We start from the raw sequence: 121,896 nt of genomic DNA, 5'->3' as shown, positions 1-121,896 counted from the left end.
TTGCTATAGTAAGGATCAGCCAATAAGAACCGTGAACAAGATTTGGCATCTTTTCACCAGCCAAGCACATTATGTCGATGTTCTCAGGTGGAATCCGAACCACCATCATATGCAATAGCAATATCTATACACAGTTTTTTTGGTTTTTTTAGGTTTTCAATTTTTTTAAATGTATTGTGTGGTGTAACATTAAAGCTGGTTTCACACGGGCGACAAAATCACGTGATTTTCTTGCGATGTGACAGTGCTACAAATTGCATGTATGTGAAGCCCATGCTCGCCAAAAGGGTCTTTCACATTTGCAATGTTTTGTAGGCTGCTACACTGCGAAAATACTAAATTGCGGCATGCTCTATACAGCCGTGATTTGCAATGTTTTGTGGCCCATGTTTCCCTGTGAAACCTTCCTATGTGTTGCATTGCACGAAAAAGCGGTTTTCGTGTGGTGCAACTTTTACAGTACAAAATTCTACTGTTTGAGCCCTAAAACAGCACAGTACATCACCTAACAGGCACTGTCTGTTCAGCCGCACTTCCCAAACACACTTGCTTGTAGTTTTCCCCCAGCATTTCTTGGTCAGGGGTTTAAAAACCCCACCTCTAGCAAGTGCTGGCTCTGATTGGTTCATCGAGTGCTGCAGTGATTGGTTCTTGAGGGCCACGGCTCAGCCAATCAGAGCCAGCACTTCTTGGAGGCGGGGTTTTTGAACCCATGACCAGGAAGTGCTGGGGAAAAACTACAAGAATGTCGGGGACCTGTGAGAAGTGCGGACAGCGCTGCAAGCAATAGCTCTGTCAACATTGCAGTAGCCCGGGTTAGTACTACAGGTACAGCCCCCATTAAATGGGAGCTGTGCCTGCACTGCCAAAGCGAGCTGCTGCAACATAGACAGCACTATCTGCTTTCAGCACTGCCCCACAATGGGCTCGGCAAACAGCTGATTAATGGGTATCCCAAGTAGCCACTTCCCTTGCTGATCAACTATGACCTATCTTAAAAATAGATCATAAAAGTCCCGTAACACCCCTTCAAGGCCCAATGTTACTGATTTTACATGGAGGCACAGATTTTTCTTACAAATTCTGGTAGGCAAAAAAAAAAAATTCTGCATGTATCCTTGCCTAGAAACATTGCTTCAATGATGCCTCTATGGGGCATCATACAGAGAGCCTAGACTTTCTGTGCATGACACCACTGCACTACTCCTATATGAGGGCATAATATTTGGGTTGTTGGAAATCAGTTCATCTCGAGGCAAAAACTGAAGGGTTTCCAAGATTCTCTTCGGAGTGCATATTTTGAAGTGGTCATATCTCACAGACTGTACAGAGTCACTGGAGTTCCTATGGCAGAAAGTCATTTTTTGAATTTGCATTTACATGGCAAGGCAAACAAGAATCAGAAATAGTGATGGTGGAAACAGGAGCGCCTTATCATAGAGCAAACGGTGCCCCTTGTGGCACATTAAGTGACTTTAATGCAGTTAATGGCTTCTATTCATGTCTTGAGTTGCCAGTGCAAGACCACTCAAGTATACTGAAACTACTCAAGTGTTACCATATTGACGTTTCGGCCAGCATGGGGCTATGTAAGCCCCATGGACCAAGGGCTCTGTACTCTTCATCATTCGTGCTACTAGGAAGTGAGCGGAGCAGCAAAGCAGGACGAGGTGACTCCCGGCCAGCATACAGACTGCCAGGATGGGATCAGGACATTGGAGCGGACAATTTGACAGGGTCAGCTAGGTTGTTGCAGGCCATATGCCAATCTTGTGCTAATAAGCTGGGAGTGGAGGTGGGTGACCAGTGGCCGGTTCATATGCATCACTGTGGTGGGAAATTAGAGGGAGGCCACACGAATGAGGTGGCAAGAGAGACCCTGTGAGATAGAGCCATTGTGTGTACAGCAGTTAGTGAAGAAAAGGCCCCCGACACAGGCGGAAATTCTGTGACAGGATTTCCCGCAGAATTTCCGCCCATGCCCACCTTCATAGTACTGCACTAGATAACGCAATCCTAGGCAGACGGCTGTGATTTGTCGACGTGAAGACACGTGGAAAACAAATTGCGGGATTCTCTATTTCTGTGCGGGTCATAAATGTCAGTGGTGACAGGCCAGCTCCTCTCTGTGCATGCACCAGCTGGCCGGCGCATAGCAGAGAATGAAGGCGCTGGGGGTGGGTGAGCCGCAGGCCTCTGCAGGGGTACGGGCCCGCATCCCACTGCGAGAATTCTCACAGTGGCATCTGACCCAGCCGTCTAATAATGACTATAAGGGGGCCTCTACGTCTAATAAGAGGGTGCCTTATCTTTTACAGTGGGGGACCCACTTCTGATATGGACAACCTGCATCAGAAGCATCAGAGCAGTTAGACCACAGCTCAGGCGGGTCTACTGCACAGTATGGAATCTGTATTTCGTAAGGACAGACATTTTACGGCCGTACATGATAAGTAGTATCACAGCAAGTGGGTTTGGAGAATAAGCTTTGGTGTGAATACTTGACTAATAACAGTATATCTGACCACAGTGTTAGCTAAATTATGTATTTTCCATCTCTAATTATGTTTTCAAGTCGGGGCAGCACTAGTTATTATCATGTCTGGAGCTCCCAGGAGCGCTGCACCCTCTCCAAGTCCATAGTCCGCGCCTCTTTAGGAGAGTTCGTAATATATTCCATTTTTTTCATCGATTTTAGTTTTCGGACTGTAGATTTTTAATTCTATTATTGTCTGCACATGACTATGGGGGCGGCCATCTTGCTTGAGCAGCATATCCTGTGATACGATGTAGCAAAAAGGGATTTAATAACCATAACGTATGCTGTATAGTGGAGTGCATATTAAAAGGTTATCCAGGTAGGAATTTTTTCCCCCAGGCTCAGCGGGTGGAAGGGAGAATAGCTTTTTTTATCAATCATATTCCAACCTTGCCCAACAATCGCCCACTGGACTCAATTTCTGGCTGAAGAGAGCCAATGATGATATCACCAACACCAGGGCCATGTGACCGCTGCAGGCAATCACCAGATCACTTCCACTGGTGATTAGCGGTAGTGATCACATGTTGGGATATCATCACTCTGTGCCCAGAAGTGGACCAGCGGGGTAACAGCACTGGCGGAATGTGAGCAGGAGTATGGTTTCTTTTATGCCAATCCCACCACTCTGGAAAAAAAAAAAAACGTTTCCCCCAGTTAACCCTTTAAATTATGCATTCACCTCCTCCACTTTTAATCAAGTCTTATCTTTAGGACTCAAACGATTTTCCATCATCTCTGGATAAATTTTTCAGTTTTGACATAATTTGCCCAGTCGTTTATTTGCACCCCAAAGTGAAAGCCAGACGTCACAGCGTTGTGACAATTTACTTTATTATATAGCTATACAGGAAAATCTCATACAATTCACTATCAATGGGATTACAAAAGTAATCAGTGGGATTAATTTGCAGAAACAAAAAAAACAAACAAAAAAAACAAACAAAAGAATTAAAATAAAAAAATTTGCATTGATTTAAAATGTTCAATTTTTTTTCCAGTTTTTATCAAAAAAAAATAAAAATTCAAAGCAATTACAGTCCCAATCAGAACCACCAGACAACCAACAGAAATGCACTACAATATTATTTTATTTAGTTACAGAATAATCTATATCAGTACAGGTTGCAGGAAGAAAAAAAAAATTTTTTTTAGTGCTATATACAGTGTTATCTGTTTGTGAGATTTTTTTTATATATAATATTTTTTTTAACCGATCTTTACAAATTGGAAGTCAGAATGTCGAGGCTATAATAATAGAATGAATAAAATCATCTGATTACATTACCATGATGGCGACTGTTTGGGGACGGGCGGGGGGGGGGGGGGGGGGGGGGGAGAAATTACATGGGTTTTTTTTCCCCCGATTGCAGAATACAGAACGCCGGGTCAACCTGTGACTTGATGTGTTCCAAAAAGGCAAAAAGCGATGTATAGTTATATTGTTTCTATGACACTATGCCGATCTATGGTTAGATTCTAGAATAATGCTTTTTATAGTTTTTTTTTTTAATTAAATATATCCTACACATATTTGTAATTTCGACCAGGAAGATTTTTTTTTTGTTTCCTCCCTAGTGAAAAAATATAAAAAATGTTTATATATCTTTACAGTTTTTTTTTTATTATTTTTTTTCTTTTAAAATGAAATATAGCGTCATGCTTTTTTTTTTATTAGTGCTGTGCAAATTCTTTTATAGCATGTCTTAAAATTATCCGTATGAAATGACAAAATGGCGTCTTGGTTTTTTTTACGTTGGAATCTTAATATCCTCGCAAGCACTAGTTATTAAAATGCAAGTATATGTAAAAAGAAACAAAAAACACAAAAACAAAAAAAACAAAACAAAAACAACAAAAAAACAAAAACAACAACTAAAATAGAACTAGTACTATGGTCGAGATCTGTAGTCTTCGGAGAGCGAGCCGCTTACCAGTTACGCGTGAGATTGGACAGCAGGTTACGGATGAGCATTTCGTTAATTTTTTTTTTTTTGCACTGAAAACATCAACGTTTGATATTAAAAACACAAAGTTGATTAATAAATGACATCTGCTAATATCTCTGCACGATAATAATAAAGGCTTATGGACTACAGGAAAAAAATTAACCCTCCCATATTAAGGCTAGGAAAGGCACTCCTCTCGTATGCTTGGTATGAGCATGCATGCAACGGTATGCTTGAGATAAGAGTGCATCAATAGTACATTAACAATGACTTCTCCAGCGCCCTCTGCAGAGTGCTTTCAGATTACAGGCACATATAAGCTTTGTTCCTCACATATAAACCGTATGGTCGTCCCTCCTGTTACTACCTTGTGCCGCCGCCGCGGGCAGTCATTACGTTAGGCAGGAGTCGCTTCTCTAATACTTTTTGCCGGATTCCACGTCTTGGTTTCCAGTGTAGAACTCCTCTTGTAGGTTGTTGTATCAAGTATGGCTACAGCTATCTGTTGTTGAGGTCTAGGTCGGCGACCGGATGTTAGTGCAATCTGCATATAGACAGCCTGGAATCAGTGATCTGTATTTTGTATGCTGCAGCAAGAATGAGTATTGTTGTAGAAGAGAACATATTGACTTTTTTGTTTGTTTTTTTCCTTTTTTTTTTTAACCCCTGGAGACTGAATGCATTAAAAATGGATATACTATAACATACTACAAAGTTACTCTGCAAGATAAACAAAAATAAACTTAAAATCAGTATGAGAATGTCCTCGGTCTCTTGCAATGAAGAGAAATCTATGAGAGTGTTCATGTAATATATCACTTCGGTGGAGATTATGACAGGGTGTTGATCTAAGGTTCTCTGAAGCAATGGGTCTCCTCTATTCCAGCAGCATGATAGACAAAGACTATATTACATCACACTTTGCAGACACATCGTCATTTACAGAATTACACAGCAATTGCTCTCTCCGGTCTTCTCGCGGTTTCTTTGACCTGTTGAGACAAAACAAAAAAATTACACGTCATCCATGGTAAGGTCAAAACAGCCATACAAAGCGTCCGACTGCTGGAACCTACAGCAATCCGACTGGAGTTTCCCTAAGGCAACAGATTGGAGATTGTGCAAGCATCCTCCTGCTGCTTTATTCATTTCAATGAATCCGTCCCGGCCATCCCTCGGGGAGTCCCATAGAGTCCCGGCCATCCCTCGGGGAGTCCCATAGAGTCCCGGCCATCCCTCGGGGAGTCCCATAGAGTCCCGGCCATCCCTCGGGGAGTCCCATAGAGTCCCGGCCATCCCTCGGGGAGTCCCATAGAGTCCCGGCCATCCCTCGGGGAGTTCCATAGAGACCCGGCCATCAAAAATTGTTGCGTCCTTAAGGGGTTAAAAGAACCCTAAAGTCATCAATACCAGATTGGCTGGTGCCCACTGCTCAGGACCCCCACTGAACAGCTGCTTGAAGTGAACATCATGGCAACTTCACTGGGTACCACGCACAGCGCTGGTGCCTGGTATAGCAACTCAATCCCAATTCACTTGAATGGGGCGGACCTGCTTTTAGGCCACATAACAGATGAACCATATGGCTGTATAAGCTGTGGAGTATTCAATCAGCCGACCGGCTAGGGTTCTTTTGAAGTGGCGAGCACCCTCCTCCGATCGGATATTGATGGTCTATCCTGAGGATAGGTGATCAATTTCTCAGTTTGGGAAAACTAATCTAATCACCTATCCATAGCACCCACAAATAACTAGTGTAAGGATCCCAAGCCCCACGGTCCTCCTTACCAGCATGGGGAGGAGGCATTTATATGGTGTGGGGGGGTGAAAGATGCGTTGTCATGCGCCACAAAAACGAGTTATGGAAACAGCCAAGTGAGAGATGCCCAGCATTGTTCCCTGCCCCTAGAGCGATGGCCACACGTCATACCATACCTACATCTTGGGACGAGCTGCACAGAAGTTGTGGCAATCTGATTTTCCTTTCATGATGAAAGCCATTCCTATATGTGAGGTTTGAGAACTGCTGTTTGCGCTGCCCCCTAACAGGAGTATACCGTCCCCCCGTCATCTGTCAGCATCCCTTCAGATCCAGAAAAGCATTTAGCAAAAAGGTTCTAAAAGCCCGAGCTGGAATAACCGGCGGTGATGGTGACAGTTTATTTTGACCATGTGAGCGCCCTGTCATTGCTCTGTGAAGGGGCTGCCCTTTCAGCAAAATGCCTTGCTAAAGTTCAGCAAGCAAATTAGACGTTCCTCGCAAGGAATCCTGCCAGTAACTTAATGTTGGGGAAATGTCAAGTTACTGATCAGTCTGGAATGTTAAATAAAAAAAGGAATATTAAATATGAAAAATAATCAAAGAAACAAAAAGATAATGAAGCAGAAAATGAGGCTCACATTTCGCATGAGTAGAGGGCTGAAGGCCCAGCAGGGGGAGCAATGATGAGACCGTATATCATACTGATCTTTTTGGTTTAACCCCTTAAAGGGGTTGTCTCGCGGCAGCAAGTGGGGTTATACACTTCTGTATGGCCATATTAATGCACTTTGTAATATACATCGTGCATTAAATATGAGCCATACAGAAGTTATTCACTTACCTGCTGTGTTGCTAGCGTCCTCGTCTCCATGGATCCGTCTAATTCTGATGTCTTCTTGCTTTTTTAGACGCGCTTGCGCTATGCGGTCTTCTTCCTGGTGAATGGGGCCGCTCGTGCCGGAGAGCTGGTCCTCGTAGCTCCGCCCTGTCACGTTTGCCGATTCCAGCCAATCAGGAGGCTGGAATCGGCAATGGACCGCACAGAGCCCACGGTGCACCATGGGAGAAGACCCGCGGTGCATCGTGGGTGAAGATCCCGGCGGCCATCTTGGTGAAGGAAGAAGAAGGAAGAAGTCGCAGAGTGGGGATTCGGGTAAGTAATAAAATTTTTTTTTTTTTTTAACACATCCTTTGGGGTTGTCCTGCGCCGAACGGGGGACCTATGGAAAAAAAACAAAAACCCCGTTTCGGCGCGAGACAACCCCTTTAAGGACGCGGCCCTTCTCTCTCCCCCCCCCCCCCCCCCCCAATTTAGTTTTTTTCCACTCCTCTTTAAAAAAAATCCTAACATTATCCATGCACACGGATGTCTGAGGGCTTGTGTTCTGCAGGACGAGTTTAATGTAACACAATCTACTGAAGAACTACTATTACTACGATACCACATTTAGATAGGTTTCTTTTTCCAAAGATATTTTATATTTTAAAAATTTCCTGCCACTATCTTCTGACAGCCATAACTTTAGTTTTCTGTCGACCTAGATGTGTGAGGGCTTGTTTTGTTGATAGCTTTTTATTTCCTTTTTTCTTGGAGACGATGGGACCAAAAATGGGGTAATTTTGGTGCTGCTTTTTTACAACGTTTATTGTGCAGGGCAAATAATGCATTACTTTGATAGATCAGACACAGCGATACCAAAATATTTTATTATAAGTATAGCAATTTTTTTTTTTTAAATAGTTAAAACTTTTTTTAAACATATTTTTACATTTTTTCAGTCCCCACAGGGGATTTAAACTTGCAATGGCTTGATTGCTCCTGCAGTAGGCCATAGCATTACATTATACTGTGATCTGACAGGCAATCTATCAAGCCACACCACATCCCCCTCCATACAAACCCCGAACCTCCAGGGCATAAATGTACGCCCTGTAGAGTTAAGGAGTTAAAGGGATAGCTATATTATGGGGCTCAAAGCTGAAGGAACGGGGAGTCCTGGGGAGCAGTTTCATACCCCCGGCACTCCCTTTCTAGTGCTGTGGTCTGTGCCAGCAGCTTGACTCTTTCTACACTGACATCTCCCATTCATCTCTAGGGGAAGTCTGTGCCTAGAAAGAGTCGAGCTGCTGGCATACACCAACTTAGCGGGTCACAGCGCTGGAATGGGGTGCCCGTGAGAATGAAACACAGGCCCTCGGATTCCAAGTTCCCTCACCTTTGAGTCCCATTACATAACAAAGTTCATGGACTCAAAAGTGATGACCGTGTTGCTTTAAAGGAGCCCCGAATTCAAAGTCCACGTCTTATAAAAAGATCTGCTATGATCATCTATACAATATATACGATGTTAGGAGATTCTCAAAACTGGAGACTTGTAAGAAAGTGGGAACGCTAAACCAGAGGGGCAGAAGAGTCTGCTAATTTGGTCCAGCAGTGTAGGGGTGCAGACGACTACTGAGGCCCTACATCAATTGACCAGGGACGGAAGCAGCCGAATGGGCGCAGTGCCTATAGGAGTGCTGTTAGTGACAAGGGGTCTCAGCACCAGGACCCCGACTGAGGAAAACCTCTGACATTGCAAAAGTTTTTGTTTTAAGTTTATTTCACCTTCCGTTGTCCGTATTTCTGTACTTAGTAATTTGTCTTAGAAGGGTCTCCCTTTGTAGCCGATAACCCCGTGATAATGACAGCAGCATGTAAATGGGAGCTCTATAGCCAGACACTGACCTTCCAGCTCATCATGCCTAATATACCAAGCATGTCCTATTTTAGCAGCATACTTCTAGCTCTTTGGTCCCTCATCCCATATATTCACTGATACTCCCCTTTCCTGAAGGCTCCATCATCATCCCCACATGGATGGGCAGACTCTTGTTTCATATATCGTTTAACATGGCAGGTATCATTGGGGGCTGTGACCCTCACAGATCACTGGAAGTAAGGGGTCTTCATAGAAGTCTCTGAGCATTTGGAGATCTCCAAGCTGACGCTGGCAGAGCTGCCAGGCTGGCACTGTAATGTACCTAAACAAACCTACCGCCTCTATGATGCTACAAGAGATAAACTGAATAAAGGCACCCTAAAAAAGCACCCGGGGGTAGTGATGGAGACGTAACGCACCCCTTTTAGTTCAGGTTCGCAGTCTGAGGGCTTAATGCAACTTTTTTTTTTGCCAAAACAGAGTGGATTCTAAAGGAAAATAAAGGAGACCTGTAGGATTATGGTCACAGCAGAATCCACCTTTACAGCCGCGGCAGGAATCTGTGGATGAGCTGCGCACCCAGATGTGAATTTAGCCCTTGTGAATTGGAAAACCCCGTGTGCGGAATTTATGTCGTGGATCCGTGTTAAGAAGCGACATTTCACTCCTTTTATTCTGCAACGTGGATTTCAAATCTGCGGTGGAAAACTCTTCATTGTACATCCAGCGATGCGGATTTCCACTCAGAGGAACGGGATGCGGATGTTGGTGCAGAATCTGTGCCAAATCCACTATGTGAACTTACCCAAGTCTCTTCTGTAGGCCGGGCTCACACGGGCATAAGCATATTTCAGCCACGCAAACATGCTTTGTGCTTGAACGACATGCGTTTCCTCCCGCACATTTTGCCTGCTCCTGTGACTGTGTGTGCGTTTACGCACCCAAAAATACTAACAAAATCACACTGACTGCATATATGCGCAGCGAATACACAGGTTTTCTGCGTATGTCGTGTGCATTTACACAAGCCCATTGATTTCAATAGGCTCCTGCGGTGCGTAAATCTGCACAAGATAGGTTGTGTCACATACTGAATTCAATCAGTTCTATTCACTGCATATAACTCGCGCAAAATTTGTGTGTGTGATACTCTGAGCAAATGCCCTGGTGTGAAGTGGCCCTTAAAGGGGTTTTCTGTAACTAATATAGATGGTCACTCCTTAGGACAGATCAGTAGTATCAGATTACAGGGGGGTTGAACGACAGCTATTTGGAGGGGGCGCGGCACTTGGGTAGGATAGGTCAGCACTATAAGTAGTCCCAGATGACTCCTTCAAGCTCCCCTCCTGGATTTGGCTCAGAAAAAAAAAACATGCCGAGTGTGAACCCAACCGCAGACCGGCCCCCCACCTACAGGACACCGATGCCGATGCACACCTAAACCAGCAACTGTCAGCCGTGGTGAGACAGCCTGGTATTGATGGTCAATGTCCCCTCTGGCTCCCCTCCTGCATTCTGTGATGTGATCCGGCCTTTGTCAGGGAGATGGTAGCCCCAAGCATGTGATACATGAGATATCCAGACAATGGCCTAGTGTAGTACTATAGTGAAGGCATTGTCCCCTCACTGCAGTGCCAGGCCGTGCTAAGAAGTATTGCTCTCATTTACAATCTGACCATCTCCTGGCTTCACTTCTAATCACATAACTGAAGTTACTTGAGATAATTAAAAGGAAAAAAAAGTTGTAATCCTAGCCTATAATGCAGAGCAGGAATCTGGATCCGCAGGTTCTACATCGCTCCACAGCCGAGCATGAAGAAGGGGCTGAGGAAGACTGCTGTACATAAGCTCTACTACTGCAGCGGGGGTAATTACTGGCATCAGTTCATATGCAGACAAGTGGTGGTAAAAGGCTGTTACAGGGTTAAATCCGGCAAATCAGGGCAATTATAAGATGCCCTAATGAAAACCAAAAATTGTGGGCACAAATAAACCCACTAAGAGTGCATCCGGGAGCCGAAATGTAGTGAGCCGGTTTATCTTGGTCTTAGTGTCTTCTTATGTGGCAGAAGGTCCACTGGGCCCCTATGGGCATTAGGTGTAACTCCTACTTCTCCTATTGCTACACCCGTGCCAGCTTTATTTCACACCTGTGCCCAGTACATACTGAACTGTTACTGCATTCAGGAGCTTACCTTATTACTGGGCATCTTACAGATGGGCTTTAAGGGATTTAAAACTATTTTTTGCAGTATGTAAGGACAGTTCCGCTGCTGCCCTGCCGATCATGGGACCATGGCACTGATGCAAGATCATTGGTATTCATTAACAATGTCCACCAGTGCCGAGCACGATCCTGTCCGCTGAGTAGCATGCCACAGCATCATGTGACTAAAACTCCTCCTCCTCTGGGAGGGTTACAAGCTGCGCTGATGGAAGGAGGACTGGAAGGAATGCTCCATGTGATGTAATCGGGCCTGCCACTTTCATCAGACTTGAAGAAAAGAACAGATTGCTATAGTCACATGACCGGCAGGATGGCTCATCTAAAGACCACAAGTATTGCAGACGCTGCATTGCATACAACAGAAAGCAAGTTAAAGGGATTCGATCACCATGTTCTTGTGCCCGGGCCTGGGATGTGTATTGTAAAGGGACGGTCCATGATTCGGGCGGCATAAACAGAACCCTTAAACCCAATGTGTTTTGGAACAGACTCCCTTATAATACTGTCAGTTTATAGCTACATGGTGAAAACCGCCGATATATGTACAGAGTATAATCCAACGTGGTGATAAAGAAACGTTCAGCCTTTAATCTAGAGGCAGGTAAATGGTTTTCTGCTGGGACAAAACAGGAAAGCCGCAGCTGTCTTAGTGTTACAGACCAGGAATGTGAGCGTGCCTTACTGTAGGACCACGTACCTTGAGAATTTGGCTCTGGCAATGTCTCTCTGGCAACCAAGTGCATCACTGTTGTCTTGCCAAGTGGAAGTTTTAATGCTGCAAGAAAAAAAAAATGTATCAAACTAGTAAAATGATATACCCATAAAGCATGGCCACTAGCGAAGCGCAGCAAGTGTGACCCGACAATATCATAAAAGTCATGCTCTGCTTGAAAAAAGTGCAGGAAAAAATGGCGAGTATAAGGCTCTGAGCAACAAGGGCCAAGATGTAATGGTTAGATAGAATTGTCAGGGCACCTCCACAAGTACAGGTTTTGTGGGGTGTCCTAGCATGTTGTGGATAGTACCCATCAAAGTGGTTCAAGGCAGGACAATCGGTGAACCCGGGGGCTGTCTCATGGGCGTCCAAAGCTCAAAAGCGTGCATGGGGAATGAAGGGTAGCCCATGTGGCCTGATACCACAGAAGAGCTACAAGTTAGGGGTGTGATGCTCTAGTCCTGGTGTTCATGCGGATGTTACTTTGATACATACCACCTTACCTCAACCCCCCCCCCCTAAATAGCAGCGATATTACCCAATGTTATAGTGGCCTCTCAGTGGAGAAATACACCCTGCTGCACTGCAAAAATGGTTCAGGGATGGTTTTAGGAACATGAGAGATTGGGGTGATGATGGGGTCTCCATATTCCCAACATCTTAGTCTAATCAAATACCTGTGGAATGTGCTGGACAAATAAGTCATCTTCCTGGAGGCCGCACCTCACAGGACTTAAAGGATCTACTACTGATGACGTCTTGGTGCCACAGGTCTTGTGGGGTCAATACATCAATAGGTCAGAGCACAATATTTGGAAGGTGGTTTTAGTGTCCTTGTATACTAGACTCAATATATACATATTAGAGAATGATGTGGAATATGTGAGGAATGGTGCAGAAACGAGGGATTTATTACAAAGTACAAATTAAACATAAAATAAGATAAATAATCAATATTATTCACCTCTACAAATTGGTTATTTTGGTAATTTTTGCAAATATTTGTTGTTTAAATGGAAACATTGAACCCGGTTTTCTAGCAGTATTCGCCATGCTTTAATGTTAACCTTATTTATGTATTTAGGGACTAAACCCAGTATATGTATCCTCTCTACTGTAGTAATTCATGGGCTGCTATTAACTCTGAGGCCACAAGATGGCGACATTGTACTATGAGAATCCGAGTGAGTTTGTCAGGCTGAGGGGAGAAGCCATTACTCTGGGTAATATCACAATGTACTGCTCCCATCAGACAGAACACACTGTAAGGTTTAGTACTAGATGCTTCTAACAATGTGAAACACAATGGAGACATTTAGAAGTGGATACCTACATCAAGGAGCTGAAGCTTGTATAATGTAATCACTGCACCAACATGGTCATGGGAGACATCTGCACTGGAAAACCTCAGAGCTACACTGAATGGCCACTTTATTAGAGACACCTATCTAGTAGGGTGTTGGCCGACTTTGGCCTTGAGAACTTGAGTAATTCATCATGGTGTCCATCCACAGGCATCAGAGGACCCGGGGACCAAGAAAACATTGCCTGCACCATTACTCCTCCACCAGCCTGAACTGTTGTCACCCGACAGGAAGGGTTCATCGATTTATGCTGCTTGTGCCAAATTCTGACCTCCCATCAGCACGGTGCAACAGACATCTGGATTCATCTGACAGGGTGATGTTTTTCTGCTGTGTAGTGATCCTTTTTTTAGTTCTTTTGCCCATCAGTCTTCTCTTTCTTCCTTTCTTAGACAGCAATGGTAGTCTGTGGTTATAGCCCGTCTGTGCTACGGAACGACGAGTTGTGCATTCAGGCACATTGGTTGAAGCACCAGGATTATATGCATTCATTAGAACGATTCTTGACATCCTCCTCTGCCTCCTTTTGTTGATTAAAGCCACAGGATCTCCTATCTCTGGATGTTTTTCCTTGATTACACCCTTCTCCGTATACTTTCCATGGCACTTCATAAGAAAACCTTACAAGGCTGGCAGAGTATGAAATCCTGCCCCGGCTAGCCAAGCACTGATGACCAGGTCTTGTTGGAAGTCGCTCAGATCGCTGGATTTTCCCATCTAATGTGGATTCACACTAAAACGGATCCACGGAAACCTTGCTCGCTTGACTTTATTCTGCGCTCCGGGGTCACGGGTCTAATTTCCATACAAGGAAGCGCCAATCATAAAAGGGCCGGCGTCTCTAATACAGTGGCCATTCAGTGTGTTAGAGACATCCATGTCTCTTAGGGTTGTGCGTTTTCACAAGTATATCGGTTACATGCTCTTATAGATGGGTACGATGCACTATAACCCCGAGATGGAAGCCTGCTCCCAAATGTCTCCTTGCCCAAGGAAGAAAATGGTTAGTAAGTCATGATGAAGGCAGTAAGAGGAAGACTTGGTAAAGTCACATTTAATGAAGCTTTAATGAAAAGCGTGCCCCAGTACCTCCTAAAGTCACATTGCCGTGGAGAAACCGTCCTTGATAAATGAGCCGGAGAATGCATGGACTGCTGACCTGTTCCTCTTCCCAATCTGTAAGATGCAAGACAGCGTGATCAACACCCTTATACACATGTAACACGGACTTCTTGTGCTAGTGACCAGACTACTCCATAAGTAGGGACAGCAGCGGCCGGACGCTCCGTACAACCAACTAACGCACAAAGGCTTGTACTTAGTCACACTAAAGCATATTTCTTTCCTTATCTTAGTTTGTCCGTTTCTGAGAAAGTGCATGAAAACACCACCCAGCTTTCCCAATGTCCTGAAGCTGCACAGTTCATCACCTCCTGTAGATGTATAGATGCCATTAGGTATCCGCGGAGAGTAATTACATATATTTTAAGAGGTTAGACCAAAATCAACTTTTATCACCTATCCACGGGAACAGGATTGGGTCTCACCAATGACACCCCCACTGATCTGCCTCTCCTCACTGCGGGCTCAGTGTACCCCCTGCAGTGAGGAAGAGATGGTATGCAGTGGCACCGTGCACGCTCCGCTGAATCTCCATGCCATCTCCTCCTCACTGCAGAGAGATGCAATGAGTGGGCGAGGGAACCTCTGTTCTCGGGGTCTGTGGGGTCTCCGTGGCGAGCCCCCTACTCATCAGACTTATCACTTATCCTATGCACAGGTGATAAAAGTCAATTTTAGTAGAACCACTTTAGAGGCTGCATCAGTTCTCCTATTTAGTAAATACTTGTGTCCGCCATAACACAATTGTGCAGCATCTCTTCTCAGAGCCCTGTGCTGGGCAGTTCCTCAATTATTACTCCTGAAACAGCTGGGTATTACCATTCTTCTGTTAAATGGGGTCCCCCCTACTGATACTGTCAGCACCGACTGGACATGATGAGATACGACCCACTTACAAATGTAGTGCTGTCCATGTATTCACAGATTTCCTGGATGAATAGCAGAAGAATGGCACAAGGCAGAGTTTAAAGGGGTCGTGTAACTGTAAACTACGTATGGCCTATGTGCAAGATAAGCTATCAGTAATAGACAGTCGGGGGCCTGGCATCAGGGACCCCTGCTGATCAGCTGTTTGCCAGTCTGATGCGTTCATGCACGGAGTTGATTTATGCAGGAAGTAGACAGCTCCGCTCCCACTGAAGTGGTGAACCTTGGTATTGCTAGTGAAGTTCCCCATTCACTTCAATGGGAACTTTGTCTGTAATACCAAGCATTGCCACTGCAGTGTGAACGGAGCTGTCTACTTCATGTAGCAATCAGCTCAGCGCATCAGCACACTGGCTCTGCCAACAGCTGATCGTCCGGGATCCCTGGCAGCAGACCTGCACTGATCTGCTATTGATGACCTATTCTGCACGTAGGCCGTCAATCACTTACAATTGGACAATCCCTTTAAATAAAAGAGGCTTCCCTATTGTATTTTCACAGGGAATAATAGAATTTACTACAATAGACATCAGGAGAGCCGCCGAGGATGAATACATCCGTCCTATGGTGGCCGAGTCAGGGTACTGCGCGGCGTACGGACAGACCACAAGGGGTAATATTACGCAGCATGCATAGATTGAATGCAGCTTCATAACACTGAAAGACCTGTAGGGAAAAAAACGTCTCCAGAACAAATGATCTCACGGACAAGCGCCGATTTATTTGCCACTTTCACCTCCCAGAATCAATGTCCTGCAGTCGGTGGAATGAGCGGCTGACCCTGCGTAACAGCGGAGGATAAATACTGCAGAACATGACACAATTATGGATGCAGCTCAGATCCCAGACGCTCTTATTTCGCACATGACCTTATCGGTGACATCAGCTAGCCAATAGCGGGCTGCAATCTGCCGCTTGATTCGCTCCGTCTGAATCGCACAAGGTGAAAAAGTATAAAAGAGGAGGAGGAGAGGAAAAAGTTTCAGCCGTCCGCAAAATGATTTGGAGAAGTATAAAAAAAAAAATCAGACGGAAGTCGTAAACCTGCCAGCAGCCCTACGACAGAGAACACGGCGAGCGGCACGGGATAAGTGGCGTCCTCATCCCAGCGGGGGCGATCAAAGCAAAACTACAATTTATCACATCCATAAACAGAAATAAGCTCCGCAGCAAAACCAGGCATCACAAATGAGGGGAGAAACCAGGCGGAGGGGAACTCAAAGCACGGCTCCAGAGTCTCAGCACTAAAGGGGCTTTGGCCCTCAATACCAGATGGGGAGGGATCCGTGCAGCAGGGCTGGATGTCCACATCTACGGTCAGGACTGGTAGTGTAAAAGGTGGCTTCACCTTACACTTCCAGCCCTGACCACCGATGTGGGTGTCCGGCCTGACGGCACCTACAGCGGTCTGGAGGATCAGCTCAGCGGTGGGGATCCCCACCAACCTGCTATTGAGACCTGTCCTGTAGCCCTAACCTTGCCCGTCCCTTGTTTTCAGGCAGCCAGAGTAGCCGCTGCCATCTTTAGACTACCGAACCATCTGCAGTGCATTGGTTGTGTTAGGACTTCCAATGTATTAGACCTGCTGTGTGATTGGCCAATGCTACCCATGTGACCTAGCAAATCCCAGAGCAGTACACAGTGCCATTGTCACCATCATTGTCAAAAATGGGGGACGGCTGAGAAGATGAAATACAGGTAATCTACCTCCGCCATCCTTCGGTCCTGAGAACAGAGAATTGGGTTAATGATGTAAATGTAACCACCTGCAGAGGTGACCATGAGTCCTTGAAGTCCCAGTTCATCCATGTCACCATTCTGGCCACAACCACCATGCTGGATCATTTTTACATGGAATCACCAGGAAATCACCAATAGTTTCCAACAAGTTTTATGGTGACTTTGGTAAAGGGGGTTGGCTACGATTTCTCCGTCCTTCCTGCTGCGGCCAAACACTGGCTATAGAAGGTCACTGCTCGGGCCACTGATTGGCTACAGCAGTCATGTGTCCTGGTCAGCATGGGGAAATGCCTTTAGGTTTTTGCTGTCACACTCTATAATTTAAGAACAAACAATAAAATACTGTAGTTTTCACACTGACCTAAAAATCACCCAACTCTTCCTGCTCTGTAGAGACTTTTCAGTCGTCCCCTGATTATCTTGACAGGCAGGATTTCAATGAAAGGTAGCGCTTATATATAGAGAATTCAGGATCACCCACTCACACTAGGCGATGAATAGTCACAGCTCACCTCCTCCCCCTCCCTGCACAGATCACAGATCACGCCCACAACACTCTCCCACAGAAGTCAATAAATATCTCCTGTCTATGGTTTCCTATGGCCTGTGAGGCTGCTGTAAAGCATCCTCCTAAATGTTAACTGCAGCTCTGGTGGGTCGGCCGCCCCCACAGTCCTGTAAAGGAAAATAGAACAAAAATAGTCTACGATCAGAAAACAAAAAGAGAAAAATGGAAAAGGTTTTACAATCTGGTTTGAATTAACAAAAACAAACACAGATCCCATAACGGATATATTGCCTTTAAAATAGACGCTTTATCCTTAAAATACGTTCTCAATATCAGCTCGCTCTTCACCCCCGACAATCAGCTATCTAAGAGGTGCCGCAGCGCTCACGGCTCGTCTCTGCATCGTTTCCCAGGCATGGCGCCATATTTGTAGCACAGCTGTGCCCGGCTTGTAGTGCCACTCTCTTCAGGGTAGAGCCAGCTGGCTGCTACATCAGTGCACTGCTATGGCGACTAGAGCTCAGATGCACAGCCTTCTGGAAAGCCGTTTCCCCTATACTTTACACTGCAGCCGTCCCTGCTCATGCACTAGTAACTCTGCACATTAAAAGCACATTTCCAGTAAAGCAATAAGTAATTTCATAACCCAAAGCAATAAACATAGAAGAAATAAAACCGGACGATCACATCCCTGATATACCGAGGCAAATGAGACCCCGAGTATGAAGATCCGCTTTAACGAGTGGACTAATTGAATCTATGCAGTGAACGAATTAACCCAGCTCATCAACTCTCCCTGAGGAACGCAACCAGCACACAGATACCGGGAGCGAGGGATAATCCGGGCGCGCAGTGCATTGTAAACCCACTTAACCTCCATGGAAGCCGATGTGTAATAATGGGGAATTCTCCTTTAAATAGAAAATAAAACCAGCCGTGACCAAATCTTTCAGTATTTACCCGGAACCTCAAATCACTGTTTGGGTATAAATAATAAAAAAGAGGTGAAATGTATTTAGCAAACACCCACCGAGATGATTGGGATAAGTCTATACGGGTGGGCCATACCAAACACGTCCACTAGGGGGATGTGCGCACACAGGAGGCTTCTCCATACAGCATGCTTAGGGATCTCCTTCTATTGGACAGTCAAGCTTCTAGTACTTGTAATGCTTAACCCCTTAAGGACCAGACAGTTTGTAGTCATTTTAAACACTGGGTGGTTTTATGGCCCTTTTTCTTTTATTCCTGGGCTGCAAAAAGTTTATTTTCACAGTCGCAAAAATCACGGGCAGGCCCTATATTTTCACGTTTTTCAAAACACATCGGCCATTGTTTCCCATGAGACAGGAAGACACGTAGCAAAGCGTGCAATATGCATGCGAGTGCGATGAAAGGTTTCCCACTAAAAACGACCGGGCTCTTCTGCGCCATTTCCGTAATTCCCACAGAAGTAAATGAGAAGTATGGAAACGGCATAAAACAGACAGTTCGGATGTTTCTATACTCCTGGCCACCAGTGGTCCCGGCAAACAGGCTGGTATTCCCATCTTTGCCAAACATACCCATTTAACCAGTTCCTGACTGCCCATAGTGTTCCCATGCCCGGCATGGAAAGAGGGTAACGTTTCTGGTCAGCAAGAGGTTAAATTGTCACACAGTCCTACAAAGTCTGCATGCATCAACAGTACAGGAGAATGTAAGAAATGGTCATAGCAGATAAAAAATGCTTCTGTCTAAACCGTTCGCTCACTTGAAAAAGCCCTAAAATCCATCCTGGTAGGCAAGCCGGATTAACAATTTACTGATATATCAGATTACATGCTGCCCATAGATGGGGTGAAGGGGAGGAGGAACAGAAAGACACAAAGACGGCTGCAGCTAATACTTGGCCACTGCTTACACAGCGGCATTTTGCAGTGGATTCTGCACCCAAAATCCATGCAAAAACCTGCACCCTAGTCCACACAGCGGGAATTTTTGAGCATATGAGTTTTAAAATCCACATCGTGAAAAGAAAAAAAAAACTGCAATAAATAAATAAAGTGTTTTGTACCTATTCTCAATGCAGCGTTTTTAGTTATAAAAACCACCAGTATCAACACCTCCAAAAATGCAGCATTTTTGAAAAAGGCTATGCAAAAGGAAGACAGAATAAGGCCTCTACGGCGCCACCTATTAGAGGGCAACATTCCTGCAAGTCAAGGTCAGACCTTTTATAACAAGCCTTGTAACAATGATGGGGAGTAGGAGCCGAAACCAGAAGGAAAAGATAACCGGGTACAGACAGAGGTTTCAGGGGTTTTACCCCTCATCAGTGTGCAGTAGATTGCTGGCTGGTTGGGTGAGAGGTCTATGATGTGGGTTGGGAGGGGTACAGTTACTCCTTAGAAGGTGTGAGGAGCCTTAGGTCTCCTTATGTCTAGGTGCTCTCCCTAAGGAGAAACTATACCCTTCCTGACCCTTTGTAAGATACTGTACACCAGCATCAATCACAGCATTTCCAGACGCAAAATAAATTCCCATCAGTCTCTGCTTTTCTCAAATTTTCCAGCAGGTGGGACAACCCCACCATTGACTACTGTTTATCTCGCTAGAGTGCCATACATAGGCCTGTGGCTGTTCCTGGTACTTCAACTGAATGGTGCAGTACCAGCCCCAGCCACAGCACTGTTGACCAGTGAAGTTTCCGATGGTTGGACTCAACACTGACTATAGTCTATGATAGCATCTCAAACTTCACAGTGCTGAGTAGAACCACTACTGGTGTTGCTAACGGTGTTAAGAGCTTTCTGTATATGTTTGCGTCTCTAGGTTTCTGGTGTAGGAAGCGTAAGGTCTGAGCAGAGAATGACGGGCTACAAGGAACAGTAGGAACAGATGTTGAATGACATACTTGTAAATCTTGACATAAGACTATTACCATCATACTCCCAAAGCAGCCCTCCAGTATGGAGGTAAGCGCCCTTCTAGCGCTGCTCGGAGTATAATATATCTGGCTCCATCACCGGAGGCAGTCCTAGAGATGGAAGAATACATTAATATCAGGCTTCTCCAGTGAGACGGCTCTCATTTGCAGAGCATAAACATTTTGGCTACTGAAGATGTAAACAGAAGAAGATAATACTTAATTGGATGCTTCTTCAGAAACGAGGCCAAGATCGTGAGGTTTCAAATTATAGTTCTCAGTGGTAGATCGGCCCGCTACACATCACAATCACTAATGGTTTCTAATCAAAACGCTCTAAAGAGTTAGTGGAGGAGATGAGACGAGAATACCTCCAGTCCTGCAGATACAACGTGTGGGAGATCCGAACAGCAACTACGCCAAAGGTGAAGATTACTGACATGACCGCTATTGTGGCCTGCAGTGCTGCGGACTGACATTCCCGTTAGCTGCCATGGTGGAGGATAATTATTTGGAAACCATGTTGGATGCGATGGCTGCAGCGGACTTCTGAAGCAGTGATCTGTGATGCTGGATATCTTCATCCATTACCTGCTGGTACCAGGCGTGTATGACATAAGCGGCGGAGTACAGATGACACTCTGCACAAGTCTACAGTCTTTTCTTTAACCCCTTGAGTGGCAGGTTTTCTACCACCCTGTCGTGCCCACCAGGGCAGGTTTTTTAAAATGGTCTAATCACTGAATTTCAACTAATTTTGCAGTTGCGTGTCAAGAGCCATAACTTTTTCCTTTTTCCATTGACATGGCCATATGAGGGCTTGTTTTTTGCGGGACAAGTTGTGATGTTTTTAAACAGGGGGGAGGAAAAAAAGAAATGGGGAAAAAAGAAAAAAAGGGGCCATGTCATTAAGGGGTTAAATAATGCATTAACTTCCTTCTCTGGGTCATTACGACACACACGGATACCACATGTGATTGTATTTTTGATTTTTTACAAAGTAAAGGGAGACAAGTGTTTTTATTTTTTTTTTATTTTTATTTTTTTTACTTTTGTTTTTTTTTGTCCCTTTAGGGGACTTCCACAGGGACCCATCAGGACCCCCTGATCACATTCCGGGGGTCCGATGGTGACAGCCCTTTACATGCTGCAGTGACAGCCCTTTACATGCTGCATTCACATAGACTGCAGCATGTAAAGGGTTAACACAGCAGAGATCGGAGGTTTTCTCTGATCTCTGCTGTAAGAGCTGGTACCTAGCTGTCTTCTGACAGCCAAGCACCAGCTCTCCCTGCCACAGAGACCATCGGCTTGCTTCTGACAAGCCGATGGTCTCTATGGCAACCTGTAAACAAAGCAGGAGATTGCCGGCAGATCGCCAATATCTTCAGCTGGTTTTTCAAAGCCCTTGCTTTGTTCTCCCTGGGTCTGTTCAGGCAGAGCACGGTGCTACAGCTTGTGGCATTGTGCTCTGCAGCTCCCATAGTGATACATAGCCCGGAAATCTTCCGGGCTATGTCCCTATGAGCAGTGGAGCTCGTCCCGGAAAATTTCCAGGCGTGCCACTCAAGGGGTTAAAAGGAGTGGGCCAGACGTTTACATTTTTTTCAAGTAGGACATGATGTAAAACAGAAGAAGCAACTCTTCTTCCACCGGTAAGTAGCGCAACGGCTCTCATGGCTTTTCAGGTCTGTGTTTACAGCGGAAGTCAGGTGACTGCTGCAGCCAATCGGATGCTGCAGCATCATAGTCCGTTTTCCTGGCATCAGCTCTTACCTGGGCGCCATACCACCAGGATTTTGGGACAGTGATGCAGCCTCTGATTAGCTGCAGAGGTCACCTGACTTCTTCTGTAAGGACAGACCGGGAGGGCCGCGGGGAGCTGCTGCGCTGCTTGCGGGTGGAGAAGAGGGGCAAGTATTGCTTCTTGTTTTAAGTCATGGTCAGGTGTTTAAAAAAAAAAAATTCTTTAAGTGAGACAACGCCTTTAAAAGGAAGTGTACTTCTTGGGCTACCAACAGAATATATTGTCCAACGATATGAGGGATGCATTGCTACCTTTATTTCGTTTCAGCGTCTGCACTCTTCAGATATAGCTCGTTAAGCGTGCCGCACACAATATGCAACTTAGTGGTGGTCCGTCTGAAGGGTGGGCCACGTCTGCCTGTGGTCCTGCGCTCTCCCTCCCCATTGTTAAAACAAAAAACTGTGCCCATTCAGTGCCTAGCTCTGCCCGCTGGAGACGTCATGTGTTCCACCATCACTGCCCCTGCGCCGCACTGTGACTTGTGCTGGACTGACGTCACATGCATGTACGGTCGTCAACACGGCGCAGTGATGGTGGAGCACATGACGTCTCCAGGAGGCAGAGCTGGAGACGTGCCCAAGCACTGAATGGAGAGCCAGACCGCAGGCAGAGGGGGGCCGTCCATCGGTGCACCGTTAATCTGCATGCAGCACACCTAATGAGCTATATCTTCAGAGTGGAGACACACAGACGAATTATATCATCGGCCATTTAACAGTACGCTCTACTGGTAGCCCGAAAAGTATGCGACAGACTTCCATTAATGGCCCTTTTATGCGGAAGGATTATCGTTCCGTTTCTTGCTGGATCGTGCCAATCTGAATGACAACGTTCCGTGTAAACAGCGCCAGTGACTGCACGTTCTCATCTGTAAGAAGTATTCAGCCTGTAAACGCATGTAAGGTTTCCATTCCGACAAGGCACTGAGGATTGGGCAGACAATTAGCCCCGTACTCATCAGCTGCTGCGGACCCTTCCTACAATGCAGCTAGATACGCGGGCTGGAAATGGCCGCAGCGTGGAGCCGCATTACCATCCTGGTGACTCACACCGATTCTCTAGGAGATACTGTCAATGACTGATCTTCTATCTGGAAAATGCTTTTCAACATTAACTCCTTCATGTCCACAGCCCAAACCTTGTAGACTGGATTCTGTGTGGATAAGGAAGCTAGTGGATCCCTTTTCTTTAATGAGCAGCGTGGAGGGCCTAGGGGCTTATAGATTCAAATTGGCATGAAATAATTATGAGACTCGTGGACGAGCCCCGAATTAGTGAAAAAAATGGGATCTCACCGGCTCAGACTGCTTAACCGCCTTTTAAAGGGATTGAAGATATCAAAATCAGCGCAGCATCCTTCATTGGCGGACGGCAACATAGAATATGATCATCTGCAAACACGAAGAAAGCTGCAGCAAATGTGTCTAACTATAAAAGCTGCTCAGCAACAAAGTCAAACACAAGATGTATGAAACCGTGCGGTTGAAAAGGGACTTCTACTGTAATCCTCAAAAGAGCCACCAAGAAGGACAATGGAATCTTCAGACTACTTAATCCTCATAGTGCACCTGCTATACCTGCACTCCGATTGGCCTCATGTGATCAGTACTGGCCTGTCGGAGTAAGGCACAGGGTACATAAGGTAGTTAGAAAATTGTGGTGGCCATCTTGGCAGTCTGAAAACAGGACCCGAAACAAGCTGATCAGAGGGACAACAGAGGTGGTCAACTGCAACTCATCCTCCGGTCCCAGGACAGAAATGTGTTTTAACACCAGAGTGTTGAAACACGTTTTTCTAACCTGTTTTTAATGTATAGTTTCTTTTTATCTTAACATGATTGCCTACAATGCTGCAAATATCTGCTTTACAGCTACCATAGCAAACCCAGATCAAGCACAAGTAGTAACGAGGCATATATAGTTAGCTACAGTCAGAAGAAAAAACACTTAATTCTATGGTTTTACATACCGGGACATAAAAGCATCTGGTCCTTAGAGGGTCTTATGATTACGTAAATACTGTGTAATTTATCATGTGGTCATGTTATTGTATCATTATTTAACAAAAGCTTGGCCAAAATGCAGAAGCAGTGTGTGAAAAATTTAAGTACACAGAATAAGTTGCTATATGGCAAAGTTAAAATGCGCACCACACGTCATTTTAGGCTGTAGATTTTTTTTTTGCAGCATGTGAATGTTATTTAATACAAATGTAGCAGTTGTCCTACAGCATTGTCACAACAGGCGAACATACCTTAAAGAGGTTGCCCCGCGCCGAAAGATAACATTTTTTTTTTGCCCAGTCCCCCAGTACCTGTAAAGGAATACCGCTGCCATGTGTTAAAAAAAAAAAAAAATCCCTTACCTGAATCCCCGTTCAGCAACTTTAAAAAATCTTCTGTCCAAGATGGCTACCGCTGGTCTTCTCCCACAGTGCACCACGGGTCTTCTCCCATGGTGCACCGTAGATGTTCTTCTGCTGTCTGTGCTCCACTGCCGATTCCAGTCACCTCATTGGCTGATCGGCACCATGTAACGGGGCGGAGCTACATGATGACGCTGAGAAGGGGGAAGAGCCAGGACGCAGCTTGTGAGCCCGGACCATCCAGGAGAAAAATCCTCTGTGCGCAAGCGCGACTGTTTGTGCGACCAGAGAAGAAGTTTGATCGTCGCCATGGAGACGGGGACGCCAGCACCGGAGCAGGTAAGTGAATAACTTCTGTATGGCCAATATTTAATGCACGATGTATATTACAAAGTGCATTAATATGGCCATACAGAAGTGCATAACCCCACTTGCTGTTGTGGGACAACCCCTTTAAGACAGGTTTCACACGGCCGAGAAACTCGCGCGAGATCTGTGCATTGTGAGACGTACAAATATAGACCCCATTTTTTAAATGGAGTCATACACAACCATGTACTATCTTTTCACATTCCTTGGAATGCTTTGCCCATTGTTTTCAAGGGGCAGTATAATAAGTTGCACGGCGTGAGATTCGAGGTTTCCCATTAAAAACAATAGTAAACACTTGCAGATCCTCCGATGCGGCTGAAAGCTGAGCCAGAGGATCGCCATTTCACAGAAGGGATGGGAGGTGTTTTTCCCCCGAAAAACACTTGCCATCGAGCCCCATATCACACTCGCCCGTGTGTAGGTAGCCTGTGTAACGGTGTAAACCGGCCCTCGAGCTTCACTTCCGTAACACGGGGGATTGCTCACACCAGCTGAAGGTTTGTCTTTTTGCTTTTCCTTGCAAGAATGCTGTAGTTGTCCAAAGATTTTCCAACAAATTGCCCTTTAAAGCTCACTTTTGCTTAATTAGAGAAGAACAGATGGCCGTGCTATCGTCAATTACCAGCTGAGTCAATTAAGCCAGGGTGATCACCAGTGGACCTCTACCTAGTGTAGTTTCATGGGCGCAGTAACAATTCTCTGATATCAGCTCTTCTACCTTTCTGTGTGTTGCCATCTAATTAGATTGTAAGCTCTTTCAAGCAGGTAACTGTTCTTCCTGCCCACAACTCCAACACGCTAGAAAATGTGACCGGCATCAAGGCCAGGCAGATGTCATCCAGAGCTCGGAGCCAGCGACGCCGCGGCAGGGATGTTGGCCGTGTCCGGTACGTGCTGAATGAAATCAAAGGCTGATTTCACTGTGATTAGAAGACTAGGATTCGTAGTCACAATCTGAAGCTCTGTGCATTTCCTGCCTAACTGGCCCCAGTTGAGTTATTTTGCACGTGTACACATTGCGTACATAAACATGTGCAACATAGATGGGGGCCTTAATCACTGCATAGGTGGTGTTGATTGAACAATTTAAAATGCCCGTACACCTGCCCCGACTAGTGCTGCTGCCAGGCCCGCCAGGGGTAAGCTACCAGCCCAGACTAGTACTGACGCAAGGGGTAAGCTACCAGCCTAGATTAGTACCACTGCCAGGCCAGCCAGGGGTAAGCTACCAGCCCAGACTAGTACCACTGCCAGGCCAGCCAGGGTAAGCTCCCAGCCTAGATTAGTACCGCTGCCAGGCCAGCCAGGGTAAGCTCCCAGCCCAGACTAGTACCGCTGCCAGCCTAGATTAGTACCGCTGCCAGGCCCGCCAGGCATACGCTACTAGCCTAGACTAGCACTGCTACCAGGCCCGCCAGGGGTAAGCCACCAGCCCAGACAAGTACCTCTGCCAGGCCTGCCAGGGGTAAGCTACCAGCCTAGACTAGTACCGCTGCGAGGCCCGCCAGGGGTAAGCCACGAGCCTAGACAAGTACCGCTGCGAGGCCCGCCAGGGGTAAGCCACGAGCCTAGACAAGTACCGCTGCTTAGCACTATGCTCTTTCCATAACGCTTGTTGAATGAATGTGTGGTCAGTAGAGAACTTCCTGGTTTTCCCATCTCGGCCATAAAAAGCAGAGATGAGAATACCCCTTTAATATCTCTCCAATTACCGTAACCATAGTATCTTACCGATGCTACTGATTAAACATTAGATACGATCAGCGATGAAACCACATGCCAAGGCCTGCCATACACTGGGGGGAGATATACTATTGAAAATATGCCCGTTTCCTGGCACAAACTGCACCAGGACTCTGTAAAAGTGTCTAAAACATATCAGTGTGGTGCAAAGCATGTCAGAAAAACTTTTTGATAAGGGACATAGCTTCATGTGAAATGGGTGCAGCTTTGCGGGAAAGGGGGCATGGCCTAAATGCAACTTTGAGGTCTCGTTCACACGGGCGTGACAGCATTGCCGCGAGGATATCACATCGCTGGTCCATGTGGTATTGCTGCGGTTTCTCGTGGTGATAGTGCGACTTTGTAGAGCTTCAAAGTCGCAGGTGGTGCTACAAAGTTCCGCGCTTGAAGTATAAGCCCTACCCCGAAAATAAGCTGTAGCTAAAGAAAAAAAAAAATGTACAACTTAGAATCGCTGTCCGTGGCTCCGCTGCAGCTTCTCCCTGGTCTGGTCGTCGTCTGCTCTTCTGGCCGGGGATTGAAAAATCCCCACTTCCTGGAAACGCTGGCTGTGATTGGCTAAGCGTCAGTCAATCACAGCCAGCACTTGATGAATAGCTGTGATTGGCTAAGCGTCAGTCAAATCACAGCCAACGTTTCCAGGGATTTTTCAATCCCCGGCCAGATGATGCTGGAGAAACAGTGCCAGGACCGGGGGAGAAGACGCAGACGGGTTAACAGCGCTTCTAAGGTGATATATATATATTTTTTCTGCAGCTAGGGCTTTGGTTAGGGCTTTCACAGTAGAATTTTCTACTGTCAAAGTTGCATCGCACCACATAAAATCGCAGTTCCATGTGATGCGATGCAACAGAGGAAGGCTCCATAGGGAAACATGGGCTACAAAACCTCACGAGTCGCGGGCATATCATCGGACCCGCAAGGTTTTTGTGTCGGGATGTCGCATGCTACAAAACATCACAGGTGCGAATTAACCCATAGGAAAGCATGGGCTTCACTTAGATGCACTTTGTAGCATTGTAGCACGGTGACAAAATTGCGCAACTTTGTCGCCCGTGTGAACTGCCAAATCCTTGGCCCAAAATTTGTTGTAAAACTAAACCAACCACAAAGGTGGTATAAAACGTAGACTAGACAGTCTAAAGAAGCGCCAGACTTATCATCAAGCAGAGTCCATGTGATGAATCTGGTGCATTTAAAAAAAAAAATCGCTTTTTCCTCTAACATGAGCGAAAATCTATTGCGATTTTCCACTCGAGTAGGAAAAATCGTAGCAGGTTCTATTCTTGCACGGGTAACACGTGGATGGCTTCCATTGAAGTGAATGGAAGCAGTCCAATCCGCGGTGCTTCCGCAATGACAAAGTTTGCGGATTCCGCTCCATCCCAAGGTGATGACGCAGGAAAAGCAGAGGTCTAAAAAATTTTTTACAATCTGTGCGGCACAAGTTTAACGGCTCGCCATGCGGAACATCCACTGAACAGAAGAGAAGAAAAGAAAAACAGGTATGCGCGGGCGCCAGCTGGGCACAGGGTCGGATTCTGCATGCAAAATGAGACCCACCTGTGTGCAGCCGGCCTAAGCCTGTTGTACCTATTAGACAGTAAATCCGGCCTTCCCAGATCTCGCCCGTCAGGGACAGGATCTGTCATGCGGCCAGGAGGCTGCCTGCTCAAGGTACATGGTGCTGCCTGCTGATGGATGCCACCGAGCAGCGCCCAGTAACGGTTTATACGGCACATCTCTGCTGGCATGTTTTAGCACCGATCGGTATGACACAAACACAAACAATAAGTATTTTATGACCGACTATAAACAGACTTCCTACCTTGGTAAACCGCATTATTGCTTTCAACTACACTAATAATGTTAATCTGGAAGAAGGAGACAAATGCGACAGCAGTTACCATGGAAACAAGTCATTCGCCTAACACAGTGCTGTTCTTCGCGATGGTTTGCTATGTTATAGGGCCCTCTAGAGATCTGGGGAGATGATGGATGAGATGTAATGGGTGTAGTTACCCACAGCAACCCTTCTGGGCCCTGTATATTGGCCCTTTTACTAGGTCTTCAGATTTGGCGTTGTGTCGGTAAACTACAAACACTACTCCCTCCGCCCCGCACATGACAGCATTGTATCACTTGACCTCACACATTTCTGGTTCAGCAAACTGAAGGTTCGTTCCAAAGTCTTCGCCGGCACAAAATCTAAATGTGCAGTAGTGTGGTATCACATTATGACACGGAGGACTATTTTATACGGCTTGGCAGAATGCCTGCCCTACTTCTACAGACGTAGGACAACAGAGAAACCAGACGTCAGCATCTTCAGGCGGCAGCGCAAAGTGAGATACTTGCAGAAAACGATACAAGGTTCCTGCTGAGGGATCCAACACAAATACTGGCTGGAGAATGCAAATGTATCAGTGATGTCCCATTATGTCCAAGAAGAGGGGGTCACCTTTAAGTAGGAGCGGCTGAAATCTAGAATGTTCTGGTGTGCGGCAGGAACAAGTGGGGGTCCGCACCCCGCCAGCATCAGTGGCACCGCAGTACGATGGCAGGTTGGCACCCTGGAACCTTCCACACCTCTGTCACACAACGTGGACATTTGGCACGTTTTCCAGTTGATTCCCATAGAGTCAGAGGATGCTGCAGCAGTGCAAGTTATAAAGTTATTCCCTATCCACAGGACGGGGCTGAACATTATGATCAGTGGGGGTCCGACTGCCACCGCTCCATGTACTACAATGACAGTAAAGGTTCAAGTGCGCCGGCAGTCTCTGGTGCTGTCATTGAAGTGAATGGAGTGGCAGCACTCCTGCAGGACCTCAGCTCCATTCAGTCATGGACCAGCCAGACCCCTGTTCTTGGGAACAATGGGTGCCCCAGTGGTCTGACCCTCCGCAATCAAAGTTAGCCCCCCATCCTGTAGCACAATCCCTTTAAAGAGGACCTGACATATGTGTATTAGAAAAATTATAGTATTTCCCATGATTCTTTTCCACTAATGTAGTAAATGTATCGTATACAGCGGCAGTATACACCAATATATACACAGGAAAGGGTTAAAAAATAAATAAAAATATATTTTTAACACATTTTCATTTTTTTGTAATGTTTAGGTTGTATCTGTTTCGACATTAGACTATGACCAATAGCGAGGACTGTTTGGTCACATGACAGCTGAAGGGGTTGTCTGGGACTTTTAGGATTTTTTTCTATTGCTGACCCGGTGGGGGTCTGCTGTTCGGAGCCCCCGCTGATTAGCAGATTCCTGATGCTGCTCACGCTGATCATTGCGCAGCACCCGGCTGGGTATTGCAGGCGCAGCTCTTATTGAATTCAATAGGAGCTGCACCTGCAATATGAACTTAGGCTGCTGTGCTATATCAACACGATTCGCTTCCTGCCATGAGCGACGCGGGATACGCCATCGGATTTACGCCGCAGGAGTACCGCGATTAAAAACAAAAGAGTGCCTGTGCGTGATCGTGGATTTCTGCGGTCATATTAATGGAGACCTCCCGCAACGTAAATCCGGGGAAAATGAACATGCCGCATTTTTTTTACTGCTCGCAAAAATCCGCGGTAAGACTCCCACCTGTGAGCATTGGCAGGCAGAAAGCCATTAGGGCTCAATAGAACCTAATAGCTGAGGAATTCACATGCATTTTTCTGCAGTGGGAAGCGCTTAGCGATTCTGTCCGTGGGCATTCACCCTACAGTCAGCACAAACCGCGCAGCCGGCTGCACGCTGAGCTTGCACTCCCAGCAAGCAGAGGTCTCGCTGTACAGTCCACACGGACTTTCAGGGGTAATAGCGCTGGATTGGGAAGCCAGGTAAGTATATGAAATACTGTGTTTCCCTGATAATAAGCCCTACCCCGATAATGAGCCCTACCCAGATTCAATGAGATCATTCCATGAATGGCTGTGACTGGTTAATTGAGCGTCGGCTTCCATTGGCTGATGCGGCGCTCAATTAACCAATCAGAGCATTAGCTTGCTGGGAGGCATTCAAGGCCCGCTACCAGGAAGAAAAGCTCTGTTGGCATGAAGGACACAGAAGCCTGCAGCAGTGACGGAGACCAGCGTGAGGGACTAATGCCGGCTGCTAGGTGGGTATTATAAGACTTACTATTAGTAAAGGGTCCGTCTGTTGACTGTTGCTATGGACGGAGCCACTGCTTATATTCTAATATCATGTAGGAAATCTGGGAGGACCAACCACGACGCTTTGGTTGTTGCACAGAACATTATCAGAGTATAACCCATAAATTAGAAGCACCGATGCGCATAACTTATTAAAACGGCTTAAAATAATTAGCTGCATAGGTTGCCAGGGCTTTGATGTTTCATTCAGGAAACGGGAGGACGCCATCAGCTCGCTGAGCAGCATCACAGGTTTCTACGGAACCGGACGGCGCGCAAAACTGTCCCCTCAACCACAAGGAAAACAGCAATTACACAGAAATAACTGCAGCGCCATCAAGCCAGGAGTTCTTCCATGTGGGCAGTTACTGGAGCAGCTCCGGGAGGAGAGGCGCTCACTGCTGGTAAAGGGCTCTCTGTCAGGACTGAAGAGATCTGCTGGCAGGGCTGACATTTATACCAATATTGCGCACTAGGACATGGCAGATCCTTCGTAAATCCACCCCACTGCAGCGCTCCTCTAACCCACAACCTTGTGGCACGTCACACACTTCTTGGTCTTGTACAATCACCTTAGTAAATCTCCCCCTTTATTCTTAAATTCCTCTCGGTTTTCAAGATCTCTGCTTGCTGCCAAGAAACAGAAACCATCCTTAAACTTCTGGATGTAAATGTTTCTGAAGGAGAAATCTAGTATGGAATAACAGTTTGGTTTATTTTATCTACATTTTTATATAATGGTCTTAACTTCAGAGCTGTTAAAATAGAATAGTAATTATTAGGAAATTATATAGTACCAGGGTTTCTAGTGCGCAATGTGCCACACAGCTCTGCTACATGCACGACACACACACAGCACATGCAGCTCTGCTACATGCACGACACACACACACACACACACACACACACACACACACACACACACACACAGCACATACAGCTCTGCTACATGCACAACGCACGACACACACACACACACACACACACACACACACACACACACACACACACACACACAGCTCTGCTACATGCACGACACACACACACACACACACACACACACCTCTGCTACATGCACGACACACACAGCACATACAGCTCTGCTACATACAACCTTCATACAATAGGGATGAAAACCAGCACAGCAGAGTCCTGTATACACTGATCACCCCCTGGTCATGTGACCCTGGCCTGCTCCCACACAGGTGATTGATCACATGAAGGTGACATCATCACAGGTGCTGTAAGTACACGGTGGCTGTTAGAATTGCATCTCTTACAAATGCTCGCGGCCTCAGTTGCTAGGATATACTAACGAACACCTAGCCGTACAGCAGCTGTGTGCTTACAGGACCTGTGATGACATCCCTGTCATGTGATCGGGCACAGAGCATGTAACTCACTCACTTGGGATGAAGGACCTTTGATGACGTCACCATCATGTGATCAGGGGTGGAGCATGTAACTATTACTCCGCCCCATATCATCCGAAGCGAGTAACATGCACCGCCCGCAATAACATGACTGACATCACAGGTCCTTCATCCCGAGATCATCCCAAGTGAGTGAGTTATGCATCCCCTACAAACCCCCACTGCCTCAGTTGCTATGGAATAGGACTTATGATGACATCACAGTCATGTGATCAGGGGAAGAGCATGTAACTGACTGACTCAGTATGAAGGACCTTTGATGATGTCCTGTGATCAGGGTCAGAGCATGTAACTCACGCACAGACTGACAGGTGGTTGTTGGTAGTTTTTATTTGTTGTGGAGGCGCCGCTCAGAGCCGACCCAAAATAACGCAGCATGCCAGAGCACATTACAAAAGCTGGATGCACTCTGTTATAGTCAATGGGGTTGGTCCTACACTGTTTGGTTGCCTAATAGTACAGATCCATTTCCCAGAGGAATTCGGTTTTCCTGCCCCCATGATGGAACAGGGAAACTGGATCCATGAACGCACATGTGAACGCAACTTAAATGCTAGAATAGTTAGACAGTTTGTTCATGTAGGTCATAAATTGCTTTTACTCTGAAGGGTGCGTTCACACGCTGCAGAAACGCTGCGCTTTTATTGCAGTGGAAACATTTACTATTAAAGTGAATGGGATTAAAGCAAATCTTGTTCACATGTTGAGGAGGGAAAAAAATCCACCTCAGACCACGGTCATCGGCACTACAAGAAAAGAAGGTGCGCGGTGTCCATTGTCCTCTGCCAGGCTCACAGCTGGAATCCGTTGCGAACCTCCCGCATGCGGAATCCCTTCCACCCGTATGAGCCCAGCCTAACTTTGTTTGTGGTTTTGCCGCAGATGCGCTGAGGAAGTTCAGTAGAAATCTGCAGCGTTTCTGCAAGGTGTGAAGGCACCCTTATGCCGTGTTCACATGGGCGATGTTCACGGGTGAGGTCCATCTGATTCAAAGATGGGCAGAACTCACACGGCAAGAAAACCCATTAATACAAGCGATTATTCACTTGGACCAATAGTCCAAGTTTCAAAAGTGACTGCATGTCCAATTTTTGTGTAATTATTGCTTAAGAATCTCTCATTGGTTCCTATGGGAGCGTTCCAAAAAACGGATCAGACTCGCATGCCACGCACATAAAACATGGATGCAAATTGCATGTTTTTAATAGCAAAAAAGTATCGCAAGTGCATGAAAACTGCAGTGAAGTCGCAGGCACTTTTTCATTGCCCTACATCACAGTCGCCCGGTGAAGACACCCCGACACCTGCTAACTGACATTGTAGTCATCGATGTTAGCACGGCAAATACATGTTCTCCATAACAAACATGTCTACAGCTCCTCTATCCAAGGGACACAGAACACTTAGTGGGGGATGTATTGTTTAAGTCATGACCCGTTATCATATAAATCTGTACTATTCAATTACCAGTGCCTAAATCAAGGGCTCCATTGGGATGGGATACCCACATACTTCTAGGTTATCAATTATGCTACAACAGCCTTAATGAATGTATATCAGAACAGAATCTTTTGGGGTTTGATCTCCTTGTACAAGTCATACCTTATACCAGTGTACCGTGGCAATCCACGTTTATGGCTTACTGTCAGTCACAACTCCTGGCATCATGGCTCCTAGTAACTGACAGCAAGCAAGTATACTGAACATGAATAGAAGCGGATGAACTCCCTATACAGAGGTTAAGCTTTCTGTCTTATGCCTTACATTGTATGTCCACACGTGGCATATCTGCTGCCGATTAGTGTGTTACAATATAAAGCAAGTGTATGTGATTACAAGAAAGTTCAGCCATACGCAACATAAAATTGATTTTCGGTGCGGACTTTAAATCCACAACATACCAATTTATGGCGCAGAATTTCAGAACCGATTTCAGACCTTCAAATAAGCCAACGTTCATGTACCCTAAAAAGGGAGGATAAAGGTCCGTTTACACGCAAAGATAATCGCTCAAAATTCGTCAGACACTGACAGTTTTGAGCAATCATTTTGCATAGCTACTAATGGGCTAATCAGCACGATGGGCTCACATTTACACGCAACGGCTATCACTCAAAAGTGGTCGTTTGGACGAAATTGTGAGCGATAATCAGCCTTTACTTCCACCAGCCGTGTACAGATTACTCCAAGCTCTCCTGATATGTGTATTAGAACAATGGTGTTCCCCATGACTTTTTTTGTGCTAGCTTAGTAATGATCTATGGCCACAGCCACAAAGCGCTGTCCGCTGTTTACATTCAGAACAGAAAGAATAGCTATATTTTATTAGTTCACGTCTCCTTTTTCGTATACAGTGGCGGTATATGCCAATACATTCACCGAAAATGTGTAAAAAAAAAACAAAAAAACTATTTTTAACAAATATTACAGAAAAACTAAAATGTATGTCATATAGTGTGAGCTGTTTGGTCATGACAGTTAAAGGGGTTGTCTGGGACTTTTTGGATCTTTCCTATTGATGCCCTGTCTTTGGGATAGGTCATCCATAGATGATCAGTGGGGGGTCTGCTGCTCGGGGTCCCTGCTGATTCCCAATGCTGCTGTCACTATGGACCGCACAGGAAGCAGCCCGGGTTGGTATTGTGGGCGCAGCTCATATTGAATTCAACCCGGGTTACTGCGCTATGGTAACATGATCCACCTCCTGCGCAGTTAAAGGGAACCCCAGAAAGTCAGCGCGGACTGTGCAGCCTGACCACTGGCGCACGCTGTGCTCGCACTCTCATTGACTGCTATGGTAGTGCATGTGCAGTCAGCGGATCTCACTGCACAGTCCGCTATGACTTCCACGGATAACAGCGCTGGATTGGGGAGCCAGGTAAGTATAAGACATACCTCCCTGGACTCCAGGATTCTGCAATAGCATCACCATAACTCAGTTTATGGTTCTCATACCTAGTGACAAGTTCCCATTAAGTAGCTGCACCTGCAATACCAACCCTGACCAGTGGGCTATGGTCAGCGCAATCCACTTCCTGCACTGTATGTAGTAACAATGGCACCCTGAGAATCAGCTGATTGGCAGTCATCCCGAGCGGTGGACCCTCAACTATCATCTATTGAGGACCTATTCTGAGGACTAATCATTAATAGAAAAGAAAAATATCCCAGACAACCCATTGTGATACATATGAGGAACAGAGACTTCTGTAGTAGATGGCACTTTTCTGAAACTTGAAAAAAAAAAATGCAAAAATGAGCACAAATGATCCAGTGTTAGCCACTATATTTATGTGAATACCCAGACCACAATAAAGGCACGCAATGAAACTAAAATCCCCAAATCATAAAGACCAACTTAGAAGAGATGACTGTCAGGAGCGGAACAGGACTGCATGAGCAGTAATATATATGCAGACTCCAGGCAGGCGGGAGGAGCGGACACAGGACTGCATGAGCAGCAATATATATGCAGACTCCAGGCAGGCGGGAGGAGCGGAACAGGACTGCATGAGCAGTAATATATATGCAGACTCCAGGCAGGCGGGAGGAGCGGACACAGGACTGCATGAGCAGTAATATATATGCAGACTCCAGGCAGGCAGGAGGAGCGGACATAGGACTGCATGAGCAGTAATATATATGCAGACTCCAGGCAGGCGGGAGGAGCGGACACAGGACTGCATGAGCAGTAATATATATGCAGACTCCAGGCAGGCAGGAGGAGCGGACATAGGACTGCATGTGCAGTAATATATATGCAGACTCCAGGCAGGCGGGAGGAGCGGACATAGGACTGCATGAGCAGTAATGCATACGCAGATTCCAGGCAGGCGGGAGGAGCGGACATTAGATGCAGACTATAACACTCAATGTATCTTGTAATTCATAAGCCATGTATTACACGTCAGCACAGATATAATCACAGACCCACTGCGCAGGCAGTAGCAGGACGACTCACCCATTGGCCAGTTGTCATACACATGTTTAGCGATGTCTGCCGCTGAATCGTTTGGCGAAAAGAGAAATTCTTTTGTCTTGCCGCTTACCAAGATAAGACGTAAATTAATCTGCAAGAAAAGAGAAAAGAAGAAGTGAGTCATTTACAAAACAAACCTGCATAGCTTAAACACAAAAAACCTCAAAGTATCAGCGTCACGTATCTGGTTTCCTGAGATATACATACACCTCCATACGCTATATCATATGTACTTGGACGCTCGGGTTGTTACTACGTACAGGCGGCACTGTTCTCGTGCCGAGATAAATGACGTTAGCAGTATTCACAGAGAGCACTTAGAAAAGTAAATAGTCATCACTGACAATGAGAGCCATTTATGAATACTGCCATCATTGGCGCACCAGACCCCCACCCAATGACATCGGGCCGTTACAGATACGGCGTTTGAATAGAGCTTTGAAAGAAGAAAGAAGAAAAAGTAATCTTAAACAACCGCGGGTTTAGACCAACATGTGTACGAGAATTTGCTAAATTTTCATCCACACGGCGGGGCCAATCCATCGTGGCCAGGCCTGGCGGAACCGCCATTGCAGCGCGGACTTCAAACAGTTCTATAGTCAAGCAGCAGACAGAATAAAGTAGAAAGTGATCTCAACTAGTTGTCAGACGAGATTTCACTTTCTACCCTCGTTAACGGCACAGCTTTTCGATACTTCTAAAGATTGTTCAGGTTTTGGTTGTGTTACGTTAAGAGACTTCATCACAGATTAAGGCATTTTTGTTACATGCAGAGCTCTTTTTCTTTAAAATGCTGAAAACCTCAGCACCACCTGACTATTCTAAGTCATTGGGGTCAGTTGGGCAACGGATCACACATTGCGTTGTGGTTTACATTATAAACCACAATGCAGATGTGAACACAGCCTCAAGAGAAAGAAGCAAAGTTTTAATTTCCGAGAAACAGTGTCACTCAAGTCCATGGGCCATGTATGACAATACAAGAGGACGGGATACCAGACAGCAAAAAGTGGTGCTAGAGAAAGCGAGATCCTTCTTATAAAGCCTGGACAACTGCTTTAAAGAGTGATTAAACATAAACATACATTCAGGTGACTTTTCAGAATAAGCTGCCATATGTACATGAGGAATAACACGATTTCTGGCCACGTGCATATTGTATTTTGCCCCATTTTCCCCTCTGCAGGCTGCATCGCTATTCTGCAGTTCTCTCTGAGCTGGAGAAAACCGCAGATTCTATCTGCAGAACATACAGAAAGATCAGTATCGTGGCGGGCACTATACAGCAATACTCTGTGGTATGTATGTGATTCCAATACTTGTGGGTCTAGAGGGGCATTGTCTCCCCTTAAGGAGAGCACCCAAAAAGTGTGTGGAGACACCTAGTGGGTGAGTGGGTCAGGATATGGCACTGTCTATCCCCAATGGTGCTCTCCTTAAGGAGAGAAGACATCCCTCTTGACCCATGTCACAGCACTCTCACCAGCCAAGCCAGAAACCTACTGCAAACTAATGAGGGGCAAAGCTCCTGAAATAGCTGTCTGTGTATGGATTCTGGCTTGGTTTCCTATTCCCAATCATTGTTATGAAGACTTGTGTAAAGGATCTGACAGATTCAAAAGGAATCCTGCCATCCAATAGGTGGCGCTGCAGAGGTATTGTTCCATCTTCCTTTTTTACAGCCAGTACTTGCAACACAGTAAATCATTTACCATTAGCTGCAATCACGTATTTCTGAAGCTCTGCTTCTGTCTTCCTTTCCATAGACTTCCAGTAATCTATCTCATCTCTGTTACTATAGACAAACTTGACATAACAATACAGGGTGGACAGTAAATTAAAAGGCAGTCTGACTTCTAGTTGCCAGCAATTTAGAGGGAATTTTCAGTATAAAATACATTATTTCAGATAAATGGTTTTCACTTTTGCTAATAATCTCACCGGCTATCATATTAACCCAAGCTGCCCCAGAGTGCAGTGACCATTTAAATATCATTGACCTATATACAATGAAGAGGCTGTAGCACACAGCCTGGTGGACTGATCATATATTGATGACTTATCCTAAGGATAGGCCATCAATATATCCAAGTTCCACAAAACCCCCTTTAAGGATCACGGACAAAGCATGACACATTCATTCTCAGTTTTGCCTTTAGCGCCAAACCGAAAGCAGGCGCTGCGTATATGGGGGCAACACTATACATAAAGCCATGGACACAGACATGCTTTAACTAAATTCAGAAGTCATGTCCCAAGCCCAATCACCTCTGGCTGTTCAAAGTGAATTTCCCTTTAAGGCTGGCTTCACGCGGTCGAGAATCTCACACGACTCACAAAACTTGCGTGAATATGAACTCCGTTCTTTTGAATCGAGTCATACACATGAGATGTTTTCTCTCACTGAGGAATTTAAAAAATCGTTACAGGTTCTTTTTGTGTTCCTTGGAACGCCTCACCCATTGATTTCAATGGGACCTTAAATACATTGCATGGCTCTCGCATGCCGTGCATTGTTTTAATGGGAAACCTCCATGCACAACGGGAAACCCTTCCGTTCCGCAAATGACGCAATAGGATTAGAATTTTACAGAAGGGAATTTTGCCTGTAAATCGCCTTGCATCCGTGGGTAAAACGCAGGTTAGCGCGCACAGAACATGCTCACGTGATATAGCATGTGTTTCAATGTGATGACCAATATTATTGCAGATCAAGTTGTGAGAATACATCTAATATATGTACATTATTATCACACTACTAACAGAGAAGCGTGTGGAGAGGTATAATGACGTGCCCATGTGACTCCACACTAGTTACCCCTTATTTATGAAGGTGCAGTCGAGAGCAACCAAAATTCAATTAAGGTAGTAAATATTTAACAGTCTTCTTCCTGATTAATCTCTGAAGATACAATGATATTTATAAGCATCCGTTCCCATCCGCTGATGAAGACTGCACTGCGATAACAGAAGGATCTGCGCGCTAATCTGACAGCTAACAGGATGTCGCAGGAGATGTCAGCTGTGATTACAGATCAAAGATCGCTGACCTGGATTACTACTAAAATAGGAAAGAGCCCCCTTCCTCACCCGGCTGACAAAGACCCTCATCCATCACTCGGTCTTCATTAGTGAGGAGCTCCTGAAGATCGCACACCGCCACATCATCATTATAGAAGGGGCTATTCACATCATGTAGACTTAGTAGATACATTAAATGTACACAAAAAAATGTATGCAAACATGCAATATTAAGCATACACGGACTTTTATTAGGCATATACATAAAATGTATAGCCATATATCTCCATATTTCTATTTAAGAAAAAAAAATAGCATTTTCACTGTAAATTCTCTCTCAATAAAGTTTTATGGTTGAACAATTTTTTCACTTTTAAGGTATTTTAGAACAAAGAGAAAAAAAACCACACTAACCCCATCTCACCAGCAATAGGGCAATCTGCATCCCAACTGTACATATCCCGTGCAGATAGGATATAATATCCACAGCATATGCCGTGTATAGAGTTAGTTTGGGAGCTGAGCCTGCTCCATACATGGCGGGCCTGTATCCGTCGCGATCAGACTTAGGCTAGGTTCACACAGGGCAGATTTGCCGCGGAAATTCCGCGCAGAATTTTGCTGCAACAAATCCACCTGCGTCTGCTAATCCCGGGTTTAGCCAGCCATGTGGACGGGAATTTGCAAAATTCTCATCCACACGGGGTGGCCAATCTGTCGTGGCCAGGCCTGGCGAAACCGGCATTGCGGTGCGGTTTTCAAATATGTAGCATGTCAATTTAATTTTTTTTTCCGTTGCGGCCTCCCTCCACTCTATGGGGGGGAGAAAGCCACAGTGGAATGTTGGTGGCCGAACCGCTTCAAAACTTGCGGCGAAATGCCACCGGTTTTGGAGCTGCGCTTTTCCAGCGGAATTCCCGTATGTTTTCGGTGCGGCCAAACCGCAGGAATTCTGCTGGAAATCTGCCCCGTGTGAACCCAGCCTTAATCTTTTAAATGCCCTGAATGAAAAAATAAAAAAAATGTTTACAAGGAATGCAAAGATTGGTATTGCCGCATCCTTAATTTATTAAAATATGACATGAACCATCTCAAATAAAAACCCTGCAATGCCAGAATTGCACTTTGTTTGCTCATTTTGTCCTCTCGAAATTGCATACATTGTAATCAAAAAGCTGTATGTACCCCAAAATACAACCAATAAAAGCTGTAGGTTGTCCCACAAAAAACGAAAACCCTCACAGTGCCCCATCGATATAATCATCTTTTGAAAGTGAGACTAGCAGGAGTGCAGATTGTGAGCGGGCCGCAGCCATGACCCCGGGTCAGGAAGGATTACGCATCCATCTCTATCCGCTTAGTCGGGGTCAACTCTCGGACGTTCTATGGATCAGCGCTCTCCATGCGGTTCTGCTTCGTTCGGTCATTTGCATGTTGGTGTCAGCTTTGATAGTAACAAGCCGGTGCGTTCTTTGGCGCCAGGTCGTCTTTTGCCGCTGACCACTCCAAGCATCATTGATGTTTCTTATGAATCCGCTTGCATTATGTGGAGAAGTATGGGAGTTTGAAATGACAACTTTGGTTTAATGTGGTTTAGGACCATTTTGTTCGTGTTCTCGGCGTTCCATGGAACTTGTACGAGCCGTCTCATACTTATCTGATGCAACAAACAGATATTTTTGGTATAACTTACCGTAAAATCTCTTTCTCGTCGCGTTCATTGGGGGCCACAGCCTAGACCATGGGATATAGCCACTGCCCATGGTCTAGGCTGTGGCCCCCAATGATACGGACGAGAAAGTAAGCGTGACTGCCTGAGAAGAGTGTGTGCGCACATTCCCATCCATCTCTATGGGAGGCGCACGCACACGGATGTCTGAAGAGTTGTGCTGACTGCACCAGGGGACACCACAGGAAATCGGGACTGGGGCGACGCCACATCTGCTGAACTACAAGTACCAGAACTTTATGTTTAGGGGGCTCATAGTCAATGGCAGATTCCCTGTAAAGCATATACACTTGATGGATACCTAAAAGGTGTTAACAGATCCTAAACCAAATGCACCACGGGCTAACACATTACCGTGTTTCCCCCAAAAATAAGACATCCCCTGAAAATAAGACCTAGTAGAGGTTTTTCTGACGTGCTAAATATAAGGCCTCCCCGAAAGTAAGACCTAACTCTGTCCCTGCCATGCGAGTCTGCTGCGATGAGCTCCCCCTAGTGGCCAGAAGCTGCAATAGTGTCCTTGCTGTACAAGTGGTCCAAGAACTACTGTGGGTGATTGTTACAGTCTCCAGACAGTGTGTGGGAGCCAGGTACTTTACAGCCCTTATTTCTTGTGGCCCTGTGTGAGAGTCAGGAAACCAGTGTGCCACTGATTCTTTAGAGGTTTGTCACAGTTTGTCTGGTTATGCTGGTTTGTGATGACAACTATGATGACTCCTGTAAGATTGAGCACCAGCCACTAGGACATAAATGTGCCACGTTTCTTGGTACGTTGATAGAGAGATCGGGAGAGCACCTCACGCGTGCCTTTCGCTTTAATTGCGGTGGAGTTTATAATAAATGCTGCTCCCCTAATTAGGCGGTGAACCACAAAACATTAAGGGAGCCACTATCCCCGATGGTCACCCATTCCACTACTCTTCAGGACGGACATGTGGCTTCACTTGGAACCTTCAGAGCACCGGACCAGAAGACCAGGAGGACAAAAGAATAAAAATACAGACAGGTGACGCGTTTCACCAATGAGACAGTCTGCTTCTTCAGACCATAGCAGAAGGTCCTACGACTGGAGACGATCCCTTCCTCCTACATGGCTGGAGCGTCTCCAGAGTCTGCAGTGGTAGGACCGTCTGCTGCAGTCTCACTGGTGAAACGCGTCACCTGTGTCTGTACTAAACTTTATACTTCTCTCCCAGTCCGGCACTATGAAGAAGTTGCCAAGAGAAGACACAATTTTCTGTATCTGGCTGTTTTCTTTTTGTCTAAAAACACTGAAGCCAGACTTTCCATTTTAACCCCTTAGTGATAAGTCCATTTTGTGATTTTCATCATTGCATGAGCCATAACTCATTCACATAGCCATACGAGGGTATGTTTTTTTATTGGTCGAGTTACCATTAGAAATGCAACTATATATTTTTTTTTGGGGGGGGGGGGCGTATACACGCCACTGCAGAACGCCGATGGCTATTGCGCATGCGCGACTGAGTGCTGCCTGGCACATCCGCAGCCCTGTACAGAAGCCGCTGGACAGGTACGCAGGGGTCACCGGGTCATACTCCGCTGCAGGAATCCCGCATGCGGTGTCCGGTCTGCCCATGTGAAGGTGGCCGTACATGGCAGAGAAGGAAGCCTTTGTCAGGCCTCTAGTTACCGTGGGGAACCACTAGTAGCTTGAAAGAGCATTGCTGGGTGCTTACAGGTGACCGGAGGAGCCCCCAAACCCGTCATCTGCTTACATGCTGCAGTTGCTATTGATTTTGGCATGTAAGGGGTTAAACTTCCCCCATCACTGGCTATTAGAGCAGGAGTCTGGCTGTCAGTAGTCAGGCAAGCTATCATCAAGATGTATGTGCAGGTTTAAAGCCCATTAGTGAGGTCAGTAGGAAGGAATATTGGCAGCCACTAAGGGGTTAAAGTATATAATCTATGTGATGATAAACATGCTGCAAAAAAAAAACAAAAAAAACAAAAAGGAGGTGAGAATTAAGATACAGACTCTGCGCCAAAATCCTCATCAAGTCCTTAACCATTACAGGTCCAATGTAAGAGAATACACGTCATGGTCCGGAGACAATGTTTTCCCATATTTCTGTATACACCCCACAGGGAGAAAAGTCAGCTCGGATTTCTGTCCATACAGTCAAAAAAAAAAAAAAAACAAATTTGCAAATAAAAACGTACATTATTCTCGGAGATTCTGCACGGAAAAGCGGCAGATTATCCTAACGCGGATTATCCCCCCCTCGATCCTAGGGTGGATTGTCTGGCACGGCCGTGGCACAAAACCGAATGTGAGTCTTGGATTTCTGCCGCGGATCCTCTTGTAAATACACATTGGATTTGCTATAGGCAACCGTGTGGGCGGTTGGGTCTTTAAACCGAGACCCACCTGCCGCCGTTTTAGGAGGACGGAGTCAGAAAGGAGATTCTCCCGGCTGCGACCCATCCTGTCCTGAAGGAGTTAACGCAGCTGGTTCTATTCACAGACACATGGAAATGATAAGCTATTTGTTTTCAAGCTTGCTTTGGATCAGGTTGTGAAAAGCCCTCTGATGTCGAGAAGCAGCAGAAATCGTCGCCATGGAAACTATTATCTCTCCGAGCTGATCTTGAATGATTTACAGATCTTTTCAGGTTTTTAATCAGAGCAAATTCCTTTGCTAATGCAGTTATATTCCTGGTTTTAGGAGCTTTTAGAGACGATTTTGCATGCTTGTATGTAAACAAGAGCTTTATTTTGCCAGATTCTTACCAAAAAAAAAAAAAGAAAAAAAATGAAGGGAAAAAAAGGCGAGATGAAAGCGCCGGAGGAAGCGAAGTCGTGGCGAGCTGGCCGGCATCCACTACTTGTGCTTTTAATTGAACTTCAGAAAAATAACAAAAAAAAAATAGATGTTTTCAAATTGCTAAAAATGCTCAACACAAGCGTCCTCCGCAGGCCTGCAGCAGAATGGCACCCTAGGAACAGCTGGTATGGTCTGGATGTAGGGGCTGCTCTTAGCTGAGCTGCGGTATTATTACAGATGTAGCAGAGCCGGGTTGGGATTGCATTGTTTGCACGCTTCTGGGCAGTATGTGCGTTCTCCAATCAATACTCTGCATAGAGGCCTCCTCTATTACATGGCCACCTGCCTAACGAGAGGCAGATCACACAGAATGGACGGGTCTGACCTTTTGATTTATGTTCTTTCCTCTAACAAATAGAGGTTAACGAGATCAATTACAGAAGTGAAGCAGCAGAACTCTTAGTCGGCACCATAAAGAATACTGCATAATCAGAGGCAGAAACCTCTACAGCCGCTCCCGTCACATGTTCACCTGCATCGCCCCTCCACCTCCGTGGCCGTAAGCAGGAGGGTAGCAGGTGTCACCGCTGCCAGGTTGTCCAACAACTGAGGGGACCCGTAGCCACTGATGTAAGGGAGTACAGAGGGCTATGGGGGATGGAGAAGGGGGTGGGAAATTAAATGCGGGCCCCATGCTGCATGTGATCTCTAGTGTATCATCCCCAAACTGTCATAAGGTCTGCAAGCTGCATTATTAGAGGTTTTCCCTAATATTGTCATGTTACACGATGGCCTTTGTGTGCTATTCCCGTGTTATATCCTAGTGTCACAGTACAGGATAATGATACCGTGACATCACTGCGCTCACCCTCCCCCGTACCGTGACATCACTGCGCTCACCCTCCCCCGTACCGTGACATCACTGCGCTCACCCTCCCCCGTACCGTGACATCACTGCGCTCACCCTCCCCCGTACCGTGACATCACTGCGCTCACCCTCCCCCGTACCGTGACATCACTGCGCTCACCCTCCCCCGTACCGTGACATCACTGCGCTCACCCTCCCCCGTACCGTGACATCACTGCGTTCACCCTCCCCCGTACCGTGACATCACTGCGTTCACCCTCCCCCGTACCGTGACATCACTGCGTTCACCCTCCCCCGTACCGTGACATCACTGCGTTCACCCTCCCCCGTACCGTGACATCACTGCGTTCACCCTCCCCCGTACCGTGACATCACTGCGTTCACCCTCCCCCGTACCGTGACATCACTGCGTTCACCCTCCCCCGTACCGTGACATCACTGCGTTCACCCTCCCCCGTAGCGTGACATCACTGCGTTCACCCTCCCCCGTAGCGTGACATCACTGCGTTCACCCTCCCCCGTAGCGTGACATCACTGCGTTCACCCTCCCCCGTAGCGTGACATCACTGCGTTCATCCTCCCCCGTAGCGTGACATCACTGCGTTCATCCTCCCCCGTAGCGTGACATCACTGCGTTCATCCTCCCCCGTAGCGTGACATCACTGCGTTCATCCTCCCCCGTAGCGTGACATCACTGCGTTCATCCTCCCCCGTAGCGTGACATCACTGCGTTCATCCTCCCCCGTAGCGTGACATCACTGCGTTCAGCCTCCCCCTACCGTGACATCACTGTGATCATTCTCCCTGTCACGTTCTCCCTGCCCTGGCATCAGGGCACTCAGGATGCCAGAAGAACGGGAGGTGACGCAGTCTCATTGGGTGCAGTGTTCACCCGATTTCCTGTAACATCATCTGTCACAGGAATCACCAGGGTTGCAGCAGGCTGCAGCGCTGGATCCTGGTGAAGAGGTAAGAAGATTTCTGTTTATTATTTTCACACAGGGAACCCCATTGTTGTCCAGTAAGCGGTCAACCTTTTAGAATTTGCCAAATTTATCACAGTAACTCTGCTGAATTATAAATCTGTAGAATTTTAGGAGTGTCTACTTCGTTTAGGCCGGCTATCAGTTGGCACGGTTTATGCCAAAAATTGTGCAAAAATTTTTGTTGCGATTTTCGGAAATTTGCTGAAGTTTTTAGGTCACAGCCCTTTTTCAAAAGTGCCTAAAAGCACATAGTAAATGTGGCGCAGAACATGTATGACAGGTTTCTATCCCCACAGGATTGGGGATAACTTGCTGATTGGTGGTGATCTTGAGAACGGGGTACCGAGTGACGTAACTCTGAATGAAGCGCTAGCAAAGATAGCGCTCGATTCATTTCAACTGGAATGATAGAAATACTGGAGGGGGTTGCCACTCGGAAGTCCTACTGAAAGTGCATGGAACCCTGATATACAGGGCCCTTATTCTTGCTGATCAGTGGGGGCCACCACTGAGACCCTCGGCGATCTCAAGTTATTCTTCGAACAGGGCATAACCTGCTATTCTGGTACAACCCCTTTATAAATAAAAAAAAAAAGGGGGGGGGGGGTTCCAGGATTTAAATACTGACGGCCTAGCATTAGTACAGGTCAGTGGTGGTGAATTTATGCCAGAGGTGGCATGTGGAGCCCTCCCTGCTGGCACACACTGCCGTTGCCTGCTCAACATGGTAGCATTCATTCAGCAGGGCTGCTCCTGGCACACACAGACGTCCGTGTGCAGCCAGGATCAACACACACACACACACAGGTGTGTGAGGCTCACAACGAATTACTGCAGTTCCAAGGCAAAAGGAGGTCCAACACCGCTGCTAAATGGGCATCTCTAATAAAGTGACTATTCAGTGTAGATTATGTTTAAATATACATTTCTACTACTCAAACATTGGTGCCTTGTCTCCCGGGCCCTGACCAGTCATTATTAGATGATCCTACAGATGAGCGTCCCAATTCTTCCTGCACCAAGTATCCTGCCCGCTGCATGTGCCTTCTCAGGGGTCTTCCATTACTTGGTCTCTATGGACATCAGCAAAGACGGACGAGTCGGAGGAAGTCAGCAAGTAGTGAACAGCGCTCTGCCCTTTATTTCATTTCCTCTCTCCCTGTAATTGCAGATGACATCCAATGGTGGAAAATGGTGCAATCCTCTGTCACTCCATACAGTAAGTTATAAAGTCTGCACCAATCGATTGCCTCCTACTTAACAACCCAATACCTCCACTTTTTTTCTTTACGATGGGGAATTTCTCAAGTTGTACTGTTAATTATCTAGTTTCACTACAAACTCTCTCATTAACTGATTTTAATTACACTAAAGTGGCTTAAATAATCGGAAATAGTCTAATAAAAAAAAAATCACTCTCACCCGACAGGTTTAATGAAATGACTTCTGAGAAGATCCTACATGAACGTTGGAACAAAATCACAAGTTTCTGCTACCCTGAAAGTACAGCTGTCACATTTCAGGAACGCTGCAGAGACTTGGCACCTAATTAAAAGGCTTCAGGCCTCCAAGATTTAGAGAGGTACAGCTGCGCCATTCATCTCATATGGTTATGTAGACCACAGAGCCAGAGCTCCAATTCACAGCATCTTAAGCTTCATTCACACATGAAATTTATTATTTTTGCTGTAAATTCTGTAAAAACCGCAGCAAAAAATTAAAAATAGTCCAGCATGAGGCTTGCATGAGAATGAGGGGGAGAAGGGCTTATTGCTGCCCCGTACGGCATCGGACATCAAAGTGAGGAGCAAATACAAAATGCTGTGGTTGTCTTTTTTTGCAAACTGCGGCTCATTTTTGGAGCAGGAATATCGTCTGTCTTGACCCCGCGGACCTCCCATTATAAACGCATTGGGGTCGGAGTCAGAATAGGAGTAGGTGGCTTCACTTCCATTGATTTCATAGGCTTCCTGCGCCGATCTTCGATAAGGACATCGGACTTGCGTACCTGTTCGGGATCTTCTGCGAACGCTACGGATGTGCCCTTGGCACTACGTCACACATGCGCAGTAGCCGGCTTCCATTGTCTTCAATGGAAGCTGGCTGTGCGTAACCCACACAAAATGGCAGCATACTGCGATTTCTTCTCCACAAGTGGAAAATCACAATTTGTTTCCGCTCGTGGAGATGAAATGGCGTTTTGCCATTGAATGCTATGGCACTGCATTTGCTGCACAGTCCGGAGGACGACTCCACAATGCAAATACGGCCATGTGCAGGAGGCCTAAAGGTGTATTCCCATCTCCGTGAGTTATCCCTATTCACAGGATATAGGATAACTAGGACTGTGGGGACTATTGGCTGGGATCCCCTCCAAGGTTTAGTTCAAGAGTACTGAAGGTCCCCGCATGAATGAACTGTCGTCGCAGATGTGTGCCACTGCTCCCATTCATCATTTCAATGGCAGCGCTGAAAGTTGCTGAGTGCAAGCGCTCAGCAATCTCCTACACTACAATTGAAATGTATGGAGCCGCGGCACACATGTGCGACCACCGATTTACTAATGCTGGGACCTTTGGGAACACTTTTCTTGAGATGGGTGAGGGTCCCATTGCCAGACCCGCACTAATCATAAAGTTATTCCCTATTCGGTAAACAAGGGATAACTTGGTACAATCCCTTTAAGTTTAGCGTCAGAAGAAGTTCAGAGCTTTGTCACGGGGGTTATGAATTAATCCTAGGTGTCTGAAGTAATTTAGCAGTCTGGTCTGGTTTGCCCACTAACTAGATCTAATTAGAGCAGTTCTACGAAAGTTTGCAAGATATTAACAAGATGACAGCTTTACTGCCCGTGTTCAGCCTGGACCTTCACCTGACTGCAGGCCAAGGTTACTAAAAACTAGTTGACTACCCCTAAGGCTTTTTTCCTACGAGCATATAATCGGCAGCAATTTCCACGGTCGACTGATATACGCTACCATCTGTGGCGTTAAAACTCCTGAACGGGCACACAAATCTAATGTTTGTGTACCTCTTCACACGGCATGGGCCCCTGGCACATATACACCGAGGCCGCTATGCAGTTGCCCCTTTCCCCATCACAGGCTTATCTCCCCACTCGCTCTTTGCAATGGGAGTGGGCAGGGTGGAACTAAGAGTCGCCCCGTCATGCCGCTTCCCATTGCTGGCTGTGGACAAGGGGCGGAGCCTAGCTCCACCCCATCCCTTGTCCACAGCCAGCAATGGGAGGAGGCGAGATGGGGCAGCACTTAGCTCCACCCCCTCCCATTGCAAAGAGCGAGCGGGGAGGAGAGCAGAGGGAGGGAGTTTAGAAGCCACACTGCTAATATCCCTCCCACCTCCGGCCACTGTCATGGGTTCCCATAGGAGCCCATGCAGCGGCCAACACACGCCGGCCCAAAACATAGTTCCAGGACTATCTTTTGGGCCCGTGGTAAAAACGCCCAGCGCTATATTGGCCAGCCGGGCGCTTTTGAGTCACGAGAATACGACCATATGATCTGATGCATTGGCATCTAATGCATCAGATTACAGCGTATATCGACCGGACGTGAAAACGGCCAGCCGATACACGCTCGTGGGAAAGAAGCCTAATATAGGGTATATTCCTAAAAGACAAAAAGGAACAAAATTTTAAGCACATCAAATACTAGATGAAATAGCAGCTCGGGAAGACAAAAAAAAAAAAAAGTTTTTGTCTTCTGGATTAAAATGTAATTCAGTATGGCCTCAAGCATATTGCACATACGTACTACAGCTCAGTTTGCTATGAGTCCATTTTGTACCTCCATGTATACGAGTTTTTAGACAGGGAGGAAAAGACACCGACTGACTAATTTGTGACCTGTAGAGCATATTTCATTTTATGTGGGTCATAAAGTATTATGAAAAATGATATATCTTCTTGTACTTTTCCTCCTTTGCGCCAAAGGGTGCACATATGGCGTAATACTTGGTCCAATTATATAAAGAAGAAACGTGAAAAGATTTAGAGCCCTCACGGCTTGTACGTACGCGATATCAATGAGAAATGAAGTAGCAAAGTGGAAGAATAAGAGTTAAATGAATTACAATGACAGATCACCAATTTATAGCCATTGGTGATCCATCATTTGGACATTTTACCAGTAGGCACGGCCTACGTCAACACCCCTTCTTGCGATTAACACTTAGACCTTTTCATTTACTTCATACTGCTCCAGGAAACGGGCTTTCAGAGCGAGCAACGAAATCCATAGACAAAGATGTAGCCATAAACAAGACATTTATTTCAACAGCCGAATGCTCATCTAGCCATTGAGCTTCCTTTAATCCATTGATGTTGGATTAAGTCAGACATGCAAAATCTATGTTACCACAATTGGTTACACCATATCCATCTTGACATTTAGTCAAGATGATTGCAATTTAAGAAGTGGAAAAAAAGATATCCAGGATAGACACTAAATGGAACCAATCTTCTTGCTTATCTAAATTACCCGCATACCTCCACCAAAAAATGATGGAGGAATGCAAATAGATCCTATATTTTGGGAAAATGGAGTTTCAGAAGCCAGAATCAGAACAGGGTACAACTGTCAACAATTAAGTTTCCAAATACCATTTATATATGTACAATCCCAAGTACAGACAACCTCAAGTCTCGTCAGCTACAAACCTCCGCAGATCTGGCTGGTTGCATAAGCTGGGGTCCAAGAGATAAACCATGATTCCAGTAGTAAAAACAATGACGCTCGGTCAGCTCATAATGTTTTGCAATCAAATCTGTGGCCATATTGATTTCCTTGGATTAGAGCGGTCTGACATTTACAATGTAAAGCCTAATAAGAAATCCACACAGAGTTGTGTTAAACAGGGAAACAAATAATATATTTCAGTAACAGAATAAAAAAAGGGAGAGGGAAAAAAAAAAAAGGACATCCATTTGCTTGGAAGCGCCCCAGTTATTGATCGGCTCTACTGAGATCTCTTAAACGCAGTGGATGTCTGCCAGGATGTTGCCATTTAAAAGGCATTGTCTAATTTGTGGAGACTCCATAATTAAAGGGAAGAAAGGTCCAATGTTATCTTATCTGAAATAGATAGCTATAACCTGAGGTGGTGGCATATCCGCTGCCTGACAGGCGGAGGGAACGGGTCAACAAAACGAGATGTGCCGATAGTGAAGGCCAAATACTTGGAATATCAGTGTGCTACTGGATAAAGTATGTGGGAATAAAGTCACTGAACACATGGAAGGCTCTGTTGACACTGGCATCATAGGGCCATTTTTACAGGATACAGGAAATGGTTCTGCAATAGCTACACGTTTTTTTCCTCACTGGGCAGATTAGCGCAGCAGCCAAGAGAATGGGATTAGAAGTGTGGTTCCCACGTAGCAGAAAACTTCTGCATGTAATGTTTGCAGAAATCTTCTTGCGGTGAGGATTTATGATCCCCAACAGATCAACTTCAGCGTCATTTCCACAGCATATTTAGGCACATAAGCCTCAAAAGAAAGTGCAAAATGCACAGCCAAATCCGCATTTGTAAGCGGGAAAAATGGCAGGTCCGCAGGAGACTTTTTGCTTAGAAAGAGAGAATAAAGTTTATTGATAAACAGGAAAAGGCAGAAGTGCGTCCATTCTGGAGACTTTTTAAAAATTTCTTTTTAAGCCTTTCCAATCCACTGTGACGTCTTAAGACATTCTAATTGAAGGCTGTACAGCTCCGATGTCAGAAGACATCCGGAGGGTATTCTTAAGGTGCCTGTGCACGGGAGTGATTTCGCTGGCGGTAAACCGCCAGAGAATCACACCGGCCAAAGCTTTCCATAGCATTGCTATGGAAAGTGCCGGCCCTGTGTCCACAAGCGGAGAACCATTGCGATTCGCCACTCACGGCGGGCAATTCGCAGCATGCTGCGGATTACCCCGCTTCTCCGCGGTCAGCCTATCAGATTAGGCTGACCGGCGGAGATTTGTGTGCGGCTCCTGCTCCCGGGCGCCGACTCCCGCGGGACTTCGCAACGCCCGTGGACAGGGGGCCTTACTGTATATTACAGGATGCTCTGTTGTCGGGGGCCTCTCCAGCATGTCACATACCGCAGTACTGGCTCTAGTCAGCAGATGGCACCATTGTATAAATGGCAGAAAGAGAAAGCCCCCTAGGAAACCCTGAATCCAAAATTGGATTGCAAAGTGTTAACTGTGCTATGGAAACCTGCGAGAGACCTCACCTGCTATGCTGTCTTTTATGTTCCAACAATAAAATAAGTTCTTACATCCTTCTGAAATAATGTCTTCTAAGACACCCTGGCTGCACAATTAGATCAACTTGGACAAAATGGACAAGTTACTTGTGTTCCAAATAATTGGCCGCTGAAGACAGTGGGCAGAGATGTAATACATCCCAACAGGAAAAAGGGTCTTTTTTTCTTTTTTTCTCTTTGTTTTGTCACGGAGTTAAAAATGAACCAAAAAGGCGAATGAGTTATGTGCCAAATATATTTACATGAGACAAATCTGAAATCTACAATAGGAAGGTTTTTCCCTATTTTAATATGGTTGTTATGGGGTTAAGCAAAAACCTTTGTGGAATGACAAACGCAATAACGGAGTAATCAGTCTTGTTACAGAACATAAAAGCCAGCGCAACTTAAAAAAATAATTAAAAATTTAAAAAAAAGGTCAGTCTTTAGTATTTTGCAGGCCCGCCATGCACTGGTGACATAGAAGCCATGAAGGCTCGGTGGAGTGGGCACAAGAGTCGTTAGTCACCGACTACACCATTCCATTTATCCCGTTACATAAACTGGATCTCTGTGTGTCTGAAGTTATGATTTAAACGCTCGCTGCTCTTTTATGGGCTTTTTGGGCCAGTTTCCACAATGAAATCATTGCTATTCCACCAAGGGCAGCAGATCTGAAAAGGTTTGGCCGTCTGACACTGCAGCAGAATGGCTGGGATGACTTGGATGAAGCACAGGGTTGGAAAGCACAGATTCCCTCTGCTCAGGGTCATTAATTTTATAAGTCTTCTTAGCATAGCTGCACTCTTTGTTCTTGTGCAGAATTAGTGGGTTGTGCATAGTATAAATTATAACAAAGAGCGCCCATCAACATCCATGTCTGTCGTTGGAACACTCAAAGACATATTTCAGGCAAACTAAAGCTCAACTGAACGGTGTCCAAACAGACTTTTAGAAGTTTTTCTCCTTATGGAAGGGGCGCAGAACGTAACGTCTGTATTCTAATACCCAGGCCTCCGACCAAATTGGGATCACTATAAAAGGCCCTTTTACACACAATTATCACTCAAAGCCATCTTTTGTGCGATACTCATTGTGTATAAATGTGCGCCCATCATGCACTTACCATGCAGTTTTCGTTTATTGATGAGTTCAGGTCCGCATGAAATCCTCGTCCCTCAGATCGTTAAGATAAGAGGGACCGCACGCCGTATCTCTGCGCTGATAACATTCTTTAACAGCTGTTAACAGCCTGTCCCACTGGAGAATAATAGTGATGTATTCAGAGACCAGACCACCCGCTGTTCTCTAAATATATGCAATGAAGTACTAAAGGGATGATTAGCGCCTATGCAACATGATCGCTCAAAGCTGTCAGTTTGACGAATTGTGAGCGATCATCTGTGTGTGTAAATGCACCTTATGGTTCTATGGTGATATCTAGACTATCCTATCAAAAGTATTTGACACCCCTATCAGTAGAACGGATCATGTCTTATTAGCAAGTCATGTGTCCTAAACCAGGCTACATACGATGCAGACCCTTGGAGGTGGCAGCCATAGTTTGTGATAGGAACTGCAAACCAATGGATATACGGGATATGCAGCTGTACACAAGCCATCCATTACAAAGCACAATGCATCGGCCCATCGACATTGGTATAAGGAACGTCATTATCGGACAGTTGCGCAATGGAAGAACGTCCTATGGAGTGACAAATCACACAACTCCATCTCCAAACCAGATGGACATAGCTAGATGTGGAGGATTTCTGGGGAATGTCTTTTGCCTGAGTGTGTTCTGCCAACAGTCATGAATGGCGGAGGTGCTATTAACCCTTCCCAATCCACTGTCTGACGTCTAAAGACATTCTGATTGAAGGCTGTACAGCTTCTGAAGTCAGAAGACGTCTGGCAGGGTATTCTTACTGTATGTTACTGGCCGCTCTGTTGTCGAGGGGCCTCTCCAGCATGTCCAATACCGCAGTACTGGCTCTAGCCAGCAGGTGGCGCCATTGTATAATAGCAGAAAGAGAAAGCCTCCTAGGAAACGCTGATTCCAAAATTGGATTGCAAAGGGTTAAGGTCTGGGGATGTTTTATGTGGCATGGTCTCTGTTCGTTGGTTGTAGTGACAAGAACCATGAACACGGAGGTGTACCCTGACATTCTAGACCCTAATGTGCTGCCAACAATGTGGCAATACTCTGGGAATGGTCGGCCATACTTCCAACAAGACAACACGACTTGTCACAAATCCAACGCGGTTTTAAGTTGGTATAAGGATATGGAAGTTCCACTATTGGACTGGCTGTACATAAATACCACTTGTGATTCTTGCTCAAATGTCCAATAATTTTTGGTAAGATAGTGTAGGTTTGGTTCACTTGAAGCAGAAGACTCTTGACTTCCTCCGTGCCTACAAAGACCCCACCCCAGCCGCGTTCCCTGGAGTCTCATTCAGCATGAACCAACCATAATGCAGTAGTTTTGGAGTCAGGACCAACCAGCCTCTTCACCGCCACGCTGTCTGGTCCATGCAGGGACACTGCTTTGCAGCAATTGAGGTTTTCTGTCAGCTAAAACCATATGAAGCTGCAAGAGTGCATATACTGTATTGTAGAGGCTACTGAAATAACAAAATTGGAGTATGCTCCGCTTTCCATTTAAAAAGAAGTCACTTTTCAATTGAACCTACATTTAGACTTGGGCCTTGCCACACTAGTTTTGTGGCACTGGCACACGTAGCCCTTGGTGAGGAGCAAAAACATGCCATTTATGTGGCAGCTCTCACTTGGCATAATAGGGAAAGTTTAATGATGCCCGACATCCACAATAAACATAACATGCCAAGAACATCCCCTACTCTGAAGCCATTTAATTTAGTACATACGGTTGTATACAAGGCAATTTAAGTTAGTTACTTTATGGGAGAACTGGCAGCTTTAGCAATGTGAACACATAACAGTTGGCACAATGACTAAGAGTACCAACTATAAAGCAGCACACTGTATCTAGGGAGACAGCACTAGTATAAACAAGTCCATACGACTTGGACTACAAGACAGTCTTAAAAACAAAAGTTACAGTATATTCTTAGCTGCCAGTACACCGAATAGCTTGCAATGTGCACAGGTCAATGCACCCCCAGTGTTAAGACCCATTTACACTTGCAGAGGGGGTGGAGAGGAGGCAGAGAGGGGGCGGGAGCTCAGAGCACTGCTCCCGGCTCTTCCAGCCTCCTCCCCCTGCAGAGAGAGACGCCGTATATCGGCGTCTAACAGCTGACAATCCAGTCTTGTCTCTGATTGCAGAAGCAGGAGGCTTTAATCCCCGACGTAATTTTACATACGGCTGGGCTTAAAAGCCTGGGACCAGGCGCCGTATATTTACAGTGGCTGGTCCTAAATGGGTTAAGGTAATACACAAGTACAAAGTACACTACGCCTTTCTCTACAGTATATTAAAAAATGAAAAAAGGTACATTATACCAGCATAAACCACCCTGATAGATGCCAAAAGAGGACACTCTTAGCTTTTGATCAATGCATGGTGCTCTGTAGATCTATTGGACATACATGCCAGGAGTTTTACCACCAATATAAAGCTCTAACGCAATGAGAACATGTCCAAAGAAGTATATTCTATTTCTGAATATTGGAGGCCATACACATGAAAGGAACGTATGGTGGCACCAGGGACTGCGTATGACAATATATCGTATAGGTAGGTGACGCAGAATGACGCATAGTGTTTGGTCACTATGGGTAGCTGCGCCAGTATTTCACTGACAAGGCAGCATTATACGTAGGCAGGACCGGTGGCGAGTACACTTATTTATCTGAAATGTGGTCCTGTAAAAAGCTTCATGTGAGAAATGATGTAAAAACACGTTCATTCCTCAACAGATCGCTGGCTTCCAACAGACACACAGAAGCAGTCAATGGTTGTATTGTGGCAGGCAGTCTAGACAGGACTGGAGGCTTTGTGGTAGACGTTCTTCACTGCTGAGCTCCGTACTTCCAACATTGTCCTGAAAGGACCAAACACCAAGGAAAATAGTGCTCTGCAGGTATGTAGGACCATTCAGGGGGGGTGCGGACTGAGTCTCTGGGGGATCAGGTAAAAAGTATAACTCAGAAACACATTTCAATAGTTCCTTGCACAGAGAAGCATGCAGTCCTCATCCGACGGTTCCCAGTGTCTCTGCACCAGGTCGGTTGTCATCAGTAACAAGGTCCCTTACAGGGCCCAATGACTGGGCAAGATACTTTGTTCGCCTAATCATCGTGATGCGTGAAGGCACCGCTAGTCACCTAACGGGTTGTATGTCCTACCGATAGCAATGACAGTATGAGGGATGAACAATTGTGCGTCCCTCATAAGGCCTTTTCACCCGACCTGATCGTAGGCCTGTCTGAACATACCAGCAAATTGCTCATTTGTAAACGGATTGGATCTTTCATACAAATGCAAAAATAAACAGTGCAAGTTGGTAGCATATCTACCCATCTAACAAAAGGAGATGAGCTGCTGAGTTAACCCTTTCCAATCCACTATCTGACGACTAAAGACATTCTGATTGAAGCCTGTACAGCTCCGATGTCGAAAGACGTCCGGCAGGGTATTCTTACTGTTGATTACTGGCCGCTCTGTTGTCAGGGGCCTCTCCAGCATGTCCCATACCACAGTACTGGCTCTAGCCAGCAGATGGCACCATTGTATAATGGCAGAAAGAGAAAACCCCCTAGGAAACCCTGAATCCAAGATTGGATTGCAAAGGGTTAAATCATCTTAACAATGGTCATTCATTCCCCAAATGAGCAATGCCCTGCCGGTGTGAATGGCAGTAACGAGCACTAAGCCATATGATCTTTACCAGTCAACGCTTATTATAAGGAGCCAATTCTCGGCCCACACAATGGGGCCAATACATTTGGAATTGGCCTATCTGAAGGCCAGGCAAACGAGCGCTGATCTTTGTGTGGCACATGCAAAACCGCTCAAAACGAGTGATGCAAGACGACCTCAAGTTCCAATAAGGAGGAGTCTGCAAAGTAATATGTATATTACAAGGAGACTTCACAGGCCCATTTACACGGAGCGATGATCGCTCAAATGACAGCTTGAGTGACAGCTTTGAGCGTTCATTTAGCATAAACTTTTAAGTAGCTACTCAGCTACTAAGTGTGCAAATGAAGCCTTAGCTAAATGCAGTTATTAGCCTGAGGGCTCTTATCAGCTTTCAGTTCTTTTGTTCTCCAGCAGGAAACAATGCTATCAGCACTACCCCTGGAGAACTGCTGATAAGGCTGAAGGACGATTTATAGGTTGGACTGAATTTAATGATTCGCTAGCAGTGCACGATGACCCCGTGTTTAGACGCAACAATGATCGCTCAAATGATCGCTTTTTAGCGATTTTTGAAGATCATCGCTCCGTGTAAACGGGCCTTTACCAGAAAAAAAATCAATATGGAAGACTATGCAGAAGGAGATCACTTACTGCTATGATAGTGAGAAGGCCACAGTGAAAAAATGTTGTATGACTACATGGAGACTGTTATAAAGTGCAATGTGACGGCTTCCCTCTGCGTGAAGGTACATTACATGATGTTTAGTAACTTTCGGCAGCCGGGCAACGAGCAGTGCTTCTTATGAATTATACAAGGCCGATATCTGCCTAAACCAGAAACTTTTCATTAATTGTAGTTAAAAGAAGATTCCTGTCTGTCAAAAATATCAAGGCTTACTCTCATCTTCGAGAGCGGCCCCATCAAGCCTTGTCATCATGTCCTGCCGGCTGCTGCATCCAGGCTAGAACGGGTTGTTGGGATTCCGTAAACAGCCGAGCACCGTGTCCTACATGTTTTTAATAGCTCCCGTCTAGGGAGTGCTTGGCCATTTCCATGAACCCAGCCATTTCTCGTAGGCTGGATGCCGTGGCCAGTGGTACAAGGTGAGGGGAAAAGGGGTCGTTGTATGATATACGAATAGGCCTTTATGTAACGAAGAATGACGACCTTCCAAAAGAGCGTGGTAAAGCATCCTAAACCCACTTTGTGCACCTTCGACATCATGCTTCTATATTACCACTCATTCTTTTAAAGGGCCACACTAGCAAAACCCATCTTTCCATATATGACCCTCTCGCCTTATTGTCTGCCACACTCTGGCTGTCTGCTGTGTATATTGCAGTCACTTCCGAGCAGTGCAGCCTCATGTCTGACACTTATCCGGTCCCATCTTAATGTTGACATTTCTCCTTGCTTTTTCAACTTCTATACAGCAGCACAGTATCACATGATCAAATAGAAACCAGTACCATCTCTGCCTGCTGGGAGGACAGTGTGTCAATAAAACGGATAATTCATCTCGGAAATTTCTAGAACAAATCTGCAGCGTGTGAACATACCCTTATAGGCAATGTCTCTTGAGATACATTTCAGAAAGCAACTAAATGTTTTAGTGGTTTTAAAGAAGGAATCTTTCCATCATAAACACAGAGATGAACATCCGCTAGATTATGCTGAAATGTAGTCCCGCGTAGTCTTCCTAAATTGGCTCTACAGACGGCTATATGAAATTCATTTTTAGCTGGGAAAGTCAGTGGCAGTGCGTTCAGCAGAATTGCCTTGTTAGCCAACTGGCATCTGCGGGACGCTGCATTGTCTTTGGCAATTACATCCAGAACTAGCAGTACAAATGTTTAGCAGAACAAGATGGCAGGGAAGTTGACACAGATTTAAAATGTTCTTTTCATGCCAGCTCACTCACAGTACAATTATTCTGCCCTTCTAAGCGGGCACAGATTATAAATAAATCCCATCCATAGGTGAATGTACAGATTTAGAAACTAGAGAACGGAAAAAAAAAGGTAAAAAGTTCATTTCTCCTAAACTAGATGCGGCATCTCCTCCATAACACGCCACTGTTCTAGCTAACTTATTGTTTCTTCACTAGCTCTGGTTGCTGGAAGTGAATGGGAACATTGTGCTCTACATTCAGAGGAGCCCCAGGTCTTCCTGCCTTAAAGGGGTTGTCTTGCGGCAGCAAGTGGGGTTAAGCACTTCTGTATGGCCATATACATGCTTTGTAATGTACATTGTGCATTAAATATTGGCCATACAGAAGTTATATACTTACCCCCTCCGGTGTTGGCGTCCCCATCTCCATGGCGCCGACCGAAGCCTTCTTCTGCCTGGATTAGACGCGCTTGCGCAGTCTGCTTCTTCTGTCCCGCTGAAGGGGCCGCTCCGGCGTGCTCGCGCCGCACAGGTCTTCTGTGTTATGGTGCACCCGACATTGCGAGAGAAACTGCTGGAACGGGGGACCGGATGAGTATGAGACACGTTCCACGTCACCAACTATAAGCCCCATAACTTCGTCTATGGAGCCTATAGTGGATGTCAGGTTCCCTTTAACTCTTAACACTATTAAAATGTATTTCTTAATTGGTGACTTTAACCGAAAGCTATTTTCACATGGGGCAGGTGCGATATCTGACCGTGAAACTCAGCCCGATATCACGCTCGCTAGCGTGCGAGGTCCTTATAGATGTGAAGCGTGCGCGCTGAAAACACCTATCACTGCAGGGTAGTAGCGATCCTCGCATCACACTCGCATGAACCTCACATGCCATGCCGGTCCCATTGAAAACAGTGGGTTGGGTGTTCTAAGGGAAGGACATGCCATGATTTCTCCCTGCACTGCGATGCGGTACAAGACAAAATGTAATAAATCATATTCATGGGACTTCTGTGTCTTGCAACGCACAAACCTTGCACAATTTTTTCGGCTGTGTGAAAGTGGCCAAATAATAATAGAAAAACGTTCAATCATTTTCATTGTAAAGAATGAACAAAAAGGGAAAAAAACGAAAGCAACCGGTTATGTATAAGACGGACGCATTGGTCAGTGCTGAACAAAGGACTGTAGAGAGACAAGAGCTCCCATCACGGAGCGGTACCAAACAAATGTGGAACGCCGTCCTCTCACTGGGCTATATGGAAACACTAAATGCAATTTAAAGGCTGCATTTAAAAAAAAAAAAAAACACGTAATAGCTTTTTTTTTTTTGTAGAAATCACATGGTTAAGTTAACAATACTTGTTTTTCAATGCAGCTTTTAATTGCGGCTGAAAACCGCAACCCCCCCCCCCCCCATGTGAGCGCAGCGTTCCAGTAGCTCTGACCGCTTGCAAGAACACGGCTCAATTAAAAAGTGGTGCAAATTTCACCCTAGAATGGATATCCGCTGCAGATTTCACCATTTGTATGAAGTGGGACCAGGAAACTAAGCACTAGGAAGACGTCATCATTAATTCAGCACTGAAGGGGATCTGGATTATGCCAGCTGTATTGGCAGAAGCCATTGTGACATACATTCACTCGGGAGCCACACTAAACACAAGCGGACTAAATGCCAGAAGTACCCGATACGGGAAACATGAGGGACGTGGCAGTCCCTGCAGCATGCGCCAGCGCACGTGGAGGAGCTGAAGGGAACCCAATGTGAGAGTAGAGGAGGATGTCTACTACTACAGCTATACCTGCGCCAATGAGGAGACAACCAGAAACAAGTCAGCCACAACAACTTGCAGTTAGAACCCGGCTTTCTCTACATTTTACTTCCGATCCAGCTGTTCGTGGACTTGCTTTGTGGGACAAGCCGTATTCTTCAGTGGTACTACTGAATATACTGAAAAACTTTGAGAAAGTTTAAGAAATGTATTAAAGATGTGGAGTGAACTGGTAATAAAAAAAATGCTATTTCATTACATCTTTGCAGGGTATAAACTATTAAAGCGTACATACTGCGCCAAAAATGACATAACAATCCTGTGTGTCAGTACAAATCTGACAATACCAAATCCAGCATATTTTTTGTTGTAATACCTTTAAAAATTAAATATCTTTAAAGAAAAATCATTTTGCCGCCATCTTCTAACCAGCAAAACTTTATTTCTTCTTTCCATTTGGGGCTGGTTTTTTGTGGGATGAGCTCTGGTTTCTAGCGATACCATTTTGGAGTGCGGGCAACTTTGATTGCTTATTACATTTTTCTTGGGAGACCGTATGAAAAAAAAAAAAAAGAAAAAAGTAATTCTGGCGCTGTGCGTTTTCTCTAACAAGGTTTACGATAAATGCTGCATTATTGTGGACCCCTGGCGACCCTAAAGGGGAGCTCCCTCCATGTTTTTTGGTTTTGCACTGCTTTTTTCAGTGTGATATCCATGCCAGTATCAGCTCTGACAGTATCGGCCATCGTGTTCTTTGGTGGCCGGGTCTTGTTTTGGCGCTAATCTATCCAAGCGTTATAGATTTTTCTAGCGACTCTGCTCGCATTACATGGCCTGATCATCTTATAGTTATCGAGAATTTTTTTTTTTACAATGTCCTTATTCAAAATGAAATAAAAGCCTCACTTATTTTTACCATTTTGAATCCCCTAAAGAGGTTAAAAAAAAAAAATAAAAAAAAAATTTTGCCAAATGGCGAGGACTCTGATAACAATGTGCCACGTGTGAAGTACAGCCCCCCCGCTACACGGTCTATAAAATAGAGGAGGGAAGTGTGCGCCTCCAGTATGACAGACCCCAGAGATGTTCTCCAAAAGTGTAATATAAAACACGGTATTTCCCTACAAATCTAACAAAACCAAAATGAAATGTAAAAGGCTTTGCCAATGGCAGGCGCTCTATAATCCGGGCTCTGTGTATGACGCATTTACAGTATATAGCGGGGTATATACATCTTGTAAGACTAAGAAACCCTTTTAGCAACAAGGACACTTCCTTAATGTATCTTACAATAAGTTGCCCCTTTCTCCACTGTCAAATCGCATCCATTACCCGCATCTGCTGGCATTAATAGTCACCATCATCAGGGCAATGCCAGGTAATAATTCACTTGCATTACCTGTTCCACCTCCATAACTTCATGCACAGCAATCTATTATGTACTCTATTGATTTTCCAATAAGTCAGAAATCCTGCATTCTGCAATACATAGTCTGGAAGAATTGCTTCACCGTGAATAAACTGCATAAAAAAAAATAAAAAACACACAAAAACAGCAATTTCTCATTACTGCATGCAGGAAAATATAGATCACAGTAGCTCTGTTCTTCCCATCGACTTGATGAACTACTGTGAACGGATGAATACAGAAGCTATCCATCTTTACAATGTAGACGTAAAGGAGTATTTCCTCGCAGGAACTAACAGCTTCTAATATGGTATGAAGAGCGCTTAGAATAGCGCCATCCCCATCGCTTTATTCCACCTATTATACAATAATATGGACGGTCTTGGATGTGAAGGTGATGCAGAATGTACATTGGGAGGTTCCCTCTCACTGAGATTTATGCCAACCCAGGTTCGGGTTTGCACTGAATCAAACTTTCTGAAAACTTTTAAAGTTTCAGGTCACTCAAAATTATTCCTATGTATTTCTCAGGTTAGTTTACCTGAAGAGCCGTGTGTAACCCTAATCCTGCAAGTATATTATGCAGAGAAGTGCTCAATTTTCCTGCAGCTCCCCCACAGGGGAAGCAAAGTATTGCACAGAACACTATAGGATCCGAAGGGCACAGGGCACAGTTCTAGGGGCATGTTCCCACGGGATGGAAATGTTGTGGATTTTCTTCATGGAAAATCCACAGCACTTACAATGTAAACTAAGTGGATAAGATTTAAAAAGCCTTGTCTACATGGTATCCAAAAATTCCACACAAAACCCACAACTGAAGACACTCAGTATCCACAACAAGTCAATTTATGCTACAGATTTTCAATGGTGATTCCAACTCTTCAAATGAGGGGGTGAAGTCCGCACTTCAGTAAATCCACAGCATTTATACCCCGTGGGCACATACCCTACAGTATAGTGATTGAAAGCAATAGTCATGATGCGAGATGCTCACCTGGTAAAGCTGTACTATTGTACAACGGGCACAACTCAAATAAGTGTAGATTTATTCCTTTAGACATGGGGCCATCTAGACCTGCATGTTTGCCAGAAAGTTCTGCCCTGATCCATCAAATTCATTGTGTTATGTAGGAAGACAGCTGGAAAACCATCAGTTTACAGTGTTGCTTGCTAGCTATCTGCTAGTAGATCCCAATGACACCAAGTTGTATCCAAAGATTTTGTTATCCAGAGTAATGATAGAACACCACGTTTCTACCCAAAACCAAAGTCTTCGTTAGGCACAAGTGTCTAAAGTGATGGATTCCCAGCTGTCCTCCAAAAGTATTACACAGTTCTCAGTTAAATTAATTGGCTCTGCAGCAAACAGAAAGAGAGGCTGAATTGATACAGGTTCAAAACTAGGACACCCCTTCTATGAACTCAACATTCACTTCAGGCACTGGTCAGGCCCCACATGGAATACTGTGCAGTTCTGGACTCTGCTACTCAGGAAAGATGCTACGGTATTGGAGGGGGTTCAAAGAAGGGCAACTAAATTAATAAATGGAATGAAGGGACTGGAATACCCAGAGAGGCTGTCCAAATTTGGAATTATTCACCCTGGAAAAGAGACAGTTAAGGGGCGACCAAATACCTATGTACAAATACATGAGGGGACAATACAAGGCTCTCTCCCATGATCTGTTTATACCCAGGACTGTGATGGTAAGAAGGGGACATCCGTTACGTCTAGAAGAAAGCAGGTTTCATCACTAACACAGAAGTGGTTCTTTACTGTAAGAGCAGCGAGACTGTGGAACTCTCTGCCTGAGGACGTGGTGATGGAAAAATCCATAGAGGAGTTTAAGAGGGGACTAGATGTCTTTCTAGAGCGGAACGATATTACAGGATATAAATTTTAGCTGACGAGCGGGTTGTTGATCCGGGTCTTACAGACAGGTAGGAACTATTAGAGGTTGATCCAGGGATTAGTCTGACTGCCATTAGAGAGTCAGGAAGGATTTTTTCCCCTGAAAGGGCTAATTGGCTTCTGCCTATTGGGGTTTTTTGCCTTCCTCTGGATCAACAAGGAGGTTGAAACAGGCTGAACTAGATCGACATTGTCTTCTACACAGGCCCTCTAAAAAGAACCTCAAAATGGATAAAAGCAAGTTCACGGCATGCACGTTCATAAAAAAAAAAATATATATAATAAATATAAATAATATTCCAAGCCGTTCAGCAATAGCATGGATGACAGGTTCACAAAAAAAGCATTGCTACTTCATGCTATGGGCTTTTAGGTTAAAGCATGCCTGACTTTTCAAAATAAGTTGTCGTGTGTGTACAAGAGGGATATTACTATATCTGACCATCATATGACTTTCATCCTACATTTTCACCAGTTTTCCCCCTCTGCAGGCTCCATCTCTAATTCTCAGTCTTCTTGAGCTGGTTGGTGGAGGCTAGCTGCTGTGATTTTGCCTTGCACTGCACATTTAAAAAAACTGCAGATTCTGCATCTCAACTTTCTGCAGCGCAGACAGAAATAACAGTATCATGGGTAGAGTATGCAGCAATACTGAGCAGTATAGATGTGATGTCAGTAATTCTGGGACAGTTATTCACTCACTACTAGCATCATCTGTGCAAATCTCTTCGCTTCTCTCACTCTGCAACAGCTCCCTCTTCCACTGCCCATAGACTTATATGGCCAGCATGAGACCATTCTGTTCCCCCTTCTTGTTATTGGTCTTGGTGCCTATTATTAAAGTCAGGCTTCACATAACAGGCAGTGAACAGCAAATTAGAAGGAAGAAAGACCCCTAAAAGGCCAGCACTTTTGCTAGTCACCACAATGGCCATCACACAAGCCCAAGTTTGTTGAAAAGTCAGTGACTAATATCATGGAATGGGGAAAAAAGGCAGTTTGTGTTAGAGAGAACGGTTAGCGATACAATTGGGCACGTAAGAGTTCTTTCTTCTCGTTGGAATCTTTCACAAATCTTCCGCATTTGTGTGCACCATGTTATTATTGAACATAGATCCCTACAGATCAGAGCCATTTCCATGCATAACATCAGAGTGCAAACAAATGCAGAAAACTAGCAGACAGACAAAAAGTAAAGGTTTCCTTTAATCCCATAAACTATAATTATAGGATGATGCTTTTTGCATAAAAAAAGTTCAAATAAAAGTCTGTTGCTCGTAGTGTTCATCGGAGACCCAACCTAAAGGTCTCACTGTATCATCCCTCCCCAACGTCTCCTACCATGAAGAACAGATTTGAAGCCAAGTACACTGAAAGTACTTTGCCGAGATTCCTAATCATTTAGGAAATGCCGAAAAACGAAAATACCAGCAGTGATTCTCGTGACGGTGTTGCTTGGCACCGCTAAACAGAAGGCGCAGCTTACAGTAGTGACAGCCGGGAACGCCTTGCTCCTCAGTTCTGGATCATTAGGAGATCTTCCGACTCTGCGGTCAGACCGTCCGCTTACATGTACCACCGCAGTGCTGGAATAGTGTGCGGGTGATGTGGCCTCATCACCAGTGCCAACAGTGTCACCATCCAGGCAGAAGGGATAATACTAACATGCAAATGATATGCTGATGGCCCAGACCAGGAAACTATCTATGGATTTCTCTAGTGAAATTACTGGACATTTGATTATGCAAACCATAGAAGACTCTCCTTGTGCGCCGTACTTTCTCCTGGCCTGGTGCCCGGGAAGATTTAGTAATTGTGTCATAAAGTATGCGAGCCGATTTAGGTGTTGCTGGATGCGGTTCCAGGATGAGCATCCAGAAGGTCTCCAAAGTCATTCCAAAGCGGACTTCTACATTACGGATGGCCATCCTACCCCATATCCCGTAACAGTCCTACTACGGCAGGTACCGCGTCCGATATTGTTCCTTTATATCACGCAACCACCAGTGGTCACTAATAGTGCTGGGCAGGTCAGTCATTCATCATGGCAAAGTACATAGAGTTGGGACAGGGGAGAGTTATCAAAGCTAGTGCAAGGAAACCGTGGAGCAGTTGTCCATCACAACATGAAGTGCTCAATGTTTAGAGGCCCTTTAAGGCAATGCTACAGGAAAATCCCAAATTCAGTTCAAAAATCAGTCATAAGCATGATGAAATCTCAAGGCGTACAAAAAACACCCCCACTTAATTACCTTATTATGGGGGCTCTCGAAAAAGGAGGTATACATTATCTTATCAAAAAGTACTTGGACACCCCTATCAGAAGAATGGATCGTGTCTTCTGTCACATATCCTAAACCATGCTATATAAGATGTACACCCTTTAAGGGGTCAGCCATAGTTTGTGATGGGAACGCTATTGGATATACGAGTTATGCCGCTGCACACAAGCCGTCATTACACAAAGTAATGCACTGGCCCGTCTATAATTGGTACAAGGAGCAAATCATTGGACAGCTGAGTGATGGAAGAACGTTCTATGGGCCTTTTTAGACTGAACGATATCGTTCAGATCCGCGCTGGATCACAGGAATCTGAATAATCAGCATTTAATGTAAATTCTGCCAGCAACTGAACAAACAATTTTAGTTTGTCGGTCAGTTTCTGCAGGCATAACAATCCCATGGTGATCGGGTTGTGTACATAGACCTGTTTACGGTGAGTGGAGGGGTGGAAGAGATCTCTGGCCCACTCCTCTATTCTCTGAGCGATAAGCACTTCTGTGTGAAAAAAAACTATTATTGCTGGGATGACTAACAGGAGCTTAAAAATGGCCACTGACAATGTAAAAAAATAAAATAAAAATAAAGTTTTGTTCCATTGTTGTCAGAAACACTATCTTTTCTCCTAGGTAGTGAGTGAGGAGACTCAAAAGGCCACTCATGCTCCTTTGGGTAATATGCAAATAAGGGAGATGGAACAATGGCTTTGCTTTCAATTCCCGGTCATCGCTACAAGGCTTGTATAAAGCGTCTAACATTGATTTGAAGGAATGCCGCCTTTCAATAGGTGGCGCTGAAGAGGTATTGCTCCATCCCCCTTGTTTGCATGTTCCATTTTTAGAACACATTTTCTTTCCGTTTTGCTGCTCCTATGATGGAACAGCTAGACAGAAAAGCAAAAATGCTGTTGTGAAATGACCCTTAAAAGTGTGAAAAGCAGACACCTTTTTCTGTAGTTTACATTTATCCGATATTGCGAAAGATTATTAAAATGACAAAAATAAAGCCTTGTGTACCACGAAAAGACAAAATTGTTCAAATAACTGTATTAGAAGAAAAATAAGACAAAAACAAAAAGAAAAAAACAACAACTTTATACCTTTCAAAGCCAAATGCATTTAACTAGAGGTGAGCGAACGTACTCTGTAAGGCCGATTTCGCAATCGAGCACCGCGATTTTCGAGTACTTCACTACTCGGGTGAAAAGATTCAGGGGTCGCTGGGGGGGGGGGGGTAGCAGCGCGGAACAGGTGGGAGCTCTCTCTCTCTCCCTCTCCCCCCCACTCCCCTCTGCAACCCCCCGCTCACCCACAGTGCCCCCGAGTAGTGAAGTACTCGAAAATCACAGTGCTCGATTGCGAAATCGGCCTTACCGAGTACGTTCGCTCATCTCTACATTTAATGCTCAAAAAAAAAAAAACAAACGACTATATAGTGCCTGGTCATAAACGAGGGAATTGGACCAGTCTTGAATTGGTTAAGAAGGGCTGTCACAAAGGCCAAACACCATGTACGTTGCAAGCTTGCTATTCTTATCACTTTGTGTTACTTTCTTATTAACCAAGAGCATTTTTCCCCATAAAAAGTAAAAATGTGGGAGATAAGTACTAAATTTCACACCAAATTCAGAGTTCTTACATACGCTTCTGCACGTTGTATGATTACAGTACATTGTGTGCCAATCAGCAGCCTACATACAGCATGCATGCACCAAATCTCTGGCTGGGCAGCACTAATGCATCCTACATTACATAAACCGTGGGATCACCAGATTAGGTGTAATGCCACCATACAGCCGCTGCACTCCAGGACTATCCTAATAGGCTTTCTATCAAAAATAGATGCAAAGCCAAGATATTTATATAGAAATCTGGATAGAGAAGGGATAAACTAAAAAGCCTTAGTGGAAATCCTGGCTGGAACACACAGGTCAAACATGAAGATGCCGGAAGTGTAAAAGGTCAAATTCAATCTTATTACCAAAACCGAATTGTGACAAATAGGTCAAAACTAAAGGATAACGAGACGGCGTGTATCCAGAAACTAGTCAACGAGCTAAATCATCAACAGTCTTTGCCAATGTAAGATTAGATGCAGCCATTTATCACCAGAGGGCACCACAGAAACCCAACGGTAAGACGTTGTGCCAACATGGTCTGCAGATAAAACTGCTCCGCCGTAGACCACCACCGATGACGAGTGAGCAGTCTTTCCATACGTTAGATTGGCATCAATCGTCATGAAAGATCCTTTTTTAAAGCACATCAGTGTGACACCCTAACAGAGCGAAACTATCATTTAACAGTTCCCCAGCAGAGGTCTGAAAGGCCGACACATCTTAGCTGTGTTTGTGCATGAATCCCCAGACTTTATAAAGACTGAAAAACTAATGGGATGTTATCTGCAGGGGAACAGGGATCACTCATTTAAAGGGAAATGTCATAACCCACAACAGTCTTCAGGAAGCGATGGAGTAGAGCACCCGCCGTGAGTCACAAGGCAGCTACATACTGTATGGTGCTTTTATCCCGCCCTATCAAGGTCTCCAGCATTAAAAAATTCCCAGTTGAATGTTGACTCTGCTCCAATCTACACAGCAAAGCAGACAAGAGAGTTGCAGAATCAGAAGTGTCAGCTGGCTGTGAGTATACTAGTGGTCAGTACGAAAACTGAATTTATAAGGTTTATCATAAACAGTTAAATATTGTCATTTTCCAGTGATACATTTCCTTCCCAGTAACTGCTCATCTTTTACCATCCCTATCAGAAGTAAAATCTCTAAAAGAAGAGTTATTGATATGCTGCTCGCTTACATATTTTGGAAGGATTCTTGTTGCCATTAACAGTTTATTATCTTGATGCGCACCGACACCAGACACATTTTCCGCTGCCTAATTTCCAGTTATTTGAATTACACATCAGGATGTTTTCTGTGACCCCGTGTGCCGCAGCGAGATGGAATTTAATCAAAATTATCTTCAAATATTTGATTGGAGTATTGTGGTACTCGTAGAAAAAGGAATGGCTTTACAAACATTAAGAATTGTCTATTATATACTCATTATTGCATTTAGTGGGATCAGTTACTAGTTACACGAAGGCCGCCTGTCCACGGCAGCGACGGAATATCGCTAGCGAGGAGCACTGTAAGGTCTCCACGATGAACCTATCTAACGGATGGGTTTACAGTGGAGAATCACCGCACATTGCGGAATGCCGCAATTGTAATCACACAAGCAGAGAAGCGCCATGACTCTCCACTGGTGGACATCAGGCTGCGCTTTCCATAGTTCTGGAAAGCGTGTCATGCGGGTGATTCATCGCCGCGAATCTCGCTATGACATTTTGCCTGTACACAGGCAGCCTTATAGTTTTGGATTTGTTAAAATGTATTAGATGAAGAAGTGCTCCACAAGCAGCAGCATAAACCTGACCAGGACTCACAAGGTGGTCAGACACCGTCAACAAGGGGCGCACCAGGTGGTCATACACCGTCAACAAGGGGCGCACCAGGTGGTCATACACAGTAAACGAGGGGCGCACAACTTTTTCTGGTCCGAGAGGCACATTGAACAACTCCCATGGGTACAGATTCTACATGCAGGACTCCCACCAATCGGAAGAACGAAGGTCCCTTCTACCGTAATCCAGAGAGTAAACCATGCAAGGATAGAGGTTTCACCCTCCATTGTAGATGATGAATGTTGTAGCAACAACTTAGTATTTCCCAACTTCCAGAGATCAGTTTTGGCTTTCAGATGTGGCACGGCCGTTACAGCTCTGCCGTGCTACATTGTAACTCACAATCTGAATGTGCTGTGACCTCACAATCGCAAGAAATTCAAACCTGCTGGATTTCCTGCGATTGCTGGGTCTCAGTAATTCGGCAGTCCCACAGGGACCACATTTACTTACACTAGCTTGTGATGTAGCATGGCAATAGAGCAATCTTTGTCGTTGTCGGCTGTCTTGCAGCAAGGTTACGAGAAAACATATATGCTCTGCCAAAGGCAAACATGCATGCGGAATTGGGTAGTCGGGATATCAGAAAATCTGCAGCAAATCCGCTACATGTGCACACACCCAATGGTACATTCAGACGTAGCGAATTAGTGTGGGATCTGCAGCGGAATTAGTGTGGGATCCGCAGCGGAATTAGTGTGGGATCCGCAGCGCAATTAGTGTGGGATCCGCAGCGGAGTTAGTGTGGGATCCGCAGCGGAGTTAGTGTGGGATCCGCAGCGGAGTTAGTGTGGGATCCGCAGTAGACGTCACCCCTTTAATAGAAAGGGTGAAATGCGGATCAACAGCGCATCACAACTCACACCAAATGGTGCAGGTTTGTCACGAATTTTGGTGCAGTTCCATGCCAAAACCCAGTAAGGGTGTATTCAGACGGGGCTGATTTGGTGCAGTTAAAAACACAATGTAGTGATTTGATGCGGTTTTCAATGTGGCTGCGTCTTATTACAGTGCAAATCTGCCATATAAACTGTATGTGCCATTCCAGACTTCTAGAACTGTCAGACTATGAACAACTTTTACAAAGTTGCAATGATTGTTCCATAAGATTAACCCCTTAGGCCTCATGTCCACTAGCTAAAAGGAATTGCGGATTCCGCAGCGGATTTTGCCCATAGGGAATCATTGGCCATCCGCGGTCCATTAAATTGATTTTTGCACCCGCGGATGGCATTTTAAAAGAATTGCGTTTTTCACGCGCGGGAGAAAAACGCGGTATGCTTTATTTTGCCGCGGATTCCGCACAGATTGGCAACATTGCTATCACATTGATAGCAATGTGTGAGGATATCTGCATGCAAAAAAAAATACCATTTAAAGCAAATCCACAGCACATTCTGCGCAGATTGTATTTTTCGAGTGGACATGAGGCCTTAGTGATGGAGGTTTTTTTTTTTTCTATTTTCGCTTTTTCTTCCCCCCCCCCCCCCTTTTAAAAAATCATAACGCCATTATTTATCAATCAACGTCGCTGTATGAGGGCTTTTTTGCGCGACAAGTTGTATTTTTCAATGGTACTCTGAAAAAATTCTAAGTGGAGAGAAAGGAGAAAAAAAAACAAAACACGACAGTATTATCTTTCAGTGCATCTTAATAAGGTGACCAAAAAAAGCGCATCTCTGGCATTTTTTCTTTTTTTCGGATGACGTTCACTATGGAGGGTAAATAATACATTACTTTGATAGAACGGACATTTCTGGACGCGGCGATACCAAATATGTTTTTGTTTTATCATTAAAATTTTATTGTAAATATGGCAATAGAATGTTCTTTTGAAATTACTTTTTTTTTTAACTAGTAAAACGTCATTCTTATTTTTACATTTACTTTTAGCCCTCCTAGGGGACCACAACATGCGATGCTTTGATCGCTTCTGCAGTATACTGTAATGCCATAGCATTACATCATAGTGCAATCTGACAGGCAGCCTATAAAGCCACCCCATGGGGATTGCTTGATAGGCATACTGCCAAGACAGTCCTGGGGCCTTTCAGAAGGCCCCCAGCTACCATGACAACCGAACGTGATGGAGGAAATTAGCGGTGGTATGCATGCGAGATATCAGCTGCATTCATTGAAAGACGCTCTGGACCCCATTCATGAAATCGGAGACAATCCCAGCAGTCAAAACCCCACCAATGTAGCAAGTTGTCATCTACCCTGTGGAGAGGGATTATCTTAATTTTGTGTATCAACACCCTTAAAAACAGATTGCTCAGGACTTTTACTATTGAGGAGTTATCCTCAGGAAACGTCAACAGTAGTTGATGGGTGAGGATCAATCCTCACCAGGTGTGCTGCCAATGTGGACAGTGCTGGTAGTAGATAACACTGTCAACCTTGCAGCGGCTCGGTTTGATACTACAAGCACAGCTCCCATTGAATTCAATGGGAGCTAAACTATGAAACCGGACAGCGTTACTTGCTTCCAGAGCTCTCCACACAGCTTACCGATCAGCCATTGATGACCTAACGTGAGCATAAGCAGTCAACAGTAAAGTCTCGGACAACCCTCTAAATTTTCTCCATTAGCACTGGTTCTGTTTAGCAAAACATAGATGAAGAACAGTATGGCATCATCAATTCATTACTTAATTGGGAAACAGAAAATAAAAAAAAAAATATATTTTTTTTTTTAACAAGTTCTGCAGGCGTGCACATAACTACTCCTGCATGTCAGGCTTCACAGCCCCTCTAATACAATTACAACAATGATCCAAAATATATGTAGTTATATAACCATTGAAGTTAATTGTAATCTGCTGAAAGAAGCGTCACACTCCACCGGTAGGGTAGGAACGTGGCTACTGTGAAACATCCTCCGAGGTAACATTAGACTACTTAATGAGCCTGTGCTGTAAGATTGGCTGCACTGGTTTCTATCTGTATGCACGTCCTGGCATACTGAGGGATGGCAGGAAATGACAGAGCGGACGGACCATCAGTTACACAATATACATTTCAAAGGCAAGGCAGGATAAGAATAGCAGAAGTCAACGCTCATGTTTTCCACATCTGACACCGACTCCATGACAAAACATCACATGCCTGCTCCCAGCGCACAGGCCAAAACCCATCCATAGAGCCATTACTTGCTTGACAGGAGCCAAAAGAGGGTCCCGTTTCACAACACTGGGCTTGCCCGCATGTCGTAATACCATATTTTAACCTCTTGACCACCTATAACGGATCTATCCAGTTCTGTAGCAAGCCCTCTGTTTGCTGTGCATTCTGCACTGTTCTTCCAGCCTCCAGGTCACATGACCAGCACTCTGACAACTCTGTGCCCTGCAGTTCATAAGTCAGATTTAGGTCAACTGATAAATGGCCTTTCTTGCCCATAGCAACCTATCATTGTGCTTTTAAAGAGCAGGATACAAAATGAAAGCTGCTCTGTGATTATTATTGGCATAGATCATCTCTAACGGCAGGACACACAGAGCGTTGTCAAAGTGCTGGTCATGTGAGCTGAAGGCCAGAAGAATGGTGCAGAGTTCACAGCCTGGAGGGGACCAGCTACAGAACCAGATTCTGCACTGTAGAGGTCACCAATATTGTCCTGGATTTCTCAAGACTGAAAACTAAACCCAAGAGTGCCCTCTTTAAATGCCACGGTCACTGTAGACCGAAGCATCTAAACAGCTGTCTGGAAGGCAAGGGGGAGGAGGGGGCCATGCGCCCTAGTCTCATCACTGACAGGGTGGTTCTTCACCCACAGGGACATCACATTAAGTGGAGTGCTGGCACGGTCAGTACTCCATTCATTTCAATGGGGCTGATGGAAATAGCTGAGTACAAGTACTCAGGTGCCTCCAGCAGTCCCACCATCGTTCCATTCAATCTTCTCCTCACGGCAGGGGATGCTGTAAGCCACAGTGAGGAGGATAGAGGACATGGGAACCACATCCTCAGGATCGTTGGGGGCTTCACAACAGTGAGACCCCGACAAAAAGTAAGTTACCCCCTATCCTGGGAAGAGCACGTACCTTGTCATTCTAGGACAACCCCTCTAAGCCCTACCTGGGTACATTGTACCTTCTCCCATTTGACAGAGGAGAATGCATGTTTTTTGTTTTGCTTTTTAATAGGCTTTTTCTAAAGTATTCTCACGCATACTAAGCGGTCTCCATAAGGAAAAACTTTACCCCCACCCACACACCCCCACCCCCACCCAGAAATACTTCTATACGATGCTTCTCTTGTTGTGGTGTTTTTTAAACACCCATCCGGTCGAGTGTAGAATCAACAAGACCCCTCCTTGCTCCATTAGTCAGGTGCGGGTTGTGCCTTCGCTGGGAGGTCACGAGCGGCATTGGCTGGTGGTTGATGGCTGGCACTATTATTCCCACTCCTGACACAGATGTGTTTTTGTTATTCAAGTATCATTTCAGCCATTTCCATACACGGAGCTGTTCAATTTTCCCAGCAGTTTCTATGGAGTGCCAACAATTACTTAATCAGATCAGAAGGCCAACACGCTCGTTAATTGCAATTTACATCAGATAGAGTCCTTTTTTCATGCTTCGAGTGTTCCAACACAGTAGAGCGCCCGTGACATAGGAAAGACTGCGCTGGCAGCGAGTCACGAAGAAAGATCCGGGCATGCAAGAAATCCATGCAAGGCTTCCATCGATAACGTCATCAGTTTCACAGAAGTGATGCAAGGTATTTTTGAGTCAGACACTCCACATGTAAAACGGAGGTTGGCAAGCGCAATATCGGCCCAATATTGTGCTTTCCTATGGGAATCCGGCCTAAAGCTTCATTCCCATAGTGCTTTTCCCTAATGCTGTGGGAATTCATCTCGGGGCTCAGTCACAGAAAACAGCGCTGAGGTGGCGCCCCAACCACCACCACGGTCATTAGACAGCCCCAAACCCCACCACGGTCATTAGACAGACAGCCCCAAACCCGACCACGGTCATTAGACAGACAGCCCCAAACCCCACCACGGTCATTAGACAGACAGCCCCAAACCCCACCACGGTCATTAGACAGACAGCCCCAAACCCCACCACGGTCATTAGACAGACAGCCCCAAACCCCACCACGGTCATTAGACAGACAGCCCCAAACCCCACCACGGTCATTAGACAGACAGCCCCAAACCCCACCACGGTCATTAGACAGACAGCCCCAAACCCCACCACGGTCATTAGACAGACAGCCCCAAACCCCACCACGGTCATTAGACAGACAGCCCCAAACCCCACCACGGTCATTAGACAGACAGCCCCAAACCCCACCACGGTCATTAGACAGACAGCCCCAAACCCCACCACGGTCATTAGACAGACAGCCCCAAACCCCACCACGGTCATTAGACAGACAGCCCCAAACCCCACCACGGTCATTAGACAGACAGCCCCAAACCCCACCACGGTCATTAGACAGACAGCCCCAAACCCCACCACGGTCATTAGACAGACAGCCCCAAACCCCACCACGGTCATTAGACAGACAGCCCCAAACCCCACCACGGTCATTAGACAGACAGCCCCAAACCCCACCACGGTCATTAGACAGACAGCCCCAAACCCCACCACGGTCATTAGACAGACAGCCCCAAACCCCACCACGGTCATTAGACAGACAGCCCCAAACCCCACCACGGTCATTAGACAGACAGCCCCAAACCCCACCACGGTCATTAGACAGACAGCCCCAAACCCCACCACGGTCATTAGACAGACAGCCCCAAACCCCACCACGGTCATTAGACAGACAGCCCCAAACCCCACCACGGTCATTAGACAGACAGCCCCAAACCCCACCACGGTCATTAGACAGACAGCCCCACACCCCACCACAGTCATTAGACAGACAGCCCCACACCCCACCACGGTCATTAGACAGACAGCCCCACACCCCACCACGGTCATTAGACAGACAGCCCCACACCCCACCACGGTCATTAGACAGACAGCCCCACACCCCACCACGGTCATTAGACAGACAGCCCCAAACCCCACCACGGTCATTAGACAGACAGCCCCAAACCCCACCACGGTCATTAGACAGACAGCCCCAAACCCCACCACGGTCATTAGACAGACAGCCCCAAACCCCACCACGGTCATTAGACAGACAGCCCCAAACCCCACCACGGTCATTAGACAGACAGCCCCAAACCCCACCACGGTCATTAGACAGACAGCCCCAAACCCCACCACGGTCATTAGACAGACAGCCCCAAACCCCACCACGGTCATTAGACAGACAGCCCCAAACCCCACCACGGTCATTAGACAGACAGCCCCAAACCCCACCGCGGTCATTAGACAGACAGCCCCAAACCCCACCGCGGTCATTAGACAGACAGCCCCAAACACCACCGCGGTCATTAGACAGACAGCCCCAAACCCCACCGCGGTCATTAGACAGACAGCCCCAAACCCCACCGCGGTCATTAGACAGACAGCCCCAAACCCCACCGCGGTCATTAGACAGACAGCCCCAAACACCACCGCGGTCATTAGACAGCCAGCCCCAAACACCACCGCGGTCATTAGACAGCCAGCCCCAAACACCACCACGGTCATTAGACAGCCAGCCCCACACCCCACCACGGTCATTAGACAGACAGCCCCAAACCCCACCACGGTCATTAGACAGACAGCCCCAAACCCCACCACGGTCATTAGACAGACAGCCCCAAACCCCACCACGGTCATTAGACAGACAGCCCCAAACCCCACCACGGTCATTAGACAGACAGCCCCAAACCCCACCACGGTCATTAGACAGACAGCCCCACACCCCACCACGGTCATTAGACAGACAGCCCCACACCCCACCACGGTCATTAGACAGACAGCCCCACACCCCACCACGGTCATTAGACAGACAGCCCCACACCCCACCACGGTCATTAGACAGACAGCCCCAAACACCACCGCGGTCATTAGACAGACAGCCCCAAACACCACCGCGGTCATTAGACAGACAGCCCCAAACACCACCGCGGTCATTAGACAGACAGCCCCAAACACCACCGCGGTCATTAGACAGACAGCCCCAAACACCACCGCGGTCATTAGACAGACAGCCCCAAACACCACCGCGGTCATTAGACAGACAGCCCCAAACACCACCACGGTCATTAGACAGACAGCCCCAAACACCACCACGGTCATTAGACAGCCAGCCCCAAACACCACCGCGGTCATTAGACAGCCAGCCCCAAACACCACCACAGTCATTAGACAGCCAGCCCCAAACACCACCACGGTCATTAGACAGCCAGCCCCAAACACCACCACGGTCATTAGACAGACAGCCCCAAACACGACCACGGTCATTAGACAGACAGCCCCAAACACGACCACGGTCATTAGACAGACAGCCCCACACCCCACCACGGTCATTAGACAGCCAGCCCCAAACACCACCACGGTCATTAGACAGCCAGCCCCAAACACCACCACGGTCATTAGACAGCCAGCCCCAAACACCACCACGGTCATTAGACAGCCAGCCCCAAACACCACCACGGTCATTAGACAGCCAGCCCCAAACACCACCACGGTCATTAGACAGCCAGCCCCACACCCCACCACGGTCATTAGACAGCCAGCCCCACACCCCACCACGGTCATTAGACAGCCAGCCCCAAACCCCACCACGGTCATTAGACAGCCAGCCCCAAACCCCACCACGGTCATTAGACAGACAGCCCCAAACCCCACCACGGTCATTAGACAGACAGCCCCAAACCCCACCACGGTCATTAGACAGACAGCCCCAAACCCCACCACGGTCATTAGACAGACAGCCCCAAACCCCACCACGATCATTAGACAGACAGCCCCACACCCCACCACGGTCATTAGACAGACAGCCCCACACCCCACCACGGTCATTAGACAGACAGCCCCACACCCCACCACGGTCATTAGACAGACAGCCCCACACCCCACCACGGTCATTAGACAGACAGCCCCACACCCCACCACGGTCATTAGACAGACAGCCCCACACCCCACCACGGTCATTAGACAGACAGCCCCAAACACCACCGCGGTCATTAGACAGACAGCCCCAAACACCACCGCGGTCATTAGACAGACAGCCCCAAACACCACCGCGGTCATTAGACAGACAGCCCCAAACACCACCGCGGTCATTAGACAGACAGCCCCAAACACCACCGCGGTCATTAGACAGACAGCCCCAAACACCACCGCGGTCATTAGACAGACAGCCCCAAACACCACCGCGGTCATTAGACAGACAGCCCCAAACACCACCACGGTCATTAGACAGACAGCCCCAAACACCACCACGGTCATTAGACAGCCAGCCCCAAACACCACCGCGGTCATTAGACAGCCAGCCCCAAACACCACCACAGTCATTAGACAGCCAGCCCCAAACACCACCACGGTCATTAGACAGCCAGCCCCAAACACCACCACGGTCATTAGACAGACAGCCCCAAACACGACCACGGTCATTAGACAGACAGCCCCAAACACGACCACGGTCATTAGACAGACAGCCCCAAACACGACCACGGTCATTAGACAGACAGCCCCAAACACCACCACGGTCATTAGACAGACAGCCCCAAACACCACCACGGTCATTAGACAGACAGCCCCAAACACCACCACGGTCATTAGACAGACAGCCCCAAACACCACCACGGTCATTAGACAGCCAGCCCCAAACACCACCACGGTCATTAGACAGCCAGCCCCAAACACCACCACGGTCATTAGACAGCCAGCCCCACACCCCACCACGGTCATTAGACAGCCAGCCCCAAACCCCACCACGGTCATTAGACAGACAGCCCCAAACCCCACCACGGTCATTAGACAGACAGCCCCAAACCCCACCACGGTCATTAGACAGACAGCCCCAAACCCCACCACGGTCATTAGACAGACAGCCCCAAACCCCACCACGGTCATTAGACAGACAGCCCCAAACCCCACCACGGTCATTAGACAGACAGCCCCAAACCCCACCACGGTCATTAGACAGACAGCCCCACACCCCACCACGGTCATTAGACAGACAGCCCCACACCCCACCACGGTCATTAGACAGACAGCCCCACACCCCACCACGGTCATTAGACAGACAGCCCCAAACACCACCGCGGTCATTAGACAGACAGCCCCAAACACCACCGCGGTCATTAGACAGACAGCCCCAAACACCACCGCGGTCATTAGACAGACAGCCCCAAACACCACCGCGGTCATTAGACAGACAGCCCCAAACACCACCGCGGTCATTAGACAGACAGCCCCAAACACCACCACGGTCATTAGACAGACAGCCCCAAACACCACCACGGTCATTAGACAGCCAGCCCCAAACACCACCGCGGTCATTAGACAGCCAGCCCCAAACACCACCACAGTCATTAGACAGCCAGCCCCAAACACCACCACGGTCATTAGACAGCCAGCCCCAAACACCACCACGGTCATTAGACAGACAGCCCCAAACACGACCACGGTCATTAGACAGACAGCCCCACACCCCACCACGGTCATTAGACAGACAGCCCCAAACACCACCACGGTCATTAGACAGACAGCCCCAAACACCACCACGGTCATTAGACAGACAGCCCCAAACACCACCACGGTCATTAGACAGACAGCCCCAAACACCACCACGGTCATTAGACAGACAGCCCCAAACACCACCACGGTCATTAGACAGACAGCCCCAAACACCACCACGGTCATTAGACAGCCAGCCCCAAACACCACCACGGTCATTAGACAGACAGCCCCAAACACCACCACGGTCATTAGACAGACAGCCCCAAACACCACCACGGTCATTAGACAGACAGCCCCAAACACCACCACGGTCATTAGACAGACAGCCCCAAACACCACCACGGTCATTAGACAGACAGCCCCAAACACCACCACGGTCATTAGACAGACAGCCCCAAACACCACCACGGTCATTAGACACTACTTGACAAGGATTCTGTTCATTTCCACTACATTTGAAGAATCTCGTCATTAAACTACACTATTCTATACTACGTTACATGTAACGGAAATGAACAGAATCCTTGTTAGACACCAGAGAGGCTCCGAGGGGTTCAGCCTCAAATGTAACGGCACCGTGCCAGTTTTGGCATTAATGAGGGAACTTCCAGACAGAATCCCACAGCGTAGTGAAAAGCACTATGGGAAAGAAACCTTAGGGTTCTTCTACATGGGCCAACTAGCAGCTGAAAAAATGTCTAAAATGACTGATTTTAAGTGAGTTGTCCCGTAAGCATGGAACCAGAGTGGGTACTGAGAGAGAAATTGCTCATTAGTCGCTGGGCGCTTTGTTTGAGCTCAGTGAAACCAAAGAACTAGTGAGCGACTCCTTGCTGTGTGTAAACAGGCATCTATGAACGACCGCCTGTTCACAGTGAAGGGAGGTAGCCGGCCCGCTCCCCCTCCATTCACTATCACTAATACAGAAGCAGTAGATGTAGGGATGACCGGTGGGTGCGTCCGTGCCCGACAGTTGTCCGGGTGCCCCTAGGCTATGCGCACACACAGCGGAGCTGGTGCAGATTTCCAGCAGCAAAAAAATCCACATTACTTGGTGCAGATCTTCATGTGGATTTGCCGCAGTTTTCAAACCTTTAATTGCAAAAGTGAAATCTGATTCAGATCCACCTCAAAATTAAAGTCTGATGCAGACCCACTTCAATAGCCGCACCAAACTATGTGGCTGTTTCTGCTCTAGAAAATCCACACTAAATCTGACGTGTGAACGTACAATAAGCAAACGCCGACATACCATAAATAAAGAGCATGTAGTTAGAAATGTATCTGCCATGGTGTCAAACCACTTTAAATGTGGGTTTACCATTAAAACAAGCCAACATGCCCCCAAATTAGGATGGGGGCACAAGCTGTACAGGTCCCACAGTTCTGGGTAATGTTGTGGGCAAAGGGAAGGGTGGGCAGTACTGCTGCGAGTTAGGGAGGACGGAGCAAGGAATCAACTCCTATAAGGTTTCCCTCTTCCATATGTTCTAAGCTCCAAGGCCGAGGCCAACTTCCATCATCAGCAGGACGATGGTTATTGTGTTGGTGGTCTTGCACCAGGTAGCCCTCCTGGCATCAAGGGTTACCCAATTATAATGGCCAAGTCTGCATGGCAAGGTAAAGGGGGGAGGGGGGAGGTATAGAGGAGGGAATTTCTCTAGACACTGTGGGGTGTCACTGCTGGAGATGGGCCTCCCCAAAGCGAAGAGGACTAAGGCCTCATGTCCACTAAAAAATACAATCCGAGCAGAATCTGCTCTAGTGTTTATTCAGTCATCTTATTAAGGTTACGGATGGATTGTTAACGTATTAGCACCATGTCTTCTAATGGAGAACCTGGGTCACTAATGGTTACATTGCAAGGAGTTGGCACCGAAGTCCCAAATAGGTGCCAGTAAGATCCAACTTTTGGGACTCTCACATTTACTCTAGGAGGGCACATGAAGGTCTGAAGGCGCAGGGACCCGAGACTACAATGAGCTGCCAGGTCACGGCTTATTGACAGATTTGGTTTTTGGAGGTGTAAGTTCTTGAACAAGTCAGCATCTTAAGTCATACATCATTAAATCATGAAGGCAAAACCATTAAGATGCCCATTGTAAGAGGAAAAATGCTTTTCTGATTATTCCGCCGGCTTTAGGTCAGACACATAAATCACTTGTGTATATTTTTAGTGCTCTAAACTCAGTCAGGAAACTGGCATTTTAAATATAATTCATCACTCGGTGTGTAGTACCTTCACAAGAAAAACAAGGGCAATGGCCGGAATCAGTGAGGTCAAACAGAACACCTACACGGATGTCGCCAGGTTTACGCGGCCCTGATTGCAGCACTGGTGGGTTACTGGTTTTTTTTCTTAAAGTAGTTTTCATAAAATTCAATGCAGCCAATTCCTCCTATTCATGAGGCTGATTGACAGCTTCCTCCCTATGACATGGATTGGGAGAAAGCTGCTGGTCAGCGGTGGGTGGGCGGGGATAGCTAGCAGCTCATGAATTTTAATAAGCCTCCAGCGCATACACCTGATAAGAAATTAACAGACAAAAACTGCATATGAACTAGTTATTGTACAATGGCCATTAACACGCAGTTCTGCAGGCATGTCATCTACATCTTTATTTCCTATAACGTTGTAATATCAGCCAGTGCCTAGAAATACCCCCAGTAATCAGCAGTTTGTGGGCTTGGTTGGGAGAGCACTGACAGGCTCATTGCGGCAAATCGCAGCATACTGCGATTTTAATCCCGCGAGCGGAAAGTGCTCCTATAATTCTCTACTCATGGACGTCGAGCTGTGCTTTCCATAGTTAGCGGGGAACGCAGTGACATATCGCCCGTGGACAGGCAGCCTAAATGGGAAACCACTGAGAAACACTGACATGGAAAAAGGACTTGGGGGCTTTAGTTAACTGTAAGCTTAACTGGAGCAACCAGTGTCAGGCAGCTGCTGCCAAGGCAAATAGAATCATGGGGTACATCAAAAGAGGTGTAGGGGAACATGACAAGAACACTGTTCTTCCTCTTTACAAGTCACTGATTAGACCACACATGGAATATTGTGTACCGTTTTGGGCACCAGTACTCAAGGACATAAAGCTTGAACGGGTACAAAGACTCGCAACTAAAGTAATAGATGGGCAGATTACAATACCCATAAAAGGTTATCAAATACAGAGGTCTCTCCTATGAGAGGGGTCTGGAAACATTGAGTGCAACACTATTACGTTACAGTCACCGATTTAGAAGGGTAATTGATCCAAAGATTATTCCGATTGCCAGATTTGAATACTTTTTCCTTAAACTGGCTCATTGAGGTTTTTCTGGATCAACATTGGGGTGTGGGGGTGGGGTGGGGAAGGCTTAACTAGATGGCCATCTTTTTTTCAGCCTATCATACTATGTAAACCACACGCCGTATTGCTGGATGTGAGAGCGGCTCTACTATATAATGCACTACGCAGGTACGGCGTGAATTTAAGGTAGCGATGTCAGAGCGTCTTCAGGTGCAGCGCTCATGTAACAGATGCTTTCTTTCAAGTCCCCGGGAGTCGCTCTGCATATGGAGATTGTGCCGTGACAAAGGGAAGGATGTGATTAGACCTGAAGGGCGAGATGAATAGTCTAATGGGCACATCTCAGTCTGAAGGTGGGTATTATCCATGTGTTTTTAACAGGAGTGGCATCATCTGCGGGACCGGTGATGTGTTGGCAGACAGCTGTCAGACGGACGATGCGCGTTCCTCCCTCGCTAACCACCACTTACCGCCATTGTTTTTAGAAATGGAGGGGAATAAATTAGAAATAAATAAAGGATGACGAACGGTTACTAACGCGGTTTCTATAAGACCTGTCTCTAAACGTACGTGAACAAGTACAGAACGTCTGGTTACAGCCCCGGCGATGACTAAATATTAAAGTGGTTTCTGGAGATCTTCAGAAAGGAGCTGAGAAGGTAAAATACATTACCGCCGGTTAATGTGCCAATCCACTGCAGCTTAATTAAAAAGTAAAGCATTAATTCCCCGCTGCATTACAGACCACACAGCTATGGGTTATCCTCTCAAAGTGTCAGATTCAATGAATTCATGTCATCGCGTGTGATACAGGAGACTGCGGCGCGCCATTTACCTTTTAGCATACATCCAAAATAGACGGAACACACAAATCACTGGGACAGGGTTAGACTGGTCACATGACGTTAGCCGTATACTTCGGGGGTATTGCCCAGCGTACATCTAAGACATGCCACTCCAGTCTTACGACGGCATGCATTAAGGGCTAATTCATACGACCCTATGCGTAAACCATTTTACCGGTCTGTGTGATCGCGGCAGAGAGCCGGCTACCGCTGCATATGGCAGCGAGCGCACTGCGCACGACCGTTTGCCTCACGCACACAATCACGTGCAGGGTGACTTTTTGCTTACACTTTTTTAAATTCACCTCTCCGTTTCATTGCGGGCGTATGTATTGCCACCAATATGCAATGTATTGCGTATGGACAGGGTTGCATATGGTGCCCATAGAAAAGAACAGGACTCGTGCTGCGTGGTACACAGAGAAATAGAGCATGTCGCAATCTACACACAGTGTATATACACACTAATGTGACAGGGGCAATGAAAATCATTAATAGGTTGTAAGCCTAGATGGTGCACTACGTATACTTTGGGGCCCGACACCCTGTATTTACCCTTTTTTTTGCAGGATTAAAAGACTTGGCATCCTGTTCCCCTCAGTAGGAGGAAGGTTTGTGAGTAGCCGCTCATTAGTGTCCTCCATATGTGTTACTTGCTCCTCCGTTAGCATCCTGGCTGCCTTCATATTAAGGGATGTGGTGTATGTACTTACCCTCTTGTATCAGTTAAGTATATGGCCACTTTGTGATTTATTTTTTTTTGTCTATTTCCCTTTCTGTGATTTTAACTAATGTTAATGTAGGGACTCACGAGAGAACGAGGACCCTTGACGTGGGTTGTGAGCTTAAGTATTTGGGCCAAAATATTAACCAATACCTCATACTTATCAGTAACATGCAGTGCGGCTTTTAACGCTGGGTGAGCCCAGGGTGCCGGTGTGGATCCCCTGTGGGGTGCAGGGCAACCTGCTGAATTCAAATATAGCACCATTATTAGGTTGTAAGCCTGCATGCGGCACTACATGTACCAAGGGTGGTTTGTGATTGGCGGCTCATCAGTGTCCTTCACATGTTATGTGCTCCTCCGTTTAGCAGTCTGTATGTTGAGGGATAAGTATTGTATATACCTGCCCTCTTGTATCAGTAAGCTTTCTGTGATTTTTTTTGATCAATGAAAATCCATTTATTTTCACCGACTCCAATCATTGTATATCACGCGGCCGTGCGTAGTGTTCATAATACAAGACGAAAATACAGTGTGAATAAGCTTTAAGGCTACATTCACACAGGCAAGCACGATATCCGGCCGAGAAACCCCACCCAATATCGCACGTAATGTTTTACTTGCAGATGCGAGGTGTTTTTCATGCAAAAATGCTTTGCGTCACTTCTGTGAAATTGTAATGCTCCGGGTTTGCTTCACGCACGTCAGAGGATTGGCGTTTCCCATTGATTTCAACGGCAAACATCACATCGGACAGCATGTGATGTGTTTGACTGTCCCATTGAAGACAATGGATGATGTGTTCCAAGCGAACGCGTGGGGGGAAAAAAGGACATGCAGCGATTTGGTTACCTCGTAGCATGGCTGTGAGGGTAAACATCACTCATATGTATGGCTCCATTCAAGAATGACGTTCATATTTGCGTGAGTTTTGTGCTTCTTGTGTTTGAATGAAGCCCAACTCTGATTTTACAAAATGTAAACAGTGTGGTATTTTTTTTTTTTTTTTTTTTGGCGTTATGAAAATCATAGTAAATGACTAAAAAATGAATACAAAAATGTAATTATAAAAGCCAAAGGCCTCATGCCCACGGCCGTGACGGACTTGGCGCCCCCGAGTGACGGGGACTCTGCCCACGGCGCCCCCCAATACCCCCATACTCACCACTCCGGGTCTGCTGTATGCGTCCCGCATGGAGGGGCCAGCGCGCATGTACATATCAGGAAGACTTGGGTCACAGTCCACTAATAGTCAAGACGGTCACAGATGAAGATAACAATGTATTGATCCGTAGCAGGTCATGGCTGGAGTGCAGAGGTTGGCCAGCCAAGTACCGGCAGAGGTCATGGCCATACTCCCAATTACGCAGAGGGAAGCGGTAACACATGTAGCAGCGTTACACTGATCGCAGCGGGTTGTCAGCTTACACTGGCCATGTACGGGGTCACTCTGCTCCAGGACCCTTTCCATACAAACGGCAGCCCTATAATAGTTTCAGTAATATAATTGCATCCTCTTTGTAACCATGAAAGCTGCAGTACCGGAGCCGTGGGGCGATCCGGAACCGCTTTACATTTCTGGGCATCAGTCCGCTCTGGTACATTGCATTGGACATTGAGGCCGGATTCACATGAGCGGGTCGGATTCCAGCAACCCTGCGTATCTGATTATTCTGTAATGCGGATGACCTCGGCAGCTCGCCAGTCATACACAGTAAAGTGTGTGTGTGTATATGTGTATATGTGTATATATATATATTATATATATATATATATATATATATTATATATATATATATATATATATATATATATAAATATATTTTTTTTTTAAATGCTTGCATTTCCCGCACTAGCGCTCAGAGATGACACGGGGACCTGCGGTATTGCTAATTGCGTACGGACTGCAAGTTGGACGGCCTCCATTGACTTCAATAGAGGCCGTCTGTGTGGAGTTCACAGCAAAATAGAGCATGCTGTGATTTTCGTCTGTTTGCAGAATACGCAATGCATACCCACAAGTGAGTGATAAACGATTTTACCTGCGTTTTAATGCCTGTGATTTGCTGCGGCTCCTCCGCGCAGGTGCCAATCGCGGATTCCGCGGTCATGTGAAGCCGGCCTTACCCTTTGTCTGCCAGATATTTGTGTGATGAAGAAAAGGACTTTGTGTAACCACCGAAAATATTCAGACAGCATGGAGGTCACAATCCCCCGACACACTAAAGTCCTATCAGAAGACCCACCAAGTACATCCGAGTGCCACCGCATTACATGCCACCAGTCAAGGGCGGCAATCATCCGCTGGGACTTGTAGTTCAAAAAGCCGATGGCCACAAGGAAGAACATTTACAAAGTGAACGTAATGAAAGGAACAGCAGAAGGATCTATCCCGAAAGTGGAACACAAATCTGTCAGGTACGTGTCCCAGGAAAGAAATTCGGGGGGGGTGAACGGGACCGATAAAGCAGATTTCTATTGGAGCATCACTAATACACCTTACCCTTCTTCATTATCATATGACAGCGGCAAGTAGAGAAGCCCCCATATACAGAGTTGTACATCCTGTGATACTGATAGTCACCCATTTATTGCGTGTAAGCTATTCTCTCTCTGTTATCTGCCACACATGCCTGGGAAAAGCTTGAATCTTTTGATTGGATTTGCTCTGTTGTACTGTCCGGGATGCTCTTAGTATGTAATGTGCATCGCCCCCTTAAAGCCATAAGCGCACACTTCCACATGTATACAGAGCAGACACTTGACCACTCAAACATAACGCTGGCAAGCAATCAAGAGTTGATGAGGGGGTGGCGATGGCTTACCCCAGAAGCCCCAGGACCACCTTCGGCAGTGAACTGCTCTCATCAGACCACAACTGCATGATTGCAAAAAAAAAAAAAAAAAAAACTGGTTTCAGAGGCAAGCCGAGCCGTGGAGGAGGTATGCCCGAAGTGCTGCTGGTTTGGTAGCTACAGGGGCACTGGCAGATACCTTATCATCAAGCACCTTTTATAGATGTGCTTTACCGGATTTCAGGGGCCATACACACAAGGTATAAGATAAGGCTCATTGACCTCTATGGGAGAGCGTTGTAGATCTACTGTGCAACCTGTGCAGGGAAGGGGAGGAGGTGAGCTGTGATAATCACCTATTGTGAATGGTGTAGCTTGTGTTTTCTGTACATAGGCATTACTTTTCATTGTAATTTGGCCTGTGAGGATAGCGAGATTACTGAAAAGTTCTCTATACATGGTCAGTGTGACTTTAAATTTTTTATATAGAATAGAGAGTATTTTAATACAGAATATTCTTTAAAAAAAATGTGCAAAAACTCCCTGATCTACAACAGGTCACCGCTTTAGGAGCAGGAGCACACAGTAATAACACGCACCTTATATAATAATCCTCATGCACCATGCTTTACAGTAATCTAAGAAGTTGGCACGCTGCTAGAAGTTGAATGCAATAAACTTCGGCTGTAAGAAAGCTGTGAGCAAAAATGGGAACTTTCAAAATAAAGCATTTCTATTAAATGAAGTATTTTGTTGCAGTATGAAGTGGCAATAAGTTGCCAGAAGTGTCTACCAAGCCTACTGCGCTTGCCCTGTGCCTCCGTATGCTGGAGGACAATTACTGACAGCCCCGCTATTTCACAAGAAGGAAGACATTAAAAAAGACCACATTTAAGGCTTTAATTCTTCCCAGGAAGGAACATAAAGCAAACATGTCATTCTCATGAAGACGGCGGTGCCCTCTGGCTACAGCACCACCGCATGAGTGGTGGCATCCCGGCTCGGTTCCCACATGGTCCTCGCTGGGTGATCATAACCGTGTCATGTGCTCCAGTCAGAGGAAAGTAATAAGAAAAAACAAATACACGTGAGAATGGAGCGACTCCACGCGTCCTGACGTACACTTGGAGAAGCACTGCCAAGGATCTACGGTAGTCCAAGGGTCCTTCTGCAGGGACAAACTGCCGAGGCGTTCTAGGAAGCTCATTGGGGCTTATCTGTATTTTCAGGAGAGTTCTTACAAACAATAGTTGATGCCGCGGTTCCCGTCATCCGCTTTACATCACTATGTGCTGATGAGGAACGAGAACCACAGCTTTTATAGAGGCGTGAAAACTAATGAAAAGCAGGCATTTATCATTCGATCGCTGGGCAATGACCGCGCATACAAACTATTGCGGCCCGTCGAGAAGGCAGGTGAGGCCTTAACACACCCCAGCATAGCGAGCAGGTCCGAGGATGGGCTGCAGAGGAGGGCAGGCCTTACCTCACCCCAGCACAGCGAGCGGGTCCGAGGATGGGCTGCAGAGGAGGGCAGGCCTTACCACACCCCAGCACAGCGAGCAGGTCCGAGGATGGGCTGCAGAGGAGGGCAGGCCTTGCCACACCCCAGGGAGCAGGTCAGAGGATGGGCTGCAGAGGAGGGCAGGCCTTGCCATTTTGTTGTTCTGCAACCATCCTAGGTGACGGCCTATGACGACCCACCTGCTTTAACCCCTTAGTGACCTAATTTTTAGTTTGAGGTTTTTCGTCGTCGCATTTCAAGAGCCCAAACTTTTTACTTTTCTGCCAACATAGTTGTACGAGGGCTTATTTAAAAGGACAACTTGTCGGAGGGGGAGGGGGGAATTTATATTGCATCTTCTTTACATTTTAGTACTTTTGCAGAATATAGCTTTTTTCTTCTTCTTAAAGAAAAAAACAAGGTCTTCACATTGAAAGACAAAGCATTTTTATTTTTCCATTAACGGAGCTGAGTGAGGGCTCGCTTTTCGCAGAAAGAGCTGTAGTTTTCATTGGTGCCATCTTATTATTCAGAGGACTTTCTGGTAACTTTGTTCAGCTTTTTCTTCTAATGTGAGATATTTAAGATTTGCATTTTGGCACATTTTAATTTTGCAGGTTAAGCAACACGATGAAGTTGGTATAGTAAAAAAAAAGTGTGTTCTTTTTCTCTTTGCATAAGGAGAGAAAGGAGGGTCCAATGGGTGGTCCCATCAGTGACAGCTGCCCCATATGTACAATCATGCACAGATCGCTGTCAATCACTGATAGCTCCGCCCATTGGACTGTTCAGCTTAGAATATGCAGAAATATAAAAGGAATACAATACAGGTTATACTGAATCTTTCCCCATAAAACTATATAAACAATATGCTCCGCTCCTCCTGCAATATAACGATGCCTCAAGCTGACAGATTCCCTTTACATTTTCCATCGACTGCACACCCAGAGCCATTGTTAGACCTCCAGTTACGATAATACCGTCATTGTGTCAGTGAAGGCCAATAGGGAACAGAGGGAGCGCTCTCATTCCCATAAACCACTTAGATGCCATGGTACATTCTGACCACAGCATCTAAGGGCTAAATCGTGAGGATCAGACTTAGCAATGATACACCAGCCATTAGAGCAAGACCCCAGTTGTCAGATAGCCAAGCTCATGCTATACCTGGCATGGGATACCCATGACAGACTTTGAATGCATTACCATAAATAAGTGCATGCATCAAAATACACCCCATAAGAGATTGATGTAAAAAGGGGTACAATAGTTAATAGAACACTAACATGGCGGATACAAACCTGCACATGCAAGAACTGAAAGAAGCAGTCAAAGATAGGAAAGCGTGGAGAATGATTATATCCATAAAGTCACCAAAAGTCGACCACGACTGCATAGATAATCACCACCACAAATACAAGGACATGCAAAAATCAACACAGAAAACACATACTGTGTTTCCCTGATAATTAGCCCTACCCTAATTTTCAGGGGGAGGAGACTAGGCTTGAAATATAAGCCCTCCCCTGAAAATAAGCCCTAGCTACACTACATCTATTAAAATTTTTAAAAAACACAATACTCCCCTAGCAGCCGGCGTTTGTGTCCCTCACGATGGTCTGCGGCACTGCTACAGGCTTCAGTGTCCTCCTGTACGCCGACAGAGCAATTCTTCTTGGTAGCAGGGCTTGAATACATCGCTTCCCGCAAGCTAATGCTCTTATTGGCTGACGTCGCGCCCAATTATCTAATGAGAGCCGGCGCTTGAATAACCAATCACAGCCATTCAATGTTGTCATTCATTGCATGACCGACAGCAAACGTCCGTGGTCAGCCGCAGTTCAGAAATAGGTACGAGGTGTCGCCAGCCGGGGTCCCAGCCGAATGCTGCTGCGGAATCCGGATTGTTCATGCGAGACCGGTCTTCCAGAATTCTAAAAATTGGTTACAATAACAGAGCGCCTGCACCGTTCCAATAGGGAGGATAATACTATGGGAAGTGGTCACATGATGGACTGCGGCTAGACGAGCCATTACATAGTCCTAGAGCATGGCGTCAGGACTACATAATGCCATAATGCTTACTTGGACTGGCGATAATCAAAAACATATGCAAATAGCGTTATTTCGAGTGCTTGTCCACATATTGTAAATCCCCGGCTGGTACTTTATAGTCGTCTGACGAGAACCTGCAGAATGTGCTCTTTGATAACGACGGTGTGAAATGGGATGTGAAGATCCACTGGAAATGTCAGGGAAAAATCCTTTTCAGCACCATTACTGAAGAGTTCAGCAAACTAATGAAAGTTTCCCTACAAGCAGAAGGCACCGGCGGTTACGATGTCGCGTCTTGTACGTTTGCATTGCGGGAAGAAAAAAAACTAATAGATTTTATGGCTAAACTTTATTAACCCATTATTTACTTAAAACACCACTCTGGACAAATCAGCTATAAGGCCATAAAGATTCTCTTTGCTGTTCTGTAAAGGAAATGTGTCTTCACAAAATATAACCTTAGATTTATACATTAGGTTAGGTTTATTTGGAAATTTTTTTAAATTTCCCCTTTTAAAAAACATTTTTAAAAATATACATCGTGAAATCAATAAAATCCTAAAATTCTGCAGTTTTCACACTGACCGCTACGTCTAGGAAGTCAAACTTCCAATTCTGTAGAGATGCTTACACTAGTATTCCAATTATCGCTGCCGCGGGAGATGGTACGCGACAGAAGTCACAGCAGCATGGAGGCATACAGGATCAGTATGGTATCCTGCGGCATATCACTCCACACGTGCTATAACGGAACCTCAAAATTGTGAAAAATCATAGGCTGTCAAAGTTGGCGTCCCAGATGGTCCCATACATGTTCTATTGGTGATAAATCTGCCGACCGGACATTAATGCTGTGGAGACATTCCTGTGAGCCCCTTGTGTGTGTAGCCGAGCATTATCCTGCTGCCTCCTGGAAGCCGCCATGAGAGGAACACATGTGGCTGCGGGATGTCCTGAACATATCGCTGAGCTGTCGTTGTCCCTCGTACCACTACTAGGAGTGACCGACTGTCATATGCGATGGTCCTCCAGCATGGGGCAGTGTGGAAGGTTCCACAGCAAAGGCAGGATGGAAGGCTGATTCAACCTTGTGCCAGGTACCTGAACCTTGCGGGGATTGAACTTGCAACCTTCAAGAGCTTCAGAGCTTAGGACTGAACACTCTGCGCCACATGAGTTTTGCACAGTGTAAGTTTAATTGGAGAGAGAAAAGTTAAAATTGCCTTAAAACTGACTTTGTTTTAAGTGGCATTTCCACACATGGAAAAAAAAAATTACTTACATTCAGGCTAAAAGACATCAAAAGTGTTGACGATACTTCTCAAACTAAAGCAAAATTGCTACCAAGAGACACGACCGTAAACATGTGTTGGCAAGGCTTGTTGGGCCTGGTCACCAAGCGATGGCTTCGGCTCACTGAGGAGAGCAACTATGGAAAGTTTGTGCCCTGCAGATAGCGCCTCACCGATGCCGTTGTGTCAGTTCTGTAACCAAGGGCCAAGTTGGTTTTCCTCCAAGACGGGTTCCCTACACAATAACAGCAGCGCCTGCAGCTCACTGGGAAAGGGTGAGGGTTTGGCAAACTGACCGCTGTGAGTGTCGACAGCACAATGCTCCTAAAGGGGCTGTCTAGGTGAGAAAATGAAGCCAGATTTGTTCAAACAATAGAAGCAATGATACTTCTAGCCCTTTTACACGGGCCGACAGTCAGTTAACCCTTTAGTGGACAAGCTTTTTTTTCTGTTTTTTTCCATTTTTTCGAATTTTAAGCGATAAATTGTTGTGTAGATGAGCCATTACCCATACTGTCCCCCTGGTGATGCAGCACTGCGATTGGGCAGTACTACTCCTGGTCTCTGCTTAGGAATGGCTACCACCTTACCGCTGTAGCCAATCAGAAGCCGCAGTGGTCACATGCAGCTCTCCTAGCATCACCGCTCAGTTGTTGGGAGCCATGACAACAGCTCCTGACCATTGTGGTCTCTGAGTGGCTGCAGCGGACAAGAGGCAGCCATTTCTAAACAAAGACCAGGAGAACTGCGGGATTGCAGCGCTGGATCACCGAGGAGAGGAAGGGTGAGAACTGCTGCTTTTATTGTTTGAACGGATTTGTTTCCGTTTTTAAGAAGTTGTGTCACACCCAAACCACTCTTTTAAGTCACACAGCTTGGAAATGTAGACGTCTGACAGCAGACCACATGGTCCATCTTAGTCAGTCCTCATATTGGACTCTAGCAAGACTTTGGCTTCAGAAAGGGAATTTTACATTGGAAGTCAATAGTCCAAGAAGTCCAATAACGTACCAGTGACTACCACAGTGTGCTGGGTCCTAATAGTTTATGGCACAGAGTACCTTCCTCCAAAGCCTCCTAGGATAAGGGGGCAGCGTATAACCACATCATTAAATGGATGGTGTTGTTAATATGACAACATTTAATATTCAGTTGAGTCTGTGGGCCAGCGTAGTCTGGTAGTTGCCCAAATGTAGTATTCAATTAGTCAGGTCAACAAGAGTATTTAGAGCAGCTCAACTGCCATGGAGGAACTACCTTCATGACGGTATTAAAGAGGCAGCACTAGCACTGCAATGGCCAACCAGTAGTAAGTATGTATATTCATCATTAAAGGGGTATTTTGGAGACAGGGCGTTCTTTATTTGTTTTAGCTAATTTTCATCCATCCACTAGATAGGTGAAAACTGAAAGATCCTGAGAACAGTAGGTCCCGTTTGACCCACTTCTAGTCACTGCAGCGTTACACTCAATGGATTGCTAGCTGTGCATGCGCAATGCAGCTGCTTTTATTTCAATGGACTGACAGAAACAGCCAAGCGATATATATAACACTGCTCCATCCCTTTAAGTGCATCAGGTCACAGCTTATAGAAGTAAATAGCCTTTCCAGCCATCTAAGATGGAATTCTGTAAAGTGAATAATGGGGGAGGAATCATTATGATTGGCATCGCATATGTCTGTACTAATATGGTCCCCGCTGGAGTATGCTGCGCCTAATGCATTGAGAGACATGCACCCCTTAATACATTAGGTGCCTCTTGGGCCAGTTCTGTGCCAAAACAGACACCAATTTCTGGTATAGCGTATAGTCAATTTGACAGGCATGGGAGGTCATGCCCCATCCCTTTTCAAAAGTGCTGTACAAAAGGTAAAAGGTGCAAATTTCTGCACCAAGGATGCCGTGTGCCAAAATATGTGACTTTTAAATGCCAAAAAGTTGTGATCGTTTGGTTTTGCTGTTTCTGCAGACATTGCGGCCCGTTCGTCAAGCAGCCCAGCAACCTCCTGCTTACGTTCCATTCACCTTGAATTAATTGCAAATTGCCCGTTGTGGCTTTAACACTGTTCTCTTGTCATCACCCTAAATAACACAGCAGTGAGTGAAAAGGTGCGAGTACAAGCCAGATCACAGAAAGTGGGTAAAAATAAAACCTGCATTTACTGCTGTGAGGCCGAGGCCTGGGATCCCGTCCAAATAAACCATTGCGTCTCATTGTGAGCGCAAACAGGAAGTCAGAAAAAGCCCAAAAGGTTACAACTCCCAGAACTAGTCCCTCAACATTCTTCACAGGGCGGACTACATTCTTTTCCTTCCATACCTTTATTTACTTGTGGCCTAAGAGCCGTGTTCTCACACACAGAATGAATGGCATTCAGGCGGTATATTGTGCCGCGGTCCTGCAGACCCAACGATGCGGGCAGCCGTCAGAGGACACACTATGTACATATATGCCGCAGTTACAATGACGCCACTGTGTGACCCAACAAGGGGGACTTTCAGATGTGGCTTGTTATCCTGCTAACAGGTCTTTTATCACTAATAGTATCATTAACGCTTGTTTGATTAGCCCTGATTGTCGGGTCAGCCAGGCAATAGTGGGAGAAAGTGTGAGCGCTACCGCAGTGACTGTGCGCGGTTACATGGGCACTAAACTACTTAGAGGTTGTACCCAAGATTCTCAGGCACAACTGGCATTGGACAACACCTAACACCCTGTCCGATATGTGGGACATCGCATATTTACATGTACTATTCCCATCTAAAAATCGGACAACAATAGGGCATAATAAATATTAAAAAAAAAAAAAAAAGATTGGACTGAAAATTCGTCTATGCTGTTGTAGCTTCAGGTGCTACATGAATGGGGTTTAACCTCTCCATATCATGCACATAACACGGGGCCCATATATGCCTGTGTGAGGGAGCATTAAGGCCAACTTCACACAGGCAACTGTAATACGGGGCTGTGAATTCCGCCCCCACATCACGCTCCCCATCATGTGAGACTCGAGGCGTTGTCATGGCAAAACAGTCTTGCAACACTTGGGGGATGCAGGTATCGTCCAGCGTGGCCGTCACAGCCTCCGCGGAGGATTGCAGACTTCTCCCATTGCTTGCAACAGGGTTGTTGCTGCTGCCGACCCAGTTGAAAACAATGTGTGCCATCATGTGAGATCACGCAGCAGGACAGAACATGCCTGCATAGCATCACATTGCGGTGCCACACATCGCTCATGTGTATGACCCCATTCAATCTGTACGGGAATTTAGCTCTGTCAATGGGCAAAATCCGCATGTGAAATTTCAACGTAGAAATGCGATTTTCCGCATTGGAATTCCACATGTGGATTTTGCCCATTGACGGCAGATTCCACATACTAACGCCAACCAAACACACCTAGATTTTAACACCGTTTGATGTGGAATTCACACTGAAAACTCCTCTGCGAGTTCCCTGTCCCAACACACCCTACACATCCCCACCATGCCCACTGATTGGGGGGGGGGCTGCAATTGTCAGCACTTTAAAATACTAGTTTGTAATAAATACACAAGTAAACAAATCATTTAAGTCAAGTCCTCTCCCCGGGGTGCTCTGTACCTCCCGGTTCAGGTCTGGTACAGCTGGTTGCATTGGAGTAAATACCACACGGTATGAGCAGTTAGGTCTATGTAGCCCATGGCACACACAGAAGTCCATGGACTTGGCTGAGCATGTGCAGTAATCAGCAGAGATAATCTACTACTGTACTCTGCCAACGCACAGAAAGCCGATCTCTGATAGAAAGCAGCAGAACCCAAAAAGCACAAGATGAACTTGAGCTTTCCAAAGAGCTTCCTCGATTTTAGGCCTGGGCTACAGGTAAATTTCTAACACAGAAAAAGCTGATTTTTCTTTACAAAAGGCATCATTTATGGTAAACCCCTTCTCGGTGGCATCTGTCATATAAGTACATGCCACGAAATGAAGCATAAGGCATTGAAAAAAAAAAATTAAAAAAATCAAGTCCTCATACTTTCAAGCAGTAACATTAGCAAAACCGAAAACCAGCAGTGTTCTCATACCCATACCACTGCTTCCACGGACTACAGAGCTGAGGGATGAACCGCAGCTAGGTCCCATCTGCCGCTTCTCTCTGGTCATTACGGTATACAAGTCTGCACAAAAAACCCAAACACTACTGCACATGAATGGAAACCGTACAGAACATCAGATTCCTTCGGGACGTGATAACACACCGGCGTTTATTTATCCTGCAGGATTATTCATGGTCAGAAACCAAAGTAAACTCCTAATGGAAAAACATTCCAACGCAGGTCATATAAAACCTGATCCCAAGGTGAACGGGGAGAAGGTATACACAACAGCATCCAGGAGCAAGATGTACGGCATGTGCCAAGACGACCAACCGGGGAGGGGGGTCTGGTAACGTCATACATTTTACTCTTATGGTACCATTATACAATCTATCCAAATAGCTTGTAAACACCAAAACATCTTCCACAAGACGCGATTCAGCTCTGTTCACGTTTCCATTAAAATGTCGATATTTCTGTTCTGTCACACAAGAGAAAAACACAAAACAATAGAGTCAGAGTGGTTTCACATCGGCGCTGGGGGTTATACATTCCTACTGCGTTCGGGGAGCAGGAAAAGAGGAATCCCCATGGCCACACGGCTCCGTCTCTTCTAGTCAGTGGGGTCCGCCCGCTCTCCGCCCAGCAGCCCGGCTACAGGATGGAACAAATAGTCCTGCATGCAGCACTTTAGCTTCTGCTACTTTGAGCCAGATCCGTGACGGAACCTCCGGCTGAAAGTCCTGACACAGAAGGGATACCGGCCTCAGATCTGTTATATGATGTCCACTGACGGCGCCCTCAGACTAAGAGTTACATACAGTGATGAAATGTAATGGAGCAATTTACCAGGGAAGATTAAAAAAAAATGTAAATTCTGCCATTTATGAAAGACTATACAACCTACGCAGAGGTGTGAACACAGCCCAAGTGCCAGATGATTAATGGCTCTGGACTACTGGATGATCCAATGAAAATATAGTAAATTAATATGGAAGAGAGACAACCAAAAATAAAAGTTATGCAACTTCTAGGGGGGGTTTATGCAGCTTTATGTGACATTTAGCCAACGGCTAGATGTTGGCTGAAGGTCACTGGGAAGTTGTGAAAAAAAATACAACTTTGTTGCCATTTTCCTCACTTTGGAGGTGATCTCTGGGTCCATTATTTCGCGAACATTATAAAAGGGCAGAAGCCTTCAGCCTCGATTAGAGGACGCATTGTTCTTATAGGTTCCACTAGTCGGAGCAGATGATGCTGCTTGTCTGCCATTTTTACAGTGAAATAGCCAATTAAATAATTGGAGCAATCACAACAGCAAGAAGAATGTCACTGGGCCAATGTAATTGTTATTTTTTAAGGGAGGTGGTGTGTATGATCAGACGTTGTCTACAATACATTGCATTCGCTCTTCCAACAATCGGATCTGCATTTACATGAATGATGTGTAATGGGGTCTCTACCATAGATGGCATTTCCATGCCAAAACTGTAATCATAATTAGTAGCACATTATTTTGAAACAGTTTTGAAAATTTTGGAGGGGAAAAAAAATAGAATAAAAATTATCGGTACGAAGTCATGTGCTTCTATGCAGATTGTTAGCCAAATGATCATTCTGCATGCAAAAGGCACATTTAGGCCCCATGCACTTGACAAATGCATGGAGTCTTATTTACCAAAATGGTTTTACATGCACAATGGACAAAGCAACTAATCAATACTCAGGTTTCATTTCTTAAAATGCTCCATCCAATTTCCACAGAAACATTAAAGTGTACACGAATTTTCAACAAGTTTTCTAAACTACACGTTTTCCTTAGTTGCTCATTTGCTACTGTTTGCATGTTCTGATATTCAGGTGTTCTTTCCATTTTTCTGTTGCCAAGATGTTTGCAATCCACTTTAAGTGAGGAGGCAAGTAGCAAAGCCTACCATTCTGCCAGTAGTTCACTGTCCTGTACTCCCTTTCCCTCACTTCCCATACTGCAGTGTTATGTCTGTGGTCCAATCAACAGGGAGGCAGTATCTGAATGCCTACCCCTCTGCTCTTAAGAGACAAATCAGGCATTTAGAGACATTACCAACATGCTGTAACAGCCGGAAAGGCCAACACAGTCGAGATACTCATCACAGTACATGCAGATCTGTTAGCCTGCATCCTGTGAGTACAGTGGAGCCATCTGTGAGGATAGCCCATCTCCCTTTTGTTATGGAAACACCCATGTCCTTGCTACAATAGAAGCTCTGTACATGATGACAAAGAATAGATTGCAGAGAAGCTGGAAGGGCGACCCCTAGTGGCAGCCACTTCAAACGTGATATACAGTGGTAAAGCAACATTTGTAATGCAAGTATATTAAAAGAAATGATAAAGACTAACAAGCTAGTAGGCGAGCAGAAGTTGTCTCTAAAGTTAGTATTCCCTTAACACTACATGTGCTGTCACAGACCGCGAATATGGAACAGAATAGGCAATGATGTAATTAAAAAACACACAAAAAAAAAGAAACTGATTAAATCAATCTGTAACGACTAGGATCACTTTCTCACTTGTATGTTTTGGTCAGTATCCTGCATTAGTATTTGTAAGTGAAAACCATCAGCGGGTGTGGGCACACCGGCAGTACAAACCTCACACTCCTGCAGTACCCCCCTGCGGGGCTGGCTTCCATATACTGAGCAGCACAGCGCCATGTGAAAGAGGCCGGGTGAGCGAACAACACTCGCTTTAGGCATTCAGACCAAAGAACACATCCATTTTGACTGGAAGGCATCCTCTTGCCATCAGTGTACAAAGAAAATCAGCAATATAAAGGCAGTCACATCATAGACCAATTCTGTAAACTGATTTAGGAAATGGTTCAGAGGCTTTTCTTAGAAGAATCTCTCCCTAAGATGTGACTATTAGACTGCACTATAGAAGTGATTGAATCAGCAATTTAATCCGATTGTCATTAATGGTCAGGAGTGATTTTTATCCCCAGGTTCAACGTGTATTGGGTACTAAACGGTAATGGTTTAAGGGAAAAATTATAAATATATATATTTTTTCTTTTTCCACAGCTCTGTAATCTGCATAGGATCTATACAAAAATAGGTTTCAGGCTTTGAGAGTCACCTAACCTACAAGACCTACCTGTGATAGAGCGCTCTATTCTCACCAATGTGACAGCAATTAAAGGCACTCTTCAGTTTCTTTATGTGCATCTCGGCCATGCAGGTAGAGAAGAACAGACACCCAAATCCTGAGTCTATTGATGAGGCCATCAACATGAAGACATTACCCCAAAGCCACTTTCTACCACAACTGGTGAGATCAGAGCTTTAGGACCATAACTTTACACATAGCTGAATACCAAACTAGTAAAATGTTTTACTGCCTTTTTATAGAACATCCAATCTGGAACTGAATCTACACCGAATGGCTTCTTCATTAGAGAAACCCATGTTAGTACCTCCATCTACAAGAAGCTCTCCTCCTGTCTGCAAGGGCCAATACTCCTGAAGAACAACTTGGAGACCTAGTAGAATTTATACCACAATAAATTGCTGTGTTTGAGGGCCAAAAGGAGGATCAACACGTTACTAGATGGGCGTCTCCAATAGAGCGCCCATTCAGTGTAGTCATGAGTCTTGATTCTGAATGTACATCCTCCTGCACAAGTCAAATCTAAAACAAAGACATTAGAATGAAGACAACAACAACAACAAAAACAGATAAAAGAAAAGACACGACTATTTTAGATGGCCAAAGCCACACAGCACCTGCATTGCGTTATATCATGGAAGTAACCCAACATGACCACCGTGACTGCAAGCCAAGAGTCTAAAGTTCACATATGACAGACGATCATGGAAACCGTCAACGCTGAATAATTTGAAGTGCTGGGAACAGAACAGAAGTTACCGTGAAGCTTGGATATAACAGTCAACCTAAGGAGGCTCTGATCCCACAGATGTGAGGAGCTCCACTTCTACTGGACCCTCGACCAACAGTTTTGGTCCATACTGCAACAGTGTCTAATAGCGCAGCAGACGACTCAGCGAGGTGCATTCAGGTTCTAGGGGCTCATTTTTTTCTCGCGAATAGGAGGATATAGAAACTTGGGACATATTTTAGAAGATGCCCACATTCAAGGAGGAGTGAGAGATGGCAGCATCGTCCAGCGCACAGAACCCAGGTGACAGCGGCTGGGGATGGAAGAGTTTTCCATGCTGACATTCCCGTTCCACGAACAGCGTGTAATCAGCAGTTCTCTTCACTTTCATGGAATAACGCCCATCGACAGTTGAGCAAGACATGCCCCCCTCGTGTGAGAACGAACTGAAGGACCCTCAGCCACACACAAACCAGTCTGACAATATGACTGCGTGCGCGGAGCAAGTAGTTAGACAAAGATTACCTGCAAAGTGGGGATCTGCGTGAAGACCTGAAGATGTGGAACGTTTCCTCCAGGTGGGTGCCACGAACGTTGGCAACGAGAGGCGATACGGACACGTGATGCCTTTATTCTTTCAATGGTCAACAGATTTTTGGCCTCTGACAGTGAAGGACGCTCTGCGTGGTCACACGTTACCTGTCGGGACGCCCTTTTCAGCAGCAATTTTATAAAGAGTTCACAATACAGTCGAGGCGTCGATAGTGTGTGGGGGAGGGGGGAATGTACGGCAAGAGGGAGATTATGTTAAATTGTAATACTTTCAGCTTTCTGGGTAGTTTGTTTTTGTTTGTGAAAAAAATAAGAAATTAGAACTTGCATGCACCTCGTATTCTGCCTGTCAACGAAACCCTGACCCATTGTGAAGAATCTTCTGCAGCAGACAGAAGACCTTTCATTCCAAATGTGAACATGTCTGAACAGATGTAACCAGACAAAGGCAATGGAAGCCCCGAATCTCCGAAAACATCTCTGCAACAATTAAAAAAAGTATCTTGATGGGGGGGGAAAAAGCTGTTTCTTTGTAAGAGGTGACATAAGGTAGGGCTTGTATCTGCATGTATTACCGACGCTCGCTGAACATAAGCCAAGTTATTTTCTCTTTCTAGCAAGGGACTGGGTACTTTTACAGACCCCACACCCCAGTGCACATCCATGAGCCCCCAGAATAGGCCACAGGTGTCCGTTTTGACACATGCAGCACCATTATGTGTTGGAATACTTGTTTTCTGTATAGAAAAGTGTAGTTCTATACAGAGGAATATAGCAGAAAGTATACATGTGGTTTTCGAATAGAGATCAAAGATGTAAACACTGGGGGAAACTAACCAAATATAACTTTTGATGGAAGTAAAAAGAAAACAGAGTCCGAAATCGGCCAACCTTCAATAGCAGCTGGGGAACACCATGTCACTAAGTCGTGTAGGTTACAGGTCTGACAAAGTGTTACTTTATAACCTTTATCTCTGGCCATACAGCACTCCGCTACAACGCTGCGTCAACTGTATCAGTTCCAATTGTGTGGAAGGTAACAGAAAGAGGCCATAAACCAACCCAATAGACTTGTCTGTGACTTTGTAACCGCTCCTATGAAGGAAGGCTATACAGTATAAGGGCTCCTTCACATCAGCCCTCAGGGGTCCGTTTGGTGAGCAGGGAAACAGCACCCCCTAAGCTGAACGGCACTGAATGGACTCCACTGACTAGAACGCGTTCCATTTGGTTTGCAGCCCGGCTTCCAGCATCCCAGGATGAAATAACAGCGTGCTGAACCTCTTTTGTCCTGTTTTTAAACAGAATTCAGTGAGGAAGGGTCTAAACAGAACCTCCGAGCAGGGCCAGTCCTACGTGATAAGATGCAGGACTGTTGTGCAGTAACCCTGGGTGACGTTACGAAGAGCCCCTATGGTTTGGTACTATGTATGAAACCCATCCCTAGAAGCTGTACTACACTATTGGGGTACAGTCACACATAGCGGAATTGGTGCGGATTGTCAGCAGCAAAATCCATGCAAAACCCAGAGTATAAGTGTGGATTGATATGGATTCTGCCACAGATCTAGAGGAGACTTTACCCCTTCAAATGAAAGTGTGAAATCCGCTGTGTGTGTGAACATACCTATATAACTGATTAGCGATCCCACATATCCAAAAGCTTACATAGTGACAGTTCGCAATGGAGATGTTAGGGTACGTTCACACAACACAATCAGATTTTTCTGCACAGATTCCAGCTCAAACTGTGGAAGAAATCCCTGGCGAAAAGTCACGAACTTCTGCCACGAATCCGCAGACAGATTTAGTTCTGTGAATGGGCAAAACCCCCAACATGATTCCGCACGGCTCCATGTTAAGTAGAGAAACGTCACTTAGCGTAGATAAACCTAACATCACTTTGCAAATTCTGCACATAAGTTTAGCTGACTGGCACGTGCAGATCCCCAGCCAACCATGCGGCAGACATTCACGGCTTGGCGGAGGACTTCTGCCAGTGGCTTCAGAGGCGGATCCATGTAGAAATACCTGCATCCGATCTGCCGTCTGAACAAATCCTCAGGGCTTCTCCGGACCCCAACTGCTAAAGCGTATGTCATCAGCCTATATGTCAGACAGCATAGTATGGGGACACTGCAATCATTATGCCGCTTGGCTACACAAAATACATCCACTAAATGGCTCATGAATATACCAAACTCAAACTGCGCTCTCAGCAATGGCCGACGACCGGGTGTTGCTATCTGCGCACCTTTGTGGGGATAAGCCAGACTCAAACTATGTGACATGACTGGTCTCCGCTCCTATTAGTCAAATTGCACAATATTTTAGGTTTCCGGCTTCAGATTTTGGTGCAGAATGCATGTGAAGTTTCCATAGCACGAGCATACCTGTAGTGGACTACAACTCCCATAAAGCTGCAGCACCTGCCAATGATATCAATACTAGTTTTTTATAAAATAAAAAATAAAAATTTTATATATATATATATATATATATATATATATATATATATATATATATATATATATATATATATATATATATATATATATATATAATTTGCCAAAAAGTACAGAAAAGTGAAACCTTGCTTTAGATTTTCCCACCTGAAGATGTAATATGGTTCCTCCATTTTTCGTGAATGATACTGCAGAGACAACTAATTGATTGGAAAAAAACAAAACATCAAAAGACTAAATTTTCTTTAGATTTACAAGCCGAAGAAAACAAAGTTATTTCTTCCTTGCATGAAAAAGGCACTTTCAAAAATGTATCAGATAAGGTCCAGCAGGAACATCAAATGTTGCATCACTTAGTCTGATTTACACCACGCACATCAAACAAGCGCAGCGAGACACCTTCCCATTAGCTGCGACTCAGAAGTGTCACCACTGACAAATAATTGTGAAGAGCAAGCTCAGCAGATTAAAGCCTTTAGGAAGATGTCCCGTACAATGCAGAATAGACGTATTTAGAGGTTCTTTCATTTATAGGCAGGTACACCGTAGTGCGGATGTACAAATTGCTGCAGGCTTTGTATATGTTCGAGCCATCCCTCAGTGGGAAGATTGCTGAAGAATAGCTCCAACGTAGGCCGCGGTGTAGCTGCTGCCTCATTGGCCGATTGGGGCGTTTGTGATGCAATATAAATAAATCCCCGTTGTCAGTGGAAGATCTCCCCGTGTGAATGGTGGATGTGCTGCAGACAATGTAGAAGCACTTGGCAGGCTTATGGGACATCAGTGATGTCAAGTGACTCCTATCAACAGTATTTCATGCATCATTGTGTTCATGAGGAACACCACAATGTCTGGTCATTATATGACCTGTATGGAATTTTTCACCTCTGAGGACTCCGGCTCTGACTTTCAGCCTTGTCTGAGCTGGTGGGTGTAGACTGCTGCTATGGCAGCTCCCATACACTGCACACAGAAGAAATTCTGATTCCCTCTCTCTGTAGCACACACACAACAACAACACCATGCAAGACTGCATAAAAAACAGTACTGGATAGTGCAGATGTGATTTCAGTATCACTAACACGTTAAATTACTATTTCTCTCTCTCTGTAGCACATCCCTTTCAAAATCTATTCCAGATAGAATAAGCCACCACAGCGCAAATTATTTATTTGTATTTACATAATATTATAACATTTAGGAGTCATAATAGTCTTAGGAAACATAGCCCAATCCAGTAATCGTAGCATGTATTCTCCTGCTCCAATTTCAAATAGCTGATTAAACAGATAGGTTAGGTCAATACTTGACTGGCAGGGTGTCTGCCACTTGTGATCCTCACCGATCAGCTGATCCTGCAGCCCACTGTCAGTGAAAGGGGTATAGACCTCTGCATCGGTGGTCATGGCCGGAAGTGTAATAGACAGCTCCACTCCCGCTGACATCAATGGCAAGGTTTTCTATTACCCTTCCAGCACTGACTGCAATAAGGAGCTAGAAGAATAGAAGACATTACTTCCATTGATTTCAAACAGGTGCGAAGCCTTTATTACACTTCTAGCCCTGGCCAGCTATGACGACGTCCACCCCCGTTACACTTAGTGAGCTGGAGCATCAGCTGATCGACGGGGATCCTGAGCAGCAGCCCCCGCCGATCAACTATTGATGACCTATCCTGCTTATAGGTCTGTTAAGAAAATTAATGTATCAGTTAATTGTTTTTCTATTGGATTGTAGACTAGAAAGATATAGCATGATGCTAGTATAAGTAGTGAAGGGGTTAAACAAAACCTTTTCTATACCAGGGATAAACACAGACAGAATATAAGACAGTCTCCCAGACCCCCCTTGCATTCCTTTACACCTTAAAAGGTGTAACTTATGTTAAACATTTTAGTAGTAGCCCATCATATATTCTTATTAATCTTGGAGGTATGTACTTTTCCTGTGATGTCATTTATGGTATATAAAACACCACACCCCTTAGAATAAATTAGAAGTCATTTGATACCGCGCACAGGCTGGTGTGATTTGCATTTCTCCTGGATCCCAGACTTTCTGCACGAGATCTGGGAGTGTCATTTTGATAAACACAATTTCTCCTTACAAGATCAATAGCAAAAGCCTGGAATGCCCCATTAAAATGATGAAATTGTGGCTGCCTGAAGTATCCACTAGGGGGAGCTCACTGTAGATGGATCTTCGCAGCTCATATCGTACTCCGTAATATATTGCTCAGCTCGTATACACTCAACCAACCCTTCAGCTATAATGGCCAAGTACGAACAAGTAACACGCTGAAGCAGACTATGGATGTATCTATAGCCAAGCAGGATAGATCACCCATTATACAATTGTAATTTCTAAGGCGGCTTAATATATGCAGCCACGTGTCTTCAGCGGCGAGAAAAACAATCTGCTGCATACTGTAAATTTAATAAAATCCTCCTAACAAGCAGTTATAATCAGTAATGCAGGAAGCATCTGATTTACTAACCACAGCCTAGAAAATCAGACAGAAGGCGCCAAGCATGAAATACACAATAGATTAGAGACAAAGCATGATTAGATGAATGAAGCAACACTTATGAGTGTAGGCTTCAGATGAGAAATCTGCATAGGATGGAATGTTATGCGCACCGCCTGCAGAACGTGCGCCAAACAATCAGATGCATGGGCGGAATCTGCATAGAAAGTACAAAGAGTACGTTTTAGGATTCAGACAGAAATTCAGGAACCATTTGGGCCGTTTTAGTAGTCGGCACTTAGAACCTAAGAAATAGGAGGGAAAAAATTCAAGATACTTCTATGTTCCTTAGCTGAACCTAGCCGACATTTCTAGGCCATTACTAGTAGACGGTTCAAGATGTAGGTTATTCGACACTTCCCAAGGTCCAGACCATCAGACGCAGCGACAAAGACACTAAAATATTAATCAGGATTTCCCAGGCCAAAAGAGAATCCCCGGAGGACCAGGTATGAGCTTCTAACCACCGGCTGTCATCTCATACATGGGACTACTGACGAGATGCAAGACTCATCATGGTCACCAGGAGGACGACTGTACGGCTCATATGGTGGCTTACACATTTCAGAAATTACAAAATGGGATCAATATCTCTAAATAGACGCTCTGAAATACAAGGGATATCAAAAGCAGAAAGCCACATGTCAATCCCCAAGAGTCGTTATGTCAAACAGCTGTAGTTTTTGACCCTCACAATGCAATGTGGGCGGCCGGACATGAATTGAACTCCCATCCAACCGAGAACTTGTGACAATAAACTTGTAAGCCAGAAACCTCAGGAAGAGCCCAGAGGGAAGGCATCTACCGCCTGAAATAATATATACCACAGCAGACTCAAGAATGGCCATATTAGAGGAGCAGATCTAAGAAGATTGCTTTCTCCTGTTGGCCTCATTCAGACGGGCGTATTGTATTGGCAGTTAAAGGGGTTACCCGGGGACAAAAAAATAAATTGTAAGGCTATGTTCACACGGGACTGGCAGTCGATAAATAGTCCTGAAATCTGCAAGACATAAAAAGGTGCTGTTTATTGTGGCCTTTTTCTTGGTTATCGGTGCGTTTCCCAATGGGTTAATACATCACACGAGTTCTGTGCGCAGCACAAAAAGCAAAGAACTCACGGGATTTTCTCAGATATGTAAATAAGGCCTTAAAATGTAAAGCGATGCATTGTGGGGCCTCTCGGTACGCCTCACAATATAGAAGTTTGCCAACAAACCAGCAAAGTTTTAAATTCAAACTGCATCCAAAAGCTTACAGCCTTGGAGTTAAATGACAAACTCAGCGCCGCTACGTGAGCGCAACACAAAAACACGACTACAAATGGCGAAGAACTCTCACATCAATATGAATAGGGTTCTCACGTCGTTCCCACCTCCTTACATGCGGAGGGGCCCGGAGCCAGTTATCATACATGTCCTATTAATGACACATCAAGCATTACTTGCCATTCTCCGCGGCGGGTCATTAACCAGCTCTCCTCGGAGTAAGAGGGGGGACACATTCTTCTGCTTCTTCCACCCAGCTCTTATTCTTCCCTCCCGGCGTGACGCCTAATGGATGCTTTTACACGGGGCGGCGGCAGATCAATAGCTCTACCCCAGTAACCAGCGGGGTATGCGATAACCCACTATTTACAACTGGTAGGCCTGACCTCACACTCCGTTACCCAAATGTACCTTCTTCTGATCCCCATTGTCCAGAGCCGGCTTTATTTACTTACACGCCGGGGAACGACACATTCAATAGCGCATAACCAATGAAGCCGTCGGGATTTACACATTATTCTGCGTCCGAGTTGGTCGCCTTTAAAGACTTGCACAATACGGCTTCAGCGGGGATGACGCTTGAAGGCAGAGTGTTTGGGCCGAAACAGGGAATGTATTTAAAACTGATTATGTCAATTAAAGAGGTTTACCCACTGAAAGACATTAATCCCCCCATCAATGGGATAAATGTATGACTACTGGGGGTCCAACTGTGCAAGACCCCCAGTCATACCAAGTCCAGCGCACCCGATTGCTCCATGTGACTAGAACCGCGGCTCCATTTACGTCTATGGGATGGATAGAGATGACCGAGCACATCAATCTCCTCTCATCCCAAGGAAGTGAATGCGCACCAGCACTGGATTCATAGAGGGCATTCGGGTGGGCTGCACTCTGTCACTGGGGGTCCCGGCAGCTGGACCCACAATGATTAGACATTTAACCCTAACCTGCAGCTGGGGGATAAATGTGGTTAAAAGGAAACAGCCTTTACCGTATATACCGGCGTATAAGGCGACGGGGCGTATAAGACGACCCCCCAACTGTCACCTTATACGCCGGGAATACAGCGGAGCAAAAAAAAAATCATTACTCACCTCCCCCGGTGTTCTGCGGCGCTGCTGCAGGATGTCGCTCCCTCCTGGTCCCCGGCAGAGCATTGCTTTCTGGACGCAGGGCTTGAAATCCCCGCCTCCAGAAAACACACGTGCCTTCAGCCAATCACAGCCATTCAATGATGTCATTGAATGGCTGTGATTGGCTGACGGCGTGTGTTAGCTAATCGCAGTATTAGCTTTCTGGAGGCGGGGATTTCAAGCCCTGCGTCCAGAAAGCAATGCTCTGCCGGGGACCAGGAGGGAGCGACAGCCTGCAGCAGCGCCGCAGAACGCCGGGGGAGGTGAGTAATGATTTTTTTTTTTTGACACTTTCTTTTTTTTGTATTACCGGCGTATAAGACGACCCCCGACTTCAGAGCAGATTTTTCGGGGTTCAAAAGTCGTCTTATACGCCAGTATATACGGTAAGTATATTGTTTGCTTAGGGCTAATGCTCCTTTTACAGGAGCCAATTCTTATTTTAACTAGCTAGTGACATCACCGCTAACTTGTTCGCACTTTTCGCGCAGCGTATTCAGACAGGCCGATCCCCACTGTGAATCGTTCATATTCTATGTTATACAGTGGGAGCGTTTAACCGTAACGAGAGGTGTAAGTCAACCATGGTTTTTAGTTCTGCTGAAACTGAATGACTGATGAGCAAACAATTCTCGTACGTCGCTGGCTCGCGTTTAGACTTAAAAAGAATCGCTCACTTTTGTTCATTTCCACATAATGATTATCGCTCAAACAGGCCATTATTCGCACAGGCAATTTTCCCATCCGTGTTTGTAACTAACGGCACGCTGACCCGTATAGTCAGAGACCGCGCAGACGGGTGGTCTTACCGACCAGCAGTGCGGGTGAAGAAAGGGAGAGAGAAAAAAAACGCAACACAGTTTTTCTCAGACCAAAACCAGACTCCCCTCACCTGAATAAGCATAACGTGCCATCACGAAGCTCAGCGGGGGGTCCATGAAGAGGAGGCACTGTGTAGCACGGCGTCCCCCTAATAATAATGCATCAGCCATCTACTGTGCAGGGCGCTGCCCGACTCAAAGAAGACTATGGCCAGCGGCAGTGCCCTGTGGCGCTATACCAGCTGGGTGCTCCCTTCTTTCTCAGGATCAGTGGGGGCTCAGAGGGCGGACACCAACACATCCCAGAATGATGGCTTATCATAAGCAATGTGCCATCATGTTATAAGATTATCCTTTAACGAGATCCGCAGGAAATACAGACACACCTAGGAACTGAACACAACCCCAAGTAAGTATCAGCTGGTCAGAACTAAGATCACATGACCATCTGAGGAGAAAGAGGCTGGAGGGCTCGGAGAGAAAGTAATAACCACACAAGGTAACACTAGCTCACTTACATATACAGGAGGAAGAGCTACATAATAAATAAAAGTAAAAAAAAAAAATGAAAACTGGAGTGGCCCTTTAAAAATTCTTGTCAGATGTCAAATGAAAGATCTTTCATAGAGGAAGGGTATAGTTTCTCCTTAAGAAGAGCACCTAGAAGGTGTGTGTAGACTTACAGGGCCGGCCATGCTCCTCTGGGAAGTGTTCCAACTTTCCGTTTGCATAATACCTCTGCAGCGCCACCTATTGGAAGGCAGCATCCCTGCAAGTCAATGTCAGACTTTTTAAACAAGTCGTAGAACAATGACTGGGAATTGTGAGCCAAAGCCAGAATAACCATGATTGCCCTTCATCAGTGGGCAGTAGGTTTCGAGCTTGGCTAGTGGGAGACCTATAGATGTGGGTCAGGAGGGGTATCATCGCTCTCCTTAAGGAGACACCTAGAAGGTGTGTGAGGATACAAATATGCAAGTAGGGAAGATGGAACAATACCTCTGCGGCAGTGATGCTGCCTTCCAATAGGTGACCCGGGTCTACGGGACTGAAATGAAGAACATGTCCTAAAACATTGTGTTGACAAAGCAATAGTGCTCCATATGATCGTTTAATAGTTCATTAACCGACTTCTAATGAGCATAGCCACCTGTTATTTGTGCTGTCTATAACAGACGGGATTAGTTAACCTGCCCAAGTGTTTGGTCTACAGTGTTCCTTTAAGATATGCACTCATGGGCAATGAAGAAAGGTCAGCGAGCCCCTCCACAATTGAGCAATTACTAGAGAACTCTCCTGTGATACAGTGCTGGAGCTGCAGGGGAACTTACTGCAGATTACAGCCCCCCAGACACGCTCCACACTCCACTTACTTGGAAGACGCAGACCGCCCCTTTAAGGAAAACAAATCCATCTTTAAAGCCCGGCACAACTAGAACAATATTCCCAGCCATTTCCCTGATTTATCACAGCCGCTTCGTTTTCTAGCAGCGGAGTCATGTTTGTCATCCAGAGCCGCGGCGACGGCCGCCCCAACAGGGACGCACAAAACAAGAAGGGGTTTAAGTGCTTAAACACGGCGAGAACAGGACAAAAGACCAGAGGACAGTAAACTTTTGTTACCGGCGATCCCGTTACCGCAGCTCAATGAATAATACAAACGGTGGGAGTTCTGAGTTTAATTGCATGATAATGACACATTGTATACACGGCTTGTACATCACAAGACAATGTTTTCTAACATAAATGCCCCGATTCACGATACACCATGGAAAAGCAAAAAACAATGCGTGTATTCAGCAAATACATACCAGAGCGGACCATTAGCACACGGATACAAAGCAGTACAGAAATACATGATGCACCTCGGGAGATACATTATCCCACGGGACAGTCTGCACACGCGTGTGCCTGCACTGGTATGGATGTGAGCACGCACCAAGGGGACAGAAAGAATGCTACTTGCTGTCATGGATTTGCATGCTGATCGTAAGCAACATGTTATAGTAGCAAGGAATTTACAAAAATCATCCAGCGTGTAAACGGACCTGCCGTGCCGGTTTTAAGTCCCCAGCATGTCCATTTACACTGCAGCTTGGTTGCAGGTTCCCCATTGAGTTCAGTGGGGGAAGTCAAAATGTGCCATGAATGCCAATAGTTGCAGATTTGACATCAGATTACTGTAAATGTGCAGCGAAATGCACAAATGAGGATATGTTATGAAATTAACACATTACTCGCCAGTCTGTGCTTTCAGGCCTCTGGTGATGACATGTAGGGGACAGACTGCATACGTTTGGGGAAGGTGTTGGTCATTATAGTAGCACTAGGCTAAAAGGTGGTGACAGGTCCCTTTCAACGGCCACCCCAAAAGTACATGACCATCCTGCCTGAGGGTTCCTGCATGACCATAGTAAGGCACCAACACAATGACTGCTGATGGGAACGCTGCGCTGATGTCTTATGTACGGAGATATTCTCTCTACAAGTCCTGTGTCTAGAAGAGACCCGCTCTGTAGCTCTATAGGCCTCCATACCCCACGCACATCATACAGCGACCCTGTGTGCAAACACTTACAGCTTCTCCTGTAGAGAACAGCATTCATGAACTAGGAGGTTTCACACTGTATGAAATTGTGGAAGAATAAATAATAGAATATGCCATCATCACCATTGTCAAAAGTCTACAGCAAAATCCACATTTATTACATCTGAATACTGATGTCGATTTCACCCCCCTCCTTGGGGCAGCTTCATAATCAGCCCTTTTTTGGAACCCCGCACTTGCAGTTTTTGATGCAGCTTTTTGAGCCAAAGCAAGAATTGGATCCAGCAGGAAGGAGACGTACAGGTCCTTCCCCTTTGTAGTCTTTTTTAAATCAACTTCCGACTTTGGCTCAAAAAAACTGCAAAATGCACTTTCCAAAAAAATGCTGTTGTGCGATGCCACCCTTAGAAGGGATTAAAAGGAGTTTTCCCAAGTAGGATTAGTTTTTTTGGTAAAAGCCCCTTCCCAATGTAGTAAAGTAACTAGCGTATGTATACTCAGGCCTGATGTCTGGGATGTCACAGGCGCTGCGGCCAATGACAGAGCTGGTGACATCCTGTAAACAGGCTGGGGAAGCCTGTACCGGTGACATCAGAGGGGAGTCCCAGAGCAGTGCTGGACACAGCGGGAGAGAGATATATAATTATACCCCTTTAGATCTGCAGCATAAAGCGGACATGCAGCTAATTTAAATTCTGCACCACGGACACCGAGGCTGAAGTCTGACATTCGCACTATTTGGAGCCGCCTTGTGTGGCCGTCCCCCAAGGGCTGGACGGTGTAGGATCCGTCAGTCTCGGGGGCCGTCATGTGCTTACGGCACAATATAACACTGCAGTGCTGTTTTATTATGGCCCAGGAACGACACAAATCAGCAGGGGATTATGACACATAAAACTTTACTGGGACTGATAAATCCGACACTCATTACGTTCAGGACGGCGATTACACGTCTACAGCTCACATCTCTCTCATATACTCCAAGGCTGACAGCCGGCACAGAGGAGGACTGATGGCACACGATACCACAAGGACAGACCTGCCATAAAGAAGTAGTAACTGGGGAGGGTCACACCAAATATTTTAATTCAAAAAGGAATATTTCTTTTTTAACACAACAGCCGCCTTTGAAGGGTGTTTTCCAACAGAACAACATATTAGCTCCGGTCCTGGAACAAGCAATCATATGCCACTGATTGTACATGTGATCGTTCAGCCAATCACAGCTTCGGGGGGGGGGGGGGGGGGGGGGGGATACTACCAGGAAGCCAGTGATTGGCTGAGGGGGACACATGTATAATGAACAGCACGTGACAGCTCCAAGTCCCTCTGGGAAAGGGGTCGTGGGTCCTGAACCGGAAAATCATGGGGGTGGTGCAGGAGGAGCTGATAAGTTAGTAGAACTATACAGAGTCTGTAGGTTTTACTATATAGTGTTCAGTGGTGTACTGCAGAAACTAGGGTGCAAGCTGATCTCAGGGCTCCTTCATATACACTATTTTTCAGTGCATAAAGTGAGATATTTCGTGTTTGAAAAGACAAAGAAGAAAAAAAAGGTACAGTTACTTGTGTCGATTGGCACATCCCATATTGGGATCAGGACTTTTACCATTGATGATCTGTCCTCGAGATAGGTCATCAATAGTTGATCATGTGATCACGTGACCTACTGTCTGTGCAAACAGCACTGGATACAGAAAGTACTGTCAACAGTGCAGAGGCAGCCTGGTGTGGTTCTACAATTATAGCTCTCTTTGAATTAAATGGTGGCTATGCTGTACTACCGAATCAGGCCACTGAAACGTGGACAGAGCTATCAGCTGATCACTGGAGAGCCCGAGCAGCTAACCCCCACCTCTCAACTATTAGTGACCTTTCCCGAAGAGAGGTTATCCATAGCAAAAGTCCCGGACCACCCCTTTAAAGGGGTTTTCCAGGACTACCCTACTGATAAGCTTAGCTCATCAATAGCTCATTGGCAAGGATCCAGCACTCCAGATATCCATCAATCAGCTAACTGAAATGACAGCAGTACTCAGGTGAGCGCCACTGTCATTTCAGTCCAAGCCAGCCATAGTGCCATACACTGTACAGCAGCAGTAGCTGGTATTGCAGCTCAGTCCCACTCACTTGAATGGGGCTAGGCTGCTCTCAGGCTGTATGAACATGACGTCACAGGCCTGAGAATAGGCGGTAGCGCTCACCCGAGGACTATGGCCTCTTCAATCAGCTGATCGGTGGGGATCTGAAATGCCAGACCCAAGGATAAGTCATCAAAGGTTTAGTCCAAGAAAACCCTTAAAACGATGTTTGAAAGTTATTCCCTTTCCACAGGATACGAGATACAATTTGGATTGTTGGTGGTCCGAACACTGGGATCCCCACCAATCCCAAGAATATACTCTAATACGTCCTGAAATGAGAGCCATGGCACTTGCACTCCGCTATCTCCTGGAGTCCCGCTTAAAGGAGTATTCTAGGCTTTTATAATTGATGTCCGCTCAGGATAGGTCATCACTAGTTGATCGGCGAGATCCACTGCTCAGAATGCCATTCGATCAGCTCATCATCCAGTCAGTGTAGTGGAGCCAGTCGTCGTCATCATCATCATCATCGGTGGTCTGAGCAGACTCGTGATAGGCAGCTTCATTAAACTGAAATCAATAGAAGCGATGCCTCCTATTACACCTCCAACCACAATGATGAGCCGGAGGAGTAACAGGAGGAATTGCTCCAATTGATTTCAATGGGAGTGAAGCAGTCTACTACACTTCTAGGCCTGACCACTAACGTCTGGCCCCGCTGCAGTGACAGTGGGCCAGAGAATCAGCTGATCAGTGGGGATTCTGGACGATCAGCTATTGATGACCTATCCTGACCATCAATAACGCCAGGAATGAGTGGAGACACACGTCACCGCTGCCACCTTCACTTCGGGACGTGCCAGACCCCGTTCTAGGAATCAGTGGGGAGGGACAAGAGATCATATCCCCGCCATTCAAAAGTTAGCCCCTATGATGTGGATAGGGAGATCACCCCTTCAATAAGTGAATGTTTGTTTTTTTAACCCATTCCCTGCCCATTGAATTTTTTCCTACTAACAGAAACTTCCTTTAAGGAATGCTGCTTTGTGTAACTGATCTAATCTAGTCTACCTTTAAGAAGAGCCAGATAGTATCAAACCCATGTTAGATAAAAGGCAGCAGTATCAACCAGTCAGTATCGGCATTTCTGCAGACACAACAGGCTGTAGAGGATGATCGCTATCATCTCCTGGTGGAGTAGAGACCACCACATCGGCTTCTGATCTCCCACTGATTTTACAGTAAAAGCTGCAAGGAGGAACTTTAGAGAGACGTAAACAGATTTCAGAGATCACTATGAAAAAACCTGCACTGCAGATACAAACAGCTGATACATGAAGCAATAGGAAGACAAACCTAAACTGTACGAACCCTGACTGGTCACGTTACCCTGTGTACTGTGGATTTACTTCCCCTCAGACTGTGTGATAAGACGCTGCATCAACCGTACTTATAGGGTACCGCAATGGGGTCAAACCACACACCAAATGCCACTACAGTAACAGATACAAACTGCCTTCTTGTAACACCCAATAATAAAGTCTAAAACTGCAGCGACATATTATAGATACACGAGTTGTGGTTCTCCAGCTATCCCAAAACTACAACCCCCAGCATGTACTGACCCTCTCTTTACTCTAGTGGTTTTTAATTTGTGAACCTCCAGCTACAAAACTACAACCCCCAGTATGTATTCAACACTGACCCCCCCTCTACCCCTCCAGGGGTTTCCAACCGGTGACTTTCCATCTGTATAACCACAACTCCTACCATGTACTAATCACTAATGCTCCCTGTACTCCAAGCCTCTGGCTCTCCGGTTGATACAAAACTCCATTCTCAGCATGTACCAATCACCGACTCTCCCTCTACTCAAGGGGTTCCTGCTTGTGGCTCTACGGCTATAGCAAAACTACAAGTGGGTAACCACTGTAGTAGAGGGGGGCAGTACAGAGGTTTCGCAGCTGGAGAGCTACAGGTTGGAAACCATAAGGCTCATTCACACGGGCGTACTTTCTGTCCATGTGCCGTCTGTATTTTTACTGATGGACCCATCAGGCGGCACGAGTGATTTTTTTTTCCCCCTTTCTCGCAGTGATGCTACGAGGATAAGAATCTCGGCATATTCTACCTTTTGGCGTCCCGCGGAATGCCTCGCCCATTGTTGTCAGTGGGGTCGTAAAGACAATGCATGGCACTCGCATGCCGTGAGATGTGATGTTTCCCACTGAAATCAACGGGAAACACTTGCGATCCTCTGCCGGGCGAGAAACTCACCTGAGGATCGCAATTTTACAGGAGCAAAGCGAGGCATTTCTGAATGAAAACCATCTTGCGTCGGCGTGAACAAATACACGTTAGCAAGCGTGATATCGGGCCGGTTTCTCTCGCTCACTCGTGTGAATCTGGCCTAAATTGGTGCATTCAGACATCCTTTTTTTAAATTTTTTTTTGTTTTCTAATGCAATCAATTTTGCGTGTAAAGATTGCTGCATGTCCGCGTTTGGTTCTTCACTTCACGGACCATAATCTGACATGAATGGCTATTGGAGCATTTAAAAAACAGCAACAAACATGGATGTTAGATGCGTGTGCACGTTTTGTTTTTTTTGTTGTTTTTTTTTAAATGCATGTAGTTAGAAGACAGTGCCAAAAACGATGACACACTGACGTGAAAACAAAAAACACACGTACACAAACATGTATGCAACACGCACATGTACATGCAGAGAAATCCTGCATATATCAGTGTGAATGAGCCCTCGGGGTAAAGGGAGGGATGCAGTATGGCAGCTGGAGGGCAATAGGCTGACAACAACCAGTGCAGAGTCGCCAGCGATCATTAACATTCCCCCGCAGTCCGGAGTTCACCGGTGTTTGTCTGTTCTGGTCACGCCAGTGTGGGTTCCCCGCATTCCTCCCACATACGGACGGGTCAGCCGGATTCCTAGCATATCAGCCCCAGCGGACATGTAAGGGAGATTACATCAGCAGCCCCAGCGGGAGGGATGTGGAGAAGAAGCCCCTAGCGATCCGGTGTAACGTCAGATGTTGTCTTTCATCTCTCCCACCACCGGCGGCGGGCACAATACGGCACACGGACGGCCAACAATAAGAACTGTTCAGAACAATGCTGTATCTATTGCAGGCATCAGTACGGACACATCTCCTCTGTCGTATGATAATGCTAATAGACGATAATACGATTACAGAGACTCCTTCCATAGCGACGCCATGCAGAGCCGTGATCCCATTATTGGGAAAGGTCAGGACATAAAAGCAAAGTGATCTCTGATGAGCCGGAGAGCGCAGGAAGTGGAGGAGACGTACCGTACGCGCCGTCTATACACAGGAGGACTACTGAGCGCAGAGACGCACCCTATAGGTAATCTACACACAGGAGGACCGCCGGAGACTAGGACGCACCCTATAGGTAATCTACACACAGGAGGACCACCAGGCGCCAGGACGCACCCTATACGTAATCTACACACAGGAGGACCACCGGGCGCCAGGACGCACCCTATACGTAATCTACACACAGGAGGACCACCGGGCGCCAGGACGCACCCTATACGTAATCTACACACAGGAGGACCACCGGGCGCCAGGACGCACCCTATACGTAATCTACACACAGGAGGACCACCGGGCGCCAGGACGCACCCTATACGTAATCTACACACAGGAGGACCACCGGGCGCCAGGACGCACCCTATACGTAATCTACACACAGGAGGACCACCGGGCGCCAGGACGCACCCTATACGTAATCTACACACAGGAGGACCACCGGGCGCCAGGACGCACCCTATACGTAATCTACACACAGGAGGACCACCGGGCGCCAGGACGCACCCTATACGTAATCTACACACAGGAGGACCACCGGGCGCCAGGACGCACCCTATACGTAATCTACACGCAGGAGGACCGCCGGGCGCCAGGACGCACCCTATATGTAATCTACACGCAGGAGGACCGCCGGGCACCGAGACGCACCCTATATGTAATCTACACACTAGGACCGCCGGGCGCCAGGACGCACCCTATATGTAATCTACACACAGGAGGACCGCCGGGCGCCAGGACGCACCCTATATGTAATCTACACGCAGGAGGACCACCGGGCGCCAGGACGCACCCTATATGTAATCTACACACAGGAGGACCGCCGGGCGCCAGGACGCACCCTATATGTAATCTACACACAGGAGGACCACCGGGCGCCAGGACGCACCCTATATGTAATCTACACACAGGAGGACCGCCGGGCGCCAGGACGCACCCTATATGTAATCTACACACAGGAGGACCACCGGGCGCCAGGACGCACCCTATATGTAATCTACACACAGGAGGACCGCCGGGCGCCAGGACGCACCCTATATGTAATCTACACACAGGAGGACCGCCAGAGACTAGGACACACCCTATATGTAATCTACACACAGGAGGACCGCCGGGCGCCGAGACGCACCCTATATGTAATCTACACACAGGAGGACCGCCGGGCGCCAGGACGCACCCTATATGTAATCTACACACAGGAGGACCGCCGGGCGCCAGGACGCACCCTATATGTAATCTACACACAGGAGGACCGCCGGGCGCCAGGACGCACCCTATATGTAATCTACACACAGGAGGACCGCCGGGCGCCAGGACGCACCCTATATGTAATCTACACACAGGAGGACCGCCGGGCGCCAGGACGCACCCTATATGTAATCTACACAAAGGAGGACCGCCGGGCGCCAGGACGCACCCTATATGTAATCTACACAAAGGAGGACCGCCGGGCGCCAGGACGCACCCTATATGTAATCTACACACAGGAGGACCGCCGGGCGCCAGGACGCACCCTATATGTAATCTACACACAGGAGGGCCGCCGGGCGCCAGGACGCACCCTATATGTAATCTACACACAGGAGGACCGCCGGGCGCCAGGACGCACCCTATATGTAATCTACACACAGGAGGACCGCCGGGCGCCAGGACGCACCCTATATGTAATCTACACACAGGAGGACCGCCGGGCGCCAGGACGCACCCTATATGTAATCTACACACAGGAGGACCGCCGGGCGCCAGGACGCACCCTATATGTAATCTACACACAGGAGGACCACCGGGCGCCAGGACGCACCCTATATGTAATCTACACACAGGAGGACCGCCAGAGACTAGGACACACCCTATATGTAATCTATACACAGGAGGACCACCAAGTAGCAAGACGTATAATATATGCCATCTATACTACATGATGCATTAAAGACGACGTACAGTATATGACATATACAGAGCAGACCACCGTGCACCAAAGACATACAGTATGTGTGACATATACTACATGGTATTTACACAGAAGACCCCTGTACACTTGGAGATGTACTGTTTCCATAACCCACAGAGGACCACCGGGCAACAGAGACGTACAGTATGTGTGATGTACACACAGACGACCGCCGGGCACCGGAGAGGCTGTACAGTGCACACAGACGACCGCCGGGCACCGGAGACACGAAGTGCAGACGACCGCCGGGCACCGGAGACACGAAGTGCAGACGACCGCCGGGCACCGGAGACACGAAGTGCAGATGACCGCCGGGCACCGGAGACACGAAGTGCAGACGACCGCCGGGCACCGGAGACACGAAGTGCAGACGACCGAAGAGGCTGTAAAGTACACACAGAGGACCGCCGGGCACCGGAGGGGTTGTACAGTATACACAGAGAACCGCCGGGCACCGGAGACACACACAGGACCGCAGAGGCGGTACAGTACACACAGAGGACCGCTGGGCACCGAAGGGGTTGTACAGTACACACAGAGGACCGCTGGGCACCGAAGTGGGTTGTACAGTACACACAGAGGACCGGAGAGGCTGTACAGTACACAGAGGATCTGACGGGCACCGGAGGGGCTGTACAGTACACAGAGGGCCGCCGGGCACCGGAGAGACACAGAGGGCTGCCGGGCACCGGAGAGGCTGTACAGTACACACACAGAGGGCCGCCGGGCACCGGAGAGGCTGTACAGTACACAGAGGGCCGCCGGGCACTGGAGAGGCTGTACAGTACACAGAGGATCTGACGGGCACCGGAGGGGCTGTACAGTACACAGAGGGCCGCCGGGCACCGGAGACACACAGAGGGCCGCCGGGCACCGGAGAGGCTGTACAGTACACACACACACACAGAGGTCTGCAGAGGCTGTACAGTACACACACACACAAAGGGCCGCCGGGCACCGGAGAGGCTGTACAGTATACACACAGTGGACCGCCGGGCACCGGAGACACACAGTACGCACAAAGGGCCGCCGGGCACCGGAGAGGCTGTACAGTATACACACAGTGGACCGCCGGGCACCGGAGACACACAGTACGCACAAAGGGCCGCCGGGCACCGGAGAGGCTGTACAGTACACATAAAGGGCCGCCGGGCACCGGAAGGGTTGTACAGGTCACCCAGAGGACCGCCGGGCACCGGAGAGCGGCTGATACACACATTGTACGAGGCTACAGAATAGGTCGGCACTACATAAACAATCCCTTCAGAGAGGAACCAGTCACGGGGCAGTCGGTGCCACATTACCAGAGGTCACTACAGGAAGGGGCAGCGGAGTGGACGCCAGGCCCTGGTACAGAACTACTACTATACGGCGCCCCCTGAGGGGCTGGCACACAAGCTGGCATCTTACCATATCCACTGGCACAGGGTTTGACATCTTGACAATGACAGCGGTGAGCGCAGGAACTTGGAGGAGAGGATGGTGGGGATACTTCCCGTTAGATCCAGAGCAGGGGGCAGCCTTGGCATGGGGGGTTGCCCTCCGGTAGGTGGCTGCACTGTGGGGGGGTAGAGCTGCCCTCCCCCCGCACGCTGTAAAGTTTCACTCCAGAGGGTAAGGGGTTAATCAGTTCCGTCTCAAGGAGGCAGAAGAAGAATACAGACAACTCCTTGTCCCGGGCTAAAAATACCCCGCAGGGAGGAAGGAGGTCTGGAGCAGGCGCTGCCGGAGCCTCACTGCTTCATCCCCGGGAACTGCGTCACCCCGTCCCGAGCACCGAGCAGCCCTGTCACCGGGGAGGAGAGCGCGCCCACACCGCTGTCCTCGCTCGTCCGCTTCTCTCCCGCAGTCCGCTTCGTCCGGCCGGTTTTTCACGCAGCGCTCACTAGCTTCTCCTTCCTGTCATCGTCTCTCTGCCATAAACATGGCGGCCGCGGAGAAGGGGGAGGGGCTTAGTTGCGGAGAGCTTTTGCCACGCCCACCGTATTAGTGCACTGAGAGGAAAAAGTCCACTTTTTTCTCCTTCTTCAGTGCGCATGCGCTTCCAGCCCCTTCTTTTTCTTGGGGCTGCCGGGAGTTGTAGTTTTTAGGGCGTGATTTGAGGAGTGTTGCTATATAGTGATGCGGAGGAGACCCCTGTAGGTCAGTCGTGACATCATCTCGTCTGGGAGACAACAAAGCTGGTCGGCGATGTGCAGTGCACTGGGGTACAGCATTATTCCTTTATGATGTAGGAGGGTTTTTTCATAGTATCTAAAATAATGGTGTATCAGGTATTTTAATACACTTTTTTTTGCCTGCAAGATATCTTCATTTGCGTGCGGCAAACACACAGATTGAAATGGATAGTTTCCAATCTGTGCTTCTTTCAGCAGAATTGCGCAGTGTTTGGCGCATCTCCTTGCGTGCACATTTGATCACACCACCCCTCCTTTCCCATTGACTTCTATGGGAACCCTTGGTGCACAAATGCACGCCAAGATAAAGCATGTTCTATTTTTTTTGTGTGCATCTGAAAAATACGCACTAGTGAATGAAGCCATTGAAATCAATGGGTTCTATATACTGTGTATTGTGTGCACAAATACGTTCGTGTGCAGAAGACCTCAGAGTGCGTTTACCAGACCTCCCAACTTTTGGAGCAGCGAAAATTAAGCCAAAATTGTAGGACAGGCCATGCCCTTCTGTATCCCATAATACTGTCCTCACAGTAATCGTGACCGAACCTGGGATGGTGGGACACGTGTATAAGTAGTGCAAGGCTGTAAGCTATCGAATGATAGCCGCTCCAAGTCCTGCGAGGGGCAAGAAAAAAAGTTAAGTTTTTAATTAAAAAAAACTTTCCTACAAAACTCCCTTCTTTATGAAAAAGCAAATACACATATCAGGTATCTGCGTTCATAAATACCTGCACTATAAAAATCGTATGTCTGTTATACAACTTGGGGAATGGTGTAACAAAAAAAAAAGCCAGAATTGCTATTAATGCGCCTCCCAAGAAACAGAATAAAAAGTGATCAAAAAGTAGCTTATGTGACGTGAGTTGTGCCTGAGAATCTCGGGCGCAACTTGTTATCGGCTGCGTATATACAGCCTTAGTGGTCTCATTAGTAATAGTGCCCCCCTTAGCAGCCAGCTCGCCGTCCCTCCGGATCCCGCTACTGTCCCCTGGCCTCAGTCCCAACAGCTTGTCATGTGCTTGATGGTACATGAACGCTGCAGCCAATCACTGGCCTCAGACGCAGAAGCTTGGGATTGCAGCAGCATATGACCTGCTGCAAGGAGATGAGTGGCGATCAACGGGATCGGGAGGGGTGACAACCAGAGCAGAGAGGCAGCGGAAAAGGTGAGTGTAATATATATATATATATATATATATATATATATATATATATATATATATATATATATATTATTTTTGCACACCTCCTCCAGGCTGGGAGCTAGTGCACTGAGCTCCTGTCCCCTCTCCGCCACCTGCCACTGTTTGCAATGGGAGGGTGCAGGACAGAGTGAAACTTAGCACCACCCCCGTTCTACCTCTCCCATTGCAAACAGTGGCAGGTGGCGGAGAGGGGACAGGAGC

At 46.3% G+C, this 121,896-nt stretch overlaps 1 protein-coding gene across 1 annotated transcript; it reads right to left on the bottom strand.

Moving 5' to 3' along the window:
- Positions 1–3,612: 3,612 nt before the first annotated feature.
- UBL3 (ubiquitin like 3) lies at positions 3,613–120,264 on the bottom strand. The gene is made up of 5 exons (XM_066583147.1): positions 119,721–120,264; positions 36,300–36,408; positions 14,348–14,434; positions 11,877–11,954; positions 3,613–5,480 (listed from the first exon to the last, which is right to left on the bottom strand). The coding sequence occupies exons 1-5, from the start codon at positions 119,745–119,747 to the stop codon at positions 5,428–5,430; spliced, it is 354 nt and encodes a 117-aa protein (XP_066439244.1). The 5' UTR covers positions 119,748–120,264; the 3' UTR covers positions 3,613–5,427.
- Positions 120,265–121,896: the final 1,632 nt, after the last annotated feature.

This window comes from Eleutherodactylus coqui, chromosome 1, assembly GCF_035609145.1.
Source record: "Eleutherodactylus coqui strain aEleCoq1 chromosome 1, aEleCoq1.hap1, whole genome shotgun sequence".
Classification (NCBI taxonomy): Eukaryota; Metazoa; Chordata; class Amphibia; order Anura; family Eleutherodactylidae; genus Eleutherodactylus; species Eleutherodactylus coqui.
This window is presented reverse-complemented; position numbering and strand designations above follow the sequence as displayed.

Bases quoted from the DNA above. Each gene is read 5' to 3' on its own strand.
- UBL3 (XM_066583147.1), bottom strand. From the start codon at position 119,747: ATGTCAAACCCTGTGCCAGTGGATATG. The intron at 14,435-36,299 runs GTGAGTCGTCCT...TGCATCTTACAG, and splicing joins GTATGACAACTGGCCAATGG to ATTGGGAAGAGGAACAGGTC. The intron at 11,955-14,347 runs GTACTGGGGCAC...TTTTTCTTGCAG, and splicing joins CGGCAATGTGACTTTAGGAG to CATTAAAACTTCCACTTGGC.